The 144179-nt window shown below is 41.8% G+C and overlaps 1 protein-coding gene across 1 annotated transcript; it reads left to right on the forward strand.

The window, feature by feature from the left end:
• Positions 1–4984: 4984 nt before the first annotated feature.
• LOC122666172 (26S proteasome non-ATPase regulatory subunit 13 homolog B-like) lies at positions 4985–117841 on the forward strand. The gene is made up of 3 exons (XM_043862304.1): positions 4985–5209; positions 39119–39565; positions 117677–117841. The coding sequence occupies exons 1-3, from the start codon at positions 5060–5062 to the stop codon at positions 117824–117826; spliced, it is 747 nt and encodes a 248-aa protein (XP_043718239.1). The 5' UTR covers positions 4985–5059; the 3' UTR covers positions 117827–117841.
• The last annotated feature ends 26338 nt before the right edge of the window (positions 117842–144179 follow it).

Here is a 144179-nt window from a genome sequence, read left to right on the forward strand (position 1 = left end):
TGTAAAATGCTTGGATCTCATATGCAACAGGTTTGCATGTCAGATCTGAGGTAGTACCAGGCAACCCCCAGGTGTTCTGGGCTGTCCTTAGCCAGTTTCACCTCCACAGAGCAGAGATCCATAGGAGAATACAGGGAATAGCAGCAGCAACATATGGGGGTGTAGATATATACCTGAGGTGGATGAGCTGTTGGAATTGAGGCTGGATGTACCAGTCCAATGTCCTCCTTCCCCTCCTCTTCTTCTCCTTCTCTTCTTCTACCTTTCTTTCTTTTCTCCTTCTCTTTTCTCTCCTTTCTCTTCTTTCTATTTTCAACTGGGGCAGTAAACGAAATATGTACTGCCCCCAGCTCTATTTATAAGCTTGGCCCCACTGGGGTCTGTTTGGTAGCCAGCCCCCTCCTCCATAATGCATTTTTTAAACTGATTCTGGGCCATTCTGGTAACTCAGGTGGGGTCCACAGGAGTCCAAGGGTAGATAATGGTTCCTAAAATTCCCATCTAACCCTAGAGGGTGTCCATGGTCTGTATGGGTGGTCCCCACATGTCTGGAGTCCAAAATAACCAATTCAGCTACTCTAGGCGATTCATTGGGTGATAGGTCCAATCGCCCAGTGCATCACCCAAAGAATACAACAAAGCTATAATTCCTCTGTGCTTACACAGGGGCTTGGCCCAGGGCTTGGGCCTTGCACCAACATCTCACCCAGGGTCCAATACACATCTTTCCAGGTGTGGGCCCCACATTTATGGATAGGAGAGAGAATACCTGAGATTTATGTTGTACATTATGCAGTGTGCAGTGCAACTGCATGGGGCTGCAATCCACCTTTTGGCAGTTATGTAGGAGGTCATTCTCAGTGGTTCATCTACTGGAGTGATGCTCCACAAGGTGTTTGGATGATTGGCCAGAGGTCCCTGTCCTTTATTCAAAATTTCCAGCCAGTTAGGGGCAGGCTTAACAATTTATGTGACCAAACCCATTCGAAATCACCCAAGTAAGTCCAACAAAGGACTTAACAAATTTCAGTAGAATTGGCTGATCCGGCATACTGGATCAGAAAACGGCATACCGGATCAGATGCAATCTCAGGAAAATGAATTCAATAGGGTTTCGACATATGCCGGATTAGGATCCAGCATACCAGATCACTTTTTGCCTGGTTTTTACCCTGAACCAGTATGCTGAATCATGATCCAGCATACTGGATCATAATATGACCGTTGGGACTTGACCGTTAAGTCAAAGGCTATTTTAAGAAATTTGGTGAACCTGCATACCGGATTAGGAAATGGTATACCGGATTAGCTCTATCTTATGAATCTGATCTTAAGACAGATTCCTAAATTAATTTGAGCTGCCTAGCCTATAAATAGGCACTTGTTTAAGCTCTAATTAACATTAATCACCATCATTAAGAGACTTCACTACAAGCTCTAATTGCAATAGCCTCAAGTGAGCATTCATAGATTTCAAGCATCTAATCATCACAAGCTCACACACTCAAGCTCCTCTACCTCATCTAGCTTCAAGCTCCAAGGGTGGAAGGTAAAATACACTCCTACTGAGGTTGAGGTAACCCTTTTCCTAGTAGTTTTTACTTTATGTTTTAATTAAGTCCTCTTGCTCGGAATCAAGATTGGTTGAGTCCTCTTGCTCGAAATCAAGAGTAGTTTGAGTCCTCTTGCTCGGAATCAAGAGTAGTTGATTGTTTGAGTCCTCTTGCTCTTAATCAAGATTTGTACGAGTTCTCTTGCTCATTCTCAAGATTGTTTTTAGTGGAATTATCTCTAAGGTGAGAGGAGTGGATGAAGGCAAGTTTGGCCGAACCACTATATATCTTTGAGTTATTTGTGCATTTGTTTTTTAATTTGTATTTATAATACTATTCTGCAAAAGATATCATTATCCACTAGTATCACCTATTCACCCCCCTCTAGGTGAATTCACAACAAGTTTATGCATCATCAACTTTACTTTGTTAGCAAGAAATTATGCAATAAATCTATAAATAAAGGGACTTACTGCAATTGGCCGAAAGTCATTGAAAGTGGTTTGGGTTACTCCCTTAGGCACCAGTGTCAGTCTTGAAAGCTTAATTTGGTCTGGCATGTTCAGATTCTTGAAAAAATCTAAGATGGCATTGCATACATCCTCGCTTATGATCTCCCAAGCCTTTTTAAAGAAATAAGCACCAAACCCATAAGTTCCAGGTGCACTATCATCATCAGCCACAAACACAACAGATTTGATTTCCTCTCTTGTGAACTCCTTGAAGAGGAGGTAGCAGTCAGTTGCATCCAAGGACCAGTCCAAAGGAAGTTCAAAATTAGGGCAAATGATTTGTGGAGTACCCATGAAAGCATTTTCAAAAAAATTAATCTAATCCTCCTTAGTCAACAACTCCCCAACAACGTTTTTGATCGAGGAAATTCTATTCCGACTTCTCCGGGTCTTTACAGACCTATGGAAAAAATCAGAGTTGTTGTCCCCTTGCTTCAGCTAGCGAACTTGTGCCCTCTATCGCAGTTCAGATTCTTTAGTAGTCATAAGACATCGAAGTTGGTTCTCAGAAATACTCTCATGCTCCACAAGATCAGGGTCCATGGGGTTGCTTTGCAATTGGTTCTGGAGAACATTCACCTCAACTTCAAGATCGTTCACCCTTTTATCTAGCTTGTGAAAGTCCCTTTTGCTCCAGGATTATAACTTTTCTTTGAGTGCTTTAAGCTTACCAATTAAGGTGAACATGGGAGAACTAGCAACTGGAATACTCCAAACCTCTTGGACTAGGGGAAGAAAGTCCTCATGGTCTGCCTAATGGTTGTAAAAATAGAACTGCTTTCCCCTCTTCATGAAGCGTCTCTCTAAAGTCACAACCATAGGACTGTGATCAGAAATTCTAGGATTCTAGAATAATGCAGAAGAAGTCAAAAAATCATCAAGCCTATTGGTATTTACCAATACTCTTGTCAATTTTTTAGGCAATTCAGTTATCTCCACAACTTTGAATACTCCAAGTAATATGGCAACCACTCCACTTCAAGTCAAGAAGATCAGCATCATTCATACAATCAGCAAGGGGTTGCACCATCTGATATGTGACTAGTCGCCCACATGATTTCTCACACGAGGAGTGAATCGAGTTGAAATCCACTAGAATAATCCATGGAAGAGAAAAGGAGGAATGAATATGCTTGATGGCATTCCATAATTCTACTCTTTCCGGTGCAAAATTTGCCCCATACACAAAGGAAGCACCAAACACTTGTTGGGATTGCTTTACAGTAACTTTAATATGAACCAACTCTTGGGTTGTGAGAATAGGTTGAAGAGAGACAAACTCTTCATCCCATAGCACCCAAATCTGCCCTGAGTCAACAACATCATAGTTATAGCAACAGTTCCAATGGTTTGAGAACATATGATATCAGGTATTAAACTTGCTCTCCTTTACATTAGTTTCAATTAGACCAAAAAACGCCAAGTGATTTGTGGTAGCCCAATCCATAACAGCTCTCCGTTTGCCATGTTCATTAATACCCATGGTATTCTAAGCTCCAAACTTAATCATTTAGAATTTGGAGAGGGGGAGCGTTGCACTGGGTTGCTTCGACCTGGGCTACGGTCACGCTCACAAGTATATAACTCCAGAATATCACCTTCCCCATCTCCATTAGCAATTACAACTGGCTCCATGACTTGCAAAATTGCAAACCAGTTGCTGGCTGAGGACTTCAGCTCAAGAGCTAGTGGAATAGCTAGTACAGAGTTGTTGCCCCCAAGAAGAATCCCAGGTGAAGAGGTGCCAAGTTGGTTAAAAGTCATGGAACCAGAAGCACCCGCCACCATGCTTGAACCAGAACCACCAGGCCCATTAGTAGTACCTGAACTACCAACCACAACGGACAAGGAGATCTTTGGCATCCATGGCCTCAGAATCAAGGACCAGGTACCCAAGCTCGATGTACCCTCATCTAAGACTTGGCGACTCAATTCGTAACCTTGAAAATCAAATATAAAGATTCCACTTTCAAGTCCAAAAACCTCAACTTCACCAACATGAGCCCACTTTTCCTTAACAAACCTTTTCATTGATGAGATAGATGGCTTAGGGCCAAAGACATATCCAACTAGAGCAGCTTCCAGCTATCTTTCTCGTGAGTATTCTTCTTAATCCATCCATGGGTTTGGCGGGATTAGACTGGCCATATCAAACGGAGTTGGACTCAAGATTAGCCTGACTAATCTCTGTTAGATACTTGACCGATACGTCAAAAGCGCCGAAGCTGATGGAACTAGCGCCCATACACTAGAGTAGGCCCCATTAGACACATAACAGACCACCATGGACGACGGCTCTCACTCTAGGCAGCTTTCACTTTGGCGGTGGGTAGCCATTTCCAAGCGGTTCCACTTTGCTCGGGGGTTTTTGCCTAGCGGTTGGTAGCCCTTTCTTGACGGCTTTTCACTCTACTTTAGGTAGCCCTCTCCATGACTCGAACACATGACGTGGTGTCCTACTCTAATACCAAATGTTAGGTACTTGATCGATACGTCAAAAGCTCTGAAGTTGATGGAACGCATTAAATCAAACCCTTTAACCTAGCTCATACTAGGCTGACCCAATCTAGCACCCATACACTAGAGTAGACCCCATTAGGCATGATAGTCATGCCTAAAAACTCGGCCGAGTTTGATTCAGCAGGAGCCATCCGATCCCGAGTTAGAGACCTAAATTCTTGTTCCATGGGAACGGTTCAATTGCGGTTTCACACGAAACCCGCCCCGAACCCACAACGCTGCCATCTGCCTTCGTCTTGCTTTGATTGTTTTTGAACTGCGAACATCGTGCGAAACGAAAGTCGAAAATATATAAACTGGAATCACTATCTTTGAGCTTCATTTTCTTTTCCCGGAAGAAAAGGGGAGAAGACGAAAACCAAGGGGTTTGGGCCTCTTTCTTTCTCTATATCGCTGCATCTCTGTCTTTCTCAAGGAGCTCCGTTCCTGCCTCTTCTTGGGACAGTTGGTAGCGATTTCTCATACTATATCGCCATGGCTGCTCTTCAGTATCTCGAATCTCAGCGTAACGTGCAGCCGGAGCTCGCCGATTGGTACAATACATTGGCGGATTTGTACCAGAGGAAGCTCTGGCACCAGCTCACTCTCAAGCTTGAGCAGTTCGTTGCCCTAGCTGTATTTCAGGTCAGTTTAGTTAAGCGTTCTTTACTGTGTGAATATGCTTCCTTCCTTTAACTGCTTTCTGCTTCTTGTTTTTGAGAAGTAATTTTGTGGATCAATTTTGTATCTTGTCTCTCTTCCATTCTCTCTCTCTCTCTCTCTCTCTCTCTCTCTCTCTTATTGATACTTTCTCATTCAAGAAAGTTCGTGTTTCCTCGGGAGGTTAGAGCAGTGAGATCTCGAATGCGGATATTGAGTAATAATTGGGGTTTAGGTCTGGATTACTACTGAACTTTTTTCTATAAAGATCTAGTTTGTTTGTTCTAGCAGCTAGTAATGTCTGCATGGAGTTACTAGTTCTTTTTAAAAATATGTAAATTGGTAGGCCCTTCCTAATGTAGCTAGGTTTAGGTCTTGGTTTTGTTGTGGGGGAATTAGCAGTTATGAGTTACCTGGTGAGAAATATGCTTTTCATATCCTGCATTTTCCAAAGGCTGGTACATATGCCCATGAATTTCATACAGCCAGCTGCACAGAGATGATATTAACCTTGACTTTCTTCTCCTCATCATCTCGGGATAGAAGTGATGATGCATTAGGTGTTTTTAGATAAAATTTACATGTTAGTATGTGTTAATATTGATGGGATGCATATTGCAGCTTATCCAAAAGCCATAACGAATTATGTCTTTAATAGATAATAAATTTTATGATGTTCTTCTGTAGTTGAGTGCATATCCCATTGCAGTTGATGCATCAACTTTTCTTGGAAATATATGCTCAGTAGATTTGTGATGGAGCCGCTTCCTCTAAAAGGCCGACTTTGTAGGAAAGGGAGGAAACAATATGTATATCATACATGAGTTCTAACACAGCGGACTATCCATAGGGGGACACGGGTGGATAAATAATTTCAACACCTGCCCGCTCCCAGAGGAACCCGATACCGTGACCCCTGCCTGCTCTGATACTATGCTGGAACCGCTTCCTCTAAAAGGCTGACCTTATAGGAAAGGGAGGAAACAATATGTATATCATACAGGACCTCTAACACGGCGGACTATCCAAAGAGGGACCCGGTTGGATAAATAATTTCAACAATTTGGTTATTTGGGCCACCCTTAGTAACTAATCTGATAAGAGAAGCAATTCTATGTGCTCCTAATTATCAAAAGCGATTATAGCAAGCTGTTGCTACATAATATAAAACCATGCATAATTGACTTCTAGACAAACTCAAGGAGTGGGTGCGTGCACAAAAGAAAAATAGCTTAAAAAAAAGAAAAGAAAGGGGAAAACTCAATTAAGCCTTTTCCCAATTAAATCTATACATATCCTCTTACACCATTCAACTTTATTGAAAGCGCTTCTTATAAAAGAGAAAATATGGTTGGGTCTGAAGAAAGTTTGTCAGACTTGTCTTGACCTAGTTTCTGCTTTCCTTTTATGTGAAGGTTTTTTCATATGTTAATTTTTTTTCCTGATAAAAGTAAGTAGCAGTACTAGTTAAGTGATGTAGTAGTACTTCAGTTTAACTGGCATGAACCAGTTGGAAGCCTAGACCGAGACGAGTCTGGTCCAAATTTGGTTTCGGTCCAGTAGGATATTTAGGGTTTATTTATTTAATTGGGGTTTTTTTTGTAATTTTTTTTAATGGAATGCTAGAGTAGGAGAGTAGTTTTCAAGTTTCCTAGGTTGAGAAGACTTTATTTAGTAGTTTCTATTTGTCCTAAAGATGGAAGGAGGAGAAACAAAGAAGAAGTGAAGGAGAGATGGGAAATTGATTGAGAGGGAAAATCGATTAACTTCTCTAATATTATTAATAACTTAAAAACAAAAATACATGTTTACAATATAAGTAACATATTGTCCCATATGTACAAGTTAGATTTACATTCCTAAAATACCCTTAGCATTCCAACACTCCCCCTCAAGTTGAGGCATAGATGTCACATGTGCCAAGCTTGCTTAATTCAACAACAACAAGAAGAAGCTAAGCCTTATCCCAACTTAATGGGGTCGGCTACATGGATCCAAACACAACAATGGAAAACTGAGTTCTAGCAAGGGATACAATATGAAAGAAGAAATAAAAAATGTGGAAAGATGCAATATGACACTAGATGTAAAATGGAAAGCAGAGAATGAGAAGTGAAAGATGCAATATGAAAGATGAAAGTAGCAAGAGGAAAAAGAAGCGACAGGAGAATTTCAGCTAATTGGGGTCTGCTACTTGGATCCTTGCCCTCCAATAGGCCTATTTGAAGTCATACTAGGTACAAGACCTAGGCTATGCATGTCCTTCCTCACCACTTCTCCTATGGTCATTTTAGGCCTACCCCTAGCTCTTTTAGCTCCTTGAATCGGGATTATATCACTTCTCCTTACTGGAGCGTCCCTAGTCCTCCGTTGAATATGACCAAACCACCTTAAACGACTCTCTCGGAGCTTGTCACTGATCGGGGCGACTCCCACATCCGCTCTAATACGTTCGTTCCGTACTTTATCCTTCCTTGTTTTACCACACATCCATCTTAACATCCTCATCTCTGCTACACAAAGCTTATCAATATGACACTTCTTAACTGCCCAGCATTCTGCCCCATACATCATAGCTGGTCGTACCACAATTCTATAGAACTTTCCTTTAAGTTTTAAAGGAATACGTCGGTTACACAACACTCCAGATGCACCTCTCCACTTCATCCATCCCGTTTTAATTCTCTGTGATACATCATCCTCTATGCCACCTTCTTTACTTATGATTGATACTAGATATCTAAAATAGTCACTTTGTGGTATCTCTCTATCCTCAATTTGAACTATATCAATAGTCATTACTGTGTGACTGAATTATGTAAATGTGCTGAATTAATTCCTTTTGTCAACATATCAACCTGCTGGGATGTGCAGATGCATCTAGACTCAAGTTTGTCCTTGATAAAGTGCCGGTTAACTTTGATAACCGTGGTGCAATCATGTTGGACAAGATTGTGTGCTATGGTTATAGCAGCCTTCTTATCACAATATAACCTCATAGAACTATCAGACTCAAAACCCAACTCTTGGATTAATCTCTTTTGATAGTAGCTCACAAACTCAAGGAGCCATAACTTTAAATTCTGTTTCAACTCTTGATTTGCTAACAACACATTGTTTTTTATTCCTCCAAGTCACTAACTTTCCACCTTCAAAGGTATAATACCCTGATGCTATCTTTTATTAGTAACTGATTCATCCTAACTTGCATGTATATGCCTCCATCCTTAGGTGATTGTTTTTTGTGAATAACAAACCTTTCCCTGGACTTGATTTTAGATACCTGAGAAGGCAATACACTGCATCCATGTGGCTAGTTTTGGATAAATTGACTAACTACGCCAACAACATATGCTCTATCTGGACGAGTATGAGAAACATAATCCATTTCTCTACAGGTCTTTGATATCTCCCATCAATAATAGGATGTTCACTTTCTTCACCTAATTTATGGTTTTGATCAATAGGGGAATCTACATATTTGCATCCTAACATCCTTGTCTCACCTAGGAGATCCAAAACATACTTCCTATAACAAATTTAGATCCCATTTTTAGATCTTGATACTTCAATTTTCTGAGAAGTATTTCATAGTACCAAGATCTTTAAGCTCAGATTGTAGCGCTAAAATAAACCTTAAGTCTCCTCACCCCCTCTTGAGCATTTCTAATTACCAGAATATCATCTACATAAACAATGAGAGCTGTAAGTTTGCCATTGTCCAAAGTGTAATCGGCTCGACTTTAAATATACACATTTTCTCAACATGGCTTGTATGAATCGGTCAAACCAAGCTTTTGGTGACTGTTTAAGACCATAGAGAGCCATTTTGAGTCGACACACCTTTCTTGTAGCTGCGGTAAATATGAATCCTGGAGGAGTTTGCATGTACACTTCCTCTTTTAAATATCCATTAAAAAATGTTTTTTTTTTTACATCAAATTGGTATAGGGGTAACTCTTGATTTTTTGCCAAGGCCAGAAGAACTCTTACGAAATTTCTAATTACCACAATATCATCTGTATAAACAATGGTAGCTGTAAGTTTGCCATTGTCCTAAGGGTGATCAGCTCGACTTCAAGTATACCCATTTTCTCAACATGGCCTGTATGAATCGGTCAAACCAAGCTTTTGGTGACTGTTTAAGACCATAGAGAGCCATTTTGAGTCGACACAGCTTTCCTTTAGCTGCGGTAAATATGACTCATGGAGGAGTTTGTATGTACACTTCCTCTTCTAAATCTCTATTAAAAAAAAAGCTTTTTTTTTACATCAAACTGGTAAAGGGGTCACTTCTGATTTGTTGCCAAGGACATAAGAACTCTTACGCAATTCGACTTTGTTACTAGAGTAAAGGTCTCTTCGTAATCAATCCATACACCTAGCCATAGTTGTCAAGGTGGCAAAGCGACCTAAGGCAGTGGAGGGGTGCCTAAGCACTTGGGCGATGATGAACCAAATTACTACCGACCTTTGAGATGATACACGTGGAGTAAAGATCTCTTGGTAATCAATCCATACACCTAGCCATAGTTGTCAAGACGGCAAGTCGACCTAAAGCAGTGGAGGGGTGCCTAAGCACTTAGGCGATGATGAGCCAAATTACTACCGGCCTGTGAGATGATACGCATGATTAGATAACCGAGCTCACCCGAAAGTGAGCTCCGTGTTCAGATCATAATGTCCATTCAACGAAAGGACGAATGAGAACACCAAGATCTAGTATGATCAGTGAGGTACGAGCCGACACAGAAAAGCAAGTGCTTCTAATCCAAGGAACGCAAACAAGCTTTCCTCAAACTAGGAAAAGACGTACATATTTTCCAAAGTGATTCAACCAGGAATGTATCGCTTGAAAACTCCCAAGGGTGAAGAGATACCGAGGCCTTGGAAATCAGAGAACCTCAGAAGATTCTATCAGTAGAACATTACGAAGCCGAGCCAATCCCCAATGCCGAGCCGACAAATACATACTGGAGTTATTTTTTTATCTTTTTGAGAATCCTATATTACACTATCCTAAAATTGTTCTTGTTAAAGTCATCACGTTGGGGGTACATGACCCATATGTACACTTTACACCTCAGCTTCTATTTCTCTTAGGTTTCTATTTTAGCTAAGTTTATATTTCTGTGTAATTTGGTTTAGGAAGGTTTCTCTTCCATGTGATGTAATCTTTCTCTTTAAATAATAAAATTGAGAGGGGGAGAGACAACCAAGGAAGTCTGAGACTTTTCTTTGCAGTCTCTCCCATCGTCTCCTACTTCTCTTCTCCTCCTCTTCTTCTTCTTCTTCTTCTCCTTCTTTATCTCTGGTTTATTAATTGCTTTATTGTTACATGGTATCGGAGCAGTAAATAAACTAGAGATCGATCCTCCTTTTATGTGGTTTTAAGAGTCTCTTCAGAGACGGGAATCGATATTGTCTGCAACACTTCTTGTGCTGCCTACCTGCTGCTGATGTCCTAGTTCTTCACAGTACACATATGAACTAGGGATTCCTCTTGTCTACCATTGCTGCTTATGAAGATTTGAAGCTACTAAAGTCAGAATTATGAAGATTATGTCTGCAGATTCTAAATCTAGGAATTTTCTACCAGAATATTGAAGTTCAAGCTATTTCCTCCCCAGCTGATGAGGTTTATCTTCCTGGAGCTATTTCCTACTGCCTAGAGGTACCTTCGATCCAAATCTAGGGGCCAACTTGTGGTTTGATTTCCTGGAAATTAGTTTTTCCTTTCTTCTGGTGGATGCTCTGTTTTTAGATCAATTTATGTACCTATTGTTTGGTTTATATCTCTTGGTTCTCCTACACAACAAGGCTCATATTTTGGGGTTTATCTTTCCTACGACAGTACCTTCTTTGGTTCTTATTTCAGGTCATTCTGACCTCCAATTTTGCATTCCTAAGACTACACTCGGCTCTGTTGTCTCTACTGCCTGCTACTGGTTTTGACAGATTTTGCTGTTCAAAAACCATTGTTACTACCTGCTACTACGATTGGTGCTGCTCTTTTATTGGTCCTGGTCCTCTATGGCTGAGTCTAAGCTTCCCACTGATGTATTACATATTCAGATTACTACTATCAAGTTGAATGGTGTCTCTAACTACCTTCTATGGGCTCAAGCTGTCCAAGCTTACATTCATTCAAAGGGTAAGATCAAGTACCTCACTGATGACCTTCCTATCATTGATCCTTAGGATTCTACTACTGCTACTGCTCACGATGATTGGATGCGTGAGAATTCTACTATTAAAATCTGGTTATGGAACAGTATTGAACCTGCCATTGTTGCTAATGTGATGTTTCATACACTTGCTAAAGGTGTTTGGGAAGATCTTCGTGAAAGCTATCCCAAGAGAAAAATATTTCCTGCACCTATGAAGATGACACACCGTTCCAGTTCTCCCAGGGTGATAAATTTCTAAATGACTACTTCAGTACATATAAAGGATACCTTGAAGAGCTCCAGGTATATCAGCTCCTCACTACTAATCTGGAGCAATTGAAGCAACAACCGGTTGAGTTTCATGTTGTCAAATTTTTGGCTGGTCTTCACCTTGATTATCAAGCTGTCAAGAGTCGGCTTCTTACTGGAGAAAAGGTGCCCTCTCTCAATGAGGTCTTCTCTTGCTTGCATCGTTTAGTTACTACACCTTCCACGGTTACTTCTTTTGCTCCTACTAAGGACAGTTCTGCATTCATTGCTGCCCGCGGCCGAGGTTCTAGTAGAGGCTGTGGTCGTGGTACCTTAGCCCACACAGGTAACTTCGCTTTTATTTCTTCAACTTCCACCCCGTGGATTATTGACTCTGGTGCTTCCTGCCATATGACTGGTAAGTCTGACCTATTTTCTTCCATTTCTAAACTTAATACTTCCTCTCCTGTTGTTCTTGCTGATGGATCTTCTACTAAAGTTACAGGTCATGGGGTGGTCTCTCCCACATCCTCCATGAACCTTTCATCTGTTCTTTTTGTTCCTAAAATTCCTGTAAGTCTTTTATCTGTTAGTCAACTTACCAAGTCCCCTAATTGTTCCAGTACTTTCCTTCTTATTGTGTTTTTTAGGACCTTCAGACCAGGAGGACGATTGGTGGAGGGCTTGAACAGTCCGGACTATACTATTTGGATGGCATTGGTCCTACTGCTGCTGCTGCCTCTGCTAGTATATCTCCTCTTCAGTGGCATTTTTGTCCTGGACATCCTTCCTTATCTAAGCTTCAGTTGATGGTTTCAAGCTGTCGTTCTCTATCCCATATTGAGTGTGAAGCATGTGAATTCGGGAAGCATCATCGCTCTTCGTTTCCTACTTATAGTGTTGCCCGTAGCTCGTCTTTATTTTCTTTGGTCCATTCTGATTTGGGGTCCTTGTCGTGTCAGAGATAAGTTAGGATTTTCTTATTTTTGTTAGTTTTATTGATGACCGTTCTCGGTTAACTTGGGTCTATTTGTTAAAGGATCGGTTACAATTTCTTTCAGTGTTTCACAATTTTTATAATGAAATATAACCCAGTTTGATGCTTCTATTAAAGTTTTTTCATTCTGATAATGCCCTTGAGTTTACTCAATGAGACATCTCTGACTTTTGTTTATCCAAAGTCATGATTCATCAAACGAATTGCTCATATACTCCCCAACAAAATGGGGTTGCCGAAAGGAAAAATATACATTTGTTAGAAGTTTCCAGGTCCATTATGCTTCACATGCACGTTCCAAATTTTTTTTAGTGTGATGCAATCCTTATTGCATGTTTTCTTATTAGTCGTATGCCCTCATTGGTTTTGGACAATCAGATCCCTTTTTCTGTTTTACATCCAAACACACTCTTATTTAGTCTTCCGCCTCGTATTTTTGGTTGTGTTTGCTTTGTTCATAATTTATAGACTGGTGTTGACAAACTATCTCCTCGTGCTACTAAATGTATTTTTCTTGGTTATTCTCGGACTCAAAAGGGGTATAGGTGTTATGACCCTATTTCTATTCGGCAATTTGTAAGTGCTGATGTTACCTTTTTTGAAAGCACTGCCTATTATTCCTTTACATTTTTTTTATCTCGAATATTATCTGGGACCCGGGCTGGCCCCTGGCAATTTATTAATAATCCAAAATTAAATAATCAAGAATTACAAGGGGGGAACATAACCCACCTTACCCCAACCCGAGGATACAAAAGAACCTCACTCTCTCGTCAAATAAAGAATCTGCACACTAAAAACCCTATACCCACAAAAGAATACAATGTACGAATTACTGGTAAACCCGTCGTGTCCTCCTAAGTAATTTTCCTTTGCTTTGGCGGAATATCCGCCCAAGCATTGAAAGTAGTGTTGGACGCCGAATCACAAGCATAGTTTGTTAGAAGTCATGTAATAGGGGTAGTTTAGGAACTAGTTCTATTACTAGTTGCCTTTTTATGTAATTCTGTTTTTCTTCTTTATTTCCCTTATACCTCCCTAGGGAGGTGGATGTAATTCTCTATTAGTTATGATTGAATGAATATATGGTGTATGGAGAAGCCTCTCCAATACAATCGATTACAGCCTAATATTCTCTTCTCTCTTCTCTTGCTATCTTCTTCCTCCTCCAACTTCTTTCTTCTTCCTTCTTATTTCCTAAACCTAGAATCTAACTTGGTATCAGAGCAGGCTCAAGGTTTGAGAGTTGTGTTCAGTCCCTGTTGTCATTCTTTCTTTTCTCTTTGAAATCGTTTGTGTCTAAGGATTCCAAAGAGGAGATTTCTGTGTACAGCTTTGCGTAAAGAATATAGAATAGGCTCATTCTAGCCTCTTTTGATGATTGAAGGATCTACTTGAGACCTTTTGAAGCTTCTTTGGAGATTTGGATCTCCCACAGCTGTTGCTCCAAGTTCCGCCAGTCTCAGTTTCAGGTTGTAGCTGCTGCCATTCTCGGATTCCTTTTGTGTCTTGGTTTGGCCCTTTTGTATTGCCTAAGGACACTTATGAGAGTGGATATGATCTCCCTTGCTGATTGAAGAAGCTATATGAGCAGTTTTGCTCCTTGTGTGGAATACTTTGTTTTGCCCAGGTAAACCCGAGAGTGTTTACTTCTTTTTTCTTGCTTCGAGCTGCAGTTTGATGCTCCCTTGGTTGAGGGATGTGTATGCATAGCCTTTGTGAGGCTTTTTTACTTGTTTGAAGTTATTGCTACACCTTGCAAGCCTTTGTGAGGCCTCTTCTTAGGGACTGCCTGCTGGACTGCTGTTGTTATGCTCTAGAAGTGCTCGATTTAAGTTCTCTTAGAAATTTGCTGCTAGGACTGCTTCGGCAGTGTGCTATCCTAGGTTGCTGGACTTTTTGCTTGTTTGGGTTGAGTGTGTACTCCCCACCTGCCTTTGGTGATCTTGTTTATCGTTGGTATTCATCATGAATGATTCGGATACCTCTGTGCTTGGTACTGCTGATTCACAGCCACCCACTGTTGTCCCTCAGTTGGCTTATGAGAGTACTCATCAACAGATTTCTTTTGTGAAGCTTGATGGTACTAATTACCTAGATTGGTCACATTCTGTGAGACTTTCCCTTAGGAGTAAGGGAAAACTTGGACATATCACAGGTTCTATCAAGGCTCCCACAGCTGGTTCACCTACTTTTGATAAATGGGAGACTGAAAATTCTACAATTATGACATGGTTGATCTTCTCCATGAAGCCTGAGATTGGGAGAAGGTTTATAAGGAAGGAAACTGCCAAAGCTATTTAGGATAGTGTCTCTGTGGCCTTTGACAGAGTAGGTGACACTACCAAGGTCTATCAGCTCCATCAAAGAATCCACTCATTGAAACAGGGTGACAACACTATTTCTGAGTACTACAGTACGTTCCTTAGTCTTGTGGAAGAGTATGATCACTACAAAGACCTTCATTTGACCAACCCAGAGGATGAAGCCAAGGTGTATCTGACTCTTGAAAAAGAGCGTGTCTTCTCTTTGCTTGGTGGTCTGAACTTTGACTATGAGCCAGTTAGACTCCAGCTGTTAGGCCGGTCTCCCCTTCCCTCTCTTAGTGAAGTCTGTAGTTACTTACAGAGTGAAGAGACCAGGCGACTTACTATGGCACCACTGCCAGCATCATCTGAGAGGTCAGCCCTCAATTCTAGTTCTGTTCGAGACACCCCTGGAGGTGGTAAAGGCCCAGGGCCTAACCGTGAGGAAGTTAGCACTGTGGAGACAGTTGGTGCAAGTGGAGTTGGGCGAGACAGATTTAAATGTGATCATTGTGGATGCACTGGACACACTAAGGATAGGTGTTGGTCTCTCCATGGTCGTCCTCTTGGTATGCGTGGTCGTGGTGGCCGTAGAGGGGGAGCTCGAGCTCATTCCGCAGCTGCGACTGATGCTGATGCCCCACAGGATGACTCCACCTTTATGGATGCAGTGGTTCGTAGGGTTGTGTCACAGTTGAGCACATCTTCTACATCTAGTATGGCTGGATCCTCATCATCCTCAGCTTTGCAGGTCTCCACCTCAGCTTCCACTGCTGCCCAGTCTTGGGTCATTGACTCGGGTGCCACGGACCACATGATTGGTACGTCTCATTATTATGATTCCTATACCATTTGCTCTGGTAAGGACAAGGTTAGGGTAGCTGATGGCTCCCTTTCCTCCATATCTGGTAAGGGTAATATCCCTGTGACATCATCTATTTCCCTCTCTTCTGTTCTTCATGTCCCTAACCTTACACTGAATCTTTTATCTGTGAGTCATTTGACTAAACCTCTCAACTGTTGTGTCACTTTTTTTCCTTCTCACTGTCTTTTTCAGGATTTGGTGACGAAGAGGATTATTGGTAGTGGACATGAGGAGCAAGGCCTCTACTTTTTTGATCCGTTTTTGCCCACAGCTCATTCCTATGTGTGTGGTCGAAATGATAGTAGTTTTGTGGATTCTGTTATGTTTGGCATCGCCGTCTTGGCCATCCATCTTTTGTAGTAATGAGGAAACAATTGCCTCTTATTTTCATCTATTGCCTCTTCTCATGTTTTTCAATGTGAACCATGTATGTTTGCCAAACATTATCGGTCTTCATATCCTTATTAGGGTAATAGAACTGTTGCTCCTTTTCATATTGTGCATACTGATGTTTGGGGTCCTTCCCCTACTACTTTTTTATTTGGCTTTCGTTACTTTGTGTCTTTTGTTGATGATTTTTCCCGTGCCACATGGACTGTACTTTTGAAGCATAAGAGTGATGTTTGTGATGCCTTTCAGAATTTTTACCAAATGATCCTTACTCAATTTGAGACCCACATCAAAATTGTGCGGTTTGATAAAGGGGGAGAGTACATGTTTGGTGGCCTTCAAACCTTCTTTACTACTTATGGCATTATCCATCAGCTAGAGTGTGTTGACACACCCCAACAAAATGGGGTTGTTGAGAGGAAAAATCGCCATCTACTGGATGTCACCCGTAGCCTATTGTTTGGCATGCATGTCCCCAAGACTTCTGGTCCGCAGCTCTTCTCACTGCCTCCTTTCTCATCAATCGTATGCCTACCAAGCTTCTTAATTTCAACTCTCCCTTGGCCATCTTATCTCCCAAGGCCTCTGCTTTTTCTCTTCCTCCTAGAGTCTTTGGCTGTGTTTGTTAGGTGCATGTTAACAAATCTGCCCGCACTAAACTTGACTCCAAAGCTCTCAAGTGTCTCTTCCTTGGGTACTCTTCTACTACTAAGGGGTACAAGTGTTATCATCCTTCTTCTCGCCGATGTATCATTTCCAAGGATGTTACCTTTCTTGAGTCAGTCCCTTTCTTTGTCCCTTCTCAGCATCCTCTTCAGGGGGAGAATTGTGGGAGTGAATAAGTACTGATGATTTCTTTCTTTCTCCACTACCTACATCTCCTTTTATGCTTGACATTGGGAAACACGGGACTGTAGATGTGGTTGAGGTTGATGACCAACCACCAGGGGGGAATACAGATTTGGTTGTTGAAAGTGGTTCTGGTAAGGAGAAGGATTACCACATTACATACAAAAAAGGTGAAGGCTTGCATAATACAAAAAAGAAGACCTACCAAGAGTCCTCTTCAGATCCAGATCCACATCCTGAGATTCATTCTTCTCAATCAGGTGACATTTATTCTCCTCCATCTGATTTGGACCTTCCTATTGCTATTAGGAAACGGAAAAGAACTTGTACTAATCCTGTATCCCAGTTTGTTTCCTATGATGCAATTTCTCCTACAGGCCTTGCCTTTATTACTGCTTTCTTTACTGCTTCCATTCCCAAGAATGTCATTGATGCTATGTCTGACCCAAAGTGGAGACAAGCCATGTCTGAGGAGATGATGGCACTTGAGAAGAATGGTACTTGGCAACTTGTTGACCTCCCCAAGGGACGTGTCCCAGTTGGATGCAAATGGGTCTATACAATCAAGTATAAATCTGATGGCAGTATTGAGAGATACAAAGCAAGGTTGGTGGTCAAGGGGTACAGTAAAGTCTATGGAATTGACTATCAGGAGACATTTGCCCCTGTGGCCAAGCATAATTCAATAAGAGTTCTTTTATCCTTGGCTGCCAATAAAGATTGGCCTTTATATCAGTTGGATGTGAAGAATGCCTTCCTACATGGTGATTTGGAAGAGGAAGTGTACATGCACACTCCACCAGGCTTCAAGATGCCTTCAGCTGAAGGGAAAGTATGCCTCCTTAAGAAAGCCCTATATGGTCTCAAACAGTCACCTAAGGCATGGTTTGAGCACTTCCGACAGGCTATTCTGAAGAATGGATACTCCCAGAGCCAAGCTGATCATACTCTCTTTACCAAGCGGAGTAATGGTACTATCACAGCTCTCATTGTCTATGTTGATGATATCGTGGTCACAGGAGATGATACAGCTGAGATAGGTCAATTGAAGAGCTACTTAGCACAGCAATTTGAGATCAAAGATCTGGGTCCATTGAAGTACTTCTTAGGAATAGAAGTATCAAGGACCAAGAAAGGAATCAACATATGTCAGAGGAGGTTTATTCTTGACCTGTTGACAGGGACAGGAATGTTAGGCTGCAAACCAGCAAACTCTCCTATTGAGCAGAATCACAAACTAGGAGAGGATTGTGGTCCTTCTCTTGTTGATGCGGGAAAGTATCAAAGGCTAGTGGGGAAGCTTATCTATCTCTCTATGACTGGGCCAGATATCTCTTATGCAGTGGGAGTTGTCAGCCAATTTATGCATGCTCCCAAGAGTGGCCATTTGGATGCTGTGTATCGCATTCTGAGGTATTTGAAGTCCTCTCCAGGGAAAGAACTGTTGTATGCAAGGCACAACCACTTGAGAGTGGAAGGTTTCACAGATGCCGATTGGGCTGGTTCCATTACAGATAGGAGATCTACCTTCGGCTATTGTACCTTTGTGGGAGGTAACTTAGTCACACGGAGGAGTAAGAAACAGCATGTTGTGGCCAGATCTAGTGCCGAGGCAGAATTTAGAGCTATGGCACATGGAGTGTGTGAGCTCATCTGGCTGAAAAGACTGGTTCAGGAACTGGGATTTGACACTGAAGGACCCATGAGGCTGTACTGTGACAACAAGGCTGCCATCAGTATCGCTCACAACCCCGTTCAACATGACCGGACTAAGCACAATAAGGTTGATAGGCATTTTATCAAGGAGAAGATAGACTCTGGCTGTATTTGTACTCCTTTTGTGAAGACTGGTGATCAGCTGGCAGATATCTTCTCCAAAGCTCTTCGCTCTCCTCAGTTTAGCTCTTTCCTAAGCAAGCTGGGAATGCATGATATATATTCTTCAACTTGAGGGGGAGTGTTAGAAGTCATGTAATAGGGGTAGTTTAGGAACTAGCTCTATTACTAGTTGCCTTTTTATGTAATTCTGTTTTTCTTCTTTATTTCCTTTATACCTCCCTAGGGAGGTGGATGTAATTCTCTATTAGTTATGATTGAATGACTATATGGTGTATGGAGAAGCCTCTCCAACACAATCGATTACAGCCTAATATTCTCTTCTCTCTTTTCTCTTCTCTTGCTATATTCTTTCTCCTCCAACTTCTTTCTTCTCCCTTCTTATTTCCTAAACCTAGAATCTAACTTAGTTGGCTAACCAATCAGCTGCTCTGTTTCCTTTTCTAAAGGTGAAAGTAACCATCGGCCGAAGGGCTTCAATCAAAGTCAGGATCTCATGGAACCAGTACCACCCCTTCCAAATGTTGCATCTCTTTGTGGAGACGCAATGCACAACTAAAGTTGAATCAGAATTACATGAAAGCCTGCAAAGCCCATCTCCGCACAGAGCTTTAGACCATCCCTTAAGACCCTAAATTCTGCAATTGAGTTGGTGCATGCTCCATAATAGTTAGCGAAGGCAGCCAGGACTTTTCCTTCACCATCTCTAATAATTCCTTCTCTACCCACTCCAGGGTTCCCCCTGCAAGCTCCATCCACATTAAGCTTTACTGCAGAGAAGGGGGGGCACCAATAAACAATAAGAGGCGGCTTTAACCGAGGGGGGGTTGGTGTAATATTAAAAATTTGAAAGACAAGGTTTTCTCTAAAAGAGGGAGGTCTTGTAGGGAAATCAACAAAGGGAGCTTCTTTCACCCAACTCTTTACCATCTCTATGATGATAGTAGCAGGTCTTGGTCTCCCGCCTTGTCTTCTGTTGTTCCTTTCTTTCCACAACTCCCAAAAGATGAGGGAAGGCACCAAGCCCATGATTTTTCCCCTAGCACCTCTCCCTTTGGCTTGCTCATGCCAAAATAACATATGACCCCTAGCATCCTGTGACGTGTGAACTACTACATCAAAGATTAAGGCGAAGTATTTCCAAACCTTGGACGCCGTCACACCCTCCACCAAGCAATGGGAGGTCGATTCACAAGCTGATGAAGCACAACAAAGGCATTTGGAAACCAAAGGAACGCCCAAGCTTTTCAATGATTCATCTGTTGGGATGTTCCCACACATGATTTGCCAGGAAAAGAAACCGATTTTAGGGGGGAGGGATCGGTTCCAGAATCATTTTGCAGATCCTACCCCTGTCCCACCTCTTCCGGTTCCTACTCCTATTACATCTTCCCCTCCACTGCAAGTGTAGCAGCGCAGGCAGCACCAGCAGCTTCCAACTACTGTGCCATCCTCTACTATTGTTCCTCTTCAGCCCACTACCAATCTGGTTGCTTGTTCTGCAGATCCTCCTGACTTACCAATCGCCCAACGGAAAGATACATGTTCTTGTACTTAGAAATCTGTCCCTGCTTATCCTATTGCTCGTTTTGTTTCCGTTTCTCATCTCCCTTCCTACTACTGTTCCTTTACCTCTTCCTTACCCGCTGATGTTGTTCCTAAGTCCCATCATGAGGCCTTATCTCATTCTGGGTGGAAGGTAGCTATGGATACGGAGATGGATGCTTTGTTATCACGTGCAACATGGAATCTTGTGGATTTACCTCCAGGTAAGGATGTTGTGCGTTGTCGTTGGGTTTACACCACTAAATATAACCCAGATGGTTCGGTTGAGCACCTAAAGGCACGGTTAGTTGCTAAGGGCTTTACTCAGACATATGGTGTTGACTATTTTGAGACTTTTTCCCCTGTTGCCAGGTTGAATTTTGTTTGTGTTCTCATTTCTTTGGCAGTCAATCTTGACTGGCCGCTCTACCAGCTGGACATTAAGAATGCTTTTTTATATGGTGATCTTCAAGAAGAGGTTTATATGGAGCAACCTCCGGGGTATGTTGCTGAGGGGGAGCTTTCGGGTAAGGTTTGCAAACTTCATAAGGCTATCTATGGGCTGAAACAGTCCCCAAGTGCTTGGTTCGATAAGTTTAGATCTATTGTTACTTGTTGTGGTTTCTCACAGTGCTATTCAAACCACTCTGTATTTATTCGCCGATAGGACTCCAAAGTTGTGGTTCTTGTTGTTTATGTGGATGATATCATTATATCCGATAATGATGCTACTGGTATTAGTGAGGTGATAGCCTATCTTCATCAGCATTTTCAAATGAAGGATTTAGGTTTTCTCTAGTATTTTCTTGGTGTTGAGGTTTTTTGAAGTAAGAAAGGAATCAACTTATCTCAGAGGAAGTATGTTCTTGATCTCTTGTCTGATACAGGTCTACTAGTAGCCAAACTAGTTGATACTCCTATGGATTCGCATAAAAATTTGGCTCTACTGATAGTGAAGGTTTTGAGGACCAACATTGGTAAAGGCTATTAGTGGGAAAGCTTATCTATCTCACTGTCACTAGGCCGGATATTTTTTTTGCTATTGGCATGGTTAGCCAATTTATGCATTCTCCTAAGAAAATTCATTAGGAGGCAGTGTGTCATATCTTATGGTATTTGAAGGGAGCTCCAGGCAAGGGGCTCATCTATCGTCCCCATCAGAATGTTGACATTGTAGGCTTTTCTGATGCTGACTGGGCAGGTGCAGATGGTGACAGACGTTCCACTATAGGATATTGTACATTTGTGGGAGGTAATCTGGTAACTTGGCGTAGCAAGAAATAGACTACAGTTGTTAGATCCAGTACGGAAGCAGAGTATCAGGCCATGGCACAAACTGCAGCTGAACTACTGTGGCTGAAATCTTTTCTTCATGAGTTGGGATTTCCGATCACTCAACCCATGGAGATGTTCTGTGATAATCAAGCGGCTATCTACATTGCAAGTAATCCCTCTTCCATGAGCGAACTAAGCATATTGAAGTTGATTGTCACTTTGTCAGAGATGCTGTTCTGAAGAAGTTGATTGTCACTCCCTTTGTTCCTTCCACTGGTCAGCTTGGAGATGTCTTTACCAAGCCTTTGTTTGGCCCTATTTTCCGCAATGGATGTTTCAAGCTGGGCATGGATGATTTGTATGCTCCAGCTTGAGGGGGGAGTGTTAAAGTCACCATGTTGGGGGTGCATGACTCATATGTACCGTGGGGGTACATATGTGTCATGTACACTTTACATTTCACCTTCTATTTCCTAAACTTTCTATTTCTCTTAGGTTTCTATTTTAGCTAAGTTTCTATTTCTGTGTAAATTGGTTTAGGAAGGTTTCTCTTCCATGTGATGCAATCTTTCTCTTTAAATAATACAATTAAGAGGGGGAGAGACAACCAAGGAAGTTTGCGAGTTCTCTTTGCAGTCTCTCCCATCGTCTCCTACTTCTCTTCTCCTTCTTTATCTTTGGTTTATTAATTGCTTTATTGTTACAGTCATTTCTTCAAGAACATTACATGCGAATTTCTGAGTTGGATTATCTAATGAAGAGATCAGCCCAATTATGCTATCAAATTTCACATAAAGGTTTTACGAGTTAGAAGTCCTCATCCGTGAGGAAAGAAGAGCTGACCTCCGGGTCGGCAAAAAGATCTCATCCGTGAGATAAAGAAGACCTCATTTGTGAGGAAAGAAGAGCCGACCCAAAGAGACTTCATCTGTGAGGCAAAAAGTCCTCATGTGTGAGCCAAAGAAGAGTTGACCTCCGGGTTGGCAAAAAGACCTCGTTCGTGAGGCAAAGAAGAGCCGACTTCCGTGTCGGCAAAAAGATCTCATCCGTGAGGCAAAGAGGATCTCATCCGTAAGGAAAGAAGACATCCATGAGGAAAGAAGAGTCGACCTCCGGGTCAGTAAAAAACCCCATTCATGGGGAAAGAAGAGTCGACCTCCAGGCTCCAGGTCGGTAAAAAGGCTTCATCCGTGAGGTAAAGAAGACATCATCCTTGAGGAATGAAGAACCGAACCCCGGATCAACCATTTGGACAAAAGTCACAAAACAGTAGTAGACTTGGTGTTCGATCCAGATAACAGTAATAGAAAATAAGTAGTACCAAAATCGGTAGCAGCAGTAGACCTCAACAATCTTCAGATTAAAAGTCCCAAAAATCTGTGACTAAATAGAGATTTGAAACTGTAGTCAAAGAACCTTTGAATGAGGATAAGAATACCCCCTAAGTAGACCTCTGATCTGATAGTAGGATCAGAAGTAATTAGGCAGAAATGTACTCCTTATTCTGGTCTTTTGGGTTTTATTTTTATGTACTGCCGACTCTCTTAGTAGAGTCGGCTAGAGTAGGGCAATTCTGTCCTATTTTTGTAATTCCTTTTCTTATAAATAAAAGGGTTTGCTTGGTCGAATTGATCATTCAAGCATTCATTAAATTCTGTTTTGTTAACATGGCATCAGAGCCAATTTCTCTGACCTAGGTTTTCAAAACACTTCCCCACTTCCATCGTTTTTTCCTCCCTCCCTCTTCCTCTCAATCTCATCTCTCTCTTTTTTTTCCTTGGTTCTCTTCATCCACATTAGGGCAGCACTAATGAGGTGATCGTATGATCTAGATGCTGCCCTCAATTCAACCTCTTCAATCAATGTTCTAATCATAGGTTCAGATTGATAGCTGCTGCCTCTCTCCTCTGCGATGTTTTGGAGTTCTCTTCTTGAAGATCGAGCCTCTCTTTGTCTTGAAGGTTGATTTTTCTTGTTGGAGATCCATCCTAGCAGTATTGGACAGCAACTATTACAGGTTTTCACCATCCATTGAAGGCAATTCCCTATATCGATCTCCTCTCAGGGTTTTTCAAAACCCTTGCTCTCATCGATTTTGGGGTTTCAGTTTCAGCTCTTGCTGATTTTTGGACAGCACTTTTGTTCTATTTCAAGGAGTACTCGACCATGCTGGTGTCTCTTTCTATTGAAGTTTGTTGAAGATTTTCAGAATTCTCCTCCTAGGATCGATTTCTGTCCATAGAGATCTTAGTTTTCTGTTTTGGTTCTTGGCTGGCTGCATTGACTCATTGCTGTTCTGCTGATTTGAAGTCAGGATGTCTGGTACTGATATTACTACTGCTACTTCCGGCATTGAAGGCCAACCAAGGAATGAATATCTCCCTTACGCTGTTAGCATTAAACTCGATGGGACAAATTATCTGATGTGGTCTAGATCTACCTATTTGACTGTTGCTGGCCGTGGCCTTACTGGACACCTCCTTGGCACTGCTACCATACCATCTGACCCTAGTCCTCCTCAGGACTGATGGCTTTCTAATGATGCTATGGTGACGTCTTTTTTGCTGCATTCCATGCAAGCAGACCTATCCAGTAGTTACTTATTATTGGACACTGCGCATTAGATTTGGGCTGCTGCAAAGGAGACATATGGACAGATTGGGAATGATACTCAGGTGTATGAAATAAGGAAGAAGGTCCGTGACACCACTCAAAAGGAACTCTCTATATACCAATACTATGCTGTCCTCAAGAGCTTGTGGTAACAATTGGATCACTACTCTGCTTTTCAGCCTACGACTCCCACTGACATTGTTACCTATAGAAAGCATGTTGATAAATTGGGGTGTATGATTTCTTGGCAGGTCTGAACATTGAGTATGACCCTATTGTGTGCAAGTTCTTGGTAGGTCTTCTTCCCCTACACTGGAGCAGTCCTATGCTTTGGTCCATACTGAGGACACTCGTACGGCTGCTATGTTCCATACTTCTACTGTAGATTGGTCTTTTCTACAAGCTGGTTCCAGCCCTGCTCCTATTACTGATGGCTCTCCTATGGCTACTACTTCCACCAAGGAACTTGTTAAGTGTGAACGATGCAAAAAACCTATCACACTAAGGCTACTTGCTGGAAACTACATGGGAAACCTGGTGATTTTGAAGCCAAACGTGGTCGTGGTAAAACTAAAAACAAGGCTAATCACACTGAAAGTGTAGCTACAACCCCCACTTCTATACATAGTCTTTCCCAGGAAGAATTACAAGCTTTCAGGTGTATGTTACAGGCTTCTGCAGCTTCTACTATATCTCTTCTTGCCAGTTCTTCGACTCCATCAGGTTCCCACTTTGCCCGTTTAGGTATTTCATTTGCTGGTCATTGTGCATCGGTCTCTATGGATTATAGACTCCGGTGCCATTGATCACATGACAAGTTCCTCTAGCCTCTTTCATAAATATTCTCCCACATCTGGCAAGGATAAAGTCAGGGTGGGTGATGGCTCCCTCTCATCCGTTTCAGGAAAGGGTTCCATTAGTTGCTCACCCTCCATTACATTGTCTTCCGTATTACATATTCCCAATTGTATTACTAATCTTTTTTCCATTAGTAGTCTTACTTATGGTTCAATATCTCGCGATATAGGGTATCTTGGGCCTACCGAGATATCCGAAATATGGCGAAATTTTGCCAAAATATTGCATTTTTTTTGCAATATTTCGGGAGTCCATGTCGGTGGGTTTTTGGCCATATCTAGGTCTGATACTTTATGGACACCCTTATTTAAGCTAAATAAACACATTTAAACCTTCATATTGCGTAAAAATGAACTTAAAGTGGTGTTTTGGGCTTGCACCCTTGATTGACAGTATACAGTCGCCGACCCTAATGTATAAATAGTTAAATACACATTGATTAGGCAGTTAAAGACATAAAATAAATTTAAACAAACTAATTAAAACTCATAAGACATAATTCATAAATCATATTCTCATAAACTCCATAATAGTCAATGACTCGATAGTCAATACTCAATAGCTCAATAGTCAATACTTTAAGAGGCAATACACAAAGTCACAAACTCACAACTCTCAAGTTCACAAATTAGTGAAATCACAGCTTACAATTTACAAGTTACAACTTACAAGTTACAAGAGACAAGACTCACAAGACTCACAAGTCACAAGTGCTAATAATAGTTGTTGTGCCTTCTTGGATCAACCCCACTCATGGTCCGCTGGAGTCGATGTCCATTGTTCTTTGTTTGAAGGACCTATGTGGACCACGGTATAGTTTAGGAGAAGAAACGAGTGTAGTCATCCACAACTGTCATATAAATGGTGTCATCAACATACTGTAGATAACCAATCCTAGGATATGGGTTAGGGTTACCAATCGGTCCAGCCTGTGACGAAGATGATCCAGTATGATATGATGTCGGCGGAAGCGGCGTTGGCACTGGTTGCATGTATGGCTGGTGAGGTTGGTAGCTAGGGTATACAAAGATGTCATCCACAAAAGATGACCCAGTATGTCCCTCATGTCCCATGCGTATGTGTTGCAGTTTCAGCCTCAAGTTGTAGTGCACATACACCATGTCAGATAGACGTTCAGACCCCAATCTGTTGTGCCTCTTGGAGTGGATGAGCGCAAAGGTACTCCAGTTTCTCTCACAGCCAGATGCCGAACATGTTTGGGCAAGGACCTTGATTGCTATTCTTCTTAAATTCTCAGCCGATTCCCCATACAACACCTACCATTCAGCTGCATTATAAGTTTACAACAAAAAAAGACGTGTGTCAAATGTTGTTTCAAGTTTCAAGTTTCAATACATATGTAATTTAAAACTTAAAAGAATTAGATATTGAATTTAGTACCAGCATCACCGCGTGCTCTGCCTGTATTGCAGCATCGGTTCCAAAACTTCCTAATGCATCCCTAAACATCTTCATTTACACCCATGTGGAAAATTAGTAAGTACTTATTACTAATTAGTAATTATTACTTATTACTTACTAATTATATTCCAAATGAATTCTAAGACTCACCTCATTGTTGCAAATAGCTTGTAGTTGACCATCTAGCTCCAACTTTTTCACTACTTGTTTCACAGCATCAATAAGTTGAGTTTTCAACCCAAGCCTATTATTATATTGATACTTGGGGTTCAAGTAGTATGCTGAAATTGGACATATAGAAATGAGATATTGTCAAATGCATAGGTAATTAGTAAATAGTAATATTATGAATTAGTTACATAAACAAATTTACTCACCAGCTTTATGCAGTGGATGCATAAGTTGATTCTCTCAGCGAGCATTGATGATATCCAAGAAGTGCTTGCTACTGCGAGGAGCCACACTGTAGATACTATCTTTCATCAAGTCCATTGCAGCATATAGGATTGGCATGGTAGGGCCCTTGAGAGCGGAGTCAGCTATATGTAGAACTTTAACTATTGGCTCCAAAATTTTCACCATTTTGTTTAGTTTTGTCCAGAAGTCCTCAGATGACATGACTGCTTGTGCTTCCCTCCCACTTGCAGTATTGGAACCCTTCCATCCAAACCACTCCTTAGAAGCAAACATACTTCTCAGCCCGACCTTCTTTGTCTCAATGCTTTTTAGGGCAATGTAATTGGTGGGAAATCTTGTGATGCCCGGCCTCATCAAGTCACCCCCGCATTTTTCCCTCAATAGATTGATTGCGAAGAAGTGGTTGTATACAAAGTTGGTGACTTGTCTTGCACTTTCAACCACAGTCTTCACCAACTTTAACTTTCCCATATCCTTTAGCATTACATCAATGCAATGGGCTGCACAAGGAGTCTAGAAGAGCCGGTACTTACTGTTGTTCATCATCTTCTCACCAGCCAGCTTGAAGTTGCTTTCGTTGTCCGTTATAATCTGGACAACGTTCTCAATTCCCACATCTTTTTCAACTACTTCCTTTAACAATCTGTAAATATATTTTGCATCCTTTATCTCTTTGGATGCATCCACAGATTTGAGGAAAACTATCCTCCCATCACAATAAACCATAAAATTGATGATGGACTTTCTTGTAGGCCCAGTCCATCCATCTGCCATTACAGTTACCCCATATGTCTCCCACATACTCCTTATCTCCTTAATGTACTCATCAATCTCAGACTTTTGTTGAGGTAGATAAACATTCATTACCTCATATGGGGTGGGGCCCTTGAACCCTGGATCAGCCTCTGCAATTGTATCAATCATGGTATTATAATATGGGCCTTGTGTAGTGTTTGTTGGGATGGTATGGTATAGCATCCATTTAGCTATTGACTCTTTAACTAATCCCTTCATCCCCTTCCATGCTCCTTTGATTTTTGGTTGACTGCTTCCTTTCTTCCTATGTAGTTTAGGATCTGATGCTGATGGTGGTACTGGTACTGATAGAGGTGTTGGGGCCACCGTCACACTTTGTGATCTTTTAAAAGGACTGAAAGATCTAGAACCTCCAGATGTGCCAGCTCCTCCACTACCCCTACTCTCTGTCTCTGCTGATCATCTTGAAAACTAACTCTACTCCTTGAAACAGTTCGTCGAAAGTCCCTAGCCTCCTCAGCTGTTTGTATATCATCAGGTACTGCAATGTCCTCCTCATCATCATCATCAGAGGAGTCATCATCATGGTATTGTCCTCCTCCTCCCATTGAACTCCTCATTGTATCCTCAAGTTGTTCTCTTATTCTCTGCTTGTCAGCCTTCCTCTTCTTCTTTCCCCTCAAACTCTCACCAATTTCCCTAGCTACTTGCACAGGTACCATATGGCAACCTACAACATCTTTAGATCCTCCAGTCAGATGTTGTTTAAGTCTACTGGACCCACCTCCCAAAAACTGCATGTGACAATAGTTACATTGGGATTATCCCCATCAATTGGAGTGCCATGTAACCATGCAATGCCACCCCTATGTTGGCTGGTTAGCCTCTGTTCTCTCTATTCTCTCTGTTCTCTTTGCTCCCTCTACCCCCTCTGTTGACTACTTTCCCCTACCTTTTGCTTGCCCTTCACACGTTGTCTTTCACGATCCGCCATAATAATACTTGTTTACTGCAATGTAAGTAAAACAAATAATTAAAAACTTGTAGAGGCACTTCAATTGAGACTTTTAGAATACTAAAACAATTGTATAGCTATTTAATATTTTTTCCCTAACCCTTATATTTTTCTCATAATTAAAAACAATTTTTTATATATAATTTTAATATAAATATTGACCTAACACAACAAAACTGAAAATAATTAAACATAATATATATCTAATGCATTTCAAAACATGTAGAAATTACTTTCATATTTTTTCATGATTTTTCAAACCTAAAACTCATATTTTTCCTTATTTATTGCTGTTTTTTTATTTTTAAATATTTTTCTTAATTTTCGAATATAAAAATAATTATTTATGGGCAGAAAAATAAGTTCGGCACCGTGAAGCCGTAGATCGGCCATTGGTGTTTAACATATATTTAATTGATCTCCATCTAAGTTATATTACCCCTAATTTTTTCCTATTTTAGTTGTAGGAAAATCAATTTTTAAAACCAGAAAATAAAAAATAAAAAAGACATGTAAAAAAAATTTCGACACCGTGTGGTTGTGGATCGGCCTCCAGTGTCTAACATATATAAATTTCATCACCATCCAACAACTCTAGTACGTAGTAATTTCAAAACAATAATTTTAAAGGAAAATGATTGACCTTAAATAATGAAAAAAGGCTTGTAGGATGTGCTTAGATGAGCCTCCGATGTGTTTTCCGACAACAATCCGTCAACAAAGTGCTTGAACAATGCTTGGAGTTTTGGATTAGAGCTTGGAAGAGTGGAAGAAGAGGCAAAATGGTGGAATTTCTAAGCATTAGCAGGTCTCGATCGAAATATCGATCGAAACCTGCGAAATAAGTTAATATAGGCCCTGCTCACGTGACACTTTAAGTGAGATTTCAATATTTCGTCGATATCACGAGATATCGACGAAATATGGTATTTTTTCATTTCGGGTGGCTATCTCGTCTCGGACCACTTGAGATATACGAAATGTCCGAGATTTTGTACTATGGTCTTACTAAAGATCTGAATTGCAAAGTAATTTTTTTTTCGATTTATTGTTTTTTTCAGGAACTGGAAACGAGGCGAACGATTGGATGTGGTAAAGTGCATGGTGGATTGTACCTGTTTGATGATGGTCGTCTTCCTCCAACAACATTACCTTCTCAATTGTGACAGCCTTCCTCTTCTAAACTGCACCAATGGCATTTTAGATTAGGACACCCCCCTTAGGAACTTTATCCCATTTATTTCCAGCATTGGTTAAAAACTGTAATAAGGAAGAATTTTTTTTATGAGGCTTGTGTCTTGGCCAAATAGACACGTTCCATTTATCCTGTTTCTAATAAAAGATTCTTCCCCCCTTCATTTGGTTCATATTGATGTGTAGGGTCCTAGTCGCAAAGTTTCTATTTCTGGTCATCGTTGGTTTGTCTCCTTTATAGACTGTTACTCTAGAACCACTTGGGTCTACCTGCTGCAGAAAAAAAATGAGGTTTTTTCATGTTTTCAGCACTTTCATAAAATGGTTCAGACCAAGTTTAATGCCTCTCAAAATTTTGAGGAGTGACAATGGGATAGAATATATGGAAGATCAGTTCCAAAATTATCTTGCTCCCCAAAGGGATTATACATCAGACCAGTTGTGTTGATACTCCAGCCCAAAATGGTGTGGCTGAGAGAAAAAATCGCCATCTCTTGGAGGTGGCTAGAGCCCTTATGTTTGCTAGAAATGTCCCCTCTTCTTATTGAGGGGATGCTGTCCTCACTGTAGCCTACCTACTCGGGTCTTTGACTCCAAGTCCCCAACTGAACTGTTACATGGCAGCCTATTAATTTAGGAGGAACGACAGAAGAATGCGTTTCTCAATGGAAAACTTGATGAGGAGGTGTATATGGTTATTCCACTAGGGTTCTCTTGTGACAAAACCCAAGGCAAAGTGTGTAGATTGAAGCATGTACTTTATGGGCTGGAGCAGTCACCTCGAGCATGGTTTGGCAGTTTTTACAAGGCTATGATTTCTGTAGGCTACAAATAGAGTAATGCTGATTACATTCTTTTTATTAAAAGAGTTGGTGAAAAAATCACTGTTCTTATAGTCTACGTTGATAATATTGTGGTAACCGAAAATGATGGTGATGAAATCAGTTGTTTGAAGACTTTTTCTTGGACAAGAGTTTGAGATTAAGGATCTAGGAAAATTAAGGTACTTTCTTGGAATTGAAGTTGCTAGATCTTCTAAGGGCATCTTTCTCTCCTAAAAGAAGTATATCCTAGATTTGTTGGCAGAAACTGGTTTGTTAAGATGTCACCTACAAATACTTCCATGGATGCTAATGTTCGTCTTAAAGAAAAGGAGGGTAAACCTGTTGATAAAGGCCGGTACCAAAGGTTGGTAGGGAAGTTGATTTATCTCTCTCACACACGTCCAGACAGTACTAAAGCAGTGAGCATTGTGAGTCAGTTCATGCATGATCGCTACTCTTCCCATATGGAGGCTGTTCTTCGTTTCCTTCACTACTTGAACTCAGCTCCAGGGAAAAACATTCTCTTGTCTCCTAATGATCACCTACGGATAGAAGCATACACTGATGTTGATTGGGCTGGTTCTCCTGACCACAAGTCTATCTCTTGGTACTGTACTTTTGTAGGTGGCAATCTTATCACTTGGCATAGTAAGAAGCAGAATGTGGTAGCTCGTTCTAGTGCTGAAGTAGAGTTTCGTGTCATGGCAAAATGTATTTGTGAGTTACTATGCCTGAAGGGTTTATTACAAGACCTTGGTGTTCTTGTTCGTCTCCCTATGATGTTGTACTGTGACAACAAGGTTGCAATCAGCATTGCCCATAATCCAGTACAACATGATCGTACCAAGCATGTTGAGGTGGATAGGTATTTTATCAAGGAAAAGTTGGAGGAAGGATTGATTTGTATTCCATTTGTGAAGTCTGTTGATCAACTTGCTGATATTTCCACCAAGGGATTGTCTAGAAAGTTGTTTCATCCTGCTTTAGTCAAGTTGGGCATGTTTGACATTTATGCTCCAACTTGAGGGGGAGAGTTAAATAATGTACTCCAGAATACCGTGGGGTTATTCTGGTCTTTTGGGTTTTATTTTTATGTACTGCCGACTCTCTTAGTAGAGTTGGCTAGAGTAGGGACAATTCTGTCCTATTTTTGTAATTCCTTTTCTTATAAATAAAAGGGTTTGCTTGGTCGAATTGATCATTCAAGCATTCATTAAATTCTGTTTTGTTAACAGACCTAAAAGCAGAGTATCGTAGAGATTGTAAAAGATTTAGGATCTCAGAAGATCAAACCAAGAAGTCTTGCTGAAACCTGGATCGAGTGGAGAAGATATGGTCTTCAAACAGTGTTCAAATTATTAGTACCATCAAGAGGTTGGGTTGAAGGTATCATCACATAACAATATCAAAAAGAAAAACTTCCCAGAATATGATGCCGCAGCTTGAAAGAAGCAGAAACTTGAAGTCTTCAATCAGCAACCTTCATAATCACCAGTAGATAGAACAATATGCCCTAGTATATCCTTCCATCATCAAACTTAGGGCACAAGTTGATATTTAGGCAGCATTGCCTGGTGCAGCTAGGAACCGAGAAGGTTTCTTGAAACACCAATCAAAATATAAAATTGTAGGGGTTAATTACTGGTTTAGGTTTGCTCTGATACCATGTGAAAGTATTTGAACAATATAACCAGTAATTAGAAGAGAAGAGGAGAAGAGAATGGATGAAAATGGGGATTGGCTAGAGAAGGAAATTGATACCTAGCAGTCCCCCCCCCCCCCAACACTTTATTTATAGTTTTGAGATCGCATAAAGATGAGACCCCTTACAAAAGGAATCATAAACAATAGAAATAGAACTGAAATAATCAACTCACTAATCCTAGAACTACTAGGAAACCAAATCACTAACTCTCGAATAGAAGGAAACATCACCCCTATCGAGTAAACCTAATTGAAACCTAATTGACCTAAACTGTACCCCTCGGTTACCATAGTTTACAGGGTTGCTGATCATAAGGGACGGACAATGCTTAAACTGACTTCAATTTTTAAGCTCTCCCAACCCTGTGGTTCTTCTATTTTATGTTCTACTGCTGCAACTGAATTTCATTCTAACTCCACATCTAGCCTTGGATCCTTGTGGTTTCCTGAATGATTATTGGACTCATTGGTCTCTTCCTTCGACCCAAATTTTAAGCTAATCAGACTAGGATTTGATCTGGTTTGGAATCCCTGTTCATTGCTCAATTATGGTTGTGTTCTCCACCTCCCTGTGATCCTGTCTATTGAGGATTCTGATTCTGTTGCAAGGACTAAACTAGGATCCCATTACCCTTCCCAGAAATAGATGAAAAGATACCATCAGCAATCCTAACTTCATCTCTCCTAGACCAAATAGTGTAGGAGCATAGTTGTCACGGCATCATGGCGATCCAAGTCGGTGGAGGGGTGTCTGATCGATATATCGACACGTCGCCCGCCATGGCAACAATCATGTCGACCATGGCAGAATTGTAATTATATCCAAAGTTGAATGGCAAAGTTGAATGGCAAACTAGTAGATAAATCAAGATTTATAAGAGCAATGGCAGGATTGTAATTAAATCCAAAGTTGAATGGTAAAGTTGAATGGCAAACTAGTAGATAAATCAAGATTTATAAGAGCAATGGCAGAATTGTAATTAATCTGAAATTGTAAAGGAGTGGCAGAACTGTAATTTAATGTAGTTAAAGAGAAAACTGAATGGGTTAAACAGAATAATAGAGAATATAAGGGGTTTTATATAAATAATATAAGTTGTCCTTAACTTGCAATTTTAAAGGCTTAATGTCTTCTTCAACCTTGCAATAACGCAATAGAAAGAGAGGCAGAGAGGCGGTGAACTGGAGTAGTTCCAGCAGAGGAACTCCTTCTTATGAAGACGATTCTCCCTGCAATTTCTGGAACAAAATCGCAGCACCAAGGTCTGCCGATCCCAACGAGAAATAGCCCCAAAATTCTACTGGCAAACGAATGGTGAGATCTGAAATCAGATCTGGCGGATGTCTTAGTTGCATGTTACTAAACCAAGGCTAAAATAGGAGATTTAGGGAAGCAGGGAGTGGGTCTAAGGTTGGGGAGGAAACAAAAAATTAAAGAAGAAATCGAAGAGGGAAAGAGAGGCAGGAAGAAGAAATCGACGAGGGAAAGAGAGACAGGATGCCATGGCGTAGGTCGATTTGCACAGACCTCCAGCGCCAGGATGCCATGACGGCATGGCGCCGCCATGACAACTATGTGTAGGAGTCAAAACAATGGATGCACCAATCATATCATATAATCTATGGCACCCAAATCAAGGATCTAGAAAGTGGATGCAGTTGATGTAGAAGCATGTAAGGTAGAGGCTGAGGTACCTAACTGAGAAAATGATGAGACAACTGTAGTGGAGATACTTACTAACTTTGCCATAAAATGCTGAAGGGTAAAAGAGGTACCATCAGTGTGTGGCCCAGTGATGTAGATAAGTCACTTGGGGCTTATTTTAGTGAAAATAAGCTTTGGGTTGGGTCATTTATGTATTGGGGCTTTGATCCCATGGGTTTCCTTTGTAATTGGCCAATTTAATGAGCGTAAAATATGGGTAGAAAGTAGGAAAACGGGATTTACTTCATTAGTTTAGTTAGAGTGCTATTTTGAGTCTGTTTTCATTATTATTTCACTTTCCTAGTCAATTTAGGTTACCTTATTAGTTAATAAGGTTAGGCCTTTCCTTTTTAGTGTCCAAGTCTGTTTTTGAATCTTCTATATAAGTTTGGAAGGGAGGCCAACATTGTACACGAATTTGACTAATGAAATATTGCCTTGAGCCTTTGTGAAAATCCTGAGATAGGATGGGTGAGATGTCCAGGCTGAGATAGCCTTCCCCAACCCCATTCCATTGATCTTCATTCAAGCTCCAGTTCTGCTGTAGCCGATCTCTTGATGATACATACTCAGCTGCTGGAAATTCTCTGCAAGGGTCAAGAATAATTTCATATAACAAGTAAGTGCAGCATCCCCAACCCAAACCCCCCTTCTTCTAATCCTCTAAACTAAACCTAGCATCCCCTCCATCTCTGAACATCATTCCCATACCCAAATTCTGTCCAGACCAAACCAACCATCATAAACTGCCCAAACTTGGACCGAACCTTCCTTTCACCCTTAGGGAAACTCGATCCAAGCCCTTGCACTAAACTCCCATCCTAAACCCTAGATTCCCCCCTTTATTCCCTTTTCAAAAACCCAAAAAACCCTAAACCTAACCTGCTGTCCATTCAAGTTTACATAGCTAATTCCATCAAAACATCTCAAGTCCTTAATTGGAAGACTCCCCTACATCAACTTACCTAACCCTACCATCAAACCCTAACCCTAACTTTACACTTTCACTAATTTTAGCCTAATCTAACGACCTGTTCAGATCAGATCCTGGTTATTTGGCTTCTAGTTGGTCTCCTACCACTCTAGAACTACATTATTTGGTATTAGAGCTATGTACAAGTGACCAAATCACTCTTCAACAACGGGCTGATATGGTCAAAGGTTTAACTGTTGAGATGAAGTCGATGAAGCAACAAATAAATACAATATCTCAGCTGGGTAATGCAAAAAGATTCACTCCACAGTTAGATGATGGTCACTATGCAAAATTCTGCCCGCAAAAAGAGAAGGCAGACTTAGTGATCACAGCCATTGAATGTATTCCGGAGATGTTGGGGTGTGAATTACAGCTTGATGATGATTGGGCTGTTAATGCTGCCCTTGAAGGAGAAAAGTGTGAAGACACCTTGGATGATAACAATGACATCTATGAGATTAATGTTGGAGTTCCAGCAATTTCTGGCGTCATGGAAGAATCAGTCCTTGATGTTTTGAATGTTGAGGCACACATTGAAGAGTTTGAAGAAGAGAAGGTTGAAGACACAACTGTAGAAGACTCCATGGACATGACTGTCAATTTTGAAGTTGAGCACAGTTAGTAACAACTGTATTAGCTCTAGCTCCTCCTACTTCCACTTTGAGTACTACCAACCATTTTTCTAGGTGGACGACCATGAAGCACCCAACATGTCTCTTTGGTATCTCTAGCCTTGCCACAATCCTCACATTTGAGTTTATCCTTGTCATCCCACGACCAGCACCCCGTCCTCTTCCTCCATAACTAATGCATCATTGATAGACAAAGGCTAAAGCAGACTTCTCTAGGGAGGGATTTATCTTCATAGCATGTCGTCTTGTCTCGTCACTCTGTATATATTCACACACTTCACCTAAGGATGGAAGGGGGACTTCACCCAAAATCTGAACTCCAATTGGTTCATATTCCGAGGAGAATTATGATATGCTCCTTCTCAGACATTCTATAGACTTTGTCTTTATCCTTAAGATTGGATAATTAGAGGTCTCTATAAAGATCCTATTATTCCCATCGACTAATCATTGTGTTGTAGTATTCAGATTTTTTACCATATTTCATGGTGATAATTTTGGAGGTAATTTCTAAACCTTGGTTAAATCACCCATTTGATCAAATGTCCTGGCTACACACTGTTCCGTATTTCCTTTGCTGTTGATTTACGCATCAACCTCCTACCAATTTCTGGTTTCATATAAACAATCAATGATGCCATTACTGTGGAGTTTTCTGTCTCCCATTTCTAATATACTGGATCACTATGATTCTGAGCTTTGATTTCTCCAGATATATCTTTCCATGACTTCTCAAAGTTTACTTTATTTGGGAGAATATTGTGTAATCTTTTATTTTGTGTAGGATACGTAGGAAGAGTTTAGCAGGTTTTTGGTTATGAATATTAGTAGAGTTGTTTCCTTATTGGAGTCTTTTTCTTTTCTTATTTATATGCATGTATTCGAGGGGGATTATTAGAATGGAATGAAAATTTGAGTTTTGTTTTGGATTGTACCCTGCGTGGCCTGAGGCAGCCAATTGGCTATGGTGTTCTTCTTCTTCTTCTTCTTTTTCTCCCCCCTTTCCTCTAATGAGTCCTTCCTCCCTTCCCCACTTGTTCTTTCTCCTTCCTTTTGTTATTTCTTGTGTTCTAATTGTGCCCTGCTGGCCAACTGTACGTCTCTTCTCTTTTTCTTTCTCTCAAGTACGATATTTTCTTTCTTCTTCCTTTCTTCAGTTCTCTTCTTTCTCTTCTCTTCTGATTTTCCCCTATTTCCTGTTTGTTGTTCTTCAGTTTCCTTCTATCTATCTCTTGTTCTGTCTTGTCTCTTATTTCCTGCTCTGCTCTACCGGTACTTGCAGCCCACATGTGATGAATCGATCTCCCCCGATTCTGTCCTTCTCACAGGGATTATGGACTCAGGCTGCAGATATGTGATTCAAACCCCCAAGGCCTAGACCCAAAACCCCTTTTATCTAGAGAAACAAACCTCCAAACCAGGCTGGTTCAGAACTTACCGCCGGTGATACTTTCATGGATTTCATTCTGCTGTTTGGACTAATGATTTGAATTCATTAACATTAGATTCTCAGAGGGTACCCAGTTGCGATTTCATGCCTAAAACCTCAGCATGATTGGGTCTTGTGTGAGGAGTTCTCCTCTTCGAACCAGCTTCTTCTCCATCACTGGTTAAACCGTTATTTCTGTATTTCCCAAAATACCCCTCCTTTCTAATCCTTAATTCTAGTGATCTCTCTATTACATTCATGCCAAGATTACCCTCAATCATTAATTCTTAAACCCAATCTTGTTCCTCCTTATTCATAGACTTAAGTGCCTTTTAAGATTTTGTTATTTTACCAAATGGCACTCTCCTATGTGAAATTGTGAACTTCAGATAATTTACAGAACTGCCATCAACCTTATTGTTTGAGTTGTTTTACACTTGTGTGGACCTGTAGGCAATCTGAACCAGGGTTTTTGAACTGTCCTTCTCAGTTCAAGAGAGCCCTCTCTCAGATTTCAGAAACATCACAAAAATATTGAAAGGAACTTTTATATCTCTGTTTTTTTCAAAGGGAGATCACTCTAAACATGAAACTTATACTTGAATCATCACACCTCACCAAATGACCAAACAAATCTGATAGGTAGCAGAATCATACTTTCCTTGCGGCACAGCAGTGCGTCAATTTATAAGATACTGCGACAGTGCATGAACTTTCTGAACTGGCACATAGTCTTCTGAAATAAGACGCTAGGGTGACTTGAATGGTGCTGGTTTGATGCTCCAAACATCTCATTAAAAAAAAAACCAAAGGATGACTGAGGTGTTGGCCCTAGAATTTCGTTGATTAAATCTTTCCTGCTTCAATCACTTTAGCAGATCAATTTCTCACAACCTTATGGATTTCAAACAAAGATCCTTACATACTCTAATGACTTCTGGAACCCTCCTCTTCTGGGTTCCTCATTAGGAAGGTGAAAACAGTGGATCAAGTATCTGACTCTCAAACAAGCAACTTGGCTCTGATACCAAGTTAAGTTTTTTGGTAATCAGTGGGGAGTGACTGATATTAGTGAGAAATCAGATTGAGAACGAGAAGAGAAGATGGAAGACAGAGAAATGAAGACATGGAGGAGAGAAATAGGAAGACAGAAATGAAAGAAAGATGGGTGAATGCCTGACAGGGAAAAGATTGATTCCCTTCTCTAATATTATTAGTAACAAAATAAAAAGTTTTCCCCTGTATAAGTAACATATTATCCCCACATGTACAAATTAGATATACATTCCAAAATACCCTTACTTAGAAGTCCGACAATGCTCCACATTCAGGCAATCAGGAGGGAAGAAGTGGTACTAATTGTGAATCCCATCAAATGCTTTGACTGTCAACAATTGGTCAAATCCCACTCCTGTTCCATTTTTATCTTGAATATTCCAGCAACATGTATGGCTTGCAGGCTGACCAACTCCTTGTCCTTTAAGTTTGCATTTATTCTGGACTTTTCTATGACATACGCCTGATGAGAAGTGGTGTCATACCTCAGCATGTGAAAAGATGTGATAGAAATTGGAGTTTATCTTGTATCTGTGTGGTTAGGATCCATCTAATTCTCCTTGTTTGTCATGTATCAGTTAAAGTATTGCCTTGACCATACATCTTTAAGATATTATCATTTTGGACGCCTGTTTCTATTTCAGGAATTTATGGCTTTAATTCCATATTCTGGGTTTTATCCTTTCTTCTTGCATATGTTTCCTACCCTTCACAAATGTGCATTCTACATTCTATGTTCTCAGTTGCCTCCATGCTTAAATTGGAAGTCATACTAAAAGTTATTGCTGTTCCTTTGTAATTTTTCTTTCAGGCAGGTGATGCTTTAATACAGTTATATCATAATTTCATCACTGACTTTGAGACAAAGATCAATCTGCTCAAGCTTGCACATTTCGCTGTCATAGTTTCTCGGCAGTATGCAGAGAAAGAAGCTGCCATTGGTTATCTTGAAGGTGTGATTGAAAAGCTTCATGCTACTAGGGAGTTGCATATAGAGGATTCAATCCTTTATGTCAAGATGCAGATAGCTGCATTCAAGCTTGAGCAAGGAGATCAAAAAGAGTGCAAGAAACTCTTGGAAGATGGGAAGAGTACGCTTGATAGCATGACTGATATTGATCCATCTGTATATGCAAGCTATTATTGGGTTTCTTCACAGCACCACAAGTCTCGTCAAGAATTTGCGGAATTTTACAAAAGTGCTCTTCTTTATCTGGCATACACATCAGTGGAGTCACTGTCGGAATCATTCAAGCTGGTATTTTTTCCTTTACACAGAGTTGAGTAAACCAATGGTTGCAAATATTAGATGAAACTCATCTCTCGTCCCTTCTCCCTTAAAGAACAAATGTCAGCTGCCTGACAGCTGAATGCTTGAAGCTGCCTAAGTAACATATTTTGATGTGTTACGAAACCAAGGATCTGTCTAACCGGTACCAAGTAAAGAGAAGAGAGAGAGAGAGAGAGAGAGAGAGAGAGAGAGAGAGTAGTCTCTTCTCCCTTTGTCTTAGTTATAATAAAATCAAGTGAAAGTTACATTAGAAAAGGAAACTAACTCCTTGTCAGCCAAGGAGAGAAAATAGGAAGCTAATCTAATAAGGAAACAAGAGAATCTAATCTAGAGTAGGAAACATAGAAAAGAAATAGCAACTAGACTATGTAATCACGATAAGGACAAACCCCCTACTCGTGATATCGTAACATGATGAATTTAGTACTGCTGTGGTCCGCTAGTTTGATATCACCTCTAGAATTCAGAGGAAAAAATTATTTAGGTCATAGGTTTCTCCCCCCCCAAAAAAAAAAAAAAAAAAAAAAAGAACAAAAGGATAACCACCTTCAAAGATCAATAGACTTCTTGAACGATGGATGCTTAAAGTTTTAGGAGAAAAGATGAGATTTACAGTATATTCGTGAGCAATTGTCATGGTCCATGAGCAAATTTCCTACTGAGTTGATTAAACTGAAAGTTCAAGACTAATCCACATGTATCTATGGCAGGGAATGTTGAAAACATTTCATTTTCTGTGGTGCCACCCATTGGACTTCGAGAATACAAAAGAAATGTTTCCAAATACAGCTCAGGAATATCTGCAAAACCTTCACACACTAACCATTTTTGATATCCTTGAGATAATCCTTTTCTTGTACATCTTTCCATAGCTAAGGAAATTGATAAGTTACTTTATCTCAATCTTTGAAAGTAGCCTGTAATTTGAAGAGTCAAACTAATGATTGTACCCAAACAACTTCGACTCAACTAAAGTCTCAACTTATTCCAAACAACCCATATAAATATTCTAATAAAGAAAAAACCAAATTTGATTAAGGTCTAACAACGGTTCAGTGGGCTCATTGGCTTAAGAAGGGGTGGAAAACACTAGTAAATTGGGCGTATTTTATTGTATGCTGTAAGGATGCTTTTGGGTTTGGATTTTGTTATGTTGTACCATTTCCTCTTATCCCTAGTGAATGTTGTATCTTTCTGTTTCGTGTATATATATTTTTTGTTTTAATAAATTTCATGTATTGCCCAAAAAATAGTTATCAAGGCGCCTTGATTTTTTCCCTCCATGCCTAAGGGTTGTCTAGATGTCATGACAACTGACTGAATTAAAAAAAGAAAAGAAAAAGAGGGACCAAATTACCAAACTCAAATTCACAATCAAAATGGAACCCAAAAATGTGGAAATAGAATAAGGTTTTCCTTGATAACCCATAGTAGAACTGTACAAGAATCAAACTAAAGAAAAGCTTGTGATTAAACCCTGGCTTATTTCAGTTCTCGCATTGGTATGCACTTTAAGCTGGTCCCAGGTGGACTGTACAGCCACACAGACCATTGTTTGTTTTCTTGTACTGGGAGCCTCAGTTTGGTGACAGACTGTTACTGAGCCAATGAAATGGATAAACAGCACTAAAGAGTGGGGGGGGGGGGGAAGCAGCAGTTGGTATGAAGAAGTCCTCAAAGAGACCACTTGGCCAGATTATCTGCCAATGCAATGAGAAGTTCATATTCGATGCTTAGGCATGAGTTTCAGAAACCAGATAAGAGATTCTCCATGAACCATCAACCATTCTTCATGGTAATGAGTCACCCTAAACCAATAACTTATCAGATCCGGGTCTTTGTGTTCCTGAATTCATGTAGAAGAGCAAAAATCTCAGCGCTAGCCAAACTGGGGTCCAGCCAGGCCGAAACACCAGATCAACACCTTGAGCTTTCTTTAAAAAATATTCCAACCCCTTTGGGGGATTCGCAGGAGCATTACCAGTACAGTCCCATTTGGTTTAGTTCTTAGCAGGCAGGAATGGACACCTAATTATCATTGCAACAGAGGGGGAAGAAACAAGTTTGCTATGATTTGCTTATCCTAGAGCATAATACAATGCTTATACTATTCCTAGCGCATATTATAGTGGATCATCTCATCTATGGGTAAGATTTGGATGATCCACACTGAAGTTTCTGATTGTCAGTGGAGTTGCTGATCCATAATGGATTAGAACCTGCTGAGACCATTCCAAAAACCTGATCAGGACAAGGTTCTAAATTACAAATTTTTGTGGGTTTTCTATTTTCTACTCAACCGAAACTGAAATGTTTCAGCGAAATGGACGAAATCCTACTAAAATTTGATCCTTTTCGGTGGAACTTTTTGAAATGGCCATTTTGGTGGCCAGGACTTGGAAAGTTTCTGATGGGGGACTGGAAAGGAGAAAAGAGAATCCAGAAAGAAATCACAATTGCAGGGGGGGGGGGAAGAGGAGAAACCGTGAGAAGAAGAAGCAGTAGAAGGAGAAGAGGGGTGGGGGGAGAGATGAGTGCACGCGCACACAGCCACAAACTCAATTCATTCTTCATTCAATGCTGTTCATCGTCATTCATGCATTGTCTTCCTTGTCAAAATACAGACTTTTAAAACTCAAAATGAAAAAAAGAAGAAAATAACTCCCTAACAACTACTTTTCCAGCAATAACTACCCCCTAATAACTACTACTGTAATAGCTCCCTAATAACTCTAAAAAAATAAAAGATAAAACATAAATAAACTAAATGCAGGGCAGGTAGGGCTTGGGCTTGAGATAGTATCCCTTGGAGTATCTAATTGGGCCTGGGCTAGGGCTAGCAGGAGCAGCCCCAAATGTCCTGCATCAACTCTCCCTTGCTTTAAAAAAAACTCGATCTTGAGTTTGGATAAACCTGGGAACCAGTCCATGTGCTGCCCATCTATGCTGTTCAAAAGCTCCGATAATTCACGAGAGGATGGGATGAAACCGTATGTCCTCCTCTGAATGATGTTGAGTGGAATGTCGAAGTCATACTGAATGTAGTCCTAGATAGGTAGGAGACCTACTAGGAGCCAGTTCAACCAGGATCTAATCTGAACAGGTCATCCGAATAGGTGAAACTTGAGTTTTAGGTCAAAATTAATGTTAAAGTTAGGTTTAGGTTAGGGTTGTCTTATATAGTAATGATGGGCAGATGTAGGGAAGTCTAATGGTATAGGTTTTAGGATGTTTGAGTGAATGGAAGTAGGAGGTGAGTTGGGCAGCAAGATAAGGTTATTTGAGACAATTCCTAATGGAGGTAGGAGAAGGGGATTCTAGGGTTTAGGGTGGTGGGGGTCTGATGAAACTTGGATCAAGTGTCAATAATGATGTAAGGGATGTATGCTGAAAGTTTGGTTTGAAACTGATAGACAGATTTGAAGTTATGGAGGAATCCTAGTTAGGGTAGGAGTGAGGGTATTATGGTAAATAAGGTATTGGAACTAGGGTTAAGGGATATGATTAGGTTACTAATTTCAGAATTAACATGTCATGAAATCAACTACTTATTTTGAGCATGAAATCAGAATCGAGTATGGTTGAAGGTCTGAAACTGTGCTTTAATGGAGGTAGGGGCAGAATGGGAAATATGAGAATATATTAAAATCAGGCCACAGGAATTAGGTCAAATTTGAATCACTTCCCAAATTAGGGTTACTAGAGGTATGGTGAAAATCTGAGTTCAATCGGATGGCTGGTTTGGTAGATCTCAAAAATCACCTTGTATGTGACCTTCTGGAAGGAAGAAGAATAGTTGCAGAACTTCTTACTTGTTGTAGGTTTAATGGAGGGGGATGGAAGGCTGGTTTAATGATCTGAATGGGATTGATGGAAAGAGGGTAGGTCTCGGTTAGAGGGTAAGAAATAGAAGGTGTAAACAGAAACTTTATATCAAACTTACTAGTTTGAAAAACTCAAAGGCAGCAGCTTGAAAATTGAAGAAACCTCCCGATCTTCTCGATGCAAGGAGTTGCTGGAGTCCACCCACCTTATCCACCTTGAGATCCACAAGGATATACACTCACAAAGAGCAGCAGCAATGGCAACAAGCATAAAGCTAATCTTTATTAATCAAATTCGTCTTCAATGCTAGCCTCGCTTACAAACTTATATAGAAGACTCAAAAATATACTTAGACACTAAAAAGGAAAGGCCTAACCCTATCCCTAACCTATTAGGTAACTTAAACTGACTAGGAAACTGAAATAGACTCAAAATAGAGTCCTAATCCAGCCTAACTAAACAACTAAAAGAAAAACTAATAAAATCACTTAAATTGAACCACTGGTTCAAACTAGCTTTGGACCGGTTCAATTTAAAACATTAAAAATATGAAAATAAACTAAGTATAGGGCTAATTCCGTATGCAACCTATTTTCCCATATTTGAGGCCCAGTAAAGTGGTCTATTACATAGAAAACCCATGGGATCAATGGCCCAACATGTATATAATCCAACCCTAGACTTATTCCTAATAAAAGAAGCCCAATTTGGCGATAAATCTGCATCACATACTGTTAGATATATGGCCAGAATACCGTAGGGGTATTCTGGTCCTTTTCTCTTATGTTTCTCTTATGTTTATTCTTTCTTTTCCTTTGTTTTGTCCATGTACTTATGTTTTAGTATTATAAATAAAGGGCTTCAGGAATCACATTGATTCACTTAAGCATTAATCTCTCATGTGTTTTCTTAACATGGCATCAGAGACACGATTTCTGTGACCTGGTTTTCAAAAACTCCCTCCCTCCCATCGTTATTTCTTCTCTTTCCCTTCTCTCGATTTTTTTTTCTCCCCCTTCTCCTTGCTTGTTCTCCCTCTCTAAGGGCAGCACTGCAGAGGTGATCCCATGATCTAGTTGCTGCCCTATTCCCACCTCTTTTTTCTCTTTTCCATGACCTAATAATACTGCTCGATGGCTGCTGCTGGTTCTCTCTTGCGTGAATTGGAGTTTCCAAGTTTTTGAAGATCAGGCCCTACTATTTGTTGGGACTGTTTCTCCCTATATTGGAGCACTTCTGCGACACTAACCTGCTACTATACAGCCTCATACAGGAACTGAAGACCCCTTCTCCCATTCGATCACTTCCTTTCAGGGTTTTCTTCCAACAAAACCCTGTGCTTTATCGATATTGGGATTAGGGCTGCTTGCGGCTACTGCTTCTTCTGGATTTTTTCTTCTTCAACAGGGCTATTCTCTGCAGGCTTTTGGACAGCTTCACAAAGGCTACATCTGCAGCAAAGTTTTTGGGCTTCCCTCCCCACATCGATTCTCTTTTTTTTGGGTTTTTTTCCAAAAACCCTAACACCATCGATCTTGGGGGGGCTCCTCTATTGCTGCTGCCTTTTTTTTGGAGGTGTGTTTCCCATCCCAGAGGGGCACTCGGCTCTGCTCTTAGCCCTTGCCTTGGCAATTTTTTGGGACTTCTCTACCCAACAGCCCTTTTCGGCACTATGGGTGACTCTACTACTACTTCGACTGCCAACTCTGATCAGGTTAGTCATGATAAGTCAGATTATCGTGATCTCCATCCTAATCCTATCAAGTTCGATGGTAGCAACTATCTATTGTGGTCTAGATCTGCTTCTTTTGCTATTGCTGGCCGTGGCCTCACTGGCTATATTGATGGCTCTATGCCTATGCCGACGGCTCCTGGTGCTGCCCTGACTAGATGGCTTTCCAACAATGGTCTTCTTATGTCCTATTTGGTTGGCTCTATGAATTCAGACCTTGCACAAGGATTTCTCCTCCTTGATACAGCTTCTCAGATTTGGTCTACCTGTAAGGAGACATATGGGCAGCTTGGTAATGATGCTCAGGTTTATGAACTTCGCTAGAAAGTCCTGCATACTACTCAAGGGGAATTAACTGTCTCTAAGTATTATGCCACTCTCCGCAGCCTTTGGCAGCAATTGGACCATTTTTCGGATTATCACCCTGACTCACCTGCCAATATAGCTGCAGATAAGAAACATGTTGACAAGATCAGGGTTTATGACTTCTTGGCAGGGTTGAATGTTGAGTATGACCAGATTCGTGTTCAGGTGTTGGGCCATTCTCCTTTTCCCACACTTGAGCAGTCTTATGCCCTGGTCTTTTCAGAGGAAAACCGCCGGGCTGCTATGTTACATCCTCCTGTTTCTGACAGATCGGCTCTTCAGACTGCTGCCACAGCTCTTGCTGCCCCTGTTGGTCCTTTATCTGTTGGTGGTTCTACTCTAGGCTCTGTTACTCGTGACCATTGTCACAGGCCTTATCACACCAAGGACAAGTGTTGGAAGCTTCATGGGAAACCAGCTGACTTTGAAGCCAAGCGCTCTGCCAAGAAGAAACCGAAAGGCAGGGCAAATCAATCTGAATCTGTTCCTACAGTTCCAGCTATAGACATTGGTCTATTCCAGGACGATCTACAGGCCTTCCTACGTGTGCTAAGGTCTTCCGCTGCTGTTGCCTCTACTACTTCCGCTGCTACTGCTCATTCCTCTGCTCCTTCAGGTTCAAATTTTGCCCGGTCAGGTATCCCGTTTGGTGGTCATTGTGCTTCTGTGGCTTCTCATCCCTGGATCATTGATTTCGGGGCTACAGATCACATGACTGGTTCATCTAGCTTATTTCATAGATATTCTCCCACTTCTAGGAAAGACAAGGTCAAAGTGGCTGATGGTTCCCTTTCCTCTATTTCTGGAAAAGGAATCATCAACTGCACTTCCGCCCTTCCTTTGTCTTCTGTTTTACATATTCTTAATTTTACTACTAACGTGCTTTCCATTAGTAGTATTACTCGTGATCTTAATTGCAAGGTAGCTTTTTTCCCTTCCCATTGTATTTTTCAGGATCTGGCATCTTGGAAGACGATTGGATTGGGTAAAGTACACGGTGGTTTGTATCTGCTTGATGATGGCCGTCTCTCTCCACCAGTACCTTCTCCACTACATCAGTTGTCCTTGGTCTTTTCTGAACTTTACCAATGGCACTCTAGATTAGGTCACCCTCCATTAGGAATTTTAGCCCATTTATTTCCATCTTTGGTCACCAAATGTAATAAGGATAATTTTTTTTGTGAGGCTTGTGTTCTGGCCAAACAGACACGTACATCTTATTCTTTATCCAATAAAAGGAGTTCTTCTTGTTTTCATTTGGTGCATTCTGATGTTTGGGGACTTAGTCGTAAACCCTCTATTTCTGGACATCGTTGGTTTGTCTCATTTATTGATTGTCATTCTCGAAATACTTGGATTTATCTTCTTCACACTAAAAATCAGGTTTTTTCTTGCTTTCAACATTTTCATAAAATGATCCAAACCCAGTTCCAGGCCACTCTCAAGGATTTACGGAGTGATAATGGAACTGAGTATAAGGAATCCCAATTTCAAAAGTACCTTGCTGATAATGGGAATATACATCAGACTAGTTGTGTTGATACCCCGGCCCAAAATGGTGTGGCTGAACGAAAGAATCGCCACTTATTGGAAGTGGCAAGAGCACTAATGTTTGCTCGACATGTTCCATCCCAATATTGGAACGATGCTGTTCTCACTGCAGCTTACCTTATTAATAGGTTACCTTCACGGGTTCTGGATTCCCGTAGCCCATCTGAGGTTTTACTTGGAGATTCCTCCTTTGTGGTGCCTCCAAAGGTGTTTGGCTGTGTCTGTTATGCTAGGGATACTAAGTCCCCTGGGAAACTTGAACCCCGTGGGTTACGGTGTATTTTTTTGGGTTATTCTCTAACCCAGAAATGTTACAAGTGTTACCACCCTCCTTCTCGTCGTACTATGGTCAGTATGGATGTGGTTTTTCATGAGACCCTTTCCTATTATTCTTCCCCACTTCTTCAGGGGGAGAGTTCTAGTGATGATGTGGTTCATACTCTTGGGTTTCTCCTTTACTTCATCACCTATAGTTACTGACCAACCCTCCCCGGCTCCTGTTCAGCCTCCAGTGGCTGCTGTTCAGCCTCCCGTGGCTGCTGTTCAGCCTCCCGTGGCTGCTGTCCAGCCTCCCGCGGCTGCTGTCCCTTCACTTGAGGGGAATCCAATACAGGGGGAGATCATGGAAACAAGTGGTGGTAATATTCCTATTCAGGGGGAGCTGACTCCAGTACAGAGGACCATTCGTAACTTTCAGAGGACCATTGACAATTCCGCCATTCTCACTTATAACCGAAGATGTTCTAACAGAGGGCAGAATCAGTCCACTACAGCACTGATACCCATCCAGTTGCCGACTCAGGATCTGGATCCTCCTCCTGGTGAGCCTTCCTCTTCTGATCTACCCATTGCTCATCGCAAAGGTACCAGGACCTGCACTTTACATCCCATTTCCCGTTTTGTTTCTTATAGTTTTGTTTCTCCTTCTTTTCGTACTTTTGTTCCCTCCCTTTCTTCTGTTTCCATTCCTAAACATTGGCAGGAAGCATCTACAGATGGGAAGTGGAAGGCAGCAATGTTGGAAGAAATGAGAGCATTGAACAAAAACAATACGTGGGATCATGTAGCTCTTCCTCCAGGAAAAAAACCAGTGGGTTGTAAATGGGTGTTTGTGGTCAAGCAGAAGACAGATGGTACAGTGGATCGGTTCAAGGTACGTTTAGTTGCTAAAGGCTTCACTCAGACATATGGCATTGACTACCAGGAGACCTTCGCACCAGTAGCAAAACTCAATACGGTAAGGGTATTGCTATCTTGTGCCGTGAACCTTGGATGGGATCTTCAGCAGTTGGATGTGAAGAATGCCTTCCTCCATGGTGAACTAAAGGAAGAAGTATATATGGACATCCCTCCAGGTTTTTCAAGTCCTGCTACCAAGGGTAAGGTGTGTCAACTAAAGCGTGCACTCTAAGGCTTGAATCAGTCACCTAGAGCTTGGTTCGGTAGGTTTCACAAGGCTATGCTTTCAGTGGGCTACCAGCAAAGCAATGCTGATCATACCTTGTTCATCAAACGTGTGGGTGATAGGGTTACTCTCCTCATAGTCTATGTTGATGATATTGTCGTGATCGGCAATGATGGTGATGAGATCAAAAAGTTGAAGCTGTTTCTTGGCCGTGAGTTTGAAATTAAGGATCTGGGGACTCTGAAATATTTTTTAGGGATAGAGGTTGCTCGCTCTTCAAAGGGCATATTTCTGTCTCAAAGAAAGTATGTCCTGGATCTACTGTCTCAAACGGGGCTGCTAGGGTGTAATCCTTCGGACACTCCCATAGAAGCTACGTCAAGACTCAAGAAGAAAGAAGGCACACCAGTTGACAAAGGTCGTTATCAACGGTTGGTGGGCAAACTTATCTACCTGTCTCACACTCGACCCGACAATGCTATTGCAGTTAGTATGGTCAGCCAGTTTATGCATGACCCTTATTCTTCTCATATGGAGGTAGTTCTTCGCATCTTACGATACTTGAAGTCTGCTCCCGGACAAGGGATACTTTTATCTCCCAATGGTTATCTGAAGGTTGAGGCATACACTGATGTAGATTGGGCTGGTTCAAGTGATAGGAAATCCATCTCTGGATATTGCTCTTTTGTAGGTGGGAACCTTGTCACTTGGCGTAGTAAAAAACAGAATGTGGTGGCACGGTCCAGTGCTGAGGCTGAATTCCGTGCGATGGCTCATGGTATATGTGAATTGTTGTGGCTTATAAGGGGCTGTTGCAAGATATTGTGATTGCTGTCCAACTTCCAATGATGTTATATTGTGACAATAAGGCTGCTATAAGCATCGCTCGTAATCCTGTCCAACATGACCGTACTAAACATGTGGAGGTGGACAGACATTTCATCAAGGAGAAACTTGAAGCTGGACTAATCTGTGTTCCCTATGTGAAGTCTACTGATCAGCTGGCTGATGTGTTCACACAGGGGCTGAGTGGCAAAGTGTTTCATCCTATTCTAGCCTAGTTGGGCATGTGTGACATTTTTGCACCAACTTGAGGGGGAGTGTTAGATATATAGCCAGAATACCCCTGGTCCTTTTCTCTTATGTTTCTCTTATGTTTATTCTTTCTTTTCCTTTGTTTTGTCCATGTACTTATGTTTTAGTATTATAAATAAAGGGCTTAAGGAATCACATTGATTCACTTCAGCATTAATCTCTCATGTGTTTTCTTAACACATACGCCATTACTGTTGTAGCATCTCCAGTGTTGTTTGTCATTCCAACTTGGGATAACATGGAACAATTAGTTGCAATCGTGTGGGTAAAGGGGTTCAATGGATGTTATGGTAAAGAGGATAAGGTAGTTGTATAGGGGTATTTTGGAGTTTTGGCCTTGGGGCTTGGGTTTCCAGAACAGGGAAGGGAACAAGATAAGAGAAGTTAGATAGGAGAAGAAAGATAAGAGGAGGGGAAGAGAGACTGAAAGGGAGAAGAATCCGAGAGAGAGAGAGAGAGAGAGAGAGAGGGAGAGATCTCGCAAGAGAATGGGGAGGAAAGCTTCAGGCATGCAGGAAAAGAAGAAGAGAAAGAGATTCACTCCGGTTGGGCTTTGACCAAATGATGGGGGACTGGAAAGGAGAAAAGAGAATCCAGAAAGAAATCACAATTGCGGGGGGTGGGGGAAGAGGAGAAATCGTAAGAAGAAGAAGTAGTAGTAGAAGAAGAAGAAGAAGAAGAAGAAGCAGAAAGGGGGGGGGGGGAGAGAAGAGTGCACACTCACACAACCACAAAGTCAATTCATTCTTCCTTCATTCAATTCTGTTCATCATTCATTCATTGTCTTCCTCGTCGAAATACAGTCTTTTAAAACTCAATAAAAAAATAGAAGAAAATAACTCCCTAACAACTACTTTTCCAGCAATAACTACCCCCTAATAACTACTTCTACAGCAATAACTCCCTAATAACTATAAAAAAAAAAGATATAATATAAATAAACTAAATGCAGGGCTGGTAGGGCTTGGGCCTGAGATGGTATCCCTTGGAGTATCTAATTGGGCCTGGGCTAGGGCTAGTGGGAGCAGCCCCCAAATTTCCTGCATCAGTTTCCCTGAAATTTCAGGGATTTCATATTCAAGCATGTTTATACATGTAGACTAGGGGAAAAAAACCCAAAGTGGATAGTTTGGCTTTAGACACTATGACATATGATGGCTATGTCATCCTCTGTCTGAAGAATCTCTCAACGTTCATCACAATAACCCTATAATGGGAAATTTAAAATTTGGGAATATTTGGCTAAATGATGTTTCAATTCCCCACCCAAATGTTGAAGTGGATGCTTCACAATTTACCACTAAGCCTGCATTCAGCTTAAAAATGAAGGATTTTGCCAAAAAATTGAGGTTTTCTAGCAGTTTCTGGTGGAGGGTTGAAAGAACAACCTCCTAGACAAGATCCCATAACAACCCAACTCAGATAGATAACCCATAATTTGATTGAAAACTAAAACCTCTCAGATTAACACCAAACTTTACGAAACAATAGCCAATAGGAAGAATGAGAACACTTCAAAAGAGAGAATCAATCCGATGGGTAATTTGAGAGCAATTAGAAAAGCAGAGATCACTACTGTCTGAGATCCAGGAAATAGTAAAACTCAAATTAAATAAAATCCAACCAATGGAATGGTCTGAAATTTGGACCAGACCTCAGTTTTAATGCTCTAATGCAATCCCCAATATATGATAGAAATCAGATGGTGGAATCAAAGTTACATTTGAAAACTCAAATTCTGGAATAGAGAAAAGTCAGAAGTCAGAGAATTTTAAGTAGCATAAGATTCGAGGCTCCGAATGGGACCAAATCTAGATCAAGTTTGGGTCCGAGGGTCCTCTTGATAACCCCCCAAAGATTCGACTAATCAGAAGATCAGAGCCACCTGTGGTTAGGATCTCTGTGGCTGAAATTACAACAACAAATGTAGCCTTATCCCAACTGAATGGGGTCGGCTACATGGATCCTTTTCAGAGAGTTGTTAAAAAAGAGTGAAATAAGAAAAGAAAAGAAAAGAAAGTAAGAGGAAAGAGGAACAGCCCAAGAAGTCAGGAAAATCTCAGCTAGATGGGGTCGGCAACATGGATCCTGGCCCTCCAATAGGCTCTATCCGAAGTCATACCCCAAGACCCAGATTACTCATGTCATTCCTTTCAACCTCTCCTATGGTCATTTAAGGCTTGCCCCTAGCTCTTCTAGCTCCTTCAATCGGGATTAGATTACTCCCCCGCACTGAGGCATCCTCAGGCCGCCACTGAACATGACCATACCATCTCAAACGACATTCTCGAAGCTTGTCATTGATCAGGGCAACTCCCAAATCAGCTCTTATATGATCATTCCATACTTTATCCTTCCTAGTTTTTCCACACATCCATCTTAACATCCTCATCTCTGCTACACATAGCTTCTCTATATGACACTTTTTAACTGCCCAACACTCCACCCCGGTCGAACAACAGTCCTATAAAACGTCGGTCACACAGTACTCCGGTCGCGCTTCTCCACTTTAACCATCCTACTTTAGTTCTCTGTGAAACATCATCATCTATGTCACCTTCCTTGTTTATGATTGACCCCAGATATCTAAAATAGTCACTTTGCGTTATCTCTTTCTTCTCAATTTTCACCAGGTCATTTTCCATCGTAGTGTGACTAAAGTTACACCTCATATACTCCGTCTTTGATCTGCTAATTTTGAAGCCTCTTGTTTCTAGGGTTGATCTCCACAACTCTAAATTAGCATTTATCCCTACTTTTATCTCATCCACCAAAACGATATCATCTGCAAAGAGCATACACCACGGGATCTTGTTTTGGATGCTCTTGGTTAATTCATCTATGATAAGCGCAAACAGATAAGGGCTTAGGGCTGATCCCTGATGTAATCCAATCGTAATTGGGAATTCTTTGCCCTGGCCTTCGACAGATCTCACACTAGTCACCACGCCCTCATACATATCTTTAATAACATCTATATACTTACAGGACACCCCTCTCTTCACAAGGACTTGTTGGATTAAGTCTCTAGGGACTCTGTCATAGGCTTTTTTAAGGTCAATAAAGGCCAAATGGAGATCCTTCTTGCTAGCTCTACATCTTTCCATGAGCCTCCTCAAAAGGTAAATAGCTTCTTTTGTGGATCTTCCTGGCATAAAACCAAATTGGTTTATCGAGATATGAGTCTCTCTTCTCAGACGGACTTCAATAACTTTCTCCCATAATTTCATAGTATGACGCATTAGTTGTATGCTTCTATAGTTATTGCAGCTCTGAATATCACCTTTATTTTTGTAGATCGGGACTACAATGCTTCTCCTCCATTCATCTGGCATTTTCCTTGTGTTCATAATCTTGTTAAACAGCTTGGTTAACCAATAAACCCCACATACACCAAGGGCCTTCCACACTTCTATTGGAATCTCATATGGTCCCGGAGTCTGGCCTACTTTCATCTTTCTTAAAGCTTCTTTAACTTCTCCCACACCAATCTTTCGTACATATCTATGATTTATAGTGTCTTAATGGATAATAAAATCATCTGGGCCATAATGATTTGAATTATCTCCATTTAGTAGTTCTCAAATGTACTCATCCCATCTCCTCACAATGTCCTCGTCGCTTTCCACCACTCTTCCATCCTCACCTTTGATACATCTCACATGGTCAAAATCTCCACTCTTCCTTTCTCTCGTTTTAGCTATCTTATAGATAGCTTTCTTCCCTTCCTTTGTGTTTAGGTTAACATAGAGATCTTCATATTTCTTCGCCCTAGCCATCTACATAATCTTCTTAGCCTTGTTTCTGGCCTCGCTATATCTCTTTTTATCTTCTGTATCTTGTGACCGTTGCCATGTCTTAAAACACTCTTTCTTGGTCTTGATGGCTGCTTGGACTTCCACATCCCACCACCAAGTCTCCCTAGGGGCCTGACGACTACCCTTCGCTTCTCTTAGAACTTCTTTGGCAACCCTCTTAATACAAGTCATCATCTCCTTCCACAGTCGTTCTTTATGTCCTAAATGTTCACATATTTTCTAATCGATGTCGACAAGTCGCCCGCCATGGCGACCATGTTTTATTTTTTATTTTCCGTATTTTTAATATCATTTAGTATGCTATAATATATATCCTATAACATAAAAAATCAACATGAAAGTGTACTATTATGGTTTAGTTCATGAAAGTGTAATATCCATTAGTGTATATGAAATCATGGATTAGCCTATCAAATATAAAATACTTTGATTTTAACACTAACATGATAATAAAGTTGAAAAATCAAATGATAGGCTAACCTGTTTACTGAAGGTTGATAGCAATAGTCTTTTTTCATCGTGTGTGATTTGGAGCTTAGCAACTTGAAGAAATTAAAAGCTATATAGTAATATCTATGAATTTGATGAACGAGGAGAGCAAGTTATGTATTCAAAAGAAAAAAAATAATTTAAATGATAGACTAAACAAGTTATGTGTTCAAAAGAAAAAAAATAATTTAAATGATAGACTAACCTGTTAGGCTATCAGCCTATTACTTACTTACTGAAGCTTGATAGGAAATGATTATATAAAACAAAAATCAAGTAATCAACCAAATATAGATAATCTTAACTAATCTTCAAAGATCAAAGTTTAAAGTTTAAACAATCCATAATATCCAAAACTAATTAATTATCATATTCATCTAAAAGATCTGCATTTGGCAAACTTGTCGTTGCTCTTCGGCACCATCATAGTCATCTACGACATGCTCGTCGTCATTCACGTCATCTTCCTCTTCTTCCATGTCTTCATTTGGTTCAGAGTCATCCTCCACATCAGCCCTCCTTGAGTCATCCTCAACCTCAACATCAGCTCTCCTTGAGCTCCCTCTCCCTCTACCACTGCATGTTTAGCACACATTGACTCCAGAGGTTGATGCTTGAGTTCTCCTTGGTCGGTTAGGGCCCTCAATTGATGCCCCCATTACTCTACCAACAACGTCCCACGTGAGATCATCATTCGGGACGGACTAAATCTTCCACTGTCTGGGTAACCATCCACTCACTAGACCAGTCTAGCTCATCAAGAATTAGTGGATCGGCATTCCAGCTCACATCTCCGTTGAAACCTTTTTTGGAGGCGACTGTTGTATTGAACATAGACTAGATCATTTAAACGAGAATGTTCCAGTCTATTCCTCTTCTTGGTATGAATCTGAATTCATAAACAAGAGAGAGCAAAAAAGTCATTTTTCAATAAAAGACATAACAAAAGTTAAAAAAAAAAAAAGTATAAAAAATAAATTAAATGTAAATGTAATCATGTAAGTTAATACTGACAAACTCAAATGTGCTCTAGTTGCGCTCGCAACTAAAAGAGGAGCAACAAAGGCCTAGTATGCGTCGTGCAAGCATTGAAAGGTCAAAAGCAAGGCCTCCGTTTGTACTCCACCAAGTAACTATAAAAATATAATAAAAAAACTGAATTAATACATCATAGTAGCATACAAAGTAGGTACAAACTTAAAAAAACTAAGTTACTTACTAGGATCCATGGTTGTCTGTTGTCTAATCGCCATATCCCTCCTGAAAGGACCCTTTGTATATCTATAATCGTTAATTTGCAAACTTATCTTGTCTTGTATAGCAGTGTCAACCACTTGTCTGGTCATGACATCAATAAATGACAATTGTAGATTAGTGATTAGTTGGCTATCTTCACTTTCCTTGAACATGAAAATTTTTCCAGGATTAAGAAATAGTGCAGCTCCATACAATGGGCACTCCATCTGACACTCCCAACACTTGTCAATAATATTTATAATTTTCTTTCACAACTATTCTTTATGTCCTAAATGTTCACGTATTTTCTTTTTTGCCTCTTCCATAGCAACATAAACCTCAGCCAAAGCAGGCCTCTCATTACCATCAACAATCCTCAAAACAGTAATAAGTGGCTTCGATGCTCTAATAAAATCTTCCATAGTGTTCTAAAATGGTAGAGCAATCACCGTTTCTTCCATTTTCTTTCCAGCCTCTGTCTTTGACAAACTAAAACCCTTCCACTCGTCAGAAATAAACAAATAAATTGAAGCATTGTCAGTCACAACTTGTATGACATAGTCCTCACCAATTGCATCATTTTTACTATCAAGCAATTCAAATAACATTTGTGCACTTTGAACCATACTAGATGCATCAACAGATTCCATGAAATAAGTCCCCTCTGGATAGTTAACGAGAAAATTAATTAAGTGTTTTCCCTATTTATCTGTCCATCCATCAAACATAAGAGTGCACCCATACTGCTTCCAATACTCTTCATATCTTTTCTTCATTTCTGCAGTTTCCTTCGCAGCAAATCTTAACAATGGCACTCGCACTTGATGATACGAAGGTGGAATATATCAAGGACCATATTGTGCAATAGACTCATGCATCACCTCAAAGATCTTTGCCTTAATAGCGTTGAATGGAATACCTTGCTGATACATCCACTTAGCAATGTGATTATCAATTCTGACTTTTTCTTTTGCTGTCCTAAAATGGTTCTCTATAGTAGTCTGAGTAGAACTACTATTATGCCTCTCACTGACTACTTGCTCAGGAGTCTGTTTAACATGAGCATCCATGGGACCCCTTACTTGAGGCTGAATAACCCTTCTTTTCTTAGAAGCTGTCCCAGAGCTAGGAACCACCCTAGCAGCTGTCGCAGTCTGGGAGCTGCCTTTTGGTGTAGCTTTTGATTGTATTTGCCCTCCAACTTCTACAACGTCATCATCCAAAAATTCTGTAATCTGTTTCTTCTTATTTTTTAGAGCGGCATTCATCTCTTGAGCAATAGCATTATTCGTCTTGGTGCACTTAATAACGTCTCCATATCCACCCACCATATTTTGCTTCAATCTTTTAATTCCACAACTCAATTCTTTGCCACAAAGGGTGCATTTAACAACATTCTTGTTTGTTAGATCAGGCCAATACCCATCCTTCCACCTAGGGTCATTTGATTTGGCCTTCCTTGCTGGGTCTTTGCTTTGATCATATGCCGGAGTAGCTCTAGTACTCCCCCACTACTAATTGGTGTAGAACCATCCATTGTTAGATGACTATTGAGTATTTACTAGTGTTGTCCTTGACTCTTTGAGAGTTGAGATATGAAAGTGACTACAAAAGTAACAAAACAAAAAAACAATTACAAGGACATAATTTATATTGAATGAATAATCCTAATAAACAGCCCATCTAAACAAAAAAAAAAACAAAAAAAAAAATTGCTGATGTGAATGTGGTTGTGTGGTGGTGCCGTGGTGGTGCTTGCTGCTGTTGGTGTTGTAAAATTTGCTGTAAAGAAAGAAACCCCCCCCCTCTCTGTGACTGTGTGCAAGCCTGCAAGGCAAGAAGAAGAAAGAAGAAAAAAGAAAAAAAGAACCCCCCTCTCTGTGACTGTGTGCAAGCCTTCAAGGCAAGAAAAAGAAAAGAAAAAAAAAAATTGTTGATTTGAATATGTGATTGTGTGGTGGTCATAGTTATCAAGGCGGGAAGGCGACCATGGCGTTTTAGAGGGTAAAAAATCAAGGCGTCACCACCATGGCATCCAAGGTGACGCCTTGATAACTATGGTGGTGGTACCGTGGTGGTGCTTGCTGCTGTTGGTGTTGTAAAAATTTGCTGTATTCTTTGTCTCTCCCTCTGACTCTGTATGTGTGTGTGGCTGTGTGCAAGGGAAGAAGAAAGAAAGAAAAAACCCCCCTCTGTGTGACTGTGTGCAAGCCAGCAAGGCAAGAAGAAAGAAAAAAACCCCCCGTCTTTGTCGACTGTGCAAGCCTGCAAGGCAAGAAGAAGAAAAAAGGAAAAACCCCCCCTCTCTGTCTCTCTATCTCACGACTCTCTTCCTCTCTGTGAATATTACTGTTAGTAGACCAGAATTAGGCTGAATGCTTGGATGATTAATTCACCCCAAGCTCCACTTTATTTATAAGAGTAAATAAAACATAAAAGGTTGTACATGAGCAATGTGGGACTAAACCCATATACAAAACAATCAATTAAATAAAGGGAATAAAGTCTAGAATACCCCCACGGTATTCTGGCTATATCTAACACTCCCCCTCAAGTTGGAGCATATATATCATGCATGCCCAACTTGACTAAGATAGGATGAAACAGCTTGCTATTCAGCCCCTTAGTGAACACATCCGCCAGTTGATCAGTAGGCTTCACAAAGGGAACACAATTGAGGGCAGCTTCAAGCTTTTCCTTGATGAAATGTCTGTCGACCTCCACGTGTTTAGTGCAATCATGCTGGACAGGGTTATGAGCAATGCTAATGGCAGCTTTATTGTCACAATAGAGCATCATTGGAAGATGGACAGCCACACCAATATCCTGTAATAACCCTCTAAGCCATAGAAGTTCACAAATGCCTTGGGCCATCGCACGAAACTTGGCTTCAGCATTGGACCTTGCCACAACATTCTGCTTTTTGCTACGCCATGTGACAAGGTTCCCACCCACAAAGGAACAATAGCCAGAGATAGACTTTCTGTCAGAAGAACCAGCCTAATCGGCATCAGTATAAGCTTCAACCTTCAGATGACCATTAAGACATAAGAGAATTCCCTTCCCTGGAGCAGACTTCAAATACCTCAAAATACGACGGACTGCATCAATATGAGAGGAATAGGGATCATGTATGAATTGGCTCACCATACTTGCAACAACTGCTATGTCAGGTCTGGTGTGAGAAAAATAGATTAGTTTGCCCACTAACCGTTGATAACCACCTTTGTCAACAGGTTCACCTTCTTTCTCCCTAAGTTTTGTAGTAGCATCCATAGGAGTATCTGAAGGATGACAACCTAGCAGCCCTGTCTCAGTCAATAGATCAAGGACATATTTTCTTTGAGAAAGAAAGATGCCCTTTGAAGAGCGAGCAACTTCTATCCCTAGAAAATATTTTAGAGAGCCTAGATCTTTGACCTCAAACTTACGACCAAGGAGAACCTTCAAATCCCTGATAACAGTATCATCATTACCAGTCACCACTATATCATCCACATAGACTATGAGTAGAGTAACCTTGTCACCAACTCGTCTGATGAACAAGGTGTGATCAGCATTGCTTTGCTTGTAACCTGCTGAGATCATAGCCTTATGAAATCTGCCGAACCAGGCCCTAGGTGACTGCTTCAACCCATAGAGAGCACGTTTCAACTTACAGGCTTTGACCCTAGTCCTGTCGACAGAGAAGCCTGGTGGAATGTCCATATATACCTCCTCCTCAAGCTCCCTATGGAGGAAGGCATTCTTTACATCTAACTGCTGAAGATCCCACCCAAGATTTGCAGCACAAGATAATAACACCCTGACAGTGTTGAGCTTTGCCACTGGTGCAAAGGTCTCCTGGTAGTCAACTCCATAAGTCTGAGTAAACCCCTTTGCAACTAGACGTGCCTTATACCGATCCACTGAACCATCAGCCTTCTGTTTGACTACGAAGACCCATTTATATCCCACTGGTTTTTTCCCTGGAGGAAGAGCCACAAGATCCCACGTGTTATTTTTGTGTAGTGCTCTCATTTCTTCCAACATTGCAGCCTTCCACTTTCCATCTGTATAGGCTTCCTGCCAATTTTTCGGAATAGAGACAGAAGAAAGAGAGGATACAAAAGCATGGAAAGGAGAAAGAGAACTATACGAAATAAAGCGAGATATGGGATGTAAAGTGCAAGTCCTAGTACCTTTGCGATGAGCAATAGGTTGTTCAGAAGGAGAGGGATTACCAGGAGATGAAGGATCCAGGTCTGGAGCCAGCAATTGGATGGGTACTGGTGCTGCAGTGGTTTGCAACTGCCCTCTGTTGGATCTGCCCCTTGTATAGGTGATGATGTTGGAGTTGTCGTCGATTCTCTTCTGAAATTCACCAATAGTCCTCTGGACTGGAGTCGGCTCCCCCTGGATAGGGACATTAACAACACTATTTTCTATGGTCTCCCCCTATGAAGGATTCCCATCTGGTGAGGGAGGAACAACCAAAGGAAGTTGGACATCCAAAGTAGGCTGGGCAGCAGCCGTGGGTGGTGGTAAAGTAGGCTGGACAACAGCCTGAGGAACCTCTGGTAGAGGAATCTCAAAAGGCACATCTTCACTAGAACTCTCACCATGAAGAGGTGGCGAAGAATAGTAAGAAAGGGACTCATGGAAAACAACATCCATACTAACCATGGTACGCCGGGAAGGGGGATGGTAACACTTGTAACCTTTCTGGGTCGGAGAATAACCCAAGAAAATACAACGAAGCCCCCGAGGTTCAAGTTTGCAAGGAGATCTAGTATTCCTAGCATAACACACACAACTAAACACCTTGGGGGGCACAATGAAGGAGGAATTTCCCATTAAAACATCAGAGGGGGTACGAGAGTCAAGAACCCGAGAAGGCAGTCTATTGATGAGATAGGCCGCGGTGAGTACCGCATCCCCCCAATATTGAGATGGGACATTCCTCGCAAACATCAAAGCCCTCGCCATCTCTAACAAGTGGCGATTCTTACGTTCCGCCACACCATTTTGGGCAGGGTTATCAACATAGCTAGTTTGATGAATGATTCCAAGGTCAGCAAGATATTTTTGAAATTGGGATTCTGTATACTCTGTTCCATTATCACTTCTCAATACTTTGAGAGTAGCCTGGAACTAAGTTTGAATCAACTTATGAAAATGCTGAAAACATGAAAAAACCTGATTTTTTGGGTGCAAAAGATACACCCATGTATGCCTAGAATGACAATCTATGAAAGAGACAAACCAACGATGGCCAGAAATAGACAGTTTACGACTAGGGCCCCAAACATCAGAATGCACCAAATTAAAACAAAAAGAACTCCTTTTATTTGAAAGTGGATAATTTGAACGTGTCTGTTTGGCCAGAACACAAGCCTCACAAAAAAAGTCATCCTTAGTACGAAGGGTGACCAAACTAGGAAATAAATGAGCTAAAATTCCTAAAGGGGGGTGACCTAACCTAGAGTGCCACTGGTAGAGTTCAGAAGAGACCATGGAGTTCTGGTGTGGCGGAGAAGGCAATGGTGGTGGAGAGAAGCGACCGTCATCAAGCAGGTACAGCCCACCGTGCACTTTACCCAATCCAATCGTCTTCCCAGACTCCAGATCCTGAAACACACAATGAGAAGGAAAGAAGGTGACTTTGCAGTTAAGATCACGAGTAATACTACTAATAGAAAGAAGGTTAGTAGTAAAGTTAGGAATGTGTAAAATAGAAGACAGGGGAAGAGAAGAAGTGCAGTTGATGATTCCTTTTCCAGAAATGGCAGAAAGGGAACCATCAGCCACTTTGATCTTGTCCTTCCCAGAAGTGGGAGAATATCTGTGAAACAAGCTAGAAGTACCGGTCATATGATCTGTAGCTCCAGAATCAATGATCCAAGGATGGGAAGCTACAAAAGCACAATGACCCCCAAATGCAATACCTGACCGGGCAAAGTGTGAACCTGAAGGAGCAGAAGAATGGGCAGGAGCTGATGTAGTAGAGGCAGCAGCAGCGGAAGTCAAGAGCATATGTAGGAGTGCCTGTAGATCATCCTGGGATAGACCAATGTCAGTAGCAGGGGCTGCAGTAATAGCTTCAGACTGATGGGCCTTGGTCTTCTGCTTTGTCTTTGTCTTGGCAGCCCGTTTAGCTTCAAAATCAGCTGGTTTCCCATGAAGTTTCCAGCACTTCTCCTTGGTGTGGTAGGGTTTGTGACAGTGCTCACAAACAACAGTCCCTGTGGAAGAATCACCAAGAGAAGCAGTACTACTAGGTGCAGGAGTAGCAGGGGCAGCAGCCTTAAGTGCTGATCTGTCAGTAACAGGGGGATGCAACATGGCAGCCCGACGGTTCTCCTTAGAGGACACCAATGCATAAGACTGTTCAAGTGTGGGAAGGGGCTAATCATAGAACACGGATCTGATCATACTCCACATTCAAGCCAGCCAAAAAATCATAGACTCTAATCTTGTCCACATGCTTCTTATAAGAGGTAATATCTGCAGCAGTACTCGGGTAGAAGTCAGAAAAGTGGTCCAGCTGCTGTCAAAGGCTACGTAAAGTAGCATAATATTTAGAGACTGTCAATTCCCCTTGAGTAGTGTGCAGGACCTTCTTCCTGAGTTCATAGACCTGGGCATCGTTGCCAAGTTGCACGTAGGTTTCCTTGCAAGCAGCCCAAATCTCTGCAGCTGTATCAAGAAGAAGAAAATTATTCTGTAGTTCTGTAGTCATAGAGCCAACGAGGTAGGACATGAGAACTCCATTGTTGGCCAGCCACCTGTCTCGAGCAGCTCCAATCTCAGTTGGCATAACACTGGCACCAGTAATATGCCTAGTAAGGCCACGGCCAGCAATAGCGAAAGAGGCTGACCGAGACCAAAGCAAGTAGTTAGTGCCATCCTTTTTTTTTTTTTTTTTTTTTTAACCCGAATATTACCTGGGACCCGGGTTGGCCCCTAAACCTTTATTAAAATCAATGAGCAAATAATAAAGAATACAGGGGGGGACATTCCGCCTAACCCCTTCCCAAGACAAAATCACACCTCTCAATGAATAGCCACCCCATACATGAGTAAAAACAACCAAGCCATTAGCTTCGTAGGACAGGAAGGCCAGCTTTGTCCTCACGGAGAATGGCCTGAAAGGGACCACCCGGCAAGCTCTCCGGTTGATAAACAATAGAAGTCATCGCAAGACAAGAGTGCTTGGCCAACCAATCAACCGCTCTGTTGCTCTCCCGGTAGGCAAAAGTGATGTTGGCCCGAGTACAAGCTAATAATTCATGAATCTCCTTGTAGTGATACCACCCTTCCCATAAGTTACCCCTCCTCTGATTAATTGCTCTAACCGTTGCCTCTGAGTCACTGTTAATCACAACATCCGTGAACCCCAAATCCTTACACAACCTTAGGCCATCCCTCAACGCCTTGAGTTCCGCCAATGAGTTGGTACTCGGCCCATAAAAATTAGAGAAGGCTGCTAGCGCTTTCCCATTCCGGTCTCTAATAATCCCACCTCCTCCACCCAGGCCAGGGTTACCAGAACAAGCTCCGTCAACGTTCAACTTTACCGAGTAGAAGGGGGGGGGCACCAGTATACTGGGATGGGCCGTTTGTACTTTACGATGGGAGCTGCAAGACCCAGACACTGTAAGATCAAGGTTTCCCTAGCAGATCCGTGGGTGCCTACCTTGGTCGGGTAGGGCAACTCCCTCACCCAGGCTTTGATGCAAGCAATAATGGAGTTGGTTGTCCGCCTCCTGTCATTATGTCTTCTGAAGTTTCTCTCCCTCCATAGCTCCCAAATGATCAGGGATGGCAGAATCCCAGTAATAACAGCACTAAGACCATGTCCACCTGCTAAACTCTGCCAGAGTAAGACCCTGCTCCTCGCATCCTGAGTGGGAAGAAGGGTGATGTCAAACAAACTGGAGAAGTGGTCCCACACTCTAGTCGCCGTGCCTCCGGAAATAAGACAGTGGTCCGTGGTCTCCCTCTGAGGCCTACCACAGCAACAACATTTCGAGGCAAGTGGAATACCTATTGCCATCAAAGAGTCATCTGTAGGTATCCTTCCATTCAGCAGCTGCCACGAAAAGAAGCCCATCTTCACCGGGAGTGTGCTATTCCATATCTACTTCGCATAGGAGACTGTTGGCGACTGACCCCGCACCACATCCCACACCGCCTTGGTAGAGAACAAGCCATTACTGGAGAGAGCCCAAACCAGCACATCTTCACCTCCCGACAAGAAAAAAGAACCTGACGAAATATACTCTCTTATGGCCTCTGAATCAATGATGTCCAACACTTCTTGCTTCCAAGTGCCATCTTCGCAAAAGGCATCCTTCACCCTCAGCCCCATATCAACCCCAAGACCATTGTCTACAGTGTCCATTAGGGGACCAAAACCCGTCCAGTTGTCCAGCCAGAAGAGAATATTACCTGCCCCCAGCAGCCACCTGGAATTCGATAACAGGCCTCCTTGTGCTCCAAAGTGTGCCTCCAAGACTTTGGGCCTGTTCTGTTTGCCTCTGATAGAACAACATGCTGATTTTTAAAGAACTTAGCTTTGAAAAAATCACTCCAAATGGAGCGCTCCCCTAGCGCCCTCCACAGGCCTTTGAGCCTAAGCGAGAGTCCAACATCCTCCAGCAGTTTGATCCCTAGCCCTCCCTCCCCAACTGGCCTACAAACTTTATGCCATCCAACCCAATGTTTTCTCTTCCCCCACTCTGAGCAGCCCCACAGAAAGTCAGCAAACATCCCATAGACCCGCCTAGACACCGCCTTGGGTGGTGCCAGTGTCGCAAGAACATGAATTGGAATTGAGGAAAGGATATGCTTTATAAGAGTAATCCTGCCTCCTGCAGTAAGCAGCCTTCCTTTCCAACCTGCTACCTTGCATCTAATCTTCTCAATCAACCCATCAAACAAGCAAATCTTCATCCTCCCTGAATGGAGGGGTGCTCCTAGGTAAGTAATAGGGAGAGATTTCCTAGGAAAACCAGTTATCTCACCAACCAAGCGGCCTCTAGCCGGTGTAGCCAAACCACTCAACACAAAGCAACTTTTCTGTCTATTAACCAGCTGACCCGAGAAGCCTTCGTACCTACTGAGGAGACCCATGATCTGTTTAAGAGAACCCTTGAGCGCCCTAGAGAAGATAATAGTGTCATTTGCAAACAGGCAATGAGAAATCCCTGGACACCCTCTTGGAAGCTTGTAAAAGGAAGCATGCCCTTCCACAAACAAGTTTTTAATTCCCCTGCTCAGCACCTCCTCAGCAATGATAAAAAGAGCTAGCGAGAGGGGGTCACCTTGCCGCACCCCTCTAGAAGATTTGAAAAAGCCCGATTGTTTGCCCCCTAGCACTGTAGAGAACCAACAGTTGTCAACCATCTTCTTAATCAAGCTGATCCAGGCGTCACTAAAACCAAATTTGGCGCGGACCTGCCAGAGAAAGTCCCACTCCAGTCGGTCATAAGCCTGCGCCATGTCCAGCTTAAGAATAACATTGCCCCCCCTGGTTTTCCGGTTAATGTCCTGGGCCATTTCTTGCACAATGGATATGGAGTCATGAATACTTCTGCCTTGCACAAACGCACCTTGCTCCTCTGCAATTAATGAAGGGAGGATACCTGCCAGCCTGGAAGCAAAGATCTTGGCAATAACCTTATAAGCAAAATTACAGAGGCTAATATGTCGAAGATCAGACATTACCTCGGGGTTGTCCTTTTTAGGGATGAGGACCAGGTTTGCAGAGGTAAAGCTCCTGGGAAGCTCCTCTCCCGTAAAGAAATCTTGGACCGCAGCCCAAACCTCCTCACCCACGATATCCCAGCACGAGGTAAAGAAATAGCCAGTAAATCCATCCGGACCCGGTGCGCTCTCGCAAGATAGAGAGAAAACAGCCCCCTTGACCTCTTCCTTCGTGGGCCACACAAGGAGACTAGCGTTATCAACCTCGGAGACAACCTTTGGAACCACAGAGAGCAGTTCAACATCCACCACACAACCTTGAGACGAAAAGATGTCAGAGAAATGCCGCACCGCCTCCGCCTGGATTCCCTCAGGGTCCATTATCCACTCTCCATTCCCCCCCTTGATTTTCTGGATACAAGCCTGCCTCCTTCGAACATTCACCATAGCGTGAAAGAATTTCGTGTTTCGATCCCCCTCCTTTAACCAAGTTACCCTGGATTTCTGCCTCAAGAATATTTCCTCCTGTAGGAGAATTTCCTTCAAAATTTCCTTAGCTGCTACCAATGCCTCTCTGGCCTCATCGGAGGTTTGTTGGTCAAAAACCCCCTCCGCTCTACACACCGAGTCCTCAGCGACCCTCACCTTCTGGTGTATATTGCCAAAGACCTCCTTATTCCATTTTCGCAGCGCACTACGAAGGAATTTTAACCTAAAAAACAGCACATAGAGAGCGGAGCCAGAGACCGGCCGAGCCCACTGGTCCTTGATGAAATCATGAAAGCCTGGATGCTCGAGCCACATCTGTTGAAACTTAAAGGAAGAGAAAGCTGCTGCCTAGCCATCATAAAAGAAAGCCCGATGGGCGCATGATCTGAACATGCTCGTTAAGGTGGGTGACAAAGTGCTGGGAAGGTAGCCAGCCAAGCATGTTAACCAAAAATCTGTCCAGCCTAGCCATCACCCTACCCCACCACTTGATTATTTGTCCATGTGAACATGTTACCAAGATAGCCCGCATCAACTAGGGCAGCCCTACTCATAAATGACCCAAACTCCTCCACAGAGAGAGCAAGCGAACGACCACCTGACTTCTCAAGGGGGACACAACCACATTAAAATCACCTCCCACTGCCCAAAGGTGCAATACCTCCCCCGAGAACACCTCAAGCCTCTCCCACAAGACCCTTCTTTCCACATTTGAACAACGACCATGGACAAAGGAAAAAAGAAAAGTCCCCCTACTGGCCTCCTTACATTCAAGGGTTATAAACTGATCATGCTCCTCCACCACACGGACAGTCAGAGAGGCCTTCCAAAATATCCAGAGCCTGTCCAGCACATGATAAGACTCCAGCCCAATCCTCCTCATAACCAATCTTGCCTTCGCAGCCTGTGCCTTGGGTTCAGCAATAGCTACAATGTCTACCTTGTGTAAACTCACCAAAGATTTCAGACGCCTAATAGTCGGCTTATTTCCAACACCTCGAGCATTCCAAAAGATGCAACTCATAAGGACACATCGCGAGGGGCTGCTGTCGATCGCATCGATCTCGTAACACGTCTTTGGGCCGAATCCCTGTTATGTCCTCCCTGCCTAGCCTTCTTAATTTTCTTCCTGTCATACATAACAGCTGCTCCAAGGAAAGCAGTTTTGGGATGCACACGACTGCGGAGCCGGCGACCTGCTGGCGCGGAAGCACTGTTCCCTTGTTCTAACCTCCCAAGTGTCACCCGAACCCTCTCCTCCAGAGTGGAGCTAAAGGCTCTCAAACTCTCCACCATTTGTTGTCGCCCCACCTCAGGTTCAGGCATGGCCGAGACATAACCATCATCTTTGGAACCCAACGGCATAGGTCCATTTGCAAAATAGACTTGCGAACTGACCCCTTCAGGTTGTGAAATAACGCTGAGCGTACCACTGTCACTGCCCACTGAAAGGCCAAAGGCTGTTGGATCCACCATCGTTAAGCCTTGGTTACCCAAACTGTCAGCTCCAATCCTGCCTTGACCCTCGCCAACACTAAACTCACCTTCCTCCACGGCCTGCGCACTCTCCTCCAATACTGGCTGCACCAGTTGGGTCTCCTCCTACACCCTGGCACTTCCGGAGACTAGGCTGGCCTGCAAATTATCCACCGCAGGCTGAATATCCACCCTCGCAGGGCACACCGTCACACCAGCAGCACCCTCGCTGCGCACCATCGCAGAAGCCTGTTCTCTCCCTACTGTAGCACCAGCAGCAAGATGACCGTCACCAGCCACCCCTTCGCGCAAACCTGCAGCTCGCCATCGTCCTCCCCTGTGACGGCGAGGCCTCGCCAACCCAGATGAAGCCTCCCCTGCAGCCGTAGCACCTCCCCGAGAGGTTCCTTCTCCCCCAGGGATAAAAATCCCAGCGTTGTCCCTGTCAGCTTCCCCTCCAATAGCGGTGGCACCACTTTCCCCTGCTCTAGCATCCTCTTTCCTACGCACAGATTTCCTGCAGTCTTCATTCTTGTGCCCCAACATGGAGCAAACTTCGCAATAAGCTGGCCTGGTCTCATAGAAAACCTTCTGATAAAACCCCGATGACCTACAACCAATCCAGATTCTCGAAGGGAGGGAGGCATGTAGGTCGACCTCCACACACACCCTAGCAGCCACAGTTCTCGAGCAGTTCGCCGTAGCTCCGTCAACACGCAAAACTCTGCCAATAGCCCCTGCAATGGAGACGAGAAAATTCCCCTGGTAAAGGTTTACCGGCGGCCCCGGCAAAGAGACCCACAGCGGCGCCATTGGAGACTCACATCCAGATACAAAGTCCGAAGACCATCGCATGAAGCGAAACAAGAATCCCTGGATATGCAGCTGGGCTTTAAGCCAAACCTTCACGAAATCTTCCTGGTTCGCGAACCGCAGCAGAATATGGCGAGGGTCCAGGGACGAGACGAACACATCGCCCTTCAGGAAAAGCGTCTTCTGCAGATGTTCCTTAATCTTGAACAGCGGCGGTTTCCCATAACTACACTTGGCCACCAGCGAAGTCGCAAAATTCCTCTCCGAGATTGCAAGCTCTTCCTTGGAGAAGAAGACCGCGGGTTCTCCAAAATGCGAAGATGGTTTTTTAACTTCAACCTGGACATGTGGCATCGTGGTTGACCGAGAAACGACAGCAGCAAACGACGCTGTCCCACCTATAGGAAACCCTGGAGGTGGAGAGGGGTCAGGGGGGCGCGCCTCCCACGAGGGGGGGACCGCCATAGCAGAAAACGATGGAACCCCTAACCTACGTCAAGAAAAAAAAGATTCTATTAGTGCCATCCTACTTGATTGGATTAGGAGTAAAATTATGATAATCTGATTTACTGTGTCCATCATCAACAATAGTAGTAGTCGAATCCACAGCGTCACCCATGAGAGCAGTATAAAAGCCCAAAATATAGAGAGAAGCTGTTATGAAGAGAACCCCACAAAAACCTGCAGTTGAAGGGTCTATAATTGGAGCAGCAACAGCAGGAAAGTGAACCCTTGGATCGATTCTTACAGAGTTTAAAAAACCTTGAAGAATCGATGTAGGGAAAAAAGGGAACAAAAACACTGCAGATGGGTCTGAAAATAGGGGATAATAATCTTCTAATAATGCTGAAGCACCCTGCAAAAAATCAGCAGCACCTGAAACCTGCAAACCCTAGATCGATATTGGTCAGGGTTTTGAAAAAAACCCTGGAATGCTGAAACCAATAAAGGGTGTGATATGCCAAAAAACTGATCTGATGCAGTACCCATCCAAGGTCGAGTGAGTCTTTAATAGTGGAGAACAAGTCTTCAAAAATTCAGAAGCAATCGAAGTCACCAGCCCCTAGATCGATGGTTGTCAGGGTTTTAGAAAAAAACCCTGTTTTTGAGGAAAAATCGATCTTAGGGGGTCTTGAACAGATCTGATGATAGGAACAGATGTCGACCTGCTGCAGTTCTTGATCTTCAAAGAGGAGGAATGATCCCTTATAGCTGAGATGGAATCAATCCCCAAAAACTGAAGAAACCAAATATCGCAGACAGGTAAGGGTACCTATCGAGCAGAAAATCAACTCATAAAAACAGAGGTAATGGAGGGCAGCAACTAGATCTTTGCAGATCACCTCATTAGTGCTGCTGCCCTAATGGGAGAATGAAGAGCAAGAGAGGAGAAGGCAGCAACCGAGAGAGAGAGGAAGAGGGCTGAGATCGAGAATGGAAGAGAAAGAGGGATGGGGAAAGGTCCCTAATTCGAGTTCTGCTCTGATACCATGTTAGCAGACCAGAATTAGGCTGAATGCTTGGATGATTAATTCACCCCAAGCTCCACTTTATTTATAAGAGTAAATAAAACATAAAAGGTTGTACATGAGCAATGTGGGACTAAACCCATATACAAAACAATCAATTAAATAAAGGGAAAAAAGTCCAGAATACCCCCACGGTATTCTGGCTATATCTAACAATTACGTATAAAAAAAAGAGTAGAAGAGTCGTCGCCAGAAGTGAAGAAGAAGACTCTCTCTCTCTCTGTCTCTCGCTGTGTGTGTGTGCGTGAGTGAGTGAGAGTTATGATGGTGAGTGGTGTGACAAGAGTATACACAGTCTCATACAAGAAAAAAAAAAAGTCGCCGGAGGACTGGGAGGAGAAGAAGAAGAAGAAGAAGAAGCAAATAAAAAAAAAAAAAACACAAAAAGCACTTTACTTAGCTGCTTGAAGATGTTGCCGGAGCCGAGGAAGGAGGCCAAGAGTCGCGGCTGAAGAGGGGTTTGAAGAAGTGAAGAACTGCGTCGGCGTCGAAGGAAGGAGGTCGAGAGTTTGTTTTCGATTTCTATTTTTCCCAATTAGGGAGAGTTAGGGTATAGTGTTTAATGTTTTTTAATTTTTTTTTTATGTTAATGAGTATTGCAGAAGTTACACCTCCAATACACATTAAGGAGAATCCATCAAGGTTTAAAAAAAAATGTTAAAAACTTGAGTTTTATACACTGAAACAAGAATATCGCCCGATATGGCCATATGTTGTGGTATGGCGTCCATGAAGGCCATATTGTTCGATATTCGTGACTCAACCATATCATTGGTCGATATACTCCCTTCTCCAGCGCTATGACGCCATGGTGGCGCCATGGCGACGCAGTGACAACTATGATCATATTAGTGTCTCCCTCCAAGTCCCATATTCCTTGTTTGACCATATTATCAGTAAATGTGCCTATGGATTCTCCTTTTAATTTCCACCACCTTATCCTAGGATACATAGGTTCCCTCCTACTTTTCTGTGCACTAAGGCACATATCCAGGACCACCAGTCTATGTTGGGTAGTTAGGCTCTCCCCAGGAATAATCTTATAGTCCTTACACAACATCTTGTTTGCCCCCCTAGTTAGGAAGAAATCAATTTGACTGGTATGATTCCCACTTTTGTAGGTAACTAAGTGTTCCTTTCTTTTCTCAAAGAAAGTGTTCACAGTGGATAAATCATAAGCTACCGCAAAGTCTAAGATTGAGGTCCCCTCCTCATTTCTCTCCCCAACCCTGAATCCTCCATGGACACCTTCATAGCGTAACATGGCCATTCAGGTCACCTCCAATAATAATCAGTTCATCCTTGCCAAAACTCTGTTCTAAATCATCCATGCTATCCCAAATTTGGCGCTTACTACTTTCATCCAATCCTATTTGGGTTGCATAAGCGCAAACAATATTGACAACCTCTTTCTCCAATACCAGGTGGGTGAAATACAAGCCAAAAAAAGGGGATCCACTGGTTGTTAAAATCAGGCAATAAAGGTATAATTAACAGTAAGGATTGAACCCAATATTAGAAGGAAGATCAGAGACTGATGTCTAATCAAAATCTAAGATTCAATTTAGAACAGAAGCAGAACTTGATTAGCAGTAACACTAGTACCTTTATATCGCTGAAAACAAAGTATGAACAAGCAAAACAAACCCAGGTTTCTCACCCTTCGAACCAGAGCTGAATCCTACTGCCACCGAATCCTTCAGATATCGTAGAGCAAACAAGCGTTCCAATTGCATAAATCGTATGGAGCATCAGCTCTTACATTACTTAAATAGAAAGCAACACAATTGAATCCTAATCTGAGTAGGAAACTTCAAATCCTAATCAAACTACTTATTCAAGTTGCTGATACAACCATGACTTAAAGAAAACATAACAAGACTAGACTCCTAGTAGAAATAGGGAACTAAATTTAAATAACTAAGTAATAAGCCCAGATGGGCTGGAGATAACCCATGCATGGGATAGACTGCCTAGCCGAGCAAGGCTGTGGCTGGAGGATTTTTCTTCTTGCAGAAATAGACCTTCAGCTCCTTCGCTGCTTCAATTCTCCGCGGCTTGAAAGCATTCATTCCCGATGAATGTAAAAGTGACATGTACTGCTCATAAAGATTTGGGTTGAGCCGCTTGAAGTTGTCCGCATGGATCCATGTGCAATAGGTCTTCGGTCGTCGCTTCCGTTTGAAAAGAAACTTGTGATAGCCTCCGCCATTACATACCGTAATATAGTTGTTAGTGTCATGTCTAAGTGAAAAGTACCTCGTGTGTGCTGAGGTGGAGCCGAGTAATCTCCACCTAACATACCTAATTTGTGTTATCCTTTTAATCTATAAATCAAGTGGGCCTTTGTCCTCTCATGACAAGTCAAATCATTCTGATATTCAACTTGGTATCCGAGCCCCAAAACCTTAAAACAGGTTTTTTTTTCTTTTTCTTTTGCCGCCGCTCCTGGAGGCTCGGTCCTACCCGTGTTAAAAATTGTTGACTGAACGTGCACCAACGCATGTCGCACCACGTATGACCATCGTTGACCATTGCTGACCGGTGACTATTACACCACCACCATCACCGCCGACCACCGTTTGTTGTCGTTGATCGCCGCCTGGCCTGAAAGGCGCTCCCAATGCACTCGCCTAGCCATTATGCTTTCAACACAAGGCCCTAGACCCTCCACCCTCTTGTCGTGAGCAACCAAGGCCTCAACCCTCTTGCTGTGAGCCACTAGGGCCAGCCCCCTCTTGCCGCAAGCCCTTAGGGCCTCATCTTGGGACTCTGCTAGCTTCCACGAAGGCCTTCAGGCCCTGTCGCTTCAACTAAAGGCCTTCAGGCCTCCTGTGGCCCTGTTGTCGTTGCATTACTGCCTGGCCCCAGACCCCTACTGCTACCACCGTGAGGCTGCTAGGCTCCCACTCCCCCCTGCCGCTGCTACTGTATGACCGCCAGGCCTTCTTAGGCCTCTTGTTGCTATTCACCGGGCCTCCCAAGTCCTTTGCCTCGACTGCGAGGCCTCCGTGCCTTGTCCGCCTTGTTGCCTGGTTGCACCGACCTTCGTATGGTTTACCACGCCTCTCACCTATGATACGGTAGCATCCACATTGATTCCCTTTATTTTTCATACATTTATTTCAGCACCCCTTCAGTTTCTTTGGAGATTCCGACTCATTGGCGGACGATAGCAATATTCCCGACTCCGTGGGAGAACTTGGGGGGAAGTGAGGTGAGTCAAATTGGGAGTCTTGGCCATAACCTCTCTCTCAAGTTGGGACCAACTAAATTGAATGGGTCTGATTACCTTGCATGGTCACGAGCATGCCTATCGACTATTCGTGGCAAATCATCTTTCGGGGTATTTGACAGGTGACACCCCCATACCAACGAACGGTACTGTAAAGACTACTTGGCTTACTAAGGATGCTTTGGTGATGTCTTTTCTTTTAAATTCCATCGATCCTCACATCAGTGCCAGCTTTGTTCTCCTGAATTCTGCAAAAGAGTTATGGGATGCCATGCATCAGACATATGCCCAGACTAGTTACTATGTTCAGATCTATGAGCTCTGTCCCCATGTTCAGGAAACTACTCAAAAGGATCTTTCTCTTACTTCCTATTATGCTGCACTGAATGCACTCTGGCAACAACTGGACTTTTATCACCCCGTTCCTACGGCATGTTCTTCTGATACTGCTACCTTTCAGAAAGATAATGAGATGGAAAGGGTCTATGATTTCCTTACTGGTTTGAATACAGAGTATGACCAGATTCGCGTTTAGATTGTCGGTAGGGATAAATATCCCACCCTTCTCAGGCATATAACATACTTCAGCTTGAAGACCACCGCTGTTCTGTAATGATGCCACTGTTCTGCCTCCTCACTTGGCTCTAGTATCTACACCTACCACTGGGGAGCCTTCTGCTCCGAAGGCCCTAACAATACCAGAGAACTAGTAAAATTTGACTACTGCAACAAGCCTTGGCATACTAGAGAGACTTGTTGGAAGCTCCATGGTCGCCCCAAAGGTGGGGGACATGGTGGGAAACAGAGATCCAATCGCTACCAGGTACATCTCACCGAGTCTTTTGACACTTTCCAGACTACACAGCTTGTCCCTGCATCCGCCTCTGTTGTATCCGTCTCTTCGGGTAAGTTATTAGCACTACATCGCATGATGTCTCAGCTTGGGACCACTCCTTCTGTGCCTTCACGTACCTCTGCTTCTAATCTGGCCCAGTCAGGTTTTTTTCATGTCTCCTTTGGTTCTAGTCCTTCTTGGCTCCTTAATTTAGGAGCCTTAAATCATATGACTAGCTCCTCTAACGTCTTTTGCTCTTACCTCCCTACGTCGAGTAAGGACAAGGTTAATGTGGATGATGGATCTTTAAACCCTATCTCTGGTAAAGGTTCCATTAGATGCTCTCATAACATATCCTTACCCTCTGTTTTACATGTGCCTAACTTGCTCTCTATTTACTGTCTCATAGTTGATCTCAATTGTTGTTGTCTCATTTTATTCTGCACATTGTCTTTTTCAGGATCTGGTGATAGGGGCAACTATTGGATATGGTAGGGTACGTGACGGTTTGTACTACCTGGATATGGGTCCTCTTCAGATGACTCCTCTCTTTGGTCATACTCTTCGTGTTGATAGTGCTCTTCTACAGGTTCATCATTGGTATTAAAGCCTTGGTCATCCTTCTTTCCGTACTTTATGTTTAATGTTTCCTTCTTTAATAAAGGATTGTAGTTTATACACCTTCCATTGTAAAGTCTGTGAGTTGGCTAAACATACCTAAACCTCTTATTCCCCCAAGTTTTAGTAAAAGTGATATTCCCTTTTTTGTTATTCACTCAGATGTATTGGGACCTTCTCGCATGGTCTCTCGAGATGGTTATAAATGGTTTATTTCTTTAATTGATAACTGTACTCGTCTAACTTGGGTATATCCTTTCCGTAATAAATCATAGGCTATTACTTGTTTTCGCTCATTTCACATGATGATTAATGCCCAAGTTTGGGTTCTTCGTAGTGATAATGGTACCAAATATATTGACAATCATTTTCATTACTATCTTGATGAACTGGGCATCATCTTTCAAACATCTTGTGTTAGAACTCCATAACAAAATGGTATTTTAGAGTGGAAAAATCATAATCTCCTTGATGTTACCCGTTCTCTCCTCTTTACCATGAATGATTCAAAATTTTATTGGGCTGATGCTGTCATACCCCGGCCCGGTTTATAAGGGCCAAGGGTGTGACTGGATGTGTCTCACATCCAACCAACCCACCAGGATCGCAAGTGCTGTACTCTATTCGCAAGTCTCATTCACAATTACAGAATTAAATGCAGCGGAAGCAATTTAATATAAGCATAAGGAAGTAAATACAGAAGATCTAGTGAGAACAGTCGTATTTATATTAAGTGAAACTTTGAGTAACATATCATGTTCACAAAAGTAACCCAAAACCCAAAAGACTTATATACATGTCTATACAAAAGTGTTTATACAAAAAGAGAAAAAGGGAAGAAGTAGCCTATCAGCCAGGCGGCTCAAGTGAAAGCACAATCGTTGTAGGAACACAAAGCATCGTGCTCCACTAAGAGAGGAGTATCGACTCCGAGAACTGCAGGAGCATCCTGAGTAGAGGAGACTCCCACAGAAGTAGCAACAATATCATCTGAAAAATAAGGTGATCACGAGGGGTGAGCTCCACTGAGCCCAGTAAGGAAATGCATGCAAACATATCACATCAGTCATGATGAATGTTCTAAGTAAGCATGCTCCTAACATGGATTCTAAGTCGCATGAGGTATAAGTGCTACTGTAGCAGCATACTAGCCTCGGTCCTAGTATGAACCATCGGTCACTCGAGCGAAAGCATTCTACTAGGTGAAGACCCACCAGTTCCGGCATGAACCATAGGACCTTCGTAGACCCCCAAAGACTAACCCTACTGTTGATCCCACAGCGGAGCGGATCGCTAACATGGGGACAGTGAATGACATCCCGGTATTACCCCTCGGACCTACCACGGGTTATCCAACACCTCAACCCCTGTTGGTAAGGGTCGTAGCACTGGGTTATGAAACATCCTAGCCCAATGTAGTCTAATCATGATGGCATATGAATATACAGTTCAATTTCTAGAGAAAGTAGTGCAACATTAACATCAATATGTAATAATCATGTAATATCAATGCAATGCAACATGTAAATGCAGCCTAATCACATGCAATCTAATGTAAAATTATAGAGCTAATAAACTACATGCTCTGAACAATAATAGTGATGATGCATGGTATGACACATCGAACAAGGGAAAATTAAGACAGCAAACACTAATAAATTAAGGTCAAATTCCCTTACTTGATGTGTTTGGCTAGCCTAGGTAATAAGATTCCCGCAGACCAGACAATAACAGTAGAAAAACAGCAAAGACAGTCCTAGAACAGTAGAAAACAGCAAGTATTAGGGTCTGGAATGGGTTCAGGTCAGTACCCAATCATTGGGGGCAGATTGGTCATAAAATGTTGAACCGGATTCAGGGCCAAGGTGAACCGGTCGACCGGTTCATAGCCTGGTTCTGCATCCGATTCAAAATCCAGAATTGGGGGTTTTGTTCCTAAGGCATGGATCCTTGCGTGCATAGGGTTAATTTCATGATTTAGGCTGTAATTAAGATGGGTCAACAGAATTTGGTTGATTTAATTCAAAACCATTAACCAATTTGAGAAATTGATCAAATTAACCTAATTCACTATGCTAGGGTTCAATAGGTTTCATGTTTCAGCTGTAATTTGAAGTACGGCAGGAATTATACAACTTAATTCAAGATCTGAACCTTAATTGGGTCCAATTAAAAAGTTAGGGATGGGTCTTAGCTTATTAAACCAATAGGTTAAAGCTTTAATGGCAGAATTTTACTATAGGGTTAATTAGAGATGGAGAGAACAAGAGAAGAAGATGAGTACAACAGGTTCTTGATGACTTACCTTAATTCAGCAGTAGATAAGGGAAGAAGACAATCTCAGATATGTAGGAACAGCTTCAATTGCAGTCCCAAGTTCCAATTCAAGGTATGGAATCAAGGCTCCAAGGCCTAGTTTACTTCTCCCATCTTCTTCTTCTCTTTTCTCCTTCTCTACTTTTTCTTCTCCTTGGTTTCTCCTTAGGCTGGAACAATTCTGGTTCCTTAAGTCTTAGTAAATAGTGTAGATAGGTTTATATTTATAGTTAGTAGACTAACTAGGTAGTGTTTGGTTTATAAAAGGAAAATCTGTTTTTAAAATTAATTCCTTAAATCTGTTTTTAATTAGAATTAGCTCTAAATTCTGATTTTTAATGGAATTTTTGTACCTATTTACTTATTCTAATCATAGCATGATGTCATATGACATCAGGGGGCAATCCGGGTATGGGTAACTACTGGAAACAGGATTCCCTACTGGGGACGTGGGTCCCACAGAGGTAAATTGATCAAAATACCACTATAATTCTAATTGGTCGTACAAAACACTATAAATACATTTAAATCATACTTACAATGAGTTTAATTAAGGGAAAGGTTCTGCATGGCATCCAGGCAGCAGACCAGGCACAGGTAGCTTATGTGCAGGGTTCCATCGGGGTCCTCTGACTCCAGAAGGGCAAGTTGGGAAGAATCCCTGGAATCCTCCATAGGCGTGTCGAGAGATTCATCTGTATCCTCGACCCATGCAGCCCATAGCATCGAAGCCACCATAGACTCAGAGCTGGAACCTGAAATCACACAAGTTCCAAAAGTTTAAATTTGTTGCGGTTTTCACAGATGCTATACTCGTTGCAGCCTTATTAACAAGTTTCCTTCCAGTGTTCTGGACTTTAAAACCCCTGTGAGTCTCCTCCCTGACGCTTCCTTGGCCTCCATTATTCCCCCTCGAGTGTATGGGTGTGTTTGTTATGTTCACAACTCCACTCCTTCCTGTTCCAAACTTGATCCCAGGGCTTTCTTGTGCATCTTCCTTGGTATTTCGGCTCTCAGAAAGGTTATAAATGCTATCATCCTCCCTCTCGTTGTCTCTATATCACTATAGATGTTACTTTGAATGAATCTTATTAGTCATTTCTTGAGCGGGAGCGTATAAGTATATTGCTAGAGATTCCTTCAGGTCCCATCATTAACATTGTACATATTGAGGGGGAGTAACTTCAAGTCGATAATAGTGTTACGAACAATACTCAGACAAAAGGATTCTTAGACAAAGGATCACCTCACATATTCCAGACACAAGAAATGTTCAACGACACCTCCTAAGCCAGATCTACCTCCTTCAACTCAGCCTGGTAAATCTCCTCCATCCTAACTTTGATGTTCCTGTTGCTATTCAGAAAGGAGTTAGAGCATGCACTCAACATCCCATCTTTAACTTTATTTTTATGAGTCGTCCCCATCCTATCAGGCATTTGTTTCCTCCATATCTTTTGTTTCTGCACTGCAGGGATGGAAAGATACTATGACTGATCCCAAGTGGAAGGATGCTATGCTAGAGGAAATTCAGGCTCTTAAGAAGAATGGTACTTGGGAACTTGTTCCTGGTCCTAAAGGGAAGAAGCTAGTGGGATGTAAGTGGGTGTACAGTATAAAGCATAAAACAGATGGAACCATTGAATGATACAAAGATTTATCAAAAAAAATTGAATGATACAAAGCAAGGTTAGTTGCCAATGGCTTCACACAAACTTATGGAAACGACCATGGTTTAAAGTATCGGCCTGTATCGTGTCGTCCGATACGTATTGGTATCGGTCGGTATCGATACGATACTGACCGGTATGTCTCTTTTTTTTTTAAAAAAAAAATGTATTGTATTGATATGTATCGACCGATACGTGTCAATACGATACGATACGGTCGATACGTATCGATACACTCGATACGTGCTAATATTACCATTTGTTTGGGTTTTTAAATGTATTGATATGTATCGATATGTATCGGTACGTATTATGTATTGGCCGATACATATTGATACACAAGCCTTTTTTCACATTTTACAGCATACGCGAACCAGAACCCCCAACCCTCCGCTTCACGAACTAAATCTCAACTTTTTCTCCCTTCGAGTCGCGCCACAAAATATGTCGGGTTGGGTCAGATCCACATCGTACTCAAATCCTTGGAATACAAAACATACTCAACACTTGAAGGGAAAGGTAGGTATTTTTTTTTCAAAAAACTTGATCTTTTGCTTCAAATCTTGCATTTCTTTTGTGTTTTTGCTATGATTCAGGGAGACTAGGTTCAACTAACTATTAGATGCATGCTATGTATACATTTGCAAAGATTTGAACTCAAATCCACCATTTTTCAGCCAAACCCGAAAATGGCTTCCTTAAGGGTCAGTATTATGCATATGTTTGGTCAGTACACAATATCATCCTAGTTGCTCTTATTCTTGAAGACCCTTATAGTCATGAGTTTGATCCACCCCGACATTCTTCGTGGCAATAGAGTGACTCTGCATGTAAGGAATCTCATCTTTTATAACAATTTCAAAGTGTCGTACTTGTCTGGTTATACATTATTCACAATTCTTAGTGTATATGCATGATATATAGCGTATATTGCTTGTTTATATTGTTTTTTGTGTCCAAAAGTGTATTTTCATGTGTATTTTGATAATTTTCATGCGTTTTTTGCACCGATCGATACGTATCTCCTATATGATACAATACGATACGATAAGATACGATAAGTCTCTTAAAATCGCCCGGTCGATATGATACCCGATTGTTGTACCAAGGGTAAATCTATCCGTGGGGGTATTTTCTTCTTCTATTATGTTTCTTGTATGTGGGTTTTAGTCCCACATTCCTTAGTTGTATTTTTGTCATATGATTTCAATATTATAAATAAAGACTGGGCTATGATCACATTTGTCAAGCCAGTATTCACGGAATTTCACATGGTATCAGAGCCAAAAATATTCCGGGGATATGGGAAGTAAAATTTTTTCTCTCTTCTTTTTCTTTTTCGTCATTCTGCCCTAAAACCACCCACCGCCAGCCCCTCAACCACTTCCGCCAACCACAAACCACCCCTCCACCACTTCCGCCACCTACCGCCAGCCCCTTGACCACTTTCGCCAGCCACCAACAGCCGCCGCCATCCACCGTCAACCCTCCACTGCCTCCACCAGCTACCGCCGACCACCGCAGGCCCTCCCCCTTCCTCCCGCAACCTCCGCAGGTCTCACCCTCCTTTTTTCGCCACCTCTACACACCTCGGGGGGCGGGCTTCCACCTTGTTCGAATTTTTTTCATCCCTTGGTGGTGAGTTGACTCCCACCATGGGTTCGTTTTTTTCCCCTATACATGTTCTGATTTTTTTTTTTTTGGGATTTGCCTCTGCCAATTTTTCTCCAGCCACCATGCCTGACGAGTCAAAGATCACGATTGCTTCGCCTGGTTCTGAAGATTCCAACCAGCGAGACTTTGTTCCCTTTTCGGTTAATCCCATAAAGTTGAATGGCAGCAATTATCTTCTGTGGTCTCGTTCCTGTTTATTTGCTATTGGTTCCTGTGGCACTCTGGTTATATCACAGGCACTAAGGTCAGGCCTACAGAGGCTGGATCGGCTCAGGATCGAAGGACGAATTTCAATTTTTTGGTGATGTTCTATTCGGTTAATTCCTTGGACCAGACAATTGCTGGTCGTTATCTGCTCCTTGACGCCGCTGCAAAAATTTGGAAGATGGCTCATGACACATACTCTCAGGTTGGGAAGGCAGCCCAATGCTATGAACTCCGTCAAAAGCTCCATACTACCAAGTAGCTAGAGTTGTCTCTGTCCCAATATTACAATACCATGTGCACACTGTGGCAGGAATTGGATTTTTTGGGCACATTTAAGGTTACCACGGATGTTGACGCTACAGCCTTCAGGAAGTGGGAGGATGGTTGACGGCTGTTGGATTGTTTAGCAGGCCTCAACATTGAATTTGATAATAGCAGGTCCAATATTTTGAATCGGGATCCTCTTCCCTTTTTGGAGCAGGCCTACACCATACTTTCGGCTGAGGACACGAGGCGCACTGCCATAGTTCATCCTGTCACTCCGGAACAATCAGCCCTTGTTTCGGGTTCTCAATCTTCCCGTGGAAATTCCTCTCGTCCTCCTCCTACTTTTTGGAGCAGCCCTTGTGATGCTTGCACTTTGGCAAAGCAAACTCGGAGTATTTTTCCTATTTCAGATAATAGAAGTTTGAGTCCTTTTGGTTTAATTCATTCTGATGTTTGGGGCCCTGCCCGTTGTGTTTCTACCTCTGGGTTTCGATGGTTTGTCACCTTTATCGATTGTTTTAGTCGGACGACTTGGGTATATTTGATGCATAGCAAGAGTGATGTGTTCAATTGTTTTATGTTATTCCACAAAATGGTCCAGACGCAGTTTGATGCCAAGGTGAAGATTCTTCGCTCAGATAATGGTAAGGAATATATGGATGGTGCTTTCCGTTCCTATTTGGACAGCCACGGGATCATACTCCAGACTTCTTGTGTTGACACTCCCGCTCAAAATAGAGTGGCGGAACGCAAGAATAGACATCTACTGGAGGTAGCTCGTTCCCTTATGTTTACCATGTTTGTCCCTCCTCGTTTCTGGGGTGATGCCGTGCTTACAGCTACTTACCTCATCAATCGACTTCCATCTCGTGTCTTGGGTGGCCGCTGTCCCTTGGAAATGTTGGTTGGCAAATCCACCTTTGTGGTGCCCCCAAGAGTGTTTGGCTGTGTTGTGTTTGCACGAAATCACCACGTCCATGGTAAGCTTGATCCCAGAGGATTACGGTGCATATTTCTTGGTTACTCACTGACTCAGAAGGGCTATAAATGCTAGCATCCGCCTACCAGAAAGGTGTTGGTCACCATGGATGTTGTCTTTCGGGAGTCGGAGGCTTACTTTCCACAGCCGGTACCTTTGCACGGGGAGACTCAAAGTAATGAAGAGGTCCCGCTGATTGCTCCTTTAGATGTTGAGATACCAACCATTGAAGATGTTTCTATTGAACTAGAGGATGGAGTTACAAGTCAAGAACAAGAAGTGGGACAGATTGAGCAACATGTGCAGGGGGAGAGACTTGTGAAGCAGAAATACACTCGGGGAACTGATTTTCCTATAGATGGTCCTCGGTACAAAGAGAAAGAAACCACCACTGCTGCACCACCTATGCAATCAGCATCTGTTCTTACTCCAAATCTTGTTGCTAGTCATACTTCGGATAAGCCCCCTCTTGATCCTAGTCTTGATTTACCCATTGCTGTTCGTAAACAAAAAAGAAGTTGCACTCAACATCCTATCTCAAACTTTGTGTCCTACAACTCTCTAACTCCTGCCTTTCATGCTTTTATAACCTCTTTGTCCTTTGTCTCTATACCTCACACTTGGCAAGAAGCAGTATGTCACACCCCGGAACCCCCCCTAGGAGGATCCGATGGCTGACCTGAATATCCGAGGTACTCAGACACCTCCAAGATCCAGATGCAGTAAGTACAAGTCACAAGCAACCAAAAGACTTGAAATATTTACAAACTTACTTAGTCAGAGTATGCACAAGTTGTACTATTTACATAAAGGTCCAGTCCTCTAGTCCATTTACTATTCCCTACATTCGGTTACATTCTATGTACATTCCCCTAAAGGAAAAGTAACCTACCTAGTATTTACAATGGATTTCCATCCATCAAAAGAATGTAAGGAAAGAACAAAAAGAAATAGGAAGTCGGTCTACATTGTTAGTCCCTATTCACCAGACACACTCGGATCGTCCAAGTAATAGGGGTCACACCCCTCTCCGTCCATATCAGCATATGTATCACCACTACAAACCTTTGGCTCGAAATCACCCTCCCCGCCATCGTAACATACACCTGCAGTATCATCTAAAAGAGAAAAATCCACAGGGGTGAGCTCCACTGAGCCCAGCAAGTAAAGGTAGACCACACATATAGAAGCATGAATCCTAAATGCATGGATTAATTTTAAACCTAATTTTCATTTAACAAGCAATGCCTAAGTCACTAGGTCAATGCCACGCCAACAACTCGGGTAACGATCTCAGTTCCTTCCCATTTCCCTGAGACGTACCTCAATTGTTATATGGGGCCCACATCGGTCGTTGGTATGGTATACCTTTCCGTGGGTAGACCCTGATAATCATAGCCTGGACCCGACCCCAGCATGTACTCCTCGGGACCATGGTACACGATATATCGCGAAATTTTGGTAATTTCGGTAGGGCCGAGACGAGATGTGAAGGCGAAACCAAAAAAGATAAAATTTCGACGATATTTCGGGACATTTCGGCGATATACCGAAATATCGCCGAAATGTTACAAAAGACCTCATGTGATTCATTAAACCATGGTTATAAATACCATATTTCGCCAGCTAACAGTCGAAATATCGATCGAGAGTTGGGCAGAAGCTGTTTTTGGCCAGCTATACTCATTTCTTCTTCGAAACTGTATCGTGGTCCACATATGTCCTTCAAACAGAGAGCAATGGACGTCGACTCCAGCAGGCCATGAGTGGGGTTGAGCCAGGAAGGCACAACAACTATCATTAGCACTTGTGACTTGTGTCTTGTGAGTCTTGTCTCTTGTAAGTTGTAAGTTGTAAGCTGTGATTTCACTGATTTGTGAACTTGTGAGTTGTGACTTTGTATATTGCCTATTAAAGTATTGACTATTGAGCTATTGAGTATTGACTATTGAGTCATTGACTATTATGGAGTTTATGAGAATATGATTTATGAATTATGTCTTATGAGTTCTAATTAGTTTGTTTAAATTTCTTTTATGTCTTTAACTGCCTAATCAATGTGTATTTAACTATTTATATACATTAGGGCCGGTAACCGTATACTGTCAATCAAGGGTGCAAGCCCAAAACACCACTTTGAGTTCATTTTTTTGCAATATGAAGGTTTAAATGTGTTTATTTAGCTTAAATAAGGGTGTCCATGAAGTATCAGGCCTAGATATGGCCAAAAACCCACCGAGATGGATTCCCGAAATATTGCAAAAAAAATGCAATATTTCGGCGAAATTTCACCATATTTCGGATATCTCGGTAGGCCCGAGATACCGATATATTGCGAAATTTAATACCTTGCTCGGGACAAGGGGCTATGTTCACCAACACCTGAACCCCTGTTGGTAAGGGTTGTAGCATTAAGGAATTGACATCCCTAGCCATATGCATCTAAATGGCATCGTATGAGGTGTACAGTGCTCCCGCATCCCATACTACGACACACCATACCATTCGTTTCTATGCCGACTACGCCGTCTATTCTAATATAAACATTGACATAGCATATTTCACAATACATTGTTCACGTCCATAAATCATAAATAACGGAATCAATAATTATCGTATGTAAAACTGGAATTAAATATGCAATTAAGCACTGACAATTATATCCAAGAATGAAATCAAACATTCTTTAAGCAATCAAAGCTTATCCCTACTTACCTTGTTATGATTTCTATGGTGATGTTGGGTTATGCTCCGTGTCGGTGATCAGCGTGATTTGACGAGCGAAAGGTAAAGTCCTACGAATGTTTAATCACACCCGGTGTTAGAAAGCGTCAAAACTTATGCAGAGTCCTAGGGTTACCTCGTGGTAAGGTTGGATTGTTAAGAATAGTTGTATCAGGGGTATATATGTACATAACCCCTACTTATGTACTCTATGTTTCATTTGTATTAGGCCAAGGGCCTCAGTGTAATTATACATTCTTTTCAATATAAGCTTGTTAGTCTCTTGTTTTGAGACAACAGATTTACCCCAAGAATCGTGTTTGAACTCTTGGCTCTCTTTGGGCTTTTTCCTTTCTTCTCCATCTACTCTAAAAACCTAACATGGTATCAGAGTAGTTTGTTCTTGGAGTTTGAAGGTGTTTGAAGGTTGCTTGGAAGGCTAGGGCTAGCCTTCATCTCCTTGTTTCTGCTGGTACTTGAAGGAAACCTTTATGGTATCTTCACAAAGCTGTTTCTTGTTTGTTTGACATCCAAATGGAGAGCAACCAGAGGCTGTAGCTTCGTTTGGAAGTCCCTTTTCTTCCCTTGGGATCATCTCAAGCCTATTTGAAGCATCAAAGGGTAGAAGTTGAAGTTCGGCCAGACCTGTTCTGCAATTTTTTCCACCAGCTGGGGTTCTTGAAGTGACAAAGCTCATCAGTAGAGCTTTGTTGGTTGTTTTTTCTGGGCTACTTGGCATCTTTTTTTGCTGAAGAAGGTTTGTCTTTGTCATTCCGCTGCAGTTTGATGATTGTTTGAAGTTCTACAGGCCTTTTTTAGTTCTTGCCTCTGTTTTTCCTTTGTTTTTTGACTGCTGTGTTTGAAGAGAAGCTGTTGTGCTTGAAGTACTGTTGTTTGGACCCTTTTAAGTGTTTGATTTGGGGTCAATATGGGTGACAAAAATGTTGAAACAGACTTGCCTTTATCTGCAGACCCTACGGCTGCATCCTCCCCAGTCCTTTCATATGAGAACCCCAATGTGCAGCTTCCCATTGTCAAGTTGGACAATACGAATTACCTTGATTGGTCCCGATCTATGAAATTGATTGTTCGTTGTAGGGGGAAGATGGGGTACATAAATGGCAGCATCAAAGTTCCCCTTCCTACCGAGCAAGGGTATCCCAAATAGGACACTGAGAATTCTCTTGTGATGGCTTGGCTTCTTTTCTCCGTGAAGCCTGAGATTGCCAGGAGGTTTATGGGCAAAGAGACTGCCAAGGCCATTTGGGATAGTGTGGCTCGTGTCTTTGATAGAGTTGGGGACTCTACAAAGGTGTACCAACTTCTCCAACAGATTGTCAGCCTGTATCAGGGTGATAGAAGCATTTCTGATTACTAAAGTCTTGTCGTGGGCCTGTGGGAGGAGTATGATCATTATAGAGATCTTTAGTTGTGTCCTGAGGATGAGGTCAAGGTGCACCGGTTGTTTGAGAAAGAGAGGGTCCTATTTCTTGTTGGCGGCCTTGACTCTGAATTTGAACCTTTTAGGGTAGAAATCCTTGGCCGACCAAGTCTTCCCTCACTGGCAGTAGTACCATGGTACTAAATCTCGTTTTGTTTTGGTGTTTCGGTCTGACCGAAATTTCCGAGATACCGAAATTTCGTCGAAATATGGTATTTTTCTATGGGTGTAAAATGCCAAAAATACCGAGATTTCCGAAATTTTCGAAACGAGATTACCGAAATTTCCGAAATATTCGAAATATTGCACGTGACACTTTTAGTGACTTTTTAAATATCTCGCGATATATCGTGAGTCCACGATATTTCGTCGATATCTCACGAGATATCGTTGAAATATGGTATTTCTCTATTTCGGATTGGTATCGTATTTCGGACAGCTCGAGATATACGAAATTTGGCGAAATATTGTTGAAATTTCGCGAGATTTTGAACCTTGCTCACTGGAGGAGGTTTGTGGCTATCTACAGAGTGAGAAGACCCTTTCCAGGACATGACTTCAAATACCTGAGGATCCTATAAACTGCATCAAGATGTCCCATCTTCTCTAGGAATGATCACTTAAGAATCGAAGTTTATACAGATGCTGATTGGGCCGGGTCTATTTCGGATAGAAGGTCCACTTCTGGATACTGTACTTTTGTTGGGGGAAACTTAGTCACCTGGAGAAGTAAGAAGCAACCTGTGGTAGCAAGGTCAAGTGCTGAAGAGTTTAGAGCCATGGCTCATGGTGTGTGTGAAATCTTGTGGTTGAAGAAACTTGTTCAAGAATTGGGGTTTGAGACAACTGAGCCTATGAGTCTATACTGCGATAACAAGCCAGCCATCAGTATTGCTCACAATCCGGTTCAACATGACCGGACAAAGCATGTTGAGGTTGACAGACACTTTATCAAGGAGAAGATAGAATCTAAGACTATTTGTACTCCTTTTGTGAAGACAAATGAACAAGTGGCAGACATCTTCACCAAAGGACTTAGTTCTCATCACTTCAGTTTTATGTTAGACAAGTTGTGTATGTATGACATATACCACCCAGCTTGAGGGGGAGTGTTAAGAATAGTTGTATCAGGGGTATATATGTACATAACCCCTACTTATGTACTCTATGTTTCATTTGGATTAGGCCAAGGGCCTCAATGTAATTATACATTCTTTTCAATATAAGTTTGTTAGTTTCTAGTTTTGAGACATACCAGATTTACCCCAAGAATCGTGTTTGAACTCTTGGCTCTCTTGGAGCTTTTTCCTTTCTTCTCCATCTACTCTAAAAACCTAACATGGACAGGTCTAGGACGTGTTCACGAGTGAAACAACATCTCAGGTTGATGAGGCAGTCAACCGGGACATCAACTTGAGATGGCAGCAGTTAAAAACTGAAACAGTTATTCTCTGGTTGATGAACCAGTCAACTGGGACACCAACCTGAGATATAACAGGTGTAAAAACTTAAGTAGCATTCTCTGGTTGATGACCCAGCCAACTAGGACATCGACCAGAGATTCACAGCAGCCCAAAAGTCGCCGGAAACAGAATTTTAATGGGGTTTTGGGCGGGATTTTTGTTCTATGGATCAGGGAATATTGTCCACATGTTTATTGCCATGATGTGGACCCATCTTACAATCCAATTACAAGGGAGAACAGGGTTCTGGAATTTGAACATAATCAATTTCAGAACTTTATAAATTAATTGGCTATAGAAATCGGTAGGGAAACTATATCCAAACTTAATTTTAGAAACCAGTTGAGCATATGTAAAAGAATGAGTCAGAAAATCAAGTATTTCATAGGGTTTGGCATCTACATGAGTAGAGAATGAATCCAATCATGGGATTCATCAGTAGGAAATGAAAATTAAAGAATTTCTCCTTTGATTTCAGCAAAGGATTGGACTTAAGAACACATTCTATAGTGGTTTGAGGTGATGGAGGTAGGAAGCTTACCCAAGGATGAGGGCTCGATCAAGGTAGGGATCTCCTTCGGCCTTTCTTCCTCCTCTTCTTCTTCTCCTTCTCTTCTTTTCTTTTATCTTCTTTTCCTTTCTCTTCTCTTTGTTTTTCAAACGGTTGGAATAGTGCAGGTGAGTGGATTAGTTATTGGAATAGATTTTACTTTCTTTATTAAGCTTAAGCATGAGTCGGTTTGGTGGGGTTTAGATAGGATTTAGTTTTTAAGTCGGTTAGAAGAATGTGGAATATGGGATTAGATAATATAATAATGTGGATGACTAGTTTAGATAGATTTCTAATTTGTTTTTTTTTATTTTTTATTAATTCTCTCATAGGGTCGGTTTAGGTTTAGATAAGTCTTGTTTGTTTAATATCCTAATGTCTCCCATAAACCGACTCCATTCCTAATTGCTAGATTTGTCATTTAGTGCAGGTTTTTATTTGTTTTTACATTAAGCCGATCCTTGCACAGATATTTGGATTTTGTGGGCCACCCATGGGTCCTAGAATGTTGGGGAAAACATTTCAAGCCAGTAATTGGGATGCGGCGACGAGATCCCTGACCCAAAACATTGGGCCCCGCGCAGCTAAAAACAAAATTCGCAGTGGCAGAATTTTCTGGTTGATGCAGCCATGGTACTAAATCTCGTTTCGTTTCGGTGTTTCGGTCTGACCGAAATTTTCGAGATACCGAAATTTCGTCGAAATCTCGGTCGAAATATGGTATTTTTCTGTGGGTGTAAAATGCCAAAAATGTCCGAGATTTCTGAAATTTTCGAAACGAGATGACCGAAATTACCGAGATTTCCGAAATTTTCGAAACGAGATGATCGAAATTTTCATCGAAATTTCCAAAATATTCGATATCTCGACTGAAAGAATGGTATGGTGTGTCATAGTATGGGTTGCGGGAGTACTGTACACCTAGTACGATATCATTTAGATGCATATGGCAAGGGATGTCAATTCCTTAATGCTATAACCCTTACCACTAGGGGTTCAGGTGTTGGTGATCATTGCCCCTTGTCCCGCCTCCCGAGGAGTACATGCCGGGGTGGGGTCAAGGCTATGATTATCGGGGTCTACCCACAGGAAGGTATACCATACCGACGACCGATGTGGGCCCCATACAACAATTGAGGTACATCTCAGGGAAATGGGAAGGAACTGAGATTGTTACCCGAGTTGTTGGCATGGCATTGACCTAGTGACTTAGGCATTGCTTGTTAAATGAAAATTAGGTTTAAAATTAATCCATGCATTTAGGATTCATGCTTCTATGTGTGTGGTCTATCTTTACTTGCTGGGTTCAGTGGAGCTCATCCTTGTGGAATTTTTCTCTTTTAGATAATGCTGCATGTGTATGTTACGATGGCGGGGAGGGTGTTTTCAAGCCAGAGGTTTGTGGTGGCGATACATATGCTGATATGGATGGAGAGGGGTGTGACCCCTATTACTTGGACGATCCGAGTGTGTCTGGTAAATAGGGACTAACAATGTAAACCGACTTCCTGTTTCTTTTTGTTCTTTCCTTACATTCTTTTGATGGATGGAAATCCATTGTAAATACTTGGTAAGTTACTTTTCCTTTTGGGGAATGTACATAGAATGTAACCGAATGTAGGGAATAGTAAGTGGACTAGAGGATTGGAACTTTATGTAAATAGTACAACTTGTGCGCACTTTGACTAAGTAGGTTTGTAAATATTTTAAGTCTTTTGGTTGCTTGTGACTTGTACTTACTGCATCTGGATCCTGGAGGTGTCTGAGTACCTCGGGTATTCGGGTCAGCCATCGGATCCTCCTAGGGGGGGTTCTGGGGTATGACAAAGCTTGGTATCAGAGCGTGATGCTCTATTTACAGTCACAAGCGATGGAATAAAAAGAAATGAGGTCTTAGAGCTAAGGAATTAGAACTTTAAATAAAATAAATAAAATAAGAATAGAAGAACACCAATGGAGATTAGCCATAAATAAAAGCTGATAATATATTATAACCTCTAAGAGCATAAACGTCTACATAGTTTTTCTCATAAAGATAAACAAGAACAGAAAGTACTACTGATATCGGAAAGAAAATAAAACATGAAAACATAAGAGAAATCCCTAGAAAGCCCTAAGCCAAACGCTACTCCTGCGGATCCTGTGGTGGTGGTGGACGTGAGTCAAGCCCGAAGTGGAAATCCCAGTAGTCAAACCTCTGCTCTAGAGTGCCCACTTTGCCGATCAAAGAAGATATGTCTCCTCGAATGCTCGAAAAGCCCTGATCCATCCGAGAAGAGATGCCAGTAAGTACCGTACCCAAACTGTCGAGGCGGGTGATCACGTCCTCCAATTCATAAGCTCCAGCTAAAGGTAATGGCCCCTGTGATGATGAATCCCCAGGGTGACCTCTAGCAGTACCCTCATAACCAAGCTCTTCCTCATCCTCGCTCCCAGGCAGATCATACATCTTCATCCTCTTCAAGAAAGCCCTGTTGATTGGCTCGATACCTTCTCCACTTGGTACCTCCCCAATAAAGTCAACCCCAAAGTGTTGGAAAACTCGAGATAAAAGCCTTCCATAGGGTAAGTTACCATCCTCTGGGTTCCTAGCATGATATAGCATGGTGTTCAGGATAAGGTATGGAAGACAAATCTGTGGACCCTCTCTACCCGCCAAGTATAAACAATAGGTCACATAGGCTCTCGCTATGGCAACCCCGCTCCTATTTCCACCCTTAGGAGAAATGTTATATTGTACTATCTGGCTCAAGATTCTAGCAGAGGGCTTGAATTCCACCTTTGATTTTGGTGCTGTAGTAGTTCCTCCTGTAAGGGCCTTGAAAACCTTCTCACGTGTTACCAAGGGTATAATGTCTGAGGAATCAAACCTGGGCTTGCAATAAAAATTGGTACCATGTGAGACAATCCCCAAAATGACCGACAACTGATGCACCGATAACCTAATGTTAACTCCCTTCACTCGGCTCTTCAACTGAAAACCTAAACTTTCATCATCACTACAAACTGTCAGGTTACAGTAGAAGTGCCTAACCAAGGATGGGTAACATGGCAGGCCTAGAGATAGCATGGGCGCTCAACCTAAGGCATTAAACCTCTCATATACTCGGAAGTTCTTCAGATCTTCTATGTTCACATCTTTCCCATTTTCCACTTTCTTGTGTTGGTAAGCTTCCCATTTTTGTGAGCTGGGATAGCTTGAGAACCAAACATTATCAAACACCCCTTCATTCTCTATTACATTCTCCTCCTCTGATATGTCAGGGAGAACCTCATCCCCGTCGTCATCTGTAGCTGATGGAGATGCCTCTGGGCGTGTACGCTTGCTGGCAGTAGTTTTAACTCGAGAACCCCTAAAAGCTCTTGAAGACATGGCTAAAAAAAAAATATGTACAAACATATATACACAATAAAAAAAAAACTGAATGCAAAAAAAAATAAAAATAAATCGTAGATTAGTAACACCCCAATATATATAAATGATCGTGGAAAATATATACATATGTGATAAGGGGCCACCATAATAGGGAAAGGTTAAGAATCCTACAACAAGTATAATGGAAAGAAATTGGAAGGGTATATAATCTGAATTTGTAAGTGCATACATATGCAATAGTACTTGGAAAAGAAAAATAATAATAAATAAACATACAAATGGGTAGAGGAAAGACAGATCTTAACAAGCACATATATGCAAACAAAAATAAAAAATAAAAAAATTCAGAAATTTCTTAGGAATAAAAGAGGGCAAACTTATGTAGAGATGGGTTTGGGTAACAAATTAGGTAAATACTGAATAAGGCATGGTTGTACAGCTAGAGAGAGTAAAATCACACAACACAAAGGGCAGAAAAAAAAAATATATACAGCAGCAGGAATCGCACAATGTAGTGTATAAAAGAAAAAAAAAAAACTGCAAGAACGCAGAGAAGATAAAAAAACAGCAAAAATAGTAGAGCTTTAGGTGCAAAGAAAACACATAAAATCATGGGAAAAATGAGTTGAACAACAAGGAAATGCTACAAGAAGATGAAGCACATGAATGTTTATCAAGCAAACAAAGAAATCCATGGCATTTGCAAGGGAACGAATCAAAGAAACCCTAGGTTGGGTAAAAATACAGATTCATCAAGAGGGCTTTACCTATTTGGGGTTGGAGATGCAATAAACTTGAAGAACAACCTTAGAATGGGATGAGAAATGGGCAAGCATGATCTCCGGTCAATCCTAGAGCCACCACACCTCTCAAATCTTAAGTTGGAAGGGGGAAAAATGGGTCTCGGTTGGGATTTAAGCCTGGTCGCGATTCTCTGGTCTGTGTCCCGGTTGGTTGTTGCATCGATTAGAGATGGGCAGCATTGCAAGAAATGAAATCGATTCTCTGGTCTGTGTCCAGGTTGGATGTTGCATCGAGCAGAGATGGGCAACATTGCAAATCGATTCTCTGGTCTGTGTCCCGGTTGGTTGTTGCATCGACCAGAGATGGGCAGAAAGCTTTGAAATTGAAAAAAATGGGTTGGGTGTTTATGGGTTGCAATTTTAACATCCCACATACGTCCCTAACTCACCCAAACCCTGAAATAACAATTGAAGACTTAAAAAAAAAAAAAAAAAAAAAAAAAAAGTATTAATTTTTTTTAGAACCTATTTTAGATGACTAATAACCGTTTCTCCTGCAACAGGAATGAGCACGCTAACTGGGTGTAACCATCCATTAACAGCATGATTTGGGTGATTAGGTTGAGGAGAAGGATAGTGAGGCTCGAAAGTATTAAAGTTAGGGCCAAGGAAGAATTAGAACTGATACTTGAACGGGTGGAAGTCTGCTGGGTTGTAGACAGGGAATACTACCTCGCATTGGCTGAAGAGGTAAGGAGAGACCTACGATATATCGACGCAAAATTATACTTGGCTAGCAAGAGACTCGAGCGATTGGCTTTTTGAGGCTAGAAAGAACAGTCCTGAACCAAAACTCTTAACAATTTGCATTCTAAAATCCATAGGTATTTTATACCTATACGCGTATATAAAATTCCATAATAAATGTTGATATGATCTTCCCTATATGATAGCCTAGTTTATGACTTGCTTTTGAAATTGTTTACCCCATTAACAACTATTCTGAGACGTATATCGTGTGCTATACAATGAGACAATTTTTATATAATGATATTCATGATCTCCACCCCTCTCTGAAGGCACTTATGGCTAGAACGAGAGGAAATAGAAGCATTCTGCAAGGATTCGTAACTGAAGATAATGGAGTTAATGCCTCCTCTGTTAGTGTATCTGAGGTACCTCAAGCACAGGCAACTGAGGATCCTCCGATTATTCCTCCTATTAATCCTCAAGATGTTCCTCCTGCGCCTGCTTTTGCACCCCCTTCGGTTGTTGTAAATGGAGACGCGACTACCATTATGGCACAGATGTTACAGATCCAACAACAGCAATTTGAACTGATGGCTAACATGAATAATCAATTCATGGCAGCCATGCAACAACGGGGAACACTGCGACTCAATTATGTTCCAAATTTTCCTCCTCCGATGCCTACAAATACTCAGGACAACCCTACTTTGAAAGTAATGGAGAGATTCAAGAAGCTCCAACCAACCTATTTCTCAAAGGTTGCCACGAACCCACTGCAACCTGAGTGATGGATCAGTGCCATAGAAAGAACATTTGCAGTGTTGGAATGCACGGACGCTCAGAAGCTAATCTGTGCTGGATTCTAGTTGCAGGACGAGGCCGCAGCCCGGTGGAAGTCAGCAAGACCCAATCTGGAAGAGATTCATCCCAATCCCACTTGGGAACAATTTAAGGAAGCCTTTTTCGGAAACTTCTTTCTGGAAAGCTTCAGAGATGAAAAAGAAGCGGAGTTTGAAGTTCTCACCCAAGGATCGGGATCAATCATAGACTATTAGCAACGGTTTGAGGATTTATTCCATTTTGCTCCGGCACACATGAGGGGCGATGAGTGCAAAGCAAAGAAGTTTGAGAAGGGACTTAAGCCCGAGATCAGTGCCATGCTGGCCATTCTAGAGATCCAATCTTATGCCCAGATGGTTGATGGTTCAGAAGGCAAAGATTGTGGAAGATCGGTTGAAGAAGAAAATGGTGGCATTACAAGCATTGGGGAAGAGGCCTAACACTTTCCAAAATTTTGGTTGGCCCAACAAGTCATTTAGAGGGCCTGTGTACAATCCTGCACCCCTACAGAACCGTAGGCCTGAACCGGGCCAAGCTTCACAAACTTCTCGACCTACATTCAGACAGTTGACTCAGTACAATCGCCCTGCCTCAAACCAAGCTGTGACAACTACTCAGTTTCTCCGTCCAGCTGCCAATCAAACAAGCCAGACATCTTCTCAGACTGCAAATCCCTCGTCTGTTACACGACCCTATGGTCCGATCCGCTGTTACGAGTGCAATCAAATTGGACAGGTGTCCAGGGATTGTCCTCGTCGAAAAGTGGGTGCACCTTCAAAGTTTCAGCCTGCCAGGCGACCCATTCCGCCTCAAGGAAATAGAACTCAAGGGAAGGTATACGCCTTGACCAATGAGGAAGTCGAGGAAAACCCTGACGTGATGACAGGTACGCAATCGAAACTTAACAAATAAAATATAGCAGTCACCTTATGAATGCGAATTTTGATTGCATCATTATCTTCTATTTGAAACTCTAGGTACATTATCTATAGCGTCTTCCATTGCCTACGCATTATTTGATTCTGGTGCGTCACATTCCTTCATATCGAAAAATTTTGCTAGTAAGATAAACGTACCCCCGAAGAACTTGGGACACAAGTTGGTAGTTAGCACCCCAACTGGGAGTCTGGGAGTTCAATAAGCTTGAAAGAGGTTTATGAACCCTGTCCGGTGGAAGTCTGTGGGCGAAGCTTGATGGCTCATCTTATCAAGTTTGACATGACGGATTTCGATGTGATCCTAGGAATGGATTGGTTATTCGTTTATGGAGCTAATGTCTTCTGCACAGAAAAGAAAATTTTATTCAAACTGCAGTGTGCCGATGAATTTCTTTATAAGAGTGAACCGCCACGGAAAGCTAAGAGGATAACTATTTCAGCTCTTCAAGTAAAGAAATTGTTGGATGATGGATGTTAGGGATATTTGGCCATGGTCTTAGACACGGAGGTGAAGGTCAAACCTTTGGAAGAGTTTGAAGTGGTTAGGGAATTTCCAGATGTGTTTCCAGATGATCTAACCCAACTACCTCCAGACAGGGAAATAGAGTTTGTGATAGATTTGACCCCAGGGGCGGCACCGGTGTCCAAAGCACCATATAGAATGGCACCGACAGAGCTGAAAGAGTTGCAGACTCAATTGCAGGATTTAGTAAATAAGGGTTTTATCTGGCCCAGCATGTCACCTTGGGGAGCACCAGTACTTTTTGTTAAGAAGAAAGATGGAAGTATGCGTATGTGCATTGACTATCGGGAATTGAATAAGCTCACAATCAAGAACCGATATCCCTTGCCACGTATCGATGATCTATTCGATCAGTTACAGGGCGCAAGTATCTTCTCCAAGATTGATCTTAGGTTTGTTATTACCAATTGAAGATCAAGGGCAGCGATATTCAGAAGACAGCATTCCGAACAAGATACGGACATTACGAATTCTTGGTATTGTCCTTTGGCCTGACAAATGCCCCCGCCGCATTCATGGATATGATGAATAGGGTATTCCATGGTGTGTTAGATAAATATGTCAGTCTTTATAGATGACATACTAGTCTACTCTAAGAACGAAAAAGATCATGGCAGCACCTGAGATTTGTATTGGAATGTCTGTGGGAGCACAAGTTATTTGCAAAGTTTAGCAAATGTGAATTCTGGCTCCGTCAGATAGGATTCTTAGGGCATGTAGTTTCGGAGAAGGGCATTGAAGTTGATCCAGGAAAAGTAAACATAGTACTTGAATGGGAGACACCCAAGAGTGCCACAGAGATCCGTAGCTTTCTGGGTTTGGCTGGTTATTACCGGCGATTCATAGAAAATTTCTCACGCATATCAGCACCAATGACCCAACTGACAAGGAAAGGGGCGAAGTTTGAATGGTCAGATGCGTGTGAAAAGAGTTTTCAAGAATTGAGGAAGCGATTGGTGTCGGCTCCAGTTTTAACCATACCAGATAACACAGGTGGCATGGTAGTTTATGCCGATGCATCCAGAACAGGTTTGGGATGCGTGTTGATGCAAAAGAACAAAGTGGTTGCATACGCATCGAGACAGTTGAAGGAACATGAGAAGAATTACCCCATGCATGATCTAGAACTTGCGGCAGTGGTGTTCGCTTTAAAGATTTGGCGTCACTATTTGGCGTCACTATCTTCAGTGATCATAAAAGCCTGAAGTATTTCTTCACTAAAAAAGAGCAAAACATGAGACAGAGGAGATGGTTGGAATTGGTGAAAGACTATGATTGCCTCATTCAATACCATCCCGGTAAAGCCAATGTAGTGGCTGATGCTCTAAGTAGAAAATCTCAGACTGAGTCGCTCGCTTCTCTAATTATCAGCGAGCAACTTATGGAGGAAGTCAGAAAAATGGAGTTGGAACTTCTAGTGGAAGGGACATGTCTATCATTAGCAGCCTTGGATATCCAATCATCAGTCAGAGAGGGAATCAAAGAAAAACAACCTAGAGTTTTGGAACTTCTGAGGATTATAGAAAATATCAAGCAAGGGATTTAGAAGGATCCGGACTTCTCATTGGCTAATGATGGAGTACTCACTTTTCAAGGTAGGTTATATGTAGCTGATGATTTTGTGTTCAAGATCGAATACTCAAGGAAGCACACAACTCACTGTATTCAATACATCCGAGCAGTACCAAGATGTACAAAGACTTAAAAAGGTATTATTGTGGATTTGAATGAAAGAAACAGTAGCCCTATATGTGGCGGAGTGTCTTACTTGCCAACAGGTAAAGGCAAGTGGGCATAGACCTTATGGTTTGTTGTAGCCTCTGCTCGTGCCAGAATGGAAATGGGAACATGTTACTATGGACTTTGTAACAGGTTTACCCCGTACGACTAAAGGTATGGACACAGTCTGGGTAATAGTCGATAGGCTGACAAAGACGGCTCATTTTGTCCCCATTAAGGTCACTTATTCTATTGACAAACTGGCCGATTTGTGTATTGAGAATGTAGTTCGGCTTCATGGTGTAGCAGTCAGCATCGTGTCCAACAGAGATCCCAGGTTTACATCAAGGTTTTGGAAAGGTTTACAACAAGCGATGGGAACACAATTAAACTTGAGCACCGCCTTTCGCCCTCAAACAGATGGACAATCTGAAAAGACTATACAGAGACTTGAAGATATGCTCAGAGCCTGTGTGTTGGAAATGAGGGACAGCTGGGACTCACACATCCCATTGATAGAATTTGCTTATAATAACAGCTATCACTCCGCTATTGAAATGGCACCTTATGAAGCATTGTATGGTAGAAAGTGTCGTACACCTTTGTATTGGGATGAGGTTGGAGAGTGACGTATGTTGGGTCCTTGGCTAGTGTAGGCTACCTGTGAGAAAGTTGATGTGATAAGAGAGAAAATTAAGGCAGTACAGTCAAGACATAAAAGCTATATGAACGTAAAAAGAAAGGATCTTGAGTTTCAAGTTGGACAAAAGGTATTTCTTCGGGTTTCTCCAGTGAAAGGGATCATGCGTTTCAGTAAAAAAGGAAAGCTGAGCCCTAGATACATTGGACCCTATGAGATTCTCAAGAAAATCGGAGCGGTAGCGTACCAACTTGCTCTACTACCCTCGTTGGAAGGCGTTCACAACGTATTCCACATATCAATGTTGAAACAGTATGTACCAAACCCAACACACATTTTAACTGCTGAACCGGTACGACTCGAAGCGGTTATGTCCTACGAAGAACAGCCCGAGGAAATATTGTGGCGATTGGGGGAGTGTCCCTATTGTGGTTGAGTCCATTATGGTTTCCTTTATTGTTTTATGTCTTTAATTGTTAGGAGTTAGGAGTCAGTTTCCTGGTCTAAGTTAGGTACCTATTTTAGATTAGGTTTAGTTTCCTTTTCCTTTTATGATTGTAATGGTTTTATTATAAATAAGATACTTGAGGGAGGAAGCAAAATAAGACATACAGTTCCTCCCCTTGCAGCTACTCTTCTCTTCTTCTTTCTTCTCTGTATTCTCCTCTGTAAGGTTACTGGTTACAGGTCCTTGGTTTTCTACATGGTATCAAAGCCCGAACCAGTAACTGTTTCTATCTGTTATTGCCGTTTTGAGAGTCGTTTTTGGGTTTCTAGTTTGAAGAAGAAACCCTAGTTTATAGACGAAGAAGAACTAGGGTTTCATACACCGTTGAAGATTTGTATGAAAATTTGTACCTGTTCTGCTGAAGATTGAAGCCTAAGTTTGTTCCTACTGCTGGCCGTTCCGCTGGTTGTATAACTATTGATATCTGGTCACAATTTCTGGTTTCGATTCACTGGTTATTGTTGATTGAAATTTATTCCTGATTCTTCGACTGGGTTTGCTAGTCATGATATGCTGAATCCAAACAAATCGACGCCTCTGCTGCAATAATCTGTGGTTTTCTTATTTACATTGCTGATTCTATTTTCTGCTAATCGATATCCTGCTACTAACGTTGGCTGGGTTTTCCGCCTCTGATTGCTAGTTACAGAACCAGCTACTTTCGATGGTCGGAGAACTGATTCTGGTTTCTGTTTTCAAATATTCCTCGATTTATTTTCTTCTAATGGTGTTTATTGTTCTCACCTCTGCTGATGGAGTCTCTCGTGTCTTGTTATCTTTTACTTTTGGACCTTGGTAGTGAGGTTGAAGACGATCACTGTTGTGGTATCTTTCCCTTTGGCTACAGCCAGCAAGATATTTGGTTACTTTCTTTTAATTGACCATAATCCATTCAATCCCAATGACATTGTTCTTCGTTATATTCCATATTTTATCTTTTTCCTAATTTGCCCTTGCCTTTATGCCTAATTCAGCTTCTATTTATCACTTACATTTGCTTCCAAGATTGTCCCTACTTCATAACTGGTAATTCCTATTGCATCCCAGTGCTTCTTTGTTTACCAAAAGCCCTTGAAAAATTCTGGTTATTTATCAGATTGCCACTCCTCCCTTAAATTTGGCCTTGCTTATGCATATATATATATATATGTATGGATTGCATTTAAATTACAATTCTGCCATTCCCTTATTTCACTACCCAATTGACCCTTAAAATTCTGGTTTATTTCCAGTTTGCCCTTTGGCTTGGATTGTATTTAAAAGTGGATTTCCACCACATTACAGCCATGCCATTTTTTTTCCAACACCTTTCTCTTTCAATAATTCTAATTCCCATCATATCCCATACCTTTGGTAATTACCCATAACACCTTTGGAAACTTCTGGTAAATTATAATTTTGCCATTCCTTCCTTTTTTACTTACCCATAGCACCTTTGGAAAATTCTGGAATATTATGTTTTTGCCCTATCTCTTACATTATCTCTTTTATGTCCACGTGTACTACACGTGAGGGGGGGATTATGTACAATACACCTACAGACATTGCAGAACGCAAAACTTGCAGGAACATTGGTGCAAAACATAGAAGATCAGTTTTCTCCACCATTGCCATTGGGTATCCTTCGTTATTAGGTTGAGTTTGCCGTAAGGGGGAGATTGAAGTATTGAAAAGTATTGAAGATATTTGGTTGTTGCCTATTTGAGGACTTTCAGTTGGGTTGATATAGTTTTTTTCCGCTGCCTGATTCAGTTTGTTTTCCCTACTTGCTGCTCTAGTTATTTCACTTCAAGATTTTATGTCACTGTGACAATTTGAGATTCATCACTGGATAGCTATTGAAGATCGTTGAAAGCTGCCTTTTTTGGAAGACATTCTAGCACCGGTTTGCTGATCATGTCTGTCCAAGTTTTGAAGATCTATTTTTTGAAGTTCTTGAAGGATTATTTGGGAGCTGCATTCATATGTCAAGCTGGATTCTGCTGCACTTTAGTTTTTTCCCATTTTGTTCAAGTTGGGCATTAGTACCTTGTTTGCGCCAACTTGAGGGGGAGTGTTAGCATTATTATGGAGTTCTTTTTTAATTTAGTTCAAGCAGGATTTTCCTTCTTCTCTTATTTGTATAATCCAACTTGAGGGGGAGTGTTGAGAAGTGTACCACGATTGGGGGAGTGTCCCTATTGTGGTTGAGTCCATTATGGTTTCCTTTATTGTTTTATGTCTTTAATTGTTAGGAGTTAGGAGTCAGTTTCCTAGTCTAAGTTAGCTACCTATTTTAGATTAGGTTTAGTTTCCTTTTCCTATTATGATTGTAATGGTTTTATTATAAATAAGATACTTGAGGGAAGAAGCAAAATAAGACATACGGTTCCTCCCCTTGCAGCTACTCTTCTATTCTTCTTTCTTCTCTCTATTCTCCTCTCTAAGGTTACTGGCATGGTACTAAATCTCGTTTCATTTCGGTGTTTTGGTCTGACCAAATTTCCGAGATACCGAAATTTCCATCGAAATATGGTATTTTTCTGTGGGTATAAAATGCAAAAAATGACCGAGATTTCCGAAATTTTCGAAACGAGATGACTGAAATTACCGAATTTCCGAAACAAGATGATCGAAATTTCTGAAATATTCGAAATATTGCATTTTTTCATATCGGACTTACGTTTCGTTTCGGACAGGTCGAGATACTCGAAATATTCGATATCTTGACCGAAATTTCGTGAGTTTTAGTACTATGGTTATTGGTTACAGGTCCTAGGTTTTCTACATAAAGAACACAAGCTCCGCAACCGTACTGTTACTTATGTCAAGGTGCGATGGAGAAACCACGCAGTTGAAGAAGCATCTTGGGAACGTGAAGAAGAGATGCAACAAAGATATCCACACCTTTTCAACTTGCAAGGTACGTCAATTTCGAGGACGGGATTTCTGTAAGGTGGGGGGAATGTTACAGCTTGGCATATTTTCGACTCAAATCCTAACCCGAATCTGAATGTTGGTCAGGAACCCGAGGTCATAGCACCGTGTTCGTTATGGAATGTCGGTTGGGTATTCGAGCGGGTAGAAAAGGAAGATGGAATCCTTGCGTCAATTCGACGTCTGCCGATAAAACGACAGATACCTCCCCTTTGCGGCTGTGGGATCCACACACAGATGTACAACTCATGGTAAGGGATCCTAACCTCGTATTAGGTGTTTTTGGTAGTATAACTATGTCTGTGTGGGTTCGCTTGTGGAACACATCGACTTTTAGATGTTCCGACACGAAGAAAACGAAGATAGAAATCTCAGGTTGATGTACTAGTCGATTGCTGCATCAACCAGAGAATTCTGCCACCACGAATTTTGTTTCTAGAGGCGTGGGGCCTAGTGTTTTGGGTCGGGGATGTCGTTGCCGCATCCCGATTAAAGGCTTGGAATGTTTTCCCCAACATTTTAGGACCCATGTGGCCCACAAAATCCAAATATCTGTGCAAGGATCGGCTTAATGTAGAAACAAACAAAAACCTACACTAAATGGCAAATTTAGCAATTAGGGATGGAGTCGGTTTATGGGAGACATTAGGATATTAAACAAACAAGACTTATCTAAACCTGAACCGACCCTATGAGAGAATTAATAAAAAAAAAAACAACAAATTAGAAATCTATCTAAACTAGTCATCCACATTATTATATTATCTAATCCCATATTCCACATTCTTCTAACCGACGTAAAAACTAAATCCTATCTAAACCCCACCAAACCGACTCTTGCTTAAGCTTAATAAAGAAAGTAAAATCTATTCCAATAAGTAATCCACTCACCTGCACTATTCCAACTGTTTGAAAAACAAAGGGAAAAGAAAGGAAAAGAAGACAAAAGAAAGGAAGAGAAGGAGAAGAAGAAGAGGAGGAAGAAAGGCCGAAGGAGATCCCTACCTTGATCGAGCCCTCATCCTTGGGTAAGCTTCCTACCTCCATCACCTCAAACCACTATAGATTGTGTTCTTAAGTCCAATCCTTTGCTGAAATCAAAGGAGAAATTCTTTAATTTTCATTTCCTACTGATGAATCCCATGATTGGATTCATTCTCTACCCATGTAGGTGTCAAACCCTATGAAATACTTGATTTTCTGACTCATTCTTTTACATATGCTCAACTGGTTTATGAAATTAAGTCTAGATATAGTTTCCCTACCGATTTCCATGGCCAATTAATTTAGAAAATTCTGAAATTGATTATGTTCAAATTCTAGAACCCTGTTCTCCCTTGTAATTGGATCGTAAGATGGGTCCACATCATGGCAATAGACATGTGGAAAATATTCTCTGTTCTATTGAAAAAAAATCCAGCCCAAAACCCCATTAAAATTCTGTTTCCTACGATTTTTGGGCTGCTGTGCATCTCTGGTCGATGTCCTAGTCGACTGGGTCATCAACCAGAGAATGCGACTTCAGTTTTTACACCTGTTATGTCTCAGGTTGGTATCCCAGTTGACTGGTTCATCAACCAGAGAATAACTGTTTCAGTTTTTAGCTGCTGCCATCTCAGGTTGATGTCCCGGTTGACTGCCTCATCAACCTGAGATGCTGTTTCACTCTTGAACACGTACTAGACGTGTCCAACCTTACCACGAGGTAATCCTAGGACTCAACATAAGTTTTGACACTTTTTAACACCGGGTGTGATTAAACATTTGTAGGACTTTACCTTTCGCTTGTCAAATCGCACAGACCACCGATACGGAACATAACCCAACATCACCATCGCAATCATAACAAGGTAAGTGGGGATAGGCTTTGATTGCTTTAAGAATGTTTGATTTCATTCTTGGATATAATGGTCAGTGCTTAATTGCATATTTAATTCCAGTTTTACATACGATATTTATTGATTCCGTTATTTATGATTTATGGGCGTGAACAATGTATTGTGAGATATGCTATGTGAATGTTTGTGTTAGAATAGACGCCGTAGTCGGCTTGGAAACGAGTAATATGGTGTGCCGTACTATGGGATGCGGGAACAATGTACACCTCGTACGATGCCATTTAGATGCATATGGCAGGGGATGTCAATTCCTTAATGCTACAACCCTTACCAACAGGGGTTTAGGTGTTGGTGATCATAGCCCCTTGTCCCGAGGAGTACATGCCGGGGTGAGGTGCAGGTTATGATTATCGGGGTCTACCCACGGGAAGGTATACCATCATAGTTGTCATGGCGTCCTGGTGCTAGAGAAAACCATATATTGGGCTCCGCCATGGTTAATGTATAAATAGCGACCGATATGGCCTCCATGGCGCCGCCATGGACGCCATACCATGATATATGGGCATATCGGTCGATATTTGTACATTTGAATGTATAAAAGTTAGGCTTAATTTTTTTTTAAAAAACCATTTAATAGCTTAGATGCTTTTTCGTTAATATGTATTGGAGGTGTAACTTGAAAAGTTACACCTGCAATACTCATTAACATAAAAATAAAAAACATTAAACATATACCCTAATTTGAGGGAAATAGAAATCGCAAAAGCCAGAAGAAAGTTTGAGAGTCGAGACAGAGGAACAGTTCGTGAGACAGAGGATCGTGACTCCGGTAAGCAGCAACTTTGGCTTTAGTTCCTGGCTTCTTGCAACTCTTGCCAAAGAGATTTCTTCACTCCTTCGATGTTCGAACCCCTCGGGCAACCTCCAGGACTCCAGGAAAGTAATTTTTAATTTTTTTTTAATTTGGGTCTTCTTCGTCCTCCCAGTCCTCTGGCAACTCAATCTTTCAGTTCAGTTCTTCAGTTCTTCTCCTCCCAGCCTCCGGTAATGATTACAGCTAGTACTAGTAGTATCGTTTTTTTTTAAGTTTTTCTTCTTGCCTTGCACAGCCACACATACACAGTTACACACACAGAGACAGAGAGAGAGTCGAGAGACAGAGGGGGGGGATTTATTTCAGTTAGTAGTCCTCGCGGTTTTTTTTTTTTTTTTTTTTTTTTTCTTTTTTCTTCTTCGCAATTGCTTGTACAATCACAGAGACAGGGAGATAGTCGAGAGACAGAGGGGGGGGGGGAGGGATTTATTCTAGTTACTGCCATAGTCCTCTCGGTTGTTTTTTCTTCTTCTTGCCTTGCAGTTGCAGGCTTACACAGTCATTGAGAAGGTGTTTTTATTTTTATTTTTTCTTCTTCTTACCTTGCGCACAGCCACACGGTCGATACATACACACAGAGATAGGGAGAGAGTCGATAGACAGGGGGGGGGGAGGGATTTATTATAGCCAGACAGCCAGTAGTCCATCACTGATCACTCACAGTCTCACACACACACAAGTACACAACAGCTGCAAGCACATATTCAACTCCATAATTTCAGTTTTTTTTTCCCTTCAGCTGAATGGTTTTTTTTTTTTTTTTTTTTTGGGTGAATAAAAAATTCATTACGAAGAAGGAAAAAAGAACTACAGTGCCCTCAAAGGGGAGCAACAAAAGAAAAAATAAGAAAGGCCCCTAGCTTCAGCTTGGCGGGCCCGAGGGAACAAGGGAACAGAAGAGAGGCCCCAGGAGATAACAATAAGCCTGTTCCTTGGGGTGTCAGTACAAAAAGAAGGAGGGCCTGATGATAGCTTCGCCTTAATATCAAAGGAAATGGAATCCCAAATCTGCTGGTAAGATCTAGAGTTGGAGGTCCATTTCCTAATATTGCGCTCCATCCAAATGTGGTTCAAAGTAGCACAAAAGCAAGCTTCCCAACAGTATCACATAGAGATCGGCCAGCAAAGGTCATGTCGATCCAAATCCATTCCCTTGAGAAAGGGAGAATTCTTCTAGGGGAAGGCCAACATTTAGCTAAGATGCCTTTCCAGATTGCTGTTGCAGCAGGGCACTCGAAGAAGAGGTGATCTAGGTCTTCCTCATTGTTCCAACAGAGGCAACATGAAGGGGAAACCGGGATGTGTCGATACCGGAGAAAGGCTTGAGTAGGGAGACAATTGTTGAAGATCCTCCAAACAGTAAAGCAGTGTCTAAGAATGTGGTGCTTGAACCAGAGCAGCTTTCTCCAAGAGACGAGAGGACCCTTGTGCCGAAAGATGTCCTAGGCCGATTTGGAGGAGAAGAGGGAAGGGTTGTTGGCCAACCAGAGAACGCAGTCCTGGCTGCCAAGAGACCTTCTGGAGATGGAAGGGAGGTCATTCCAGATGGTGGCAAGGTCCGGAGAGGTAGTGGGAGGGGGTGCCCAGCCGGATTGATCTAGAATGTCAGCCACCAGAGAGAGTCTGTGAAGGCCAGAATCATAAATGGTCCGAGGAGTAATCAGGGGGAGAAGGACTCCCTTCGGGTGCCAGTAATCCAGCCAAAGATAGGAAGAGAGACCATCTCCAATCTGAGATTTGATGACATGGCTGACCAAGTGGGGAGAATCTAAGATTTTGCGCCAAATCCAAAAAGAGTCAGTCGACGGAGAAGCCGTCCAAATAGAATCGTGCCGAAGATACCCTGAGTAAATCCAATCCACCCAGATGCTCTTTTGCTTTGAAGCAATCTTCCAGATTACCTTGCAGATGCCGCCAAGTTCACTTCTTTGATTCTTCTGATGCCCAACCCTTTAGGTTAATGTTAATCTGCTAAAATTCAGTCCTTTGATTTTGTGTTTTCCATCCTAGCTTAGGACTTATCTCAATTCTCAACAGCTGCATTGATCAGTTTATGTGGGGTTAAAATAATTAGTTGATATTTTTCTAGTAGTACACTTTCATGTTGATTTTTTATGTTATAGGATATATATTATAGAATACTAAATGACATTAAAAATTGAGAAAATAAAAAATAAAACATGGTCGACATGGCGGGCGACATGTCGATATATCGACGTGACACCCCTCCACCGACTTGGATCGCCGTGACACCGTGACAACTATGTATACCATACCAACGACCGATGTGGTCCCCATACAACAATTGAAGTACGTCTCAGGGAAATGGGAAGGAACTGAGATCGTTACCTGAGTTGTTGGCGTGGCATTGATCTAGTGACTTAGGCATTGCTTGTTAAATAAAAATTAAGTTTAAAATTAATCCATGCATTTAGGGTTCATGCTTCTATGTGTGTGGTCTATCTTTACTTGCTGGGCTCAGTGGAGCTCACCCCTGTGGTATTGATCCTGCAGGTGTATGTTACGATGGCAGGGAGGGTGATTTCGAGCCAGAGGTTTGTGGTGGTGATACATATGCTGATATGGACGGAGAGGGTTGTGACCCCTATTACTTGAACAATACGAGTGTGTCTGGTGAATAGGGACTAACAATGTAGACCGACTTCCTGTTTCTTTTTATTCTTTCCTTACATTCTTTTGATGGATGGAAATCTATTGTAAATACTAGGTAGGTTACTTTTCCTTTTGGGGAATGTACATAGAATGTAACCGAATGTAGGGAATAGTAAGTGGACTAGAGGATTGGAACTTTATGTAAATAGTACAACTTGTGCGCACTCTGACTAAGTAAGTTTGTAAATATTTTAAGTCTTTTGGTTGCTTGTGACTTGTACTTACTGCATCTGGATCCTGGAGGTGTCTGAGTACCTCGGGTATTCGGGTCAGCCATCGGATCCTCGTGGGGGGGGTTCTGGGGTGTGACAGGAAAACCGTCGGTTAACCTAATAGAAACCAGGTAGAAAATCGAGATTAGGAATATTTTTGTTTGTTTAAGAATGCGGTTAAGCACTCTAAAATATTAGGACTCGTTATTGAGATTTTTTTTGAATTTCAGTTTTAGTGCCAAATTCATGAAAGGACGGAAGGTTTTGGTACATGCATGTCGTAGTGGACTTTGTTATTGAATTGAGTGGGGTATGGATTAGTGATGTCCTCAGGTTGGTTTCCCTTCAGGTACTTTGCGGCCTTGAGTAATCACTTAAAATTATCATTGCAACTAGCATGTCTAAGTGAGCTTTACCTAGAGTTAGATGTGTATGAAACAATATAATTTCTCCCACATAACAAGAATATGGAAAATAAAATTAAAGGGTACAAAGGTGAAACCGGTATTACAAACCGCATGTAAACCGGATAATGAAAACCGAATAGAAACTTCTAAAACCGCACCGCATATAAAACAATATTGATTTTGGGTGATTTTTATCCAATGCGGTTTTGATTTCTATCTTGCAAATGTGCACCGAACCGGAACTGCACCGTATAATCAAAACCGCGCCGTTTGACACCCTTAGGGATGGAGATGCTTCTAACTTACTTGAAATGGCAGAAAATTATTGGCAGCAGCTTGTTGATGGAGTAACTTGAATAAAAATTGAATCTTCGAACTTGAACTTGAATAGAAATCAGATCTTGAACTTGAACTTGAATGTAGAGCTTCAAAAGAACCACCCGGGCTTCACATCGCAAGGCATCGACTGGGTCAAATACCAATCCCACCAACGAACCTCCCGGGCTTCACACCGTAAAGTGTCGATAGGATCAAACACCAATCCCACCAGCCTTGATCAAACACAAGATAAAAATCTTCAATGGAAAAAGAAGAGCAGCAAAAAGCTTTTTCATCATCAAAATTCGTGTTCCATGATTGCCCACCTTACAACCTTATATAAAAGACTCAAAAATAAACTCGTACTCTAAAAAGGAAAGGCCTGACCCAATCCTTAACCTATTAGGTAACTTAAACTGACTAGGAAACTTAAAATGACTAAGGGGGAGCTAAGTCATCTCCACCTAGAATACCTTATTTGTGTTATCCTTTTAATCTATAAATATAGTGGGCCTTTGTCCTCTAATGACAAACCAAATCATTATGATATTCAACTATTGTCATCAACGACATCTTCAATCTCATCTGTTGAAGGTGCAACGAACTAGGGTAACCGAAGGGAATGCTCTGTATCTTCCTCATCTGAACGATGACCCACATAAATAGTCAAACTGTCATGTTGAATGTGCTACTGATAGTCTTCCCTGGTGGCAGCTCAAGAACATATGCATTAGGGCCAGTCTTCTTCATTACTTTGTAAGGACCCATCTTACGCGGATGTAGCTTGTGATTAGTGCCAGGTGTAAACCTTTCTGGAGTTAATTAAACCATGACCATATCTCCCGGTTTGAACTCAACATACTGATGGTGACGATCACCCGTTGCCTTGTAGATGTCATTATTAAGAGCAATGCATCTACAAACATCAACATGTACCTCAGTGATGTGCTCAATGAACTCATCCACGTCAATGCTAACACATGCTTGAGAAGGAGGGGAACTAAGTCAATCGGTTTTTTTGGGTTGAACACTAAGGACAATCTCAAAAGTAGTGCGACCCTGTGGTGACCACAATTAATTGAGCTATTGCAAGCAAACACAGCTGTGTTGAGTATGGATTGCCAAGTCTTCTCATAGTCTCTCACTAAACAACGTAAGAGATTACCCAAACTGCGGTTGACGACCTCTATCTGTGGATGGAAAGTAATAGAGAATTGTAGTTTGGTATTCGTCTTCATCCACAATGTCTTCCAGAAATAGCTGATGAATTTAACAGCACGTTCTAAAATGATTTATGTTGACAATCTGTGTATACACTATACACACAACCTCTTTGAAGAAGAGGGTTGCGATGTGACTAGCATTGAAGGTTTTCTAACATGGTATGAAGTGCGCCATTTTGGAAAACTTATCAAGCACAACAAAGATGGAGTTGTGGTTTTCCGGAGTAGTGGGTAGGCCAAGCACGAAGTCCATGCTGATATGAACCCATGGTATATGAGGGAGGGGCAGCATAGAATATAAACCAGTGTTCTGCTTTGTCCCTTTAGTGAGCTAACATGCACGACACTGCTTTAGTACATGCTCAACATTTCTCTGAAGATGAGGCCAATAGTAGCGGTCAGTTTCCTGGATGAGGGTCTTGTCACGTTCAAAATGTCCTCCCAAACCTCCTCCGTGCAATGCCCGAATAATATGTTGCCGAAGTGATGTGTTGGGGATACACAATCGAGTACCCTAGAAGGGGAAACCATCATGTAGGAATACTTAGGATCTCTGTTACCTTGTTGCAATTTATGATGTATAACAGAGAAATCCCGGTCCGTAGGGTACTCAGCCTTGATGTGATCTATGCTCAGGCGATTGCCGAAATTATGTGCAAGGTTAACATTTTTCTACTCAACGCATCAGCCACAGTATTCTCCTCACTTGCTTTGTATCTAAAAGTGAAAATGAATTCCTGCAGGTATGCCACCCACTTGGCATGTCTCTGGCTTACCGACTTTTGAGAGTGTAAATGCTTGAATGATGCTTGGTCAGTAAACAATATAAACTCCTTACTGATCAGGTAATGTCGCCAATGTCTCAATACTTGCACCATTGCATACAATTCCAGATCGTAAGTAGAGTATTGCTTCTAGGCATCATTCAGTTTCTCGCTGTAGAAGGCTATAGGATGGCCTCCTTGCGTGAGAACATCGCCGAGGCCGATGTGAGAAGCATCAGTAACCACCTCGAATACCTTATCAAAGTCTGTAGGCTGTAGTATTGGAGCCTCTGTCATTCGCCACTTGATTAAGTTGAAGGCTTTGGTGGCTGCATGTGTCTATTCAAATGTACCCTTTCCTTTGGTGCACTCGATGATAGGTGCCATGATGCTACTAAAACCTTTAAAAAAGCGCCGATAAAAGGATGGTAGACCATGTAAACTGTGTACTTCTGTAACAGTCTGTGGAGATGTTGAATTGGACTTGCACGATCATTGAACAACCATTGATTTGCTCTACGGCTCTGATACCAAATAATGTAGAGCCAGTTCAACTAAGATCCAACTCACAATAGGATCACTAGTACTCTGTCCAGCAAAAGTTGAGCTGTAACCACTCACTGGATCTAGAGATTCTGATGTTTGAAGTCTTCTGAAGAAAATCACCAGAACAGAAACCACAGGAATGAGATGAGTCGTCAGTGGTCCAAATCCTGTGTCAATCGATGGTATATCCTTCTAGGGATCTCCAGCAGCAACAGTGAAGGAAAACAAGGTGCCCGCTTGATAACCTTACTGCTGTTTCTGTTCTGGTTATGTGCTGAGAAATAGCAGAACAGTTTTTTTCTTTTCTCTGCTGAGAAACCGTTTTTGACCCACTTGGTAAACCTGTTCTGGAAAACGTTTTTCTTTCTTCACTTTTTCCTCTTCTTCTTCTTCTCTTGGTTATGGGTCTTGTCTGCAATTGCAACCTGCTTTTAAATCTTTTATCAATGGATCGTACCTTCTGTGTGTGTTTGCTTGGCGAGTCGTTGACTTGGCCGACTTGTATTTCTTCCCTTCTCCTCTTGGTACGATTCCCTTCCTCCTTTCAATTTCTTCCCTTTTTTATTTTTTCCTTACCCATGCATCCCTGTTTTGTTCTGTTCAGTCCCAGCTTGATCTGGTTCCACAAGAGAGACATAGATCCTTCTCAATTATTCATCTTTCCATCCCAAACTCTAGGGTCTGAATCGATTCTCTTGTGCGACCCTATCCTTTGTTTCTTACACCCTAAATCCAACCCTGCTGTCATATATCAAACTGAAATCAAATCTGATCTCTGTTCTACCACCAGGTATGATATCAGTGGCTTGGCTTTATTTCTGGCTTGATCTTTTGGGTGAATAAGTACTCTGTACTTAAGAGGGTAGTCCATTCGGATACCTACCCTGAAATTTCCCTTCGATTGGGCTTTCAGTGAGGGAGGTTTTCTCGTTTCTAGTAATGGCGAAAGCATATCGAACCGGTGATTTTGTTGAAGTTTGTAGCAACGATGAAGGTTTCTTGGGTTCCTACTTCGCAACGAAGGTTCTCAAGTGGGAAACCCTAATAACCACGGCTTTCAGTTCACTCCAATGGATGAACACAGAAACCGTGGTTCTTAGGTTTTCTGTGAACCAAATCGTGCATAGAGAGCGAGCGACAGAAAGAGAGAGAGAGAGAGAGGAAGAGATAGAGTGAGAGAAAGAAAGGGATAGAGTACAAGGTCGATCTTACCTCCAAGATGAGTTGCAGGTTGTACAAGGTTTCAATGGCTAGAGGTGTGAGAGGTGAGAGAGAGGTTAGAGACATTGAGAGGTGAGAGAGAGGTTAGAGGCGTGAGCAGTTTATTGGGCACAACTTTTAATTTTCAGCACAGAACGACAGAACATGTTGGACATGTTCTATCAAAAGTCTTCCAAGGAGCATAAATTTTGATTTATGTTTCCAAAAACACTCAACAAAAAACACTTCGTTATCAAGTGGTTTTTGGGTGTTTTCCCGTTTCTTGGAATGGAAAAACACCAAAAACTATTTCTCGTATGGTTATCAAGCGGGCTCAAAGCTTTTGATTCCTCTCAGGAATAGAACAAACAAAAATAGTAACTAAAGAAATCAATGGAGATGAAGAAGATAAGATGGGTTGTCTCTCACTCTTCCCTTAGGTATCTCACCCATGAGGTCTCTCACCTCACTACATCTCACAGCATGGAAGGTCTCTCACCTCACACTCATGGTTAACAACCAATTCTTTCCATCAACCAAATCATTTGTGTCTGAATAAGCCCCTTCTTTATTTATAATAGTGTAGGTACAAGCTGGAAAGGGAGTTACATATGTGGCCTTGAGAGGCCTGCCCTAGATCCTTTCCCTTTTCAACTTAGAAACCCAAGAAAATTAATCTCGTAAGTTCTAGTTACAATTAAATAGGAAACTAAATATTTGCTTAACAAATATAAACTAAAGCAGAAACCTTGTCTTCTATTCTACGCAAGTGCATATCTTGGACTTAATTTCCTACTTATCTTCCCTAAAATCAAAGATTAAGGAAGTTGTGAATTCTCTTCCGTATCCTAACGCGAGCTGCAATGGGGCCCACTTAATCTGAGGAATTTCTTCTTATAGAAAGTTGGCCGATAGCTAATGTTTCTCCCAAAATATGCTGAGATAATGGGGGGGAGGGGATGGATCTGGACAAGCTATGGTTGGTTGCTCTCAACCTGTGGATTTCTATGAATAGTGGCTTGTGAACAATGTGCCCACAACCCCTTTATTTATAATAGAAAGAAGAACATTCCAGAATAGATACAATGGCCATAATACCCTTATAGACAAAATTAGCCTTGCACCCATTACAACACTCCCCCTCAAGTTGGTGATATATATCAAGCATGCCCAACTTACTAATTAAAGAGGAAAATGACTTATGACAGACTTTTAGTGAGAATATCAGCTAGCTGATCACTGGACTGAACAAACGGGACACACACAACTCCTTGCTCTATCTTCTCCTTGATGAAGTGCCTATCAACCTCTACATGCTTGGTACCGTCATATTGGACTGAGTTGTGTGCAATACTAATGGCAGATTTACTATCACAGTAGAGATGCATGGGAAGATCTACTGGAATATATAGGTCTTGTTGAAGACCCTGTAACCAAAGTAACTCACAAACTCCATGTGCCATAGCCCTAAATTCAGCTTCAGCACTTGATCATGCAACAACCGACTGCTTCTTGCTCCTCCTAGTGACTAAGTTACCTCCAACAAAGGTACAGTACCCTGATGTGGACCTCCTGTCCTCAGGGCAAACCAGCCCAATCAGCATCCGTATATGCTTCTACTCGAGTATGACTGTGAGGAGAATATAAAATTCCCTTTCCGGGAGAAGACTTCAAGTATCTCAAGATTCTTTAGGCAGCCTCCAAATGTGAAGAGTGAGGCTCATGCATGTGTTGACTTTTTTTCCAACCTCACGGTAAATGCTATATCAGGTCGGGTGTGAGATGAGTATATCAAGCGACCAACTAATCTTTGGTAGCTGCCTTTATCAACTGGATCTCCTTCCTTGCTCTTTAGATGAGTATTCGGCTCCAGTGGTGTATTTGTAGGTTTACATCCTAGCATTCCCGTTTCACTGAGTAGATCAAGGGTATATTTTCGTTGGGACAGAGAGATGCCATGAGCTGAATGAGCAACCTCAATTCCCAAGAAATATCTGTCTCCCTAGATCTTTCACTTCAAATTCAGTTCCTCGGTAAATTTTCAACCTCTTCACTTCTTCAGTATTACTCCTAGTGATCACTATGTCATCAACATACATAATCAATACTGTGATATGCTGCCCCACATTTTTTTATAAATAAAGTGTGGTCTGTATTACTTAGCTTGTAGCCATGTGACACCATAGCTTTGTGAAATCTCCAAAACCAAGCTCTCGGCGACTGCTTCAAGCCATACAATGCTTTCTTCAGATGACAAACTTTTCCTTCAGCTAAGTAATGCAGGTGGAAGTAGCAATCCTAGGTGGAATTTCCATGTAAACTTCCTCTTCTAGATCACCATAAAGGAAGGCATTCTTTACATCTAGTTGAAGTTCCCAACCTTAGTTAACAACACAGGAGATTGTCACTCTAACTGTGTTCATCTTTGCAACTGGGGCAGATGTTTCCTGGTAATCAATGCCGTGGGTTTGGGTAAACCCTTTTGCAACTAATCTGGCTTTATACCTTTCAACAGACCCATCTGCCTTCTGTTTGATGGCAAAGACCCATTTGTAGCCAACCGGTTTTTTTCCAGGTGGGAGAGATGCCAATTCCCAGGTTTTATTTTTTCCTTGAGCACTCATTTCCTCATTCATTGCTTCTTTCCACTTTTGTTCGGTAATTGCCTCCTGCCAAGAGTTAGGAATAGAAATAGAGGATAGAGAGGAAACAAATGAATGAAAGGAAGGGGATAGAGATTCATAAGACACAAAATTAGAGATGGGATGTTGATTACAACTCCTTTTAGGTTTCCGGATAGCAATGGATAAATTAAGGCTAGGTTCATAGACAGGCTTACCAGGAGTAGAACCTGGAGCAGGTAGTACAGGTGGAGATGGTTCAGTGGTGGTAGTTTTTTTGTGCCATGTTCCTCTGGCAATTGTTTCATTGAAGTGGCAATGTTTTCCAGTCTCCACCTGAACTAGAAGCTACTCAACTTTACCTTGTATTAGAGGTTGTTCCTGTTCCTGTCCAGTGATCCCTTCTTGAAGTTCTACTTCTGTAGATGGTTCTTCAATAGTGGGAACCTCAACTTCCTGAAGAGGTGTAGTGGGTGAAAAATAGGCCTCAGATTCACGGAAGACAACATCCATAGTAACCAACATCCGTTGTGTTGGGGGATGGTAGCACTTATAGCCCTTCTGAGTGGTAGAATATCCCAAGAAAACACACCGTAATGCTCGAGGATCAAGCTTACCAATATGGTGATGATTGCAGGCCAAAACAACACACCCAAACACCTTCGGAGGGACAACAAAGGATGAATTGCCCAAAAGGACTTCAAGGGGACAACGAGCATCCAAGACCCGAGTAGGCAGGCGATTAATGAGATATGAAGCAACAAGAACAGCATCTCCCCAAAACCGTGGCAGGACATTCATGGTAAACATGAGAGAGCGAGCAACCTCCAATAGATGTCGGTTCTTTCGCTCAGCAACACCATTTTAGGCTGGTGTGTCAACAAACGAGGTTTACTGTATAATCCCATGAGAGTCAAACTAAGTGCGAAGGCGGTTGTCCATGAGCTCCTTCCCATTATCAGTGCACACAATCTTTACACGGGCATCTAATTGAGTCTGAACCATTTTGTGAAATAATTGGAAGCAAGTAAATACATCACTTTTCTGATCCATCAAGTAAACCCAAGCAGTTCTACTAAGACAATCGATGAAAGTAACGAACCATCGAAACCTGGAGGTCGACACACACCGGGTAGGGCCCCACACATCCGAATGAATCAAACCAAAAGGAACTAAACTTCTTTTGTCAGAGATGGGATAAATAGCTCTAGTTTGTTTAGCAAAAGTGCACGCATCACAAGTAAAATTGTTTGGATTACAACTTTTAATCAAACTAGTGTAGGATTAAGCGCTTGCCAATCCCCCAAAAAACGTATTGTGAGGGAAGGTGCAACTTTAATTCCTTATTGCACACCAGCCAGCGCGCATCGCTCCCTCGCCCGAGCTGGGATCTGGGCAGGGCATTTTGGGTCACTCCCAATAATCCCCCCCCCAAATGCACGCCCAATAACAGGGCACCCATGGCACCGGGGAGACTCGAACTCGCGACTACCTGCTCTGATACCAATTGTAGGATTAAGCGCTTGCCAATCCCCCAAAAGACGCCTTGTGAGGGAAGGTGCAACTTTAATTCCTTATTGCACACCAGCCAGCGCGCATCGCTCCCTCGCCCGAGCCGGGATCTGGGCAGGGCATTTTGGGTCACTCCCAACAACTAGGAAACAAAGTAGATAACACTCCAAGAGATGGATGGCCAAGACGACGATGCCATTTATTGTGTTGTGCAAGGGCAGAATTTGAAGTGCCAGAAGTAGATGCGTGAGAAGCCAAAGCAGAATTTTCTGAAGAAGATCCGTCAAGCACATAAAGACCATCAACCACCTTACCACTACCAATCATACGACCTGTTTCCAAGTCATGAAACAAGCAGTGAGAAAGAAAAAAGGTTATTTTGCATTTCAAGTCCCTAGTGTGACTACTAATCGACGAGATTAGTAGAGAATTACAGAACATGTAAAACAGAAGAAATACGCATAGAGGGCAAACATTAACAGTCTCTTTCCTAGAGATGGGGGAAAGGGAACCATCAACAACACAAACTTTGGTATTACTAGGTAAAGGAGAATAAGTCAAAAGATTAGAAGAACCTGTCATGCAATCTGTTGCGCCAGAGTCAATTACCCAAGAAGTGAATCGACAGAGGAACAACTACAACTAAAAGAAATACCTGAACCAGAATTTTCGAGCAACGAAACGGCAGAGGCAGCCATAGAGGAAGCATTATTATCCAGACTGGTCATCAAAGTGTGAAGATGGTGCATCTCGTCCTGGGAAAGAGGCCCTGTCAGATCAAAAAATTGATCATCAGAGGATACTTGGCTGGCCCGGGCAGAACGATTGGAACCACGTCCCCGGGTATCTGTAGGGTGCCCAAGAAGCTTCCAACAACGGTCCTTGGTATAACGTTCCCTACCACAGTAATCACATTTGACCCGAGGGCGATCCCACTGTTCATACAATCAGCCCCAGTACCTCGAACAAAATTTCCTCGAGCAGCATGTTGCGAGCCATAGAGAAGAGCAGATCGTTCTTGGGTAACAGGCTGAATCATTGCTGTCCGGTGATTGTCTTCAGTAGCAACAGGGGAATATGGGTGTTCAAGAGTTGGAAGAGGATCACGATTGAGCACTGTTGCCCGAATCTGATCAAACTCAATGTTGAGACTAGTAAAAAAAATCAATCACACACAAGTCCTCTTCCCACTTTTGAAAAGCAGTGGTATCCACATCACAAGTAGCAGTAAATGTCCCATAAAATTTCAGTTGTTGCCACATGGTACCCAACATGGAATAGTACTGGGAAAGAGTCAACTCTAATTTCTTGGTCTGAAGAATTTTTTGGCAAAGCTCATATCGAGAGGCAGCATTGCTGATCTTAGAGTAAGTATCCTTGGCTGTTTTCCAAATCTTTGCAGCTGTGTCAAGAAGAAGATAATGCCCGACGATTTCTTGTTCCATAGAGTTAACAAGGTAGGACATGACAAGAAAATTAGAAGTCACCTACTTGTCCTGTGCAGAACCATCATCAGTTGGTTTGGCTACCGTTCCTATAATATAGCCAGAGAGACCACGTGAACCAATAGCGAAGAGGCAGGAGCGAGACCACACCAAGTAATTGCTACCATTTAATTTAATGGAGCTGGTAGGGAACATAAAGAAATCACACTGAGTCGTGCCTTCATGTCTAGAAGATGCAGTGGTAATGTCGGAATCTCCTGGCATGGTTGCTGGATTGAAGAACTCTAACAATAAAATCATCGGGAAGGAAAAAAAAATCGAACAAAGGTGTTTAAGACTTAGAGATCAGAAACACCCCTGGTGGGAGTTAACTCACCACCAAGGGTGAAAAAATGGTAGCAGTAGCAGAAAGAGGATGAGTAACCCTCCCGCGAAAAAAAAAGGGGGGGGGGGAAGGGCTTTGGGGAGGCGGAAAGCCTGGGTGGTAGCCGAAGGTGGTGGGAGGTGGTAAAAAAGGGTGGAAGAAGGGTGGGAAGGAGGCGGAAGGTTGGTGGCTGTCGGTGGTGGTGGTGGGGCTAGGCTGCAATCGCGAGAGAGAGGGGAGAAGAGAATCGAAAAAAAGAAATCACTTCTAGGATTCCCGGATGGATTCCCGCTCTGATGCCATGTGGAATTTTATGAATACTGGCTTGTGAACAATGTGCCCACAGCCCCTTTATTTATAATAGGAGGAAGAACATTCCAGCATGGATACAATGACCATAATACCCTTATAAACAAAATTACCCTTGTACCCATTACATCATAACCAAATCTCCAACAAATAAGGATGATCCATAGTTATACTTGGCTCTTATCTGTTAAAATCCCCTTTAAAATTCAGCTACTTCGATTGCCAATAAGTACATCAGTTTCAAAGCCCTTAGGTGAAAGAGAGCGAAAGCATTTTGTCAAAATTTTGATGAATGAGTAAAGCTTTTGTCAGAATCTTGCTTTTCTATAGGCCCATATTTGAAATTTCGCCAAAATGAGTCGAACTGAGCCAAATTTCGTTGGAATCTGGATTTCACTTTGTTTTCGCATGGGATTTCGTTTTGACTCATCTTGAAACCAATAGAGTTATTTTGCCAAAATTTTTACATTTCGGTTGAAATTCAAACCATAGATTGGGATCCCTTGATCCTTGTGGAGGAATCCATACTCCCCTGCTATGTTTACATGATAGAGTCAGGTGATGCCCCAGAATCAGTCTAATGTTGTATTCTGATAAGCCATTTTGATAGTTGTGATAATTTGGTTTATAATCTCATCAATCACCACTTCTCAAGCATCAGTCCCAAGGAACTAAAAATCCAGTTTTGGACCGCGAGATGAACTTTTGAAGAGCCTAACAACGAAATGAAGGTTTCAACTTGGTGGCCAGAAGATTTATGTAAATTACCTTAAGGGCCTCCAGAATTTTCTGTTCTTTCTTAACCGTATATTCTGGATTTTGTCAAGGGGCAACATGCTCGTTATGCATCTCAAGCAACCCAGCTAATACCTCCACCTCCAGCCATTCTTCTCATCTTTTTGGTCGAAAGTGGCTGGTGCTGCAAGGCATTCAGTAAAAACTGCAAACTACAGCCCAGAAGCTGTGACTATCTAACTCTTATTCTACAACTACCTCTGGTCATTCAGTTCCCTCCGAATAAGGGTGCCTTGATACAATTTTTTATATGTCAAATGAAGCGAGTGGAACAAAAGTCATGAGATTTACTTGCTGCTGGTCTAGTGTAGGTCAAATGGTACGAGGACAGACAAAATCATGAGATCTAGGTTTCTGATCACATGTGAACTTTTTCCTAGTTGGATAGCATTTATTTATATCTTCACATCTTTAGATTCACTTGTCTTTCTAACAAGATTCCAGTTTACATTGGACTGAAACTGTATTTGATATTTGTGGAGACAATGTCAGAATGCTAATTTTTTCAATATCAATTTCATGACTCAGGATTTGGCATTTGATTTGTCCCTCTCTGCATTGCTTGGAGATAATATCTACAATTTCGGGGAATTGCTAGCTCATCCAATTGTAAGGGGGATTTCTTCTTACGTTGTTAGACGACTATTTTTCCCCATCATTTTGGTTTCTTGTTTGTAGCTTATAGAAGGTTTGTTACATGGACCACAATTGTTGACTTCTATTCCCAGAAGAAAAATCTGTTTTTAGCTGTATTTGCAGAGTTGTATCATTATTAGTTTTAATGTTTAGTGGAAGCAAAAACATTACTTTTGCTAGTCTATAAATTATGGTAAATCCTGTGTCATTTGGTATCTCTTAGTCTTAGATACATAGTTGTCACGTCATCATGGCGACCCTAGTTGGTGGAGGGGTGTCTAATCGATATATCGGCATGTCGCCCGTCATGGCGATCATGTCGACCATGTTTAATTTTTTATTCTCTATTTTTAATGTCATTTAGTATGCTTATAATAGATACCCTATAACATAAAAAGTCAACAGGAAAGTGTGCTACTAATCTACTATTGTTTAATTCATGAAAGTGTAACATGAAAAAATTACCAATACCCCCCCTCTCTGTTTCTCGACACTCTCCCTCTGTCTCTGTGTGTGTGTGTGTGTGGCTTTGTGCAAGGGAAGAAGACATAAAAAAAAAAAAAAAAAACTGTTGTTGGTGACTTGGTGTTACTTTAGTGCTTTACAAAACAAAAAAAAAAAAATACAACAGCCGAGTGTATTTGGCTGTGTCACTGTCACATGAAAAAATCCCGTGACTGAATATTATCTATTAAAAAAAAAAAAAAACGGAGAAGAGGAGTCGCCGGAAGTGAAGAAGACGAAGAAGTAAGAAGAAGAACTGAAAAAGCAATGTGAGGAGAAGAAGAACTGAAGAAGAACTGAAGAGGACGAAGAACTGAACTGAAGGAATGAGAAACCCCCTATCTCTGGCAGTCTCGCTGGAGTCGCAACTGTGCCTGAATGAGTGAGAAGAACTGAAGAAGAAGAAGAACTGAACAGAAGAAGAACTGAAGGAGAGAGTTGCTGAAGAACTGGGAGGAGGAGAAGAAGAAGAAGAAGAACTGTTAACAGGATCAGAATTAGAGCTGAATGCTTGGGTAGTCTAAGGCAGACCCCAAGCCATATATTTATAATAATGAAACAAAAGTACAAGGACAGAATTGTCCCTAACATAGCCGACATGGCTGTACATGAAATAAGAACAATAAAGACAAAAGTCCAGAATATCCCCGCGGAATTCTGGCCCATACAATCCAACACTCCCCCTCAAGTTGGAGCATATATGTCATGCATTCCCCACTTGACTAAGATAGGAAGAAACACTTTGCCACTTAGCCCCTTAGTGAACACATCGGCTAACTGATCAGCAGACTTCACAAAGAGAACACAGATAAGTCCAGCTTCGAGCTTCTCCTTAATGAAATGTCGGCCAACCTCCACATGATTAGTACGATTATGCTGGACAGGGTTATGAGCAATGCTAATGGCTGTTTTATTATCACAATATAGCATCATCGGAAGATGGACAGCAACACCAATATTGTTAACAGAATAGGATTAGAGAATGAATGCTTGGATGATTTAGTCATCCCAAGCACATCTTTATTTATTATCATAATGAAGAATGAAACAATTGTACATTAGCAATGTGGGACTAAACCACATGTACGAAATAAATAAAATAACAAAAGAAAGAGGACCAGAATACCCCCACGGTATTCTGGCCATATAGCTAACACTCCCCCTCAAGTTGGTGCATATATATCATGCATGCCCAACTTGACTAAGATAGGATGAAACAGCTTGCTACTCAGCCCCTTAGTGAATACATCAGCCAGTTGATCAGTGGACTTCACAAAGGGAACACAAATGAGGCCGGCTTCAAGCTTCCCCTTGATGAAATGACGGTCAACCTCTATGTGTTTAGTACGATTATGCTGGACAGGGTTATGAGCAATGTTAATGGCGGCTTTATTGGCTTATTGTCACAATAAAGCATCATAACATAGGAAGATGGACAACAATACCAATATCCTGCAATAATCCTCTAAGCCACAGAAGTTCACAAATTCCTTGTGCCATTGCGCAGAACTCGGCTTCAGCACTAGACCTTGCCACAACATTTTGCTTTTTGCTACGCCATGTGACAAGGTTCCCACCCACAAAGGAACAGTTGCCAGAGATAGATTTCCTGTCAGGAGAACTAGCCCAATCGGCATCAGTATAGGCTTCAATCTTCAAGTGACCATTGGGAGATAGAAGGATTCCCTTTCCCGCGGACTTCAAATACCTCAAAATACGACGAACTGCATCCATATGAGAGGAATAGGGATCATGCATGAAGCCGACTCACCAAACTTACAAGAATCTGCAATTTCGGGCGTGTGTGAGAAAGGTAGATTAGTTTGCCCACTAACCGATAAGCGCCCCTTGTCACAGGCTCACCCTCTTTCTCCCTAAGTTTTGTAGTAGCTTCCATAGGAGTATCGAAGGATAACAGCCAAGTAGCCCTATCTCAGTCAATAGATCAAGGACATATTTTCTTTGAGAAAGAAAGATGCCCTTTGAAGATCGAGCAACTTCTATCCCTAGAAAATATTATAGGGGACCAAGATCTTTGACCTCAAACTCATGGCCAAGAAGAATTTTCAAATCCCTGATTGCAGCATCATCATTACCCGTGACCACAATATCATCCACATAGACTATGAGAAGAGTAACCTTGTTACCAAGCCGTCTGATAAACAAAGTGTGATCAGCATTGCTCTGCTTGTAACCTGCTGAAATCATAGCCTTATGAAATCTGCCAAACCAGGCCCTAGGTGACTGCTTCATAAAGGGCACGCTTCAATTTACAAACCCTGCCCTTAGTCCTGTCATCAAAAAAACCTGGTGGAATGTCCTTATATACCTCCTCCTCAAGCTCTCCATGGAGGAAGGCATTTTTGACATCTAACTGCTGAAGATCCCACCCAAAATTCGCAGCACAAGATAATAACACCCTGACGGTGTTGAGCTTTGCCACTGGTGCAAAGGTCTCCTGATAGTCAACTCCATAAGTCTGAGTGAACCCCTTTGCAACCAGACGTGCCTTATACCTATCCACCGAGCCATCAGCTTTTTGTTTAACCACGACAACCCATCTACATCCCACTGGTTTTTTCCCTGGAGGAAGAGCCACAAGATCCCACGTATTATTTTTGTGTAGTGCTCTCATTTCTTCTAACATTGCTGCCTTCCACTTTCCATCTGTAGATGCTTCCTGCCAATTTCTAGGAATCGAGACAGAGGAAAGAGAAGATACAAATGCACGAAAAGAGGGAGAAAGAGAGTTATAAGAAACAAAATGAGATATGGGATGTAAAGTGCAAGTCCTAGTACCTTTGCGAAGTGCAATAGGTAGGTTGGAAGGAGATGGATTACTAGGAGATGTAGGATCTGTGTCTGGAGTCGGCAATTGGATGGGTACTGGTGCTACAGTGGGATGCAACTGCCCTCTGGTGGATCTGCCCCTTGTATAGGTGATCGTGTTGGAGTTGTCAATTCTCTTATGAAATTCACCAATAGTTCTTTGGACTGGAGTCGGCTCCCCCTGAATAGGAATATTAACAAAACTATTTTCTATGGTCTCCCCCTGTAAAGGATTCCCATTAGGTGAGGGAGGAACAGCCAGAGGTTGTTGGGCAGTCTCCAAAGTAGGATGGGCAGCATCCAAAGTTGGATGGGAAACATCCAAAAAGGACTAGGCAGCAGCCGTGGGTGGTAAAGGGGGTTGGACAGCAGCCGAGGGTGGTAAGGATGGTTGGGCAGCAGCCAGAGGCACCTCAGGTAAAGGAATTTCGAAAGCCATATCTTCACCAGCACTCTCCCCCTGAAGAGGTGGCGAAGAATAATAAGAAATGGACTCATGGAAAATAACATCCATACTAACCACGGTACGGCGGGAAGGGGGATGGTAGCATTTATAGCCTTTCTGGGTTGTGGAGAATAACCCAAAAAAGTACAGCGGAGCCCCCTAGGTTTAAGTTTGCCTGGAGATTTGGTATCTCTAGCATAACACACACGACCAAACACCTTGGGAGGCACAAGAAAGGAGGAATTACCAATCAAAATATCAGAGGGGCTACGGGAGTTAAGTACCCTAGACAGCCTATTGATGAGATAGGCCACCGTAAGAACCGCATCCCCCCAATATTGAGACGGGACATTTTTCGCAAACATCAAAGCTCTGGCCATTTCTAACAAGTGGCGGTTTTTCCTTTCTGCCACACCATTCTGGGCAAGGGTATCAACATAACTAGTTTGATGAATGATTCCATGGTCAGCCAATTTTTTTTGAAATTGTGATTCTTTATACTCTGTCCAGTATCACTTCTCAATATTTTGAGAGTAGCCTGGAACTGAGTTTGGACCATTTTATGAAAGTGCTGAAAACATGAAAAAACCTGATTTTTTTGTGTGCAAAAGATACACCCATGTGTGCCTAGAATGACAATCAATGAAAGAGACAAACCACTGATGACCAGAAATAAAGGGTTTACGATTAGGGCCCCAAACATCAGAGTGCACTAATTGAAAGCAAGAAGAACTCCTTTTATTTAAAATAGGAAAATTTGAACGTGTCTGTTTGGCCAGAACACACGCCTCACAAAAACATGTCATCCTTAGTACGAAGGGTGACCAAACTAGGAAATAAATATGCTAAAATTCCTAAAGGGGGGTGACCTAACCTAGAGTGCCACTGGTAGAGTTCAGAAGAGACCAAGGAGTTCTGGTGTAGTGGAGAAGGCAATGGTGGTGGAGAGAAGCGACCATCATCAAGCAGGTATAGCCCACCGTGCACTTTAGCCAATCCAATCGTCCTCCCAGAGTCCAGATCCTGAAACACACAATGAGAAGGAAAGAAAGTGACTTTGCAGTTAAGATCACGAGTAATATTACTAATGGAAAGAAGGTTAGTAGTAAAATTAGGAATATGCAAAACAGAAGTTAATGGAAGAGAGGAAGTGCAGTTGATGATTCCTTTTCCAGATATAGAAGAAAGGGAACCATCAGCTACCTTGACCTTGTCTTTCCCAGAAGTGGGAGAATATCTATGAAACAAACCAGAGGAACCGGTCATATGATCCGTAGCCCCAGAATCTATGATCCAAGGATGTGAAGCTATAGAAGCACAATGACCCCCAAATGGAATACCTGACCGGGCAAAGTGGGAACCTGAAGTAGCAGAAGAATTGGAAGTAGCTGATGTAGTAGAGGCAACAGCAGCGGAAGACCTCAGCATACGAAGGAGTTCCTGTAGATCATCCTGGGATAGACCAGGAGTCGATGCGAGGGCCGCAGAATGACCTCGATCGATGGGCCTTGGTCTTAGTCTTTGTCTTGGTCTTGGCAGCCCTTTTAGCTTCAAAGTCAGCCGGTTTCCCATGAAGTTTCTAGCACTTCTCCTTAGTGTGGTAAGGTTTGTGACAGTACTCACAAACAACAGACCCACTAGTAGAATCACCAAGAGAAGCAGTACCACTAGGTGCTGGAGTGGCAGGGGTAGCAGCCTGGAGTGCCGATCTGTCAGTAATAGGAGGGTGCAACATGGCAGCCCTACGGTTTTCTTCAAAGGAGACCAGGGCATCGGACTGTTCAAGTGTGGGAAATGGCTTATGACCTAACACCTGAATCCGAATCTGATCAGACTCAACATTCAAACCTGCCAAAAAATCATAGACTCTGATCTTGTCCATATGTTGTTTGTAAGAAGTAATATCAGCAGTTATACTTGGGTGAAAGTCCGAAAAGTGGTCTAGTTGCTGCCAAAGGCTGCGCAAAGTAGCATAGTACTTGGAGACTGTCAACTCCCCCTGAGTAGTGTGAAGGACCTTCTTCCTGAGTTCATAAACCTGGGCATCATTGCCAAGCTGTCCGTAAGTTTCCCTGCAAGCATCCCAAATTTCCGAGGCTGTGTCAAGGAGAAGAAAATTGTGTTGCAGATCTGTAGTCATAGAACCAATTAGGTAGGACATAAGAACTCCATTGTTGGCAAGCCACTTGTCTTGAGCAGCTCCAACCTCAGTGGGCATAACAATAGTGCCCCTAATATGACCCGTAAGGCCACGGCCAGCAATGGCAAAGGATGCAGACCTAGACCAAAGCAAATAATTACTGCCATCCAACTTGATTGGATTTGGAGAAAAAGTGTGATAATCTGGCTTACTGGTTCCATCACCAACAGAAGTAGCAGTCGAATCTATAGAGTCACCCATGAAGACAGTAGAGAAGCCCAAATCGCAGAAGGGGGCTGTTGTGAAGAAAAACCCAAGAAATCCTCCAAGTTAAAGGCTGAAAATTGGAGGAGAGCCTGCTGGTAGTAGTAGAACAATGGTCTCCAAAAATCAGCAACAGTAGCCAAGTAAATCCCTTAGATCGATTTTTACAGGGTTTTGGAAAAAAACCCTGAAATTGATGAGATCGATGTAGGGAAGAAGAAGAGAAAAATCTCAGCAGATGGAGCTGAAACTAGGATCGAGTGGTGCTCTAGTAATACTGAATCACTCTGCCAAATATCAGCCGCAACAAGAACCTGCAACCCCTAGATCGATAATGCTCAGGGTTTTGAAAAAACCCTGATTTGGTGGAAGAATAATCGATCTAGGATGTCTTCAAACTTGGTGGAGATAGGAACTAATCCAGAATAGTAAATACTGTTGTAGTTCTTGAGTCTTCAATGATGTAGATTGCTTCCTTGGAAGGGAGTGAGAGCAGTCCACAAAAAAACAGAATCTTCAAATATCACAGGCAGCAACTGGAGCTGAAATTGTCCCTATTGATCAAATAACTTGATCATAGAATGAGGTAATGGAGGGCAGCCACTGGATCTATTGATCACCTCATCAGTGCTGCCCTAATAGGGGTGAATGAAGAACAAGGGGAAAGGAGAAGAAAAAAACTTGCGAATGAGTGGGGAGGAGACTGAAATCGAGAAAGGAAGAGAAGGGGGGGTCCCTAATTCGAATTCTGCTCTGATACCATGTAGAAACCGCTTCCTCTAAAAGGCCGACCTTATGGGAAAGGGAGGAAACAATATGTATATCATACAGGAGCTCTAACATGGCGGACTATCCAAATGGGGACATGGGTGGATAAATAATTTAACACCTGCCCGCTCCCAGGGGGATTCGATACCATGACCCCTGCCTGCTTTGATACCATGTTAACAGAATAGCATTAGAGAATGAATGCTTGGATGATTTAGTCATCCCAAGCACTTCTTTATTTATAATCATAATGAAGAATGAAACAATTGTACATTAGCAATGTGGGACTAAACCACATGTACGAAATAAATAAAATAACAAAAGAAAGAGGACCAGAATACCCCCATGGTATTCTGGCCATATAGCTAACAAATATCCTGCAACAATCCTCTAAGCCACAAAAGTTCATAGATTCCTTGTGCCATCGCACGGAGCTCTGCTTTAGCACTGAACCTTGCCACAACATTCTGCTTCTTGGATGCCATGTGACAAGGTTTCCACCCACGAAAGAACAATAGGCAGAATCGGACTTTCTGTTAGTAGAGCCAGCCCAATCGGCATCAGTATAAGCTTCAACCCTTAGATGCCCATTGGGAGATAGAGCAGACTTCAAATATCGTAAGATGCGAAGAACTGCCTCTATATGAGAGGAATAAGAATCATGCATAAACTGGTTTACCAAACTTATAGCAATGGCTATGTATGGTCATGTATGAGAGAGGTAAATCAGTTTGCCCACCAATCGCTGATAATGACCTTTGTCAACAGGTTCACCTTCTTTCTCCTTAAGTCTTGTAGTAGCTTCCATGGGAGTATCTGAAGGATGACACCTTAGCAACCTAGTCTCAGACTATTGATCTAGGATATATTTTCTTTGAGAAAGAAAGCAGCCCTTTGAAAATCGGGCAACCTCTATCTTTAGAAAATATTTTAGAGTTCCCAGATCCTTTATTTCAAACTCACGGCCAAGGAAGAGCTTCAATTTGTTGATCTCATCACCATCATTTCCGGTCACGACAATACATCAACATAGACTATGAGGATAGTTACCTTATCACCAATACGTTTGATGAACAAGGTATGATCAACATTGCTTTGGTTTTATCCCACAGAAACCATAGCCTTGTGAAACCTGCCGAACCAAGCTCGAGGTGATTGTTTCAACACGTAGAGAGCACGCTTCAATTTACAAACCTTGCCCCTGGTAGTACCATCGGAGAAGCCTGGTGGAATGTCCATATATACCTCTTCCTCTAGCTCTCCATGGAAGAAGGCGTTCTTCACATCCAACTGCTGAAGATCCCAGCCAAAATTCACAGCACAAGATAAGAATACCCTTACTGTATTGAGTTTTGCAACTGGGGCGAAGGTCTCCAAGTAGTCAACTCCATATGTCTGAGTAAAGGCCTTTGCAACCAGACGTGTCTTGTATCGATCCATTGTTCCATCTGCCTTCTGTTTGACCACAAACACCCATTTACATCCCACTGGTTTTTTCCCTAGAGGAAGAGCTACCCACGTGTTATTTTTTTTCAGTGCTTTCATTTCTTCCAACATTGCTGCCTTCCACTTTCCATCTGTAGATGCTTCCTGCCAATTTTTTGGAATGGAAACAGAAGAAAGAGAGGATACAAATGCACGAAAGGAAGGAGAAAGAGAACTATAAGAAATAAAACGGGATATGGGATGTTGAGTACAAGTTCTAGTAGCTTTGCGATGGGCAATAGGTAGGTCGGAAGAAGAGGTGGTCTTACCAGGAGAAGAAGGATCTGGATCTTGAGCCGGCAACTGGATGGGTATTGGTGCTACAGTCGATTGAAGCTGCCCCCTTTCGGTACTTCCCTTTTGATAGGTGATAAGTTTGGAGTTGTCTATTCTCTTTTGAAAGTCACCAATAGTTCTCTGGATTGGAGTCAGCTCCCCCTGAATAGGAATATCAACATTAGTATTTTCCATGGTCTCCCCCTGTAAAGGATTCCCTTCGGATGAGAGGGGAACAGTCAAAGGGGGTTGGGCAACAGCCGTGGGTAATAAAAGAGGAGGAACCCCAAAGAACAACATATCTTCACTAGAACTCTCCCCCTGAAGAGGTGGTGAAGAATAATAAGAAAGGGATTCATGAAAAATAACATCCATACTTACTAAAGTACGACGGGAAGAGGGATGGTAACATTTATAACCCTTCTGGGTTGGAGAATAACCCAAGAAATACATCTTAACCCTCGAGTTCAAGTTTGCCTGGAGATCTTGTATCTCTAGCATAACATACACAACCAAATACTTTGGGGGAAACAACAAAGGAGGAACTCCCCAATAAAACGTCAGCTGGACTACGAGATGCAAGAACCCGAGAAGGCAACCGATTGATGAGATCGGCTGCAGTGAGAACTGCATCTCCCCAATATTGAGAGGGAACATGTCTAGCAAACATCAAAGCTTTGGCCACCTCTAACAAGTGGCGGTTTTTTCGTTCAGCCACACCATTCTGGGTTGGGGTATCGACACAACTAGTTTGATGAATAATGCCATGATCAGCCAAGTATTTTTGAAATTGAAATTCTTTATACTCAGTTCCATTATCGCTTTTCAATATTTTGAGAGTAGCCTGGAACCGAGTTTGGACCATTTTATGAAAATGCTGAAAATAAGAAAAACCTGATTTTTTGTATGCAAAAGATACACCTATGTGTTCCTAGAGTGACTGTCAATAAAAGAAACAAACCAACGATGATCAGAAATAGATGTTTTACAAGTAGGGCCCCAAACATCAGAATGCACCAATTGAAAATAAGAAGAACTCCTTTTATTTGATAGAGGATGATTTGAACGTGTCTGTTTGGCCAGAACACAAGCCTAACAAAAAAAGTCGTCTTTAGTACATTGGGTGACCAAACTAGGAAATAAATGTGCTAAAATTCCTAATGGAGGGTGACCTAATCTAGAGTGCCATTGGTAAAGTTCAGAAGAAACCAAGGAGTTCTGGTGTAGCGGAGAAGGTAATGGTGGTGAAGAGAAACGACCATCATCAAGCAGGTACAATCCATCATGCACTTTAACCCAATCCAATTGTCTTTCCAGATGCTAGATCCTAAAAAACACAATGAGAAGGAAAAAAAGTGACTTTGCAATTAAGATCACGAGATATACTACTAATGGAAAGAAGGTTAGTGGAAGAAAGGGAACCATCAGTTACTTTGACCTTGTCTTTCCCAAAAGTGGGAGAATATCTATGGAACAGGCTAGACGAATAGTTCATGTGATTTGTAGCTCCAGAATCTATGATCCAATGATGGGAAGTTATAGAAGCACAGTGACCACCAAATAGAATACCTGACCGGGCAAAGTTTGAACCTGAAGGAGCACAAACTGCTTAAAGTTAAACTAATTTAAATTAACTACTGTACACTACACAAGAGTAATTTAAAGGTCTACATTGTTACAAAATTGAAATGTAATGAAAGAGATGTGTACCTGTATGCTTTAAAACAATATAATTATACGGGACAGATCGCGTCCCCCAGCTCAGGTTGAGGCAAAAGATTGGCTTTGCCCTTCTAAGGACAGAGTAACAGCTTACGGATGTTGGGTAGTAGGACCTCGGACAGAGTAACGGCGTCGGAAAATCTTTGGAAAGTAATTACCCGGATGTCGGGTAGAGTAACGATTCACAAGTGTCGGGCACTAGAACCTCGGACAAAATAATGGTTTGAGAAAGCTTTGGAAACTAGGGATTAGGACGTCTGACAGGGTGACTAGGCCATGGGAGACTTCGGGGGTTTGGGCGGAAATGGGTTAGGGAAGGCGGATTCTGGGGACTTGGACTTCGTATAGAGGGACGAGGCTCGAAGGCTCGAAATCAGACTGGGGAAAGGCTCTGAAAGAAGAAAACTAGGAGAAATGAAAAAACTGGAGCTCTGGGGGTACCCCCTCTCCCACCACTTGGACTTGTTGAAATGAGAGGTGAAGGGGGGTATTTATAGGCAAAAATCGCATCTGGCGGCGCCGAGGTGAAATCTGTGGCGCTGCAGGGCGAAAAACATGAAAAAAAAGTTTTTTGGGGTCCCTGCGGCACCTTCGCTCGGGGCGCGGCGCCGTAGGGTGATTTCCCTGCGGGGTACGGCACTGCTGTGCTGGGCCATGGTTTAGCGCGGGGCTGCCGTACTGGGCCGTGGTTTCGTGCTGGGCCGTCGTTCGGGGCCACAGATTTTTTGCGTGGGGCCGCATCAAGGATACTAGGGGGCTGTGGGTGCCTTCGAGGTGGAACAAGGGTTGTCTGGGTTACTCTAAAGAAAAAAGGGTTTAGAGGGCATTGACAGTCTTTCCCGTTCGGTTGTCGTCATTGTTGGGGGGGGTGACAAAATTCAGCGTCTACACATAAGCATAATCATTTCATATAAACATCTCATGTTATAGTTCACATGACATAAAGCATGATTCAATAAACCATACTTGAAATTTCGTCTCGTCTCGCCATGAGCTATAGAATTAGAGTTCCAGTGAACTCTTCTCAGATTGGCAGTCCGTTAATGAGAAGAAAACAGCAACAGGGGGTAGAAGGGACAGGGAAACAGTGAAACAAGGAAAAGGAAAGTAAGAAAGAAAAGAAGAGGAGAAGAGGAACAAAGGAGAATAAGAATGGGAGGGGAAGATGGTCTAAGATCAATGAAAGGGGGGCTGAAGAACATTCCTACGATAGATGGTTCTGAAACACTGGGAAGAAGAAGAAGGCTACCGGCCTCGTACCACACTCACAACCGTGAGACAATCTGATGCGGATCCGGTGCCGAAAACCTACTTGGATCGCTTATGGACCCACCAAATTATCAAAAGTCTAAATAATAGAAGGGCAATGGCAATCTTGTAATAACCAGAATTTTCTAAGGGCTGTTAGTTAAGTAAAGAAGAAAGGGACGCAAAGAGAATTACTATTTATTAACTAGGGACAAACTTGGAAGCAAATATAAGGTATGGGACATGGGGGAATAAAAGCTGAAGGAAAGGGTATTGTTGAAGTACTGTTCATGTGACACTGTTCACGTGAACAGTGATTTGGTTGATATGTGTATCTTCTATTTTCCTAGTCCTAGTTGGAGTCCTAGTTTCTAATTATGTCAAGTCCTAATTCTACTGTGAGTTGTTAGTCTTAGTTTCAGTTTGAGTTGTTAGTTCTAATTCTTTTCCTATTGTAACTTGGAATCCTATCATGATTAGGAGTTCCCCTTTCTATTGTAATTTGAGATTATAAATACAAGCATTATGAGGGAGACTGATAAGTTAAACAGTTCGCTCCTCTTCCTCATCTTCTTCTCTTTCTCTTTTCTTTTCTCTAAAGTTACTGGTTACAAGTCCTAGGTTTTCTACATGATATCAGAGCTATTGTAACCAGTACTAATTCTCTCCATAATAGCTGTTTTGAGAGTCGTTTTAAGTTTTTTGGTTTGAAGAAGGAAACCCTAGTTCATAAAAGAAGAAGAACTAGGGTTTCGTATGATGAATCATACATATTTGATTCGAAGGTTTGCTGGTTGTGGTGTTTATTCTGCCGCGTGGATTGTCTGGTTTTTGCTATCGATTTTGGGGTTCTGAAATCGCTGAATATGGTAGTCGATTGTTGATGGCGTTTTGATATTGTTGAAACCCCTTCTGTTTGATGTTGAGGGCTTCATTGGTTCTTCGATTATTGCGGTCCCTGTTATGGTTTCTGATATTTGTTGGTTCGAAGGTTTGGTCGATGGAGTATATGCCGTCTCCTGGAGTCGATTTTCTGCTTTGCTTGTTGCTGCAGTAATTTTTTGGAGGAGTTACACTCAACTTCATCAATTAATGGTTTGAGGAAGTTCTTTTTCCTGCGGTAGTTGCTGCCCCTCTTCACCTGCGTTTTTTGGAGTCTCTATTCCCTTGAAGACCAAGTCTCTTTTTTTGCCTTGGAGATTAGTTGTTCTTATTGGAGATTCATTCCAGCAGCCATGGACAGCATCTATCAAAGGTTTTCACTCTCTTGAATCGATTTCTCCAAATATCGAACTATTTTTTTTCTGGTTCTTCTTTAACTGGCTGCATCGATCACTTGCTGGTTTATGGTTTCTCCCTGGTTTCGATCTGAGCTGCAACTACCGCCACGGCTGATTTCAGAATCACCACTTCAACTCTATCGTTACTCTCTGGACTCAATATTGTGGGAATTAATAGGCCCTGGTATTACATTACAACATCTTAAATTTCAGGTTGAACCAAGCTTGCAAGAGTGAGATCTATTAACTGAATCATGTTGGGTTTCCACTGGATTTGCTGGTTCTGTTGAGTCGTAAGGAAGAAGTTAACATCCTTCTTTATGTTTCCTTTTATTTTATCACAACTCCCTTTGATTTGCTGAATCTATTTGCACTTGTAATGCTCCTACCGATGCTAATGTTACTGCCTGCGATTCAAATTTCGTATTTGATTTGTATCGTTGCATCTGGAGGAGAATTTTGGAGTTGTGGCTCGGTTTCGTAAGGTTGAAGTCGATGAGCTGCCGCTGCCGCTGCCGCTGGTTCCTCTTCTTCCTTGGTTTCTGTTGCTGTTTGGAGCCTTGAGGTTGAAGACGATGGGTTCTCCATACAAACGGTTCATTCTCCCCTATTAACCTCTTTGGTATTTAATGCTCCTATTACCCTTCCTTAATTATTACCCATCCATTTCATGTTTATTTACATCTTGCCATTAAGGCTTTCTCCTTCCAAGTCTGTCCCTCATTTATAAATCTATTTCCTTTCATGTCCCATTACTTCTTTATTTATCTTTTACCCCTTACAAAATTCTGGTTATTTACAGAACTGCCATTATCTTTTAATACATTCCCCTATTTGACTACCCAATTGACCCTTAAAATTCTGGTTTATTACCAGTTTGCCCTTTGGCTTGGATTGTATTTAAAAGTGGATTTCCACCAAATTACAGCCATGCCATCCTTTTTTTCCAACACCGTGTTCTTTCAATAATTCTAATTCCCTTCATATCCCATACCTTTGGTATTTACCCATAACACCTTTGGAAACTTCTAGTAAATTACAATTTTGCCATTCCTTGCTTTTTTTCATACCCATAGCACCTTTGGAGAATTCTAGAAGTTTATATTTTTGCACTATCTCTAACATAATCTCCGTTATTTGTCCACATGTACTACTACACGTGAGGGGGGGATTATGTACAATACACCTGCAGACATTGCAGAAAGCAAAACTTGCAGGAACATTGGTGCAAAACATAGAAGATCAGTTTTCTCCACCATTGCCATTGGGTATCCTTCATTATTGGGTTGAGTTTGCCGTAAGGGGGAGATTGAAGTATTGAAGATATTTGGTTGTTGCCTACTTGAGGACTTTCAGTTGGGTTGATACAGTGTTTTTCCGCTGCCTAATTCAGCTCATTTCCGCTACTTGCTGCTCTAGTTATTTAACTTAAAGATTTTATGTCATTATGACAATCTGAGATTCATCACTGGTTAGCTATTGAAGATCGTTAAAAGCTGCCTTTTTTTGGAAGAAATTCTAGTCCCGGTTTGCTGATCATGTCTGTTCAGGTTTTGAAGATCAATTATTTCAAGTTCTTGAAGGTTTATTTGGGAGCTACATTCATCTGTCAAGTTGGATTCTGCTGCAACTTAGTTTCTTCTCATTTTGTTCAAGTTGGGCATTAATACCTTGTATGCGCCAACTTGAGGGGGAGTGTTTGCATTATTATGTTCTTTTTTTTTTCCTTTTAGTTCAAGCTGGATTTTCTTTCTTTACTTATTTGTATTATCCAGCTTGAGGGGAAGTGTTGAAGTACTGTTCATGTGACACTGTTCACGCGAACAGTGATTTGGTTGATATGTGTATCTTCTATTTTCCTAGTCCTAGTTGGAGTCCTAGTTTCTAATTATGTCAAGTCCTAATTCTACTGTGAGTTGTTAGTCTTAGTTTCAGTTTGAGTTGTTAGTTCTAATTCTTTTCCTATTGTAACTTGGAATCCTATCATGATTAGGAGTTCCCCTTTCTATTGTAATTTGAGATTATAAATACAAGCATTATGAGGGAGACTGATAAGTTAAACAGTTCTCTCCTCTTCCTCATCTTCTTCTCTTTCTCTTTTCTTCTCTCTAAAGTTAGTGGTTACAGGTCCTAGGTTTTCTACAGGTATACTTGGCAATAAAGCAATAAATGCCAAATAAATTAAAGGGAGAAAGAAGAGTCGTTTTCTTCCTTGAGACTTCCTCTTCAGCGGCAAAACCAGCTTAGATCTTGGGTGATCGAGCTCACCTAATCAACTTCTGTTGGGCTCAAGATTTCATGCAAAGGTTTCTACTCCAAAGCCCTATGGAATGCAGGCCTTAATGGTGTCAAAGATGCACAACTGAGAGAAACAAACCTCTGAAAGTGACTCTGGCGGTACCTATGGTTCAGGTCTGAAACTTTGATTGGAATCTCAACATAAAAGAGGACTTTGGAATGAGATTCAAGGGCTCAAGTCACCCTAGGGTGGACACTTCACGCCCAAAATCTTAGGCTGAAAGAACCATTATCCAGGGAGTTCGTAGCCGATGAATAGGGCTGCAAGTGTCCCCACGGCAGGACCAAAGAGTGAAACAGAATAGGAAAAGGCAGAAATAAAGATAAAGAACTAGGAAAGAAGAAAATAACAGATCAACAAGGAGGGGAGAGAAGAAGATATGAGAGAGAAGGGAGAAGAGATCTCACAAACTGATTCGTACCATTCTGGTAACAAAACCATTCAAAATTTTTATTCGAAAAACTACTATTCCAATCGTTGGTTACACATCTGTTTATAATACCCCAAAACTAAGACTCCTAATTACTTCCTAAAACCTAGACTAATCAAAATAGAAACTCAAATTGGAAACTTCCCTACATGTCTAATTACTACCCCAAATTAAAAGATTGCATATCTTTCCCAAATAAAATAAATCCTAAATATCCTACTAAACCTAAAAAACCACTTGGACCCAGTTCGTCTTCATATGGGTCCCCAACGGGTTTAGCCTAGTCCAAGAAATTGCTCCTGCATCACATTCTTAAACACAAATTTCCATTATTTAAATCTGAAAACTCCATTGTAGTCATAGCATATATAATAAATTAAAACTCTTAAAAATTAGAAACCAACTCCAAATAGGAAATTATAAGCAACTAAGAAACTACTACCTCCCATACGTAGCTATCTCCTACCAAAGAAATGAAATAGAATAAATAAAAGATTACATATCATCCTAATAAAGAAAAATAAATATCTTGTGATCCTACCAGATCTGGATCTGGTTCTTGGTCTGGGTTTTTGATCGGATTCGGCCCGGTCCATGAGTTGTTATATAGAAGTTGCAAGAGAACAAGTGGGCAAGCGAGAAGATGAGAGTAGAAAGTTGACGGAGAAGAAGAAGAAGAGAGGAGGGGGAATAAGAAGTGGCAGTAGAAATTGTGTGGGAGAGAGTAGATTCTCTTCCCTATATTAATTCACTTGGCCAATAATAAGAGAAATTACATATGTACCCCCCTACTAACATAATGTAGAAAAGGGAGGTAAAAGGGTGAAAAAGAGTTGAGAACCGTGGGATTGGAACATTATCTCTTTACCTTAGGTAACTTTAGGGTTTTATTTTTTCCCCTCTTTTACTATTTTGCCCTTGGGTTGTAATTCTCATTATAAATAAAGTGGACCTCTATCATTAGTGACAATCAATCATTTCTCAAACTTTGATTCTGAACTTGGTATTGGAGCCCCAAACCCTAGAAAATTTTTTCTCCTTTTTCGCGTTGCTCTTCTCCACCGCCGTCGCCTATTTGGGGCCATAGACTCCTTGTCTAGTATGGTAGACGAAACCTGAACCATGCAACACTAGCTTTCTCCTTCTCGTGCCTCTCTCATCGCGTATTCTTCCATCCTCACCATCGCGACCCCATCTTGGTCGCCTCCACCGCTGCGAGCCGTGATCCTCCAATCTCCCTTGTTGCCGTGTCACCACGACCCCTTGGTCGCCGCGCCTTGTCCGTTGCAACTCCTCCTTAGTCGCCTCGCCTCTCTGCTTCGAGTCGTGACTGCCTGATTGCCCTTGTTGCCGCTGCTACGACCCCCTGGTCGCCGTACCTTCTCTGCCACGACCTCTCCTTGGTCATTGCACGTCCATCCGTCGACCTCCCTTGTTGGTGCCGCTGTGACTCGCTAGGTCGCCATGCCCTATCGGCCCTCCTTGCCGCTACACCTGTCCGCTGCGACCTCACAATAGCCGCGCCTCCTTCATCGGCCTCCTTTGCCCGTGCCGCCGCAACCCACCTGGTTGTTGCGCCTTTACCACCGGCCTCTTCTACTGCCAGTGCTGCATCTTCACCGCGACCCATCCGGTTGCTGTGCCTCTCCGTAGTCGGTGTTGCCACTCTCTTCTTTTGGGTGTTGAATACTCCTACTATTTGTTGCCCTTAAACCTTCTTCTCCTTGGTTATCATGGAGATGACAATACGAGTACTACCTCCAAGTAGCACTGGGCATTACACTGTCCAACCTGGCCCCATCAAACTAAATGTTTAGAATTACCTCACCTAGTCATGGGCATGCCTTCTCACAGTCCGAGGACATAACTAGTCTGGCCTCATTAAAGGAGACACTCCAAAGCCAGCAAATCCTACTGTCTCTTCTACATGGTCGTCTAATGATACGCTGGTTATGTCCTTCCTGCTTAATTTGATGGAGCCCTCTATCAATTCCAACTTTGTTCTCTTTAATTCTGCCAAGGAACTATGGGATGCAGTTCGCTAGACCTATGGAAATTCCGCCCAGATTATGAGATACAATGTTAGGTTCGTAACACTATCCAGAAAGAGCTATCTCTCACTACCTACTTCTCTACCCTGACCACTCTCTGGCGGCAATTAGACTTTTATCATCACGTTCCTATGATTTACCCTGATGATGTTGGTACCTTTCAAAAAGAGAGGGAGATGGAACGTGTGTATGGTTTTCTGACAGGCTTGAATCCTGAGTATGACCAAGTTAAGGTCCAAATATTGGGGCATGATACGTTCCCTACACTCCTTCATGTGAATTCACTTAGAGGGGGGGTGAATAGGTGAATGTAGTGGAAAGTATAAACTTTTGCGGAAATAAAAATGTTATCAATACAAAACAAGTAAATTGCAAAGATAACACCAAGATTTATAGTGGTTCGGCCAAAACTTCTACATCCACTCCTCTCACCTTGGAGAGAATTCCATTAAAAACAATCTTGAGAATGAGCAAGAGAACTCATACAAATCTTGATTAAGAGCAAGAGGACTCACACAACCAACTACTCTTGATTTCGAGCAAGAGGACTCAAACTACTCTCTAAAATAAAATGTACTAAAGAAAGGGTTACCTCAACCTTAGTAATGTATGCTACCTTTCAACTTGAAGCTTAATGATAAGTGAAGTGAAGGAGCTTACGAGAGAGTGTGCTTGAATGAATGCTTGAATTCTCACTTGAGGCTATTGCAATGTAGAGCTTGTAATGAAGTCTCTTAATGATGGTGATTAGTAGTAATTAGAGCTTAAATAGGCGCCAATTTATAGGCTAAGTACCTCAAGCTAATTAGGAATCTGTCTTAAGATCGGATTCAATTAGACAGACATAATCCGGTATACCGGTTCCTAATCCGGTATGCTGGTTCACCAAACTTCCTAAAAAGGTCTTTGATTTAACGGTCAAATTCCCAACGGTTATGTCATGATCCGGTATACTAGATCATGATCCAGTCTGCTGGTTCAGCGTAAAACATAGCAAAGCTTGATCCGGTATGCTGGATCACAATCCAGCGTATGCTGGAAGGCTACTGCTGGCATTTTCCTGAGACCACAACTGATCCAGTATGCCGAATCATCTAATTTGTGCTGAAATAAGTTAAGTCCTTTGTTGGACTAACTTGGGGGTTTCCAAATGAGTTTGGTCACATGAATTGGGGTTATCTTTAATCTCCTAAAGTTTATCTAAATGAATGCATGCTTGTGTGTGTGCATTACATCATTTGTGACTTAAAAGTATTTACAACTTAAGTACAACTTGAACTTCTTGAGGGTCTTCAAAGTAAGTTCTTCTAACTTGTCCTGATCTTTATCGTCAAAACTTGTTCTTCATTTTTATGATTCTTTTGATGTCTTGAAAGATAGGACAAAATGCTTTGAGCATCAATCTCCTGAATTGAGTGCTCCCCCTCACTTGGTGCCGTGCTCTAATCTATGCATCTTAAACAAGAGTTAGTACAATATGGTTTATTTGTTATCATCAAAACAATGTTATCATCTTTGACAAATGATGGAGTTAAAGTATGAGGACTTTTCCTCAACACTTCAAGCATATAATTTGGTTCTATCTGAAGAACGCCAACAGATTGTTATGATGCCTATTGTGATTCTCGTTCGATCTGCCTTGTTGACTGTACCACCTACATCAGTTCCTGCAGATCTCTCTAAGACTCCTACTTTTGCATGAGAACCCGTGAAAGTGTGATTATTGTGGTCGTCCTCATCACACATGGGAAACTTGTTGGAAGCTCTATGGGCATCCCAAGGGTGGGCATAATTCTAAACAGGGCAGCATTTGTTCCCAGGCTCATCTCTCTGAAGCATCTAACACTGGGCCCTACCACTTCTACTATGGCACCCTTCTCTCCGGGTTAGATGGCTGCCATCCAAAAATTGGTGACACAACTGACCACTAGTTCTACCTCTTCTACTATTTCCAACCTGGCCCAGTTAGGTAACTTTCATGTCTCTTCTACTAGTCCTTTATGGTTAATTGATTCCGGTGCTACTGACCACATGACTAGTAACTCAGAGGTCTTTAGTACCTATTCTCCTTGCTCTGCCCAGTATAAGGTTCGTGTTGCCGATGGGTCTATGTCCTCCATTTCTGGTAAAGGTTCAATCTCCTGTTCTTCTCAACTTTCTCTTTCTTCTATTTTACATGTTCCTAAATTATGTGCAAATTTATTATCCATTTACCGCCTTAACAGTGAATTGAATTGTTTTGTTCATTGTTCTCTATTCATTGCGTGTTTTAGGATTTGATGACAGGCACAACGATTAGGTATGGTCGGGTCCATAATGGTCTCTATTACTTGGAAGCTATACCAATCGTCCCTCTCCCATCTTCTGCTCACACCTTCCGTTCTGATAGCGCTTTGACAAAGCTTCATCATTGGCACTGGCGTTTGGGATACCCTTCTTTTCATATTTTATGTTTATTTTTCCAGATTTAGTAAAAGTTTGTGGTTTGGAACAGCCATATTATGATGTTTGTGAATTTGCAAAACATACTAGACATTCTTATCCTATTAGTGATGTTAAAAGTAATGTTCCCTTTTCCATTATCCATTTTGATATATGGGGTCCCTCTAGGACTGTTGATCATAATGGTTTTTGTTGGTTCATTACATTTATTGATAATTGCGCACATCTCACATGGGTGTACCTTCTACACAGTAAATCTGATGCCTTTTCTTGCTTTTAGTCTTTCCATACCATGCTTAAGACTCAATTTAATGCTACTATCAGAGTACTTAGAAGTGATAATGGTATGGAGTCTATTGACCATACTTTTCAGCAATATCTTTCTTCCCATGGGATCCTCTCCTAGACTTCGTGTATTCGGACACCAGATCAAAATCGTATCCCAGTACGGAAAAACAATCATCTTCTGGACGTGACCCGTGCCTTGATGTTCACTAGTGGTGTCCCTAAAACTTATTGGGGAGATGCTGTCCTTACTGCTGCCTACCTTATTAATAGGGTTCCCTCTAGTGTCCTCAATTTTAAGACACCTCGTTCCTTTCTCCCGGACCCTACTATTGCCTCCTCCCTTCCTCCCAAAAAATTTTGATGTCTTTGTTTTGCTCATAACTCCTCTCCTACCCTTTCTAAACTGGATCCCCATGCTCTTCGGTGCATTTTCCTTGGTTATTCGGCTTCTCAAAAGCGTTACAAGTGTTATCACCCTTCTTCACGCCGCCTCTATCTCACCATGGATGTCACCTTCCATGAGTCGGAACCATATTTTACGACACCTCTTCAGGAGGAGAGTGTTGAGGAAGAGTTGTCACTACCAGTTTTGCCTATGAATAGTCTTCTAGTTCAAGGGGAGCCTATGATTGACAATGCCATTGGTGAGGGGGCGACATTGGTCAACTTTGTTCCTGATCCGGAATTATAACCTACACTCGGAGTAGATTCAAGAAGAAGGGAACTACGAATGACCAACCATTACCCATTGAGCTACCTCCACCAGTTTTGCCCTCACAATCAGGTAATATATCTCCTACTTTTGATAATTTGCCTGACCTTCTACATGATGATCGCCCCATCGCTGTTAGGAAAGGTGTTCGTTCCTGCACACAACATCCCATTTCCCATTTTGTCTCTTATAAATCTTTATCACCCTCCTATTGGGCCTTTGTTTCGTTTTTGTCTTCTGTGTCTATTCCACAGGATTGAAAGAAGCTATTAAAAGATCCGAAGTGGAAGGCTACTATGATAGAGGAAATGCAGCCTTGGACAAAAATGGTACCTGAGAACTTGTCTCTCATCCTGAGGGAAAGAAATTGGTTGCGTGCAAATGGGTGTTCTCAGTCAAGCAAAGGGCAGATGGCACTGTTGAGAGGTACAAGGCACGTCTGGTTGCAAAGGGTTTCACCTAAACCTATGGGATTGACTACCAAGAAACCTTTTCCCCTGTCGCTAAGATGAATTCGGTGAGAGCGTTACTGTCTTGTGTTGCCAATTTGGGTTGGAATCTCCAACAATTGGAAGTAAAAAATGCCTTCCTCAATGGGGACCTTGAAAAAGAAGTCTACATGGACCCGCCTCTTTATTTTTCATTCCCATCTGCTGCTGGCCGTCTTTGCAAGTTGAAGAAGCCCCTATATGGTCTCAAGCAAGCTCCTAGGGCTTGATTTGGTCGCTTTCTGAAAGCCATGCAAAATGTTTGGATATCAATAGAGTCAGGCTGACCATACCTCGTTTGTAAAAAGAGATGGAATCCAGATCACAGTCCTCATCGTGTATGTTGACGATATAGTGATCACTGAGAATAGCAATGATGAAATTTCCCATCTAAAATCACTACTTGCAAAAGAGTTTGAAAGTAAGGATCTGGGATCTCTTCGGTATTTTCTTGGGATTGAAGTTGCAAGGTCAGGCAAGGGAACTTTCATCTCCCAATGGAAGTATATCCTAGACCATCTCCAGGAAACTGGTATGTTGGATTGCAAGCCTGCGGATTCTCCTATTGAGTTCAATCATCAGTTGTGTAGTGAAATGGGTGACCCTGTTAACAGAGAAAATACCAAAGACTTGTTGGATGGCTGATTTACCTATCTCATAGTAGATCCGATATCGCCTATGCTGTGGGCATCGTTAGTAGAATTCTCCATGATCCCAGGACATCTCACCTTGAGGCAGTGCATCATATACTGAGGTATTTAAAATCTGCCCCTGGGAAGGGAATTCTCTTCTCCAATAATGGGAACTTAAAGCTGGAAACATTCACAAATGCCGATTGGGCTTGATCCGTTGGTGATAGGTGATCCACTTCTGTTTATTGTTCCTTCCTTGGAGGAAATCTTGTCACGTGGTGTAGCAAGAAGCAATTAGTCGTTTCTCGCTCTAGTGTAGATGCCGAATTTCATGCCATGGCACAAGGAATTTGTGAACTCATGTGGCTCAAGGGATTATTGAGTGATTTGGGAATTGTTTTTGAAGATCCTATGCGCCTTTACTGTGATAACAAGGCTGCCATCAGTATTGCTCACAATCCTGTCCAGTATGACAGGACAAAACATGTTGAGGTTGACAGACAATTCATCAAAGAGAAGCTTGAACAAGGAGTCATCTGCATTCCATTTGTTAGTTTTTTTAATCAATTAGCTGATGTATTCACTAAGGGCTTGAATTGTAAGGTGTTCCACCCACTAGTCTCCAAGTTGGGCATGTTGATATATTTGCACCAACTTGAGGGCGAGTGTTGAGAACCGTGAGATTGGAACATTATCTCTTTACCTTAGGTTACTTTAGGGTTTTGTTATGTTCCCCTCTTTTACTATTTTACTCTTGGTTTGTAATTCTCATTATAATTTAAATGGACCTCTGTCATTAATGACTCAAGTCACATCATTCCTCAAACTCTGATTCTGAACTAGAAGTAAAAGCACAATACAACATTATGTCTCAGTACCCAAAGTACCATTATTACATGAACTCTAAACCCCCTCAAGCAGGAGAATAAATGTCATACATTCCCAACTTGCTCGGAAGGGTACTGGATTGATGAGGGATGAACTCTTTGGTGAAAATATCGGCCAATTGGCCTCTTGTTCTCATAAAAGGGTTGCATGTGTAGCCAACATCTACCTTTTCTTTAATCAAATGTCGGTCCACCTCAATATGCTTTGTCTGGTCATGTTGCACAGGATTGTGTGTTATACTTATAGCACATTTGTTGTCACAATAGAACCCTCAAAGGCAAGGTTCAAGAACTCGTCTCGAGTACAGGTTCACTCCCCAAGAAAAGGAGTTGTTGTGCTTAATCGGACAGATCTTTTCGACTTGGCCAAAAAGACACTTATGCTAGAAACTAGGACAAACACTTATTTTTGAATAATATCTTAAGTAAATAAGCAAATACCTCCATATTTGAATCCAATAAAAATAGTTAAAAAATAAAATTCCAAAAGTATAAAAAGTCAACCCCCCAGTTCAAAAACAAAAACTGGATTTTCGGCGGTAGGTGCAATTTTCAACTTTCTAATGCTGGGGTTTTTCTCAAATCTAAAAATTCCATAAATCTTAGTATGGTAAAGCATTGCTAAAAACCAAAAGTGGGGTAAAATATTCATTTGTTTTGACACGATTGATCTTAAGCAAGAGTTCCAAGAGTTTAAAATTGATTCTTGTCTTGGCTACCATCCACCTCCTATGTATGCTACTACGACACTGGAAGAAATTCTGCCGATGTTAAATTAATGTCTAAATGGTCCTACCAAGGAGGTCTATGTCGAAGTCGTCAAGGTACCAGAGATGCTAAATTCAGTCATTGCGAGTATGGAAGCTAAACCCAACGTACAGATTTGCGAGCCTCAGTTCGATGATTATTGGTCAGTCAATCCAGCCCTTGATGGTGACAATGATGATGACCTCTTTGATTATGATATTGAAGAGACAAACAAGGTGATTATGGTCTCCCAATAAGAAGAAACCGTCGAGATCACCAGTGCATCGGAGTTTGAAAAAGAGGAGCTCAAGCCCACAATAGAAAACAATTTTGTTGACATGAAAATCAAAGATATATTTGGTAATAAATCAGATCACATAGAGTTCATCCTTCCGCCTGAATTCTTCCAAGAACGAGAGCCATGTCTACAAGATTTCGTTCCAGTCATCAAGGAACTGCCAGAGTTCTACTACGGCTTGAAGATGGATGTGCACAACACAACACTCCTTTCTATTTACTTTAAAATTCAAGGTCGAATTTTTTTCAAGAGGGAGAAAGCTGATGTAGGACAAAACATGAAGAAGAAAAGGCCAAAACACTGTTTACGTGAACAGTGTCACAGCCCCTTATTTTGCCTTGGTGGAATATTATTAGAAGATTCTGTTGAAATATGTAATCCAGAATACCGTGGGGGTATTCTGGTTTTGGGGTTGTTTTATTCTTATGTAATTAAGTTTAAGTCAGCTATGTGGATTTTAGTCCCACATCGCCTATTTCAGTCTCTTTGTAACTTTCCCCTCTATTAAAAATAGAGGGGCTTACCTATCAGTGAATCTAAGTCATTCCATTCTCTCATTCTCTCTTTCTAACCCACGATTCTGCCAACATGGTATCAGAGCAGTTCTGATCTAGGTTAGAAAGAGAGAAAAAAACCCTACTCCTCCTCAATCGACTTCTCCCTTCTTCTCCCTTCTTCTCCCTTTCTCGGTTTCTCCTTCTTCTGATTTTCTTCTTCTCATCCTTGTAAGGGGGCAGCACTAAATAAAGTATCCAATGATTTAATTGCTGCCCTCTTCCATTCTATCTATTTTTTTTTCATTAAAATTCTGCTGGAACCATCTCTGCGATTTGGAGTTTCCCTCTTCTTTGGAGATCAGATCCCTATCACCATGGAAGGCTGATCTTCCATTATTGGAGCCTCCTATGCACCCTTTTCCAGCACCTTTTTTTTCTTTTTCTCCATCTTTCATTAGCCATTCCAGCCTATAGTACCCTAATGGATCTCAACTTGTCAGGGTTTTTCTGACTCCAACCGATTTTAGGGTTTCCCTTTTCAGATGCAGCTGGTTTTTTGGGGGTGATTCCCTACTACTACAAACCCTACTCGGCCTAAGTTTGGACCCTTTCTAATGGCTGGATTTGTTTCTACAGCAAAAACTTTCTTAACCTGCTAATTTGGTTACCTGCTAAAAACCCTGACAATACCCTGACTCCAATCGAAATTAGGGTTACAGGTTTCAGCTCTTACTAATTTTTGGAGGGCTGATTACTTCCATTACTAGGACCACTCGACCTCAATCTTGCACCTATCCAAGTTTTCTAGAAGACCCCTCCCCAATCGATCTCTATTTTTCAGGGTTTTCCAAAACCTTGACCCATTAATCGATTTTTTGGGTTAGGGTTACCTGCTGCTTCAGTAGTTTTTGGAGGTGTTTCAACCATCAAGAGAGGCTATCTACTTCAATTATTCATGGCTTAAAGAAGTATTTTACCTAAGATAGCTACTGCCCTATTTTTTCTGCACTTTTTGGTGTTTCTTCTACTTGAAGATCAAGTCTCAAATCCTACAAGAGATTGGGTGTTCGTATTGGAGATCCATTTCAGCAGCTGTGGACAACATCTATGCCAAGAAATCATCACACTTTGACTAGCATCAGCAGATTTTTGAAGTCCCCTTCCCCTAATCGATCTCAATTTGAAAACCCTGACAAAAATCGATTTTAGGGTTAGGGTTGTCCTATCAAGCTAATTTTTTGAGGAGAGTCTTATACATATCAGAGGAGTATTCAACCCAAATTTCAGCATCATTCTTGGAGTTTTTTTGAAAAAAAAATTCAGGTTCACACTTATGGCTCGATTTCTTCAATTATCAACCTATTTTTTATTAGTTCCTATGTGGCTGGCTGCTTCAACTACCTATGGATCTGTTGGATTATTTATCTTAAATTTGCTGGTTCTAATGATTAGCTTCTGTATGCATGACTGGTTGACATGTTACTGCTACCTTTGTATGGACTACTGCTGCTCTATTATTGAGACTAAGTATCCTACTATTGGAGATCGAATTTCTTTTATTATTGAAGACTCGAATCTACTACCCTGGAGATCAGCTTATTTGAGATTACAACAGTGTGTTCCAAGGTTATTGGTTGCAACTACGAACTTATTCAGTTATGTG

Source organism: Telopea speciosissima, chromosome 6 (assembly GCF_018873765.1).
Source record: "Telopea speciosissima isolate NSW1024214 ecotype Mountain lineage chromosome 6, Tspe_v1, whole genome shotgun sequence".
NCBI classification, from domain to species: domain Eukaryota; kingdom Viridiplantae; phylum Streptophyta; class Magnoliopsida; order Proteales; family Proteaceae; genus Telopea; species Telopea speciosissima.

Excerpts from the sequence above, each read along its gene's own strand:
- LOC122666172 (XM_043862304.1), top strand. The coding sequence starts at position 5,060 with ATGGCTGCTCTTCAGTATCTCGAATCTCAGCGTAACGTGCAGCCGGAG. Across the intron at positions 5,210-39,118 it reads TTGCCCTAGCTGTATTTCAG|GCAGGTGATGCTTTAATACA; the intron begins GTCAGTTTAGTT and ends TTTTTCTTTCAG. Across the intron at positions 39,566-117,676 it reads TGTCGGAATCATTCAAGCTG|GATTTGGCATTTGATTTGTC; the intron begins GTATTTTTTCCT and ends TTCATGACTCAG.